The 144,179-nt window shown below is 36.7% G+C and overlaps 2 protein-coding genes across 2 annotated transcripts; both read left to right on the top strand.

The window, feature by feature from the left end:
* Window positions 1-59,206: 59,206 nt before the first annotated feature.
* Window positions 59,207-81,187, top strand: RIOK2 (RIO kinase 2). Its single transcript, XM_030325518.2, has 10 exons — window positions 59,207-59,392; window positions 61,727-61,865; window positions 62,728-62,844; window positions 65,145-65,320; window positions 68,469-68,557; window positions 70,515-70,706; window positions 72,913-73,005; window positions 74,471-74,995; window positions 76,498-76,594; window positions 80,901-81,187. Exons 1-10 carry the CDS (start codon window positions 59,327-59,329, stop codon window positions 81,063-81,065), a joined length of 1,659 nt encoding a protein of 552 aa, XP_030181378.1. The 5' UTR covers window positions 59,207-59,326; the 3' UTR covers window positions 81,066-81,187.
* A 1,936-nt stretch (window positions 81,188-83,123) lies between these two features.
* LIX1 (limb and CNS expressed 1) lies at window positions 83,124-143,623 on the top strand. The gene is made up of 11 exons (XM_032593806.1): window positions 83,124-84,179; window positions 85,725-85,790; window positions 86,006-86,108; window positions 89,441-89,489; window positions 90,913-91,043; window positions 91,248-91,393; window positions 109,742-109,905; window positions 127,551-127,691; window positions 130,236-130,331; window positions 138,610-138,687; window positions 140,593-143,623. Exons 5-11 carry the CDS (start codon window positions 90,931-90,933, stop codon window positions 140,878-140,880), a joined length of 1,026 nt encoding a protein of 341 aa, XP_032449697.1. The 5' UTR covers window positions 83,124-84,179; window positions 85,725-85,790; window positions 86,006-86,108; window positions 89,441-89,489; window positions 90,913-90,930; the 3' UTR covers window positions 140,881-143,623.
* Window positions 143,624-144,179: the final 556 nt, after the last annotated feature.

Below are 144,179 nucleotides of genomic sequence, written 5' to 3'. Positions count from 1 at the left end.
CTTACATTTATCTTGTCTTCCTTTCGATTCTATTTTGTTACATGGAGTTCAGTTTTCTGCTGGACACACCCATTCCAGAACTTTCTGCTTCCCTGCTTCAATATGGGTGAGTTTCTCCCTTAACCTGCTACAGTCTTGGGAATTCCATTATTTTTTGAGTTTTGGATCCTCTATATTCCCATTTCTTAGTTTTCCCCAGTGCTCAGATTTCTCTCTGATACTTTATCCTCTAGCCATATGGGATTTTTCTTCAGTATCTGAACATGCCCTGTTCTCTCTTGTCTTCAATGTTCATGACTCCACCAGAACACTCTCTCATCCACTGTAGCTAAGTCCTATTCATATTTGGAGTCTCTAAAAGAACATTTGCTCTGTGATGTTTTATAACCCTCTCTTCTCATCCCATGTCCACACCGTTTAGATTCTGCCCCTATCCGTGGAAACTACAAAATCCTGCATTTTCTCTGTCATGACATTTTTCACTGTGTACTAAAATTACTCATAGGGGCGCCTGGGTGGCTCAGTCGGTTAAGCGTCCGACTTCGGCTCAGGTCCCGATCTCACAGTCTGTGAGTTAGAGCCCCGCGTCGGGCTCTGTGCTGACTGCTCAGAGCCTGGAGCCTGTTTCAGATTCTGTGTCTCCCTCTCTCTCTGACCCTCCCCCACTCATGCCCTGTCTTTCTCTGTCTCAAAAATAAATAAACGTTAAAAAAAATTTTTTTTAAATAAAATAAAATTACTCATAAACTCAAAGCAGGCAAGAAACTATGTTTACCTTCTTTACAGAGTTGCTGCCCAGCAACCATAGCACTTAATAGATAACATATTTTTAAATAAATGACTTAATAAGTAAAAGATATTCCACAACTAAAGAATAGTTAAATAACCAAGGTTAGACCAATGTAATGGACTAGTATACCCATTAATATGGTAACTTTAAAAGGATGCATGATCAAAATATACATAATATATGTCAAAGTTGTAAAAAAGAATATAATCTGAAACAATATAAAATAGTTGCCAAGTTTATGGTGTTTTCCATTTTTCTCTAAACCTTATTTTAAATTAATGCTTTGAAATGCAGTTTCAATATTTTTAATGTAGGCAAGTAATGACAAAAGAGATAATATCATACATTATGAATTCCTAGATAGTTAAAAACGTTTCTAAATATAAAAATAATAAAATTAACTAAACTAGGATTTTTCTCTCAAATCTTTATAGTTTTTGTCAGATCTCAATTATAAAAGCAGTTTTGAAGTAGCCATTATGAGAGTTCTTCTCACAATCATAGTTAGCCTTTAAAAAAAATTAATATAAACACTGTTCTAACCACTATGATATGTATGTTTCAATACTCTTCTAGTCCAAACTCTCCTGAAATTTCTAGGAAATAAGCAATAAATAAAGAATTTTAAATTCTTTAAAAATGATAATGTAAATAAGTATCATTCTATAATAAAATACTGAAATTTTTTAATACTAAGTAGTATTTTAAAACATTTTCCTCTAAAAAAAAAAAAACATTTTCCTCTATAGTGACTTCTTTTTTTTTTAATTTTTTTTTTACATTTATTTTTTTGAGAGATGTAGAGAGACAGCATGGGCAGGGGAGGGGCAGAGAGAGAGGGAGACACAGAATCAGAAGCAGCTCCAGACTCCAAGCTGACAGCACAGAGCCTGAAGCAGGGCTCAAACCCACAACCCATGAGATCATGACCTGAGCTGAAGTCGGATGCTTAACCGGCTAAGCCACCCAGGCACCCCTCCTTTATAGTGACTTCTTAGTCATCTAGCACTTGTCTCTTTCAGACAAGCACTAAGTTTTGGATTAAGAGTAGCTCACCACAAGAGTGGGAACGCCAGGCATGTACTTGTAATGTTGTGTGCAGTAAGTCCATAAAAACGGGGTGAAAGGCAATAGCCAAAATTAGAGTGATGGGCAAAGGTGAGGAGTGTAGCAAACACAGTTTAAACATAGAGCCAAGTTGGCTGAATGGTTTGGAAAAAGAGCCAAACTGGAAACCAACTCCAAAGCTGATCTCTCAAGTCAGAATGAGAACCAAGTCAGGCATGAAAAAGGTATAACTTCAAAACTTGCATACAACATGGGCAAGCCTGGCTTTCCCTCCCCCTTTTATGAGAATAAATGGTGTTTTCCCCTGTTTACAGACAAGTCCAGTTTGGGCAGCACACATGAGTTACTTAGTATGAGCCTACAATCTAGTTGCTGGTCCACCTACTTCAGAAAGACAATTCAAATCCTATACACTTAATTATGTCATATTTATATACATCTTTATTTAAAAGAAAAGATATCAAAACTATTAAAACACTGAGTCTTTCTCTAAAATCATAATCTGAGTCAAAGTTGAATCACATTATAAGATCCATTTCCTCACTCCTAGCATCATCACATCTACCCATTATGCTATTTCCCATCAAAATGATTTAAAGATATTCTTTTTACCCCTAATGCTAGGTTCCAATGATGCCACATAAATCTCAAGGTAATATTAGAGCTATATTTCTTTTTACAGTGTAAAGGTAATCTCTAGTTGATAGCAGATAGAAAAATAATATTAAATGAAGTGGGTTTTTTTTAACTTAAAGATATAAGTCCTATATATCACTCTTATATCAGAAAAATATACATATTTTTAAACTACAAGCTAAGTCTTAGCAGCAATATAGTATGGCTCCTTGTATACATGCAAACTCATATAGAGTGGTCACAGCATATGGGTTAACACTGGACATTAAAGTCAAACACTAATGTTTTAGTCACAATTCTAACAAGCTATGTGATCTTGGGCAAATGACTTAAATTCTAAAGTCATAGCTTCTTCATCCATAAAGTGGGTATGATAACATAACTCTCTCAAGACAGAAGCTGGGAGGATTAAATTTAATTTTGTTTTATGTTTATTCATTTCTGAGAGACAGAGAGAGGAGAGAGAGAGAGAGAGAGAGAGCAGGGGAGGGTCAGAGAGGGAGACACAGAATCCGAAGCAGACTCCAGGCGCTGAGCTGTCAGCACAGAGCCCAATGTGGGGCTCAAATTCATGGACTGTGAGATCATGACCTGAGGTGAAGTCAGATGCCTAACCAACTGAGCTACCCAGGCACCCCTAAATTTAAAAATCACTTAAAGGCTTAGCACCATTCCTAGCACTAGAGTTAGTGCTTACTCAGTGTGTGCTAATAATAGTAGTAATAGTACCGCCTTAGATTTATGTTAGGAAGCTCACAAGATGGAGTTAAGGTTCTCCCCTGAGCTCTTTTGTTATGCTGGCATCCATGACATGAAATTTATGTCATATTTGAAAGCATGTCAGGGAGGATGGCATGCCTCCCAGTGTTCTCCAGGAGCAGTGGTGTTGCACCACACACACAGATCTAAAAATCTAAGCAGATTTCAAAGTTGCTTAAATAGCTTTCTTGGCCAAGAGTCATGTTAAGTCGCCAACTGGCAATGAAATGATTTTCCACTCAAACTTGGCAGCAGCAGGATTTAAACGGAAAACTGGGGGGGGGGGGGGGGGACAAAGGAAGTAATATGCTTCCTTCCTTGGGGTAGTTTTGGACTCTTTGGCAACACAGAGAAAAATTGTAAAAAATTTCATGAGTATTATAATATTTTTAATGTATCAAAAGTAAATTGAGATGCAATTAATTGCTAGCTACCATCAGAACCTCCTTTCTACCATTTTTTCATATTCTACAAACCCTTTTTCAAAAGACAGCAGAATTTCTTCATTTGACTGCTCTCAGTCAAGTAGAATGAATCTGGATATATTGAGTCAAATAAGAGACACTTTTACTTCAATGATCCTGCATAAGTTATTCTCTTCTTTTAAAAGATAAAATAGAACCCAACAGGAAAATAAGTCCATTCGTATTGACATTATCCTTAAGACTAAGAGAAAGAAGATATAAGGTAAAGGCCAGTGGATGTTTAAAATCTTCTCTAAGCACAATTCCAGCTCAAAGTATTCTCATAGTATCCTAACCAAATTAAAAAACTTGTAAGGATAAAGGTTCTATACGTTTCTGCAGAAAACACTACTCCTAAGTACAAACGGAATATTTTCTTATTTATGCATACTTAAATACCAAAAAGGATTTAAGGCAAGACGTAAATACACATATACTATATTGAGATGGGGCAAAAAAAAAAAAAAAAAAAAAAAAAAAAAAAAAAAAAAACAAACAAACATGAATGAGGAAACCAGGAAAAAAATAAAGCAATTGCAAAAACAAATAAATAATAAAGATATGGATACTAAATGTGGGGCATAAACTTGGTCTAAGCATCCTAGTAGTCAAGTACAAAGAGGTCAGTCATATTATTGGATATCTATAAAATTAACAACAACAACAATCATTTGCTCAAGAAAAGTTACCTTATGTAACATATTCCTCCTGCTGGAGTTCACAACAAATTTCTTATACTTGTTTGTGAAAAGGAAATTTTTTTTTATTTGGGCTCTAGAGCAGAATGTTCTTATATTTCAGAGATTTCTATTATGTTTAGGGAGAAGATGTAATGATATCAGCAAAAATAAATAAATGTATCTACCTAAGAGAGAGAGATCACCTAGTAAACATATCCTATAATATTCCTCTGTATAATTATTCTGATACTCCTTTATAAAAATCTGTAAGAAAGATTGCTTCATTTTCAATGATGAAATTGATTTACCATAAAATGCTTTAAATCAGAGACTAGTGGTTCTATACTTCATGGAACTATATGTCTGTAGTAGACAGAATAATGGCTCTCCAAAGATGTCTACATCCTAATCCTGGAAACCTATAAATGTTACCTTACATGCAAAAGTGACTTTGCACGTGTGATTAAGTTAAGGACTTTGAGATGGTGAAAATATTCCGGAGTATCTGGATTAGCTCAATATAACCACAAGGGCACAAGGGTCCTCATAAGAGGGAAATAGGATCAGAGTCATCAGGCAGGGTGATGACAGATGCAGAGGCTGGAGTGATGCAGAGGAAGAACCACTAGCCAAGGAATGCAGGCAACCTCTAGAAGCTGCAAAAAGCAAGAAAATTGATTCATCCACAGAATTTCAAAAGGAATGTAGCCCTGCTGATATCTTGATTTTAGACTTCTGATCTTCAGAACTATAAGATATTAATTTTATGTTGTTTTAAGCCACCAAATCTATGGCAATTTGTTAGAGCAACATTAGAAAACTAATTCAATAATTTCGAACTAACGTAGCTTTCTTGATAAGTATATTACTTATCAATTTCATGAATTTCTATGTGTCAAAAGTAAGGAAAATGTATATAACTTTTAGAAATAATGCTCACTTGAAAATACATCTCCTATATTTTAGCTAAACGACAAAATGAGCCACAGGTTTATTTAGATACTTTAACAATTTTTAAGCAGTGCTTCACAGCACACTAGTTCTGTGGTATATTAATTTTTGTATTAAGCACAAAAAGAATTCTAAGGTCAAATAAATTGGCAAAACTGTATTATTTCATAATAGAATAAAGTAATTTTGTAAAAATTACCCCAGGAGTCTAAATCTACTGAGAAAATTTCTGGATTATTCAAAGGATCCACATAAAACCAACTCTGCTATAAAGAGTTGGTGGAAGACAAAGGCTCAGTAGTATAAGTATATTAATTATAAGGGGTGCCTGGGTGGCTCAGTAGGTTGAGCGTCCGACTTCAGCTCAGGTCATGATCTCACAGTTCGTGGGTTTGAGCCCCACATCGGGCTCTGTGCTGACAGCTCAGAGCCTAGAGCCTGCTTCGGATTCTGTGTCTCCCTCTCTCTCTGCCCCTCCCCCCGCTCATGCTCTGTCTCTCTCTCTGTCGAAAATAAAAAAAGAAAAAAAACATTAAAAAAAATTTTTTTAAATATACTAATTGTAAGATGAAAGTGTCATTCCAGGCTTAAAAGTCTTGCTTATCAACCCTCATCACAATTTCACACTCCTCAGCTCATGCCCAGCAGCCCCCTCTGTCATCCTTTCTCGGCAGGCACAAGGTCTATTCGGTAAATAGACTCTTGGATAACATGCCACTGACTTTGATCATGGGAGCAAGCTTAGACTTTTATTTCAGGAATTATATCTGTCTTTCTCTGAATGACTTATTTTGCTTAGTGTAATACCCCCCAGTTCCATCCACGTTGTTGCAAATGGCAAGATTTCATTCTTTTTTATTGCTGAGTAGTATTCCGTTGCATGTGTGGGAATGAATATATATATATATATATATATATATATATATATATATATCTCACATCTTCTTAATCCATTCATCAGTTGATAGACATTGGAGAAATGACCCCAGGACTGCCTACCAAACAAAGTGAAAAAAAGTAAGTCATTTATCTCACTTATGTAACCCACCACCTTACAACTCACTCACCCAACATACTCCAACCTCCCTCATCCAGTTCTCTCCAGCAAAAAAGGGAAATAAATTTGTCAAGAATATTAGTGGACCACAGTGGCTCCTGGGTGGCTCAGTCAGTTGAGCCTGACTTCAGTTCGAGTCATGAACTCACGTATCGTTGAATTTGAGCCCCATGTCGGGCTCTGTGCTAACAACTCAGCCTGGAGCCTGCTTCAGATTCTGTGTCTCCTTCTCTCTGTTTCTCACACACTTGCTCTCTCTCTCTCTCTCTCTCTCTCTCAAAAATAAATAAAGGTTAAAAAAAAAAAGAATATTAGTGGATCACAAACCTCAAACACAGACATTGCATAAGCTTCAGCCTTCTCCTAAATAACAAGATTTCAACGCACTCAAAGTTCCTCAGACACAGAAAAATAACTTCAAAGATTGTCAACAAGAGTCAAACTTGCCCTCTCACAGAAATGCTACACTAAAAATTTTAATAGGTTTACCCACTGAAAAACTAATGACTACCATGAATCCTTAAGAGAAAAGGAAAACTATACCATGTTTTCACACATTATTTATGACCCAGGAACTTTCTTCTCTGTAGCATCTACAAAACATTTGGAAAACAACTTACTAGTTAAATATGAAATTTCCTACAAATTGGTCAACACCTTGAAAGATTATTAAGGCCGGGGGGGTGGGGGAAGAAGAATCCACAAAAAAAAAATTCTACATGGGCAATCTGAGATCTCATTTTGGCCAAATAACATGGTAAATTAAAGAAGCTTGTTTCTAGATAACAGGGAGGAGTTTGGGGCCTTTACTACTAAACACCTGCAGCCAGGTTAGTTGGAATTAGGATAGACTAAGAATGCCCAATTGTCAGGCATGCAATTAAATCGAAAATTATGGTCATGAGGCCAAGATAGGATCAAAATCAAGGAGGTCAACATCTGGCATGAAATCAACAGAGATAATAGAAAGACAGGTCACCCAAATTCACCCTAACCTGCCAACTCATACACAGCACAGAAGCTAAAATAACATGATGCAAAATTAGTACCTCAGCAACACCCCAAGTACTAAAAGTTAAGCTTTAGGAGAAAATAAAAATATATCAGGCAAAATAAATGATATCTTGAGAAATAACTGTCACTATTTTTGAAAATCATAGAAAATAGCCACATATATTTGACAAACAATGATTCATCAAGCTGGGAAATCCATAGACTGTAGGCCCAAAATAATTTCCTTGTTTATGATCCTCTTGTTTTTCCTTAAGAACCAAAAAAAGAAGAAAAAAAAGAACTTTCAAAAGAATCAACCATTAAACCTCTTTCCTTAAAATGTTATCAATTAAACTTTCTTATTCCAAAATATTTTTAAAAGAATAATGACTTATCAAAATTTTATATTCCAAGAAGAACATAATTATAAACACAGTTGTTTTTTTTTTAACTTGGAAAGCCTGTAAACACCTACAACTACACACACCAAAATACAAAACCCAAATCAGTAGTACACAGTATAGAGTCTTTTGGAAAAAAACTTCACATCAAATGGCCACCAGGTGTGACTTTATTGTCTTAGGTGAGCTTATTTTTCTTTTGTGCATCAATGATGTGATTAATTTTGAAACCAAATGATGTATATCAAGCTTACATTACTTATATTTTCACAAAGCAAACTTTAAATATTATCACAATAATCAATCATTAAAACTCATTCATTCATCCAACAGATATTTAATGCTTTCTCTAAACATTGAGCTAACAATGGTGAGTACTAATCTATGTGTCTGTCTTATAATTTCATGCATTTAATTCCTCTCCTCACAAACATAAAATTACTTGTGACAAAAAAATAAATAAATATTTTATAGTTATGTATCCTTAGCTCTTTATGGAAATCCATATAGGGAAGATAATTCTTCTAAATCTTTTAGTGGGACAATCTTTGAAACTGTGTATTCTGGGAGGTTTACTATATTTTTATACAGTTTTGGATGGCATGTTTTTTAAAATATTAAATTAGTTTACCTTTTTCCTCAGGTTTATAGATAGCACAGAATTTGGTCATTTATTTTGTGACTAAAGAAAATAAATAATTTCAAAGAGAAAAAAACGTTTTAATGCATGCTTTCTTAGTAAGATGGTAGGCATTTGTTTTTTAAAAATCAAACTAAATCTGCAGAGGTTTTGTGCCTATTTTCACTTAGTGTTAAAGTCTGATAGCATTTCCACTTGATAAAGTATTTTAGCAGAAACACTTACCATAAAAGCAGCCGTGAAAACTGAAATGATATACTGCAACCTGAAATACTTTAAAAGAAAATTGCCTAAACAAAAGATTTTCCAGTAGCTAGACAACCAGCTATATTTGTAAAAATAAAATTGTTCCCTGAAGTAATAGGAATGAGACCTAATTTATTACATTTGCAAATTACTTTTCCAAAAGTGTTGTGGCCTTGAACCTAAAATAATGGTTAGACTCAATATTTCTTTGAACATATCATAACTGTTGATTTAATAGAATCATGTTTTTTACAACCAGTTATCTCTTTAATGTAATGTCTTATATTATGTAAGTAATTTCAGGACCCAAAGAAGGAGCAGTGTCATTGTTTATAAGAGCAGTTGAAAATAATATTATGTAATTTAAGCATCATTTTCAGGCAAATCTATTACCAACCAACAAGGTTATTCTTCACTATGTAAGAGACATTATATTATATGTGAAAATATTATCTCTACTCCTGTGAATCCTAAATACTGAGGAGGTAAAACTAGCAAGTTTTGTCTGCAGTTTTTTTAGTATGTCAGTTTGGAGGAGGTTTCATTTTTTATATTTTGCGTTAGTAAAACCCTCTTACTTTGGAAATTACTCACTACAAAGAACTAGGTGTATTAATAGAAACTTCTTTAAAAATAAAATTATTTGGGGGGGGCACCTGGGTGGCTCAGCCAGTTAAGCGTCCAACTTTGGCTCGCGTCATGATCTCACAGTTAATGGGTTCAAGCCCCGTGTCAGGCTCTGTGCTGACAGCTCAGAGCCTGGAGCCGGCTTCAGAACCTGTATCTCCCTCTCTCTCTGCCCCTCCCTGCTTGCTCTCTGTTTTTCAAAAATAAATAAAAATGTTAATAAAATTAAAACTTAAAAATAAAGTTATTTTGGGCATAGAAGTGTCTGGAGAAAGGGGATCAGACATGCAGTTCATTCAGTTTAATAATCTGCAAACAATATAACATACTATGGGGAAAGGACATATTTTTCTCAACATTATTATTCACATCATACATCATACACATGATGAAATTGCAACTGAGAGATGTTAAGTAGCCCAAAATCATGAAGCTTTTGAATGGCAGCACTGGGCTTCAACCACCATAGATAGCTAAGATCACCACTTAGCCTTTTCCAACAGATTGGGACCACCTAAATTTCCTGTTCACCCCACAGTGAAACTTCACTTTCAATGGTATTCTGAAAATAAATAAAAACACAGAATGCATTCTATAAACCAGCTATGCTCAGCCTTGCAAAATCACTACAGGAAATATTTATGTATTCTCAGGCTAGAAAAACATTATATAAGTCATTTAATTTTGATTGTAATAAACTATTTTATGCCTAAGTTTTCTTTCAGGAAAACATCCTAATTCAGGTGCATAGCAAAGGCAAGTTAGAAGAACTAACGATGTATCCTCCAAAAATCTTCTAGGGATAGAATCTCTAGTTCCATTTTTAGGTCTCCCCTCAAACACATAAACCTCTCATATCTAACCTTGATTTTCATACCTAGCCATGATTCTCATACCTACTGAATGATGTCCTTCTCAAGTCAAACCTCTTGGCCATATAGGATGGTCATAGAGGCAAGCCAAAGGACACCACAGTAACTAACCCCCTTTAGTAATATTCTTCACTGATTTATTTTTAATTAAAAAGAAAAAGAAAGGCATTGTATACACAAAAAATAATTTCCTTTTCCTTTTTATTCAATTTGTTATGCTTACTCCAAGCATAAATTAAGCATTCCCATTATAAAATATTTAAGGCTTCATTTAAAATTCTTTTTTGTGATTCTAGTAATTCATATTCAGGCAGTTTTGAGTCCCTAAAAGCAGCATAAACTCATTTTGAAACCAATTTTCTTATTTTGCAAAAAATCAGAGAAGGTTCAAACTGCTCATGTAATGAGATTTTTATAATTAATAAAGGCTTTTTGAATCAATAAAATCTACTTGTGTTTTCCTAGTAATCTTAAGTCTTTTAATACAATACTTAGTTAAATTTCTAAAGAATTTGATGCAAATGTTAGTGTTAATCAACCTACTCTGGCCTCCTTTTTACCTGTTTAGATTCTTCTATTTCTTCAAAACCAAGCCCTTTCATCAAAACTTCCCAAAGGCCTCTGCAAGACGGGATAGGTGTACTTCCAACCTGCCACCACAACGTCCTAGGAAAAGCTCTGTGTTATCATACTATACTGTACTAATACCTTTACATGTTTATCCCTACTTCCAGAATGTAAACCTCTGAAAGGAAGGAACTTTATCTTATTTGCCTTTTAACTGCATTTAATAAATGTATTTGGAAGAAAAGAAGTTATTAAAATCAAATATAGCTCTTTCCTTTTTTCCTTTCATCTTCTTTCTTTTCTGAACATTTCAGACAATTATTATATGGGGCAGAACAAGACAGGCATCTAGGTACAAAATCAAGTGGGGTGAGAAAAGTGTCCAGGTAGAAGGGCTGCTCAGAAGGTTCCTGAGGACTACTCATTACCTGAGTGGGGTAAGTGGGTAACCAGGGACAGGAGGTCAGAAGCCAACTGTGGTGACACAGGAGTCCCTGAAGAAGGTTCAATTCAAGGTAGGATATCAGAGTCAAAGCAGGGTTAGGAAGGAGTCCATGGGTTGTGGAAGCCCAGTATGAAAAGTCAGAACCCAAAGAGAATAAAGGAAGCATCCACCAAACTCAGATTATCAGGGCCCTGGTAGGGTAAGGAGGGTGTCCTGGCATGGAGTATCAGAGCTCTGGCAAAGTGAGGAGGGCATTCCTGTAGAGAGGCTAAGCCCAAGTCCTATGATGAGGGAATCTATGCAGCACAATGTGTAGCACAATGCAGAGATCAGAGATCAAAGCAGCTAAGCCAGTGAGCAGGGCAAGAGGGGTGGCAATAAGGCACAGGAGTTCTGAGCCTGAGCAGGGAGAGGTGAGACTACCAAGTAAGGAGCTGGATGTGAGGTGCTGCTTAAGCATGGAGGTTGAGAGGTGCTGGCCAGGTCCCTTCAGTACTGGATGCTAAGACCTGGCCTGCAGTGTTGTAATATGGATGTGGTGAGCAAGGCATCCACATAGGAAGCAGTGATGTTGGTTATGTCCAGAAGAATTGAACAAACAAATAAAGTGAACAAAGTTATAATAATTATAATGGGAGCCAAGTTTCTCATTGTCGATGAAAAGTAACAAATACAGAAGATGCCAAAACTTAAATGAAACCTGTGGAATTTTGTTTTGGAATCAAAATTTATCTGGGAGACTGAATGGGCAAGTATAGCTTAAAATTGTTCTAAATTTTAAAATAATCTGAGGAACTGATTATTATCATACTTTAAATATTAATTATAGTATATTTTAAATAATATAAAATTTAAATATTACATGGCATATTAATCTTAGTATATTTATTTATTTTTATTGTTTTATGTTTATTTATTTTTGAAAGAGAGACAAAGCGCAAGCGGGGAAGGGGCAGAGAGAGAGGGAGACAGAATTGAAACAGGCTCCAGGCTCCAACTGTCAGCACAGACCCCTACATGGAGTCCGAACCCATGAACCATAAGATCATGACCTGAGCCCAAGTTGGAAGCTTAGCCAACTGGAACCACCCAGATGCCCCAGTTTTCGTATATTTAAAGCTTTGATATAAAGATTCAAAAATAGTGGGGAGGGATGATAATTCACTAAAGGTGGTAGGTCCTGACCTGAGGAGATCTAGGGTGGCTTTACCTTCTTCCAGCTCCCCCTCCTCTCTGGCTCCACACCCTGTAGTACTGGGCACGTATATCAAGCCGTATATCAAGCCTTTGCCTGAGTGCTAAGTGTTACAGCCCTCTCCTCAATGAGCAGACCATCATCTGAGGAGGTAATGGCAGGATGGCTTAAGCCCATCCATCCACTATGGTGTCCAGGTGCCCCACAGAATGCACACATACCCCTGCCACACCAAACCACAGGAATACAGGCTGACTTCTACAGCCTCTTGTCTGTGTTCATTGTCTCTCCCTAGTTCTCTTGCTCAAATAGACATAGTAAATCAGCCTCAGCTGCAAATCAATTGTTCTTGCAGTAATTCCCATGCTCTATAAGCAATTCACTTGGAAGCCAAATATCTCATTCCCTCTCTCTCTCTCTCATTCTCTCCCCCCTCAGATATATGTATATATATGTACTCCCTCCCTAGAGTTCTTTTACAAACCCTGGAGGGAGGGGTGGCATAGAGTCAAAAGGAGGGTGTTTTATATGGTTGCAAATTGCAGGTCTGGTTTGAGCCCTGGAGGGACTGTCACACTTCTACTCCCTTTAGAATATGAGATACTAAATGTCAGGTATGTTGTTGGTTTTGCGCCCTAGTCCAGAGCAACAGGAAAAGTCCCACATTCAAGAGCCTAACACATACGTTAATGTAAAGAAAAATGTCGGGAAATATACACGCAAATCTGGTGACCATGGTTAAAATTCAGTAGGGGACTGGCATGAAAAAAGAGAACATACATAGGTACTATCTAAATCTTTTCCAAGACTATATTCATGTATTACTAGTGTAATTTGAAATAAATCAAAAGCAATGAAAAATTTAAAAAGTAATCATTGTCAAAAAGAACATAACAGTGAATATAAATCATAGAATAGGCTTTGTCACCATAAAAATCAATAAAGAAAATTAAAATATGAACAGACCTGCCCATATAAGTAAATTATACACACACACACACATATATATATATATATCATATAAATACATTTTTTTAAACATTAAAACCCTAATGGGAAAATGAGTTAGAAACATGATTCAACTATCCATAAAAGATGAAAGACAAATGTCTAACTAAATTTGAGAATTAATCAGTATCTACTGGTTGTCTCGGGATATTGGATTATTGGTGAGATTTCTCCCCTCCTTTTTTTTTTTTATAAAATTTCCACAATGAACATCTATCTTTTATTTAATTTTAATGTTTATTTATTTTTGACAGAGAGAGAGACAGAGCCTGAGCAGGGGAGGGGCAGAGAGAGAGACACAGAATCTGAAGCAGGCTCCAGGCTCTGAGCTGTCAGCACAGAGCCCAACGCAGGGCTCGAACCCACAGACCTCAAGATCATGACCTGAGCCAAAGTCGGACGCTCAACCGACTGAGCCACCCAGGCGCCCCAAACACCTATCTTTTAAAAATCAGGAGGAAAACAACTGCCGAGCCCTACCTTCCCATCCCCCCAAATATTAGCATACTAAAACTCCATTTTGGTGAGAAGAAAAATTTCTCTCCTTCAATAATTGTGACATTTGATATAACTGTTTCTTTTTTTTTATTATTTAAAAACTATACCTGCTTTTTCTGCCTTCACTTAATTTTTATATGAGGGAATGGACTACTAAAACCAAAGATATCATATATTACAAAATTAAAATGTCAATCTATTTATAGAATAAGTATAATGAAATCTCAATACATTCATTGCAGTCATGAAACATGAATAACCTTACATAGTATATTTCCCTAAGAATAAGTGAACTATAATTTTTTAAGAACTTTTATAATGCACTTTATTTCAAAAAGAAAAATGCACTAAGCTTGTAGAGCTAATCGTGTGTAAAATTAACCTGAGACTCAATTAACAAAATGAGTATGGTCTATATCCATGTATCCATGGTAAAGAATTTTCTTCAAGAAGCTAACCCATAACAAAATCAAACACCAAGACACTTGTATCATTCAGACTAGCTCCCTGCTCTGAACAAGGAAAGCTGGAAATGGAAGAAAGAAGCAATGATCAAACAGAAGACACGGAAGCACTCCTATGAATACAAATGGAGAAGCCTGACTTACACCAAAAAGCATTCTCTGACAATTCAAAGACATGAGATCTGCCAGTGGATTCAGTCTTTCTATCCATGCAGCTGATAAAACCCTATCAACTGAAAAAGAAACCATAAATTATATATTACCTGAAGCAAAGATAAAATCAAGGAAGTAATATAGTTTTATGAGATCATTTTAATAGTTTAAATGAATCTTGGGTTATTCCTACTAATTAAATCAAAAAGAGCCAAAGGTTTGTTTTGGGGGTAGGGCATTAACTTAACATGATATTTTGACATATTCCTTTTTAAAAGAGTGGGAAATGTTACCATTTTTTTTTCCACATTTAAAAGTATTTCTTTCATTATTCTAGTGTGGACTCAACTTTACTAAAACTGAAGAAGATAAACAGGACAGTATTAAGCAAAATCCTCTTGGCGAACTAGTAAATATCTCATCCAATTCTATTTAGAGCTTGTTAAAGAGAAGTTAGAATTTTAGCAAGTTGAAAATTTGTCACATAAAAAAAATAGCAGGCAGTCCTTCCCAGTGCTGGACACTTAGTGAACAAGCAAAGTGCCCCTGATCACAGTGGGAAGGCTCACAGACATGACACATTCAGTGCCAAAGCAAGGGCTCTAATTAGTGAAGGGTTCCGGTCTGACAGTAAAGGGCTTAACCTTCCTCAGGAAATAATGAGCCGGACAATGTTTGAAGCCTCCATGCAAGTTTTAGAGAAAAATGGGGGTTGCTGAGAACTGCCTTAAATGCCCTAAATGGACAGACACAGATGACCGAACAATGAACTGTACACTTGGCAAAAAAGGAGAAAATACTTGATATACGCTAGCATCCTCCAGAGCAGCATTTCTCTTTTGTCCCTGAATTAAGAGAAAAAACAATTTGATAGGGCATATTATTTGGTTGAATTACTTTAAAGAAAATAGAAGACTTGGTGGAGAAGATAAATTCTCTGAAAACTATTCCTAGATACCAACTTTTATGATAAGGCAACATCTGGAAACTTCTCTGAAGATCAGAGACTAGTCTCAGTTTAAAGGCTAAAAGTTCATTAGCAAACATAAACATTCAGTGGTTAGAATTACCAAGTATGATGTCCAAGCCAATGATCCAAACCCTAAGTAAATGAGAACATATCCCTCTTCTCTTCTAATCTAAAAAATTACTACTGTTCTCAAAAGTTGCTTGAATACATGACTTTTTACTCTTAACTGCACAAACTCTAAGGAGTAAAAGAATAAATGTACCCTGACTTTTATTTAATAAAATTGAATCTGGGGAAAAAAATACTCATTTTTGACTGTTCATCAAAACAATATCCATTCTTTAATAAACTTAATCATTGGTTTCCCCTACTTTACCTACTGAACTTGTTACACCTAAAATACCCAAGCCTTCCAGGATATTTACAAACTGAGATATATACATACATATATACATTATATATACATATTCTATATATAAAAATATGAATGTTTTACACATTCTAGTAATGCAGAGTTGTGTTCCACTATTTGTTTAGAAGGTATAAAAACTCTTGACTGAGTAATAAAATATTAATTGCATTTGCTAAAAGATGCATTTAAAGAATTATAAATCCTAAGTAAATAAAATTTATAAACCACCCAAAATAGTATTAAAATCAAGAAATAGAGTTAGAAATTTTAAATAAAGAGCACTGAAAAAAATAAGTATCTAGTATAGGCATTGTATTAGTTTCTAAATGATGAAAAATTCTGTATTCTAAAATACATCTGAACCCAATGATTTCAGCTTTATCGAATTGAGGCATTGAGAATTATACATTCATTTTCCCAATTAGGAAATTAGGACACTAGGAAGTGGGTTTTTGTTGTTTTTAGTAGAAATATTTCAAATAGCATACATACATAGACTCCAGAGAGAGAAGGAGAAAAATTTAAGACTTGCATAGAGTTATCTATGTTTGTTTCTTTTTCCTTCTCTTTTTTGCACAAGCAACAATTTTCTCTTAGGGCAGAATAGTAAAGGCTCTGCTGTACCATGACTCTGGGTGGGGGGGGGGGGTGGAGAAGGCACTTTATCTGCCTCATCTCTTATCAGGTGAAGGGAGAATTATATCCTGGTGAATATTTAAAAAGCACCTTTCCAGCAGGCCTCAGTGTTCAAAGATCTCATGAAACAGAGGTTCAGGTTAACTAGAATGCTGGGCAAATGACTTGGTATTTTAAAAGACAAACTAATAGATGCAAGCTACATTATTTGGAAGAAGGCTATTGAATTTGAAAACCGATTGCATATAGGGACTAAATATAAACACTGAAGAGAATCACAGGTTTCAATTGCTCAGGCTTATAAATTTGGCTGTTTTAAGTTTATACCTGATTTTTTATTTGCCAACATAGTGTTCAAAATCAAAGCTTATATCTGGAAAAATAAAATGCACCTTTTTGTGACCAAAGAAGGTAATAGCACTTATCACCTTCCAGTAGACTACACTATTTACTTACTCTCTCTATAAAAATTTAAATAATTAAATTAATATCATTATATTATTATCATTTTTCTCTCCTGCTGAAATGTAGGCTCTAGTATGGCAGAGATTTTCATAGTTGTTCACAAACATGTAGAACAGTGCCTGGCACATTCCACAAAAATTGTGAAATGTATAACTAAAATATAAAAGTAAAAATTAAAAGGAAAATAATTCCACTGAAAACACTTTACAGTACAACAGAATTAGATATTACTTTTTTAAATAATCTACAAGAGTTATTTTGTTCTCTTTAAAGAAAGGGTGCCATACAACCAGACCCTCTGGCATCACCCTCAGCTGGAGAAAGCCCTTTCCATGGTGACCAAGTCTTACTGCCTGGGTCTCACCACCCTGTAGACCTTGGCCCTAGTTCACCACTCGTGAGGTAGTAAATCCCATACAGGGCTCTGGTACTTTGCATCTGAACTGATTCTACTATAAAATGTATACTGCTACTTATTTAAGGAAATAAACATGGATTAAATGTTTAGCTCCTTAAAGTCCTGGAAACAGATTTGAATAAGGCTTAGAGCCAAAAAATTAGACACAGTTTGAGACTGTAAGAATTTCTATGTTCTTGGGGCACCTGGGTGGCTCAGTCAGTTAAGTGCCAACTTCAGCTCAGGTCATGATCTTGCGGTTTGTGGATTTGAGCCCCACATTGGGCTGTGTGCTGACAGCTCAGAGCCTGGAGCCTGCTTTGGATGCTGTGTCTCCCTCTCTCTCTCTCTGCCCATCCCCCACTCATGCTCTGTCTCTCTCTGAATATACGTTAAAAGAATTTTTTTTAATAAAACAGAATTTTTAAAAAAGAATTCCTATATTCTCTCTGCTTACCCAAGCATTGGATTTTGAAGTAACCAATGTAAAGCACAACTGCAATTTTTGGTTTAATCATAATTTGGTCATTAAATATCATTTGAAATATGGTCTATAGCCTATTGAAATATAAGGATAATTCAAAATGTTTGGTAAGCTATAAATAAAAAATGAGGACATTAAACATCTTATAAAAGATTATGATAAATTTTGTGAGGGGTAAAATTGAATCTCTTCTCACTAATTACCTCTCCATCTCAATACATACTGACTTCAATCCTCTCCATCACCCCCATTTTCACCACACAAGAAAGTATTGTCTTAAAGACATCAATGACATCCTTCTTGACAGATCCTCTTTGTAATTATTCTTTGGCCAGAATTTCATGATTTTTACTAAGTTTAGGTGGCACTCCACAACCCCAGATATTTCCCTGCTGTTATAAACAGATCTTCTGAGATATTTCACACCCCTTCTCAGTGAAGTCATCCCATGGAACCAAATTTTCTTTTTTTTTTTTTTTTCTTTTATTTCCATTGACAGCTCACACATTCTTGCACTATTACCTACTAGAGAGTATTCTTGGAACAGGTACCATATGACACTGGGTGACTGTTTGCTAGAATGAATGATTCCTATTCTGGCCTGTCATCAAGCCTATCGTATTTATCACATGAGATTATGAGATATTGATTAAAAATATGCCAATAGAAAAAGATAAGAAATATAAAATGCAAACCACCAAAGAATATGGAAACTTACAGAAAGAGTAACACAAAGCAAGAAATAACACAGCATAACCCCAGATAAAGGAATAGGCTTCCCACACCCTCAAGTCCCCCTAAAAACAAATAGTGCAAGTAGGAGTTCCACAGAGGGTGAGTAGTTCAGTCTTGCCATCCTCATTACTACCTCACATGAGTCTTCACTGTGCTTATTTGCTATATAAGCTAGTGACTGATGTTAAAAGCTCTAGCCCATCCCTGACTGTTCACTGTGAAACTAGAAGAAATGAAGATATAACATTCCACAAGAGGCCCTCGGTTTAAATCTGTCCTAGATCCATTTCTGCAGGCCTCCAATACCATTTACCTACGGAACAACTTGAACTCTTTCATTGTTTCAAAAGTAACAGGTTCAAATATACCCTCCTGCTCAGAACAAAGTTTTTTTCCTTTTTTTAAAGTTTTAAAAAGATGTTATCCTGAAATATAAATAACTCATCTTAATGATTCTTATTTTTATTGGCTAATCTGTCCCCTTCTATCCCTACAGCCACCGTATGAGGCTAAGTTCATAGACAACTTGAAGTAAACATGTCTGTTATGGGCTGAACTGTATTTCCTCCCACTTAAAAAGTTGAAATCAAGGTGTTGCCTGGGCTTCATTCTCATATGAGCTCAGGTCTACTTTCAGAATTGAGCCCGACACAGGGCTCAAACTCACCAACCATGAGATCTTGACCTGAGCCGAAATCAAGAGTCAGATGCTTAACCGACTGAGCCACTTAGGTGTCTCAATTTGTTAGTTTTCTACTGCTGTAAAACAAATAAACTGAAACTTAGAGGCTTTAAACAACTTTCATTTATTATCCTACACCTTTGTCGGTCAGAAGTCTGTGCACAGCTTGACTGGGCCTCTATTCAGGATCTTACAAAGTTAAAATCAAGATGTTGCCTGGGCTTCATTCTCAACTGAGCTCAGGTCTACTTTCAGAATACAGTTTCTTGTGGTTGTAGGACTGAAGTCCTGGTTTTCTTGCTGACTATCAACTGGAGATCAGTCTCAGTAGCTAGAGGCCAGTCTCAGGTCCTTGCACCACAGCCCTTTCCTTCTCAAAATCACCAAAGGAGAACCTCTCTCACATTGAATCCCTCAGACATTTCAAATCTGTCTCATTTGTCTCTGATCTCTAAACACATGTTTAAAGGACTCGTGTGATTAGATCTCATTCACCCAGACAATTTCCCTATTTTAAGATATATTAACTACTTGGCATCTTAATTACATCTGCAGAATGCCTTCATAGCAGTGTTTGAACAATTGGGTGGAGGTATGTATGTACACCAGGGGCCAGAAATCTTAGGGACCATCTTAGAGTTCTGCCTACCACACTAATATATTTGGTTTTGCTTTTAAAGGAGATGGGATAGGGGCGCCTGGGTGGCGCAGTCGGTTAAGCGTCCGACTTCAGCCAGGTCATGATCTCGCGGTCCATGAGTTCGAGCCCCGCGTCAGGCTCTGGGCTGATGGCTCAGAGCCTGGAGCCTGTTTCCGATTCTGTGTCTCCCTCTCTCTCTACCCCTCCCCCGTTCATGCTCTGTCTCTCTCTGTCCCCAAAAAAATAAATAAACGTTGAAAAAAAAAATTAAAAAAAAAAAAGGAGATGGGATAAAAGTAGGCTGTAGGTGGGGTGCCTGGGTGGCTCAGTTAAGTGTCTGACTCTTGATTTTGGCTCAGGTCATTATCTTGCAATTCATGGAATAGAGCCCCATGCAGGGATCTGCACTGACAGTGCACAGCCTGCTTGGGATTCTCTCTCTCTCTCTCTCTCTCTCTCTCTCTCTCTCTCTCTCTCCCTCTCCCTCTCCCAAATATTATTTAATGTTCAAATTATCATTAGGAAAAAAGGTTGTACTGAATGGAGATGGCTTTTGCTTTCTTAATAAAGTCATTTGTTTTGTGGAAATACCACAAAAAAAGAAACCTATTGCAAAAGAGAAATAGTCTAAAACTTAAAGTAGCATGAAAAATACAAATAGAAAAGTAGAACAAAGAGGAAAGGTCTTTTGGTCTTTGGGTTGTTTTGGTTCTTATTTTGGGTTTTTGTTTTTATTTTATTCTGGTTTTTAGCAAGTCAAGTGGCCAATCTGGAAGCCTAAATCCAAATGTTTTTTAAGAGGGAAAGAAAGTTTATCTTTCAGAAAAAGAGAACTCAATTATAACTAAATTTAGAGCATAGGTCAAGTTCTCTCTATGTTTTCTTAGAAAATAAAGAAGGAAAGCCAAAGAAATCTTCCCTAAAATTCCAAATTAAATATTAGTTTATGGAAGTTCTAATTATTTTGGATATTTTCTGGTTAAAAACATGTCTTGTTAAATCTCTCAGCTATACAATATATTTTTAAAGAGAGAGAATGAGCAGAATAAACCATCTCCAGTCTCTTAAGAAAGAAAGCTATTCTTAAATTTCTGCCTAGATTAGTAATATAAAAGTGAAGCATTGCCCTCTAGAGGAACAAGAGCTTTCTAGAGTAGGCAACTATTTAATGATAATGTAACGTTACTATAGACATACTGCCAAGCTAATTTCAGGTTTATGTTCTTTAGAACATAGAAAAGAAACAGAAAATAGCTTTGGCATAAGAAGCACCAAATTTTTTTTTCACAAATTTATGATTTCTTAAGAATTAGGTAAACACTTTCATTTCTGGTATGTTAATTTATAAACCTTCAACTAATGTATTTGTACTCCAATTATGCAATAAAGGTTTGTCTTAGAAAATAAAAAGGTTTTGGTTTTTCTAAAATTTGTCAATTTAAATCCACCAACTTTTCCCTCACTTACTACAGCAAGAGAATATACAATACATATGATCTTAAATTAAATTACAAAGAAAAGTGGGTAGAGGCACCAGGGTGGTTCAGTATGTTGAGCGCCCGACTTTGGCTCAGGTCATGATCTCCCCATCTGTGAGTTCAAGCCCCGCGTCAGGCTCTGTGATGACAGCTCAGAGCCTGGAGCCTGCTTTGGATTCTGTGTCTCCCTCTCTCTCCGCCCCTCCCCCACTCATGCTCGCTCTCTCTCTCTCTCTCTCTCTGTCAAAAGTGAATATTTTTAAAAAATTAAAAAAAAATAAAAGTGGGTAACAAAACTGACTCATATAATTTTGCTACCATTTTCAAATATAATATTTAGATAGTTCAAAAGCAAGTGAGAAATAGAAGAAAATTTAAAACTTCAAAGGCTAGATTTGGCAATCCATGTCAAGAACTTCCCCATTATCAAAAGAGTTTTAAGCACACTCACATTATCCTAGGGGTGAAAATCAGAAACAGAAGCAAGTTGTTTAAACATCTAGATCTCACTCTTAAATATAATTAATCAAATTATTTGTTTTCAAATTATTTTCCCCAGAATCACAACTAGGAAGAAGATAAAGCACTGCCTCATTCACGCTTCCACCAAAGCAGCATTTCTGATCTTCCTGTTAGGGTTCCATATAAACCTAAGTGGTTCCAGACTTTAAAAAGGAAGGAAGGAAGGAAGGAAGGAAGGAAGGAAGGAAGGAAGGAAGGAAGGAAGGAAGGAAGGAAAGGAAGGGAAGGAAGAAAGGAAGGAAGGAAAGGAAGGGAAGAAGAAAGGAAAAGGAAAGGAAGGAAGGAAAGGAAGGGAAGGAAGGAAGGAAGGAAGGAAGGAAGGAAGGAAGGAAGGAAGAAAGGGAGGAAGGAATTAAAATAGCTTGAAATCTGTTGTATTGTTAAATTCCCTTTTTAAATTGTATAACTCTATTTCCTTTGTTTTTCCTCTCTCCAAGAGTGGCAGCAGCAAGGGTCTGGTTGCTTAAGGCTAGTTCCTAAAATGAGAGATCATAAGGAATGCAAACTCAAACCTGAAGCAAAGGGATGAAAACAGAATAGGATATTATACGTTCTTAGCATAGATTCTACACTTTAGAAGACTCTTGCAAAACATACATACTAGTAGAGCATTTTGCAACGGGGGTCTAAACATACTATGACACAGAAAATTTCTTTGCATGATGTAGCATTTTTCATCATCAGCACATACCTGACAGCCATCTCACACTGACTGTCATAACTAGAGATATAACTCTTGCTTCCTATTTTACTCCAAATCACCATAGTATATATATAAATGTTTCACAAAATAGAAAAATGAGAGGTTTTAATGAACTATTAAGGAAAATTGCCAATAGAAGTTCCTAGTTGGCCTCTTGTTTTTCCACAAGCAGAGGATTAAACTATTCTTTAGGATAGGATCTGGAAACTACAATCTTCTTTGCATCTTGAGATTCAGCCATATTATAAAATTCTCAGTCACTTGTTTTGAATGCAAAGATTCTTTGACCTGTGCATGAGAAACTTTATGACACAAACTACCTGTGTTCATTTAGTCATAGAATCCAAATTGACCAGGTTTACCACACAATCCTGGCTCGTTGTCATCCCCTTTTCAAAAGGCAGTTACCACATGCGGTGGCACCACCACAGAAGAAATGAAATTCTTCTTGAATAAGTCTCAGAACAGCTCTTCCACTTTCTTTGGACACTCACCAAGGTTGCTTACTACCCTGAACTTGAAATCAGCAAGCACTTCAGAAGCACTTACCCATTCACTTGAGCCAAATTCCATCATTGCTCTACCTCCAAACTCATCTATCCTCTCCTCCAAACCTACCTGGTAGACTCTAAATACTTTCTTCCCCTCAACTCAGTCACTTCATCTTTGCCTACTGCCAAACAACGTGTAATCATATAATAGGGTTTAAAAACAACTTTCTCACTTAAAATGTCTGATTTAACTAAGCAGAAATACATTTAGAAGAGATATAGAATTATACAACAATAAGATGCTACACAGAAATTTCTATAAAAAACATTTCAGAGTAGAAATTGTTTAAAATTAGTCAATAATTAGCGCTCACAATCAAGTTCACAATCCAAATCCTATCCATGATTTTCTTTCACACAAATTTGGAAGACTTAATACTGCCATAAGGTTAACTACCTTCAATAAATCATTTTCATGAGGAAATCATACTTTTAAAGGTCCCCATAAATATGATCAAATCCTCTTACATCTGTCTGACTGCAGACAGGTGAAATGATGTTCCAAAAATACCTGAAGCTTCCTGGAGAGAAACAAGACCTGCTACATCCCCTGTTGAGAAACCAAGGTCCCCAAATTATCTATTATTCTTCTACCATTATAGTAATAACACATCTACTGTGTATTTACTATATGTCACATTCTGTAAAAGCACTTTTTAATGTATTCACCAATCTTAAGTGTATGATTATTATTGGCATTTTACAGACAAAAAAGAGAAGCACAGACAGGTTAATGATCTGCCTAAATTCACCAGCTAATGAGAGACAAAGCCAGGATTTAAATCCCAACAATCTGGCTGCAGGCCCCAACTACACTGAAATGCCTCCAAAGTCTAGGGAGGAAAAGTGGTATCTCTGCAGGACACTGCAGAGATTTCCCCCTCATAGCAAGCTGTCCTAAGATTTTACAGTGCCATGCTAGTGTTCTTTAGAATGGCAATAAATACTTTGTTTAAAGAAATGAGAAGAGGGGCACCTGGGTGGTGCAGTCAGTTAAGCACCCGACTCTTGGTTTTGGCTCAGGTCATGATCTCAAGGTTCTTGAGTTTGAGCCCTGAGTTGAGACTGAGACGGCTTGGGATTCTCTCTCCCTCCTCCTCTCTCTCTCAACATAAATAAATAAGCTTTAAGAAAAGAAAGCCAGGGTGCCTGGGTGGCTCAGTTGGTTAAGCGTCCAACTTCCTCTCGGGTCATGATCTCGCAGTCGGTGAGTTCGAGCCCCACGTCGGGCTCTGTGCTGACAGCTCAGAGCCTGGAGCTTGCTTCCGATTGTGTGCTCCCTCTCTCTCTGCCCCTCCCCCACTCGTTCTCTCTCTCTCTCTCTCTCTCTCTCTCTCTCTCTCTGTCAAAAGTAAATCAATAAACATTAAAGAAAATAATATAAAAAAAAGAAAAGAAAAGAAAGCAAAAACAAGTCAGACATGTTAAAAAGCTGAAAAACAGGGGGACCTGGGTGGGTCTGCCAGTTAAGTGCTCAACTCTTGATTTCGGCTCAGGTCATAACCTCACAGTCATTAGATATAGGTCCCATGTGGGGCTTCGTGTGGGGCTTCATGCTGGGTTTGGAGCCTGCTTGAGATTCCTGAGATTCTCCCTCTCCCTCTCAGAAAAGAAAAAAAAAAAAAAAAAGCCGAAAGGTAGAACAAAGACTTCACAAATATCAAGATAATAATTTTATTATCTAACAATTGCTGTAATACATTTTCTTCTTACATTTTTGGCTGCATACTCTCTGACCACTTCTTAAAATATTAATTATTTGAAATATCATTTTCTATAGACAAAAGGCTAATTTAGTCTTTTTTTCCAAGACGTCAGCCTTAATGTAAGCCCTTAAATGTGAGGCCCTAAAGTTTAAGCTTCATTATTTTATCTGTAAATACACCTCTTTTTGACATACATTTGTACATAGAAACTATGTACGTAACTGCACATAGCTTCTTGCCATGATTTTGATCTGATATTCCCCTCAACTCGTTTTCAAATAATTTTTTTTTGCCTTAAGAACTCAACTCCAAATTTAACTTTTCCATACTAAATAATTTCCATTTCCATTCTATGGGAAAATTTTAAAGCATAGTAATATTCTGATCATTGATTTCATATCAGGCCAAATTTTCTAATTCTCCTCTTGAAAGGAAAAGCAAAAATGATGTTTTTTACTTCACCCTTCAGTAAAAGTATTATAGACATTTGAAACAAAAAGGACTACTGAACTATAGCTCTTCATAATTACTGCAGAAAAGAAAGGTACATATCATGTACTGTGCTATATTCCAATAATGGCTACCAGTGAAAATATATAAGGAAATGTGTCTAATTTTAACATTTTCTCTAAGCATCGAGATCCTGATAAGTCTTTCCATTACAAGATGGGCCTAAAGAAAAGTTTATCATCTGTGGTTACTACACAGATATAAAGTATTATATGCATGCTTATTTAGAGTTCTTTAGCATGTTATCAATTTAATTTTAGATGTATGTCATTTATTTAATTTTATATCATCTATTTTATTTGCATTCAGTAACTATAGCTATCAATCTTCCCTCCAAATAACTCACCTCCCATTTTGAATTTTTTTTATTTTAGCCTTTAAAATCTGTGTAGTGGTATCTTGTGATTTTAAAATGCATTTCTCTAGTAGACATGAAGTCAATGTTGATCATCTTATGTGCTTATTTGATATTTGTAAGTCTTTTCTAGTAAGATGTCTCTATATGTTATGCCCATGTTCTAATTAGATTTTTTCTTTTTCTGTTTTTTTAAATGTTCATTTATTTATTTTGAGAGAGAAGAGAGAGCGCATGAGTGCATGAGTGGGGGAGGGCAGAGAGAGAGGGAGAGAGAAAGAATCCCAAGCAGGCCCCACACTCAGCACAGAGCCTGATGCAGGTCTTGATCCCATGACCATGAGATCGAAATCAAGACTAGGACACTTAACAGACTGAGCCACCCAGGTTCCCCTAATTAGATTTTTTCTAATGTGAGTTTTGAGAGCTATTTGTTTAAATAGAAGTCATTTGTTAAATTTGCAATTTGTAATATTTTCTCCCAGTTTGTAATTTGTAATTTAATCCTTTTAACGGGGTCTTTCATAGGGTAGAAGTTTCAAATTTTGGTGGGGTCCAATATATCAAAGTTTCCATTTTGTGCTTTTGGTGTCATCCACACATTTTCAATTGTATGTGAAAAATATACATAAATGTATTTAAGGTAGTAAATATGAAATTTAATTATCATTGAAAATGTCATTTGAAATCCTAATTTTTAAGTTTTAATGAAAGACTAAAAGAACCTATCTATGCCTAGATGTCTATCAAAGACACACTTCTCATTCTTTTTGATATATACCCATCAACAAGATATAAAAAACATTGAAAAGTGAGAAAACAACAGTGAAATAAGTGCCACTTGATTAAAGCTCAGGTAATACATTATTTTTATGTAACAGTTAAAACTGTGATTTAGTCTATTTACTGTCAAATTTGTAATAATATCTACAATAGTTTTATGTCAGAAGGAAAATGATATTGAGGTCACTGACAGAGAATTACAGCTTCTCTCAATATTATTTTAAAAATATCCTTATCAACAAAGGTGATTAAAGTACAAGTTTTGACTTAGAAATTAAAGGAATACATGAATACTTTAAGTAAATGAAACCATGAGCAAAAATTATATTTAAAACATTACATTTTATATAATTACACAAGAAATAAAATTCAGATAATGTAATTAAATTTCAGAAAAATGTGAAGGTCAGACACAAGAATGTTGTGTTTTGTGCATAGGATTCCTCATTACCTTTCCATTTCTACAAATGTATTTCACTTTATACTTAATTTTTTAGTTGTACTAAACAAAGTAAATGACTGTAGTATTCATTTATTTACATTGCAGTTAATGTAATGAATAAATTGTGCCCTATGTGAACCAAATCAGATTCAAATATTTAATCAGCACTTGCCAAAATTATCTAAAATTATTTTTCTCAAAAAAAGTGCAAGTTGGGTAGGGCTGTTTTTCAAAAGTGGAAATTTTAAGTTCATTAATTTTCATTACTAATGTAATTTTAAATTGTAATGCTCTAACGCATCTGGCAACTGGAGCCAAGTTTCACAACTCACATTCATCAGTACGCAAATATTGACATTACAGTGTCTATCTTATGAGACTTGTGAAATTCTGATATTCCTGACTTCCAAGGTATCATGATAGCTTTGTAAAATTTTTCCTGACACTTTTGCCTTTATCATGTAAAAAATAAAATGAGAATTACACTCTGTGGGCAGAGTAACAAAATTACTTCAGTTTCTTGGGAAAGATTACTAATATTTTTCCCAGAAAAGGTTTAAACACAAAATAGACTATTCATGTGATCCATAATAGCATCTACCTTTTTTTGTTTACTATAAATTAACATATACAATGTCTGCTCTATGTAATACCAGTGTTATTTCTAATCAAACATTTCCTCATAAAATTCTGTGATCCTACTTTTTCTGTAACATTAAGTTCTCAATTCCTTATAATGCATGAATTTATCATTTATAATTTTAGTAAATATTTTTTGTAATTCTTTAAAGTACTAGGAATGAATTGGCTTTAGAAAGCATCAAAATAAAATAGAAAATTATTAAAGTAAATCCTTCTGTTACCAAATAAATCACAAGAACAAATTATTCGCCAGTAAAGCACTCTAATATCACCACGTCCTTCTTCCTTATTTCTCCTTTCTTCACAAAATGTACACAGGCAGTAAAGCAAAGAGAGTCAACATTTCTATTTCACTAATAATTATCTTTACTCACTCTCAATAGGGTATGAGATTATAACTCTATTTTATAAAGTGGCTGATCACAAAGATCTCAAGAATGTGGCCAAAGCCCCTAATATGTACCCATTTATTCCCCAATAGTATCGCATTCCAGGAACAGCTCTGCATTGCCTATATTCTCTTCAAGTAGAATTGTTATCTTAAAATAACCCTGTTCTGTACATTTAGGGGAGAAAATCAGTAACAGGATGTTATTCAGGATAAAATAAGTTAATAAAACAATTATAACCCAATTAGTTTCAGTCATAACAGAGGATATTTAATAGCAATGAAATACCATGACTAGTTCAAGATATGTCACACTTTTGTTTATCATTTGCTTTGCATGAAACCAGCCTATGTAACTTCATGGTCAAAGTTTATTATAATTTACAAGTAAAAAAAGGGAAGATTAGAGAATTTAAGTAACTTGCTTAAGATCACAGGCTAATAATATTAGTAATAGAAAAAGTCAGAAGCAAAAATTGTTAAAAAGACTTTTAGAACTATTTTAACACTAGTGAATCCATCTCCTTAGATCTAATTTCACAACCTATTTATTACTAAACACATTTGCAATAAACTACCCATTATGTGGTTATGCCATGCTCAAGACCATGCACAAATCTTCACTATTTCCTTATCAAAAGAAAATGCCCTCTGACAAATTCCCCTAATTTTTTTTTAAATTCCACTCTTATTGTTCTAGTGTATCTATTTAAAATTTTTTTTTTTAATTTTTTTAGTGAAGAAATATATAAAGGAATTCTTTGGTCTTCTATGGCTGTCACCAATTCCTATTTTACTGCTAACAGTAAAGGCTGATGCTATATATGAAATTATAATAATATGTTATATAGAAAGGAACTGAAGCTGCTATTTTGGACCAGAAACTCTGCACACAGTAACAATGTGAAACTTACTTAGGATTTCCCTCTATACTTTGAAACCTAAAGCTATACTTCCAATCTCTAAAAATATACTCAATTAAATAAAGGCTGGTACTTACCAACAACTTCCTAAAGTAAAAATATTTAAATCTCTGCATAATGTCTGAATTTTTAAAGTATATGTTTTAAAAATAGAGTATATTTCATCTTAAGGCTGTTGATCTATTTGTTAAAGGAATGGAGAAAAATATAAGAAGAAAAAGAATCTAAGAGATAAGAAGGAAGAGGAGAAGGAGAAAAAGATGAAGAAGAATCACCATCATCATCTACTCTCTGCTCCACTACATCCCTTCACTAACTCCTCAACCCTTTATAATCCTATTTTTGCTCACAAGATTGCAGAATATTCTCTCCATCAAATAAAAACAGCGTGTGACCTGTATACTTCCTCTATCTCTTAAAATTATCCCTTTGGCTTGCAAGATAATTCTGTCCTTACAGCTTTATTCCCTGATATTTCCTTCCTTTCTGTTCACCATCTTAAATGTCCATGTCACCCAGAAAAAATGAAACTATCCATAAGAAACTTAACTGAGTCATAGACAAAGCTCAAGACTATTTTAGGTACAAAAATATACAATACCCAATAAACTAAAATTACAATGTCTGGCATCTAATCAAAAATTGCCAGACAGACAAAGAAGCAGGAGAGTATAAACCGTAAAGCAGAGAAAAATTAATCATCAAAAATAGCCCAGAACTGACACAGATGATAAATTTAAGACATAAGGACATTAAATCAGCTGTCATTACTATATCCCATATATAAATAAACTACAGGAAAACTGCACATGTTATGTTTAGATGTAAAAGATATGCCAAACCCAAATCAAACTCTAGATGTAAAAACTAAAAATATCTGAAATATATTTCAGATTAGACTAATGGCAGACTAGATACTTCAGATGAAAATATTAGTGAACCTGAAGACATACATATCAATAGAAACCATCCAAAAGGAAACACAAAAAGAAAAAAGACTGAAAAAAAATGAATAGAGCATCAGTAAACTGTAAGTTAACTTCTAGTAACCCAATATATGTCTAATTAGAATGTCTAAAGAGAAAAGAGAAAGGAGAGAAAACATATTTGAAGAAATAAAGTCTGAATTTTTTACAAATGTGATGGAAACTATAAACTCACAGATCTAAGAAGTTCAACAAACCCAAGCAAAAGAAACATGAAGAAACTACACCCAAGCGCATCATAATCAAGTTGCTTAAAACCAATGACAAAGAGATAATCTTTAAAGCAGAGTATAAATTTTCAAAATAATAATAAAATATATTCTCTTGTGGTCTTCTCTTCATTTAAAACCAATCTAGATTCCTATTTCTCTAGTCCTTCCAGGGGTGCCTGGGTGGCTCAGTTGGATAAGCGTCTGACTTCAGCCCAGGTCATGATCTCAGGTTTGTGGGTTTGACCCCAAGTCTGGTTCTCTGCTGACAGCTCTGAGCCAGGATCCTGCTTCGGATTCTGTGTCTCCCCCCACCCCCCCACCCCTCTCCTGCTCCTACTCTTTCTCTCTCAAAAATAAATAAACATTAAAAAAATTTTTATAGTCCTTGCAATCAGGACAAATATTTTATTTTTAGGCTAGAAGCTAAAATTCAGAAACAGTGCTGGGAGTATGGAGGCAAAAGAGGCTCCTACGGCCTAAAATTTAAGGAGGCACTTGCCTGACCCTAAAAGGAAGTATCTCTTAAACTTTCATCCTAGGAGCCTCTCATGCTTTCCCATAGTCCTGGCCTTGCTCTGCAACAATCATCAGAAGACCTCTGTTAGTTTTAATAATGAATATTACAGCCTCATAAGAAACTATTCCTGGAGATGCACGTATATCCTATAATCTATCTTTTTCAGGAAACAAAGTTCACCTCATTTATCAACAAACATAAATTCAGCATACCTTCTACTTAAGTGTCAGATATTACTGAATCCCATGAAGAAACAACATAAGATCCTTACTTTTAAAATGGTCATGCTGAGCAAGGAAAATTATCAAATGAACACTTACTACAAAATTGGTAAGTACTAATGGGAGGAATAAACTAGGTGCTATAGGGGCACTGGGAAGAGAGGGCCTAACAGTGAAGATTAGGAAGAGGGTTCTGGGAAAGGCTTTCTAGAAAGAACACACCTTCTATGGTAGGAGATACAAATTCATCACTATAGATCAAATATAAGAAAAAGTGACAGTGCATACACAATGGTAACTAGTAACTGACACTACATGTTCACTGTGCAAGAACAGAGGGTGATGGGAAATATGGCAAACTGGAAAATGATCCAAAAGGTGCCCTCAATCAACACAGCTAATTGTTGCTATGTGGAAAGCAAGATCACTGTCAGATATTCTAATTTCCCAGAGGTTAGAAATCTGAATTTTTGTGTGAAAAATCTCAGATGTTAAACACTTGCTATTAATTCACACTTCTAAAAAACACCATGCAGGCCAAACAAAATATATCTGTAGGCCAGATTCAACACACCAATTTGTTATTTAAATTATCCACACCTATAGTTCTCTCTAACCCCTGCACTAGACACTTAGGAATTCAGTATCCAAGCATTCAAATTAATACAAGTTCTCAAAACCACTGAGATGTTTAATTGTATTTTCTCTTAACCCTTGACTTTCCCAGGTTGGAAAACCCTGGTGATGCATGTACAAAGAAATCTTTCAGTTTCCTCTCACTATTTCATGTGGTTCTTAAGGAACATTAAAGTAGGCATGCTTCCAATCTTAAATCATACTAATAGAACAAAGATAAAATACTCTGTTAGAATATCTGATATGAATTGTGTATTGGATGTCAAAGTCCAAATGATCAGGATATTCTAGTTTTAAGATCTACATTCTATTAAGAAGAGACTATTTAAAAGTCCTTTTAAAAACCATAATCTCTAAAGCAAATTAAACTCTGAAAGGATTATGATCATCAAGCACAAGGAGAAAGAGAGAAGTGGTCAAAGATACCAGTTATTCAAAAGCTGACGATGAATGCCTTGGTTTTTCTTCCTGCAATTTATCTTTGTTTCATAGAAAAAGTAAACATGTGGGATATTTGTGAAATAAAGAAACACCAAGTTATCTTAAAAATAAGTATACCATTTAGTACACTGCAACTTCAGATACTACATTGGAATGAAAAATCAAGAATTCTTTATTAATATCTGCATTTCATGATTAATTTTCCCTATTACTCAGAATTCATCTATATGTAAGACTTAGTCAAAATCTACTAAAAATGACAATATTGGCCTTGAAAAAGTTTTATGAAGGTAATTTTAAAAATAAATAAAACTAAACATATTCAAAATCAAATTATTAATAAATTATCACAAATAGGTTGAACAAATCAATGTGTGAAAGACCTAAAAATGATCAACATGTCTGTTTTTAGCTCAATGTGGTGTTTCAGAATTCAGGATATTTTCAGAAACAGATTATACAACCAACTTTGCTCTCATCAAAATAGAATAGAAGAAAATATTGAAAACAAAGTACTGCTATTGCTTGGACTTTTCTTTATGGATCCAGGGTGTGTGAAGACTCAAGAAGGTGAGAAGAAAGGATTTGGAGGGTTATCAGACCATACAACCCTGATGATACCTCTTGATAAAACAAAAATTAGCCATATGTTAAACAAACACAGAATAAAATCTAGATGTTATCAGAATACTTTCTACTTTTTATGATAAAATTGGGTATAGGGAGAGTGGGGACAGAGTTCTGACTCTTGAGTGATACATCTGTATTCTCCAGGAGACTGCAAGGTCCTTGCAGAAGGACCGTGTCTTTTTTTCTCATTGTGGCATACCCAGCACCTAGCACATGGTAGTACACAAGCATTTTAATAAATAAGTAAAATAAGTAAGTATACAGTGTGTTATCTAATAACTATACTGTAAACTTTGCTAAATATTTTATTCAATACGGTTACAGAGTAGAATTTCTGATTAATAAAATAATACTTTTTTTGGTTAAAGAATACTATTAATAGAGAAGTCTTCTTGCAATTAGAAGCAGCTTAAAACACACACACACACACTGATTTTGAATTCAACCTGACTTGAATTCAATTTCTACATCTGCCATTTAGAATTAACTTAACCTCTCTGAGTTTGTTTCTTCATCTATGAGCAACACCAGGAGTAATACTGTTCACCTTGTTAAAGATGGTAAGAGGGCAAACACAAAGAACATGTAAAGTACATGGCATGGGCATTTGGTCAAAACTGGTAACTATTATCATTTTTAAGAAATAATAATTTTATTAAAATACTAAACCCTAAAATCCATTCCAGAGTTTGGGGTGTTTTTTGCTCATTTAGGTCATACTTCAAGATCTTTCAGAGTTCTGTTTGAATGGATAGTAAAACAAAAATAGCAGAAATGGCACTTAACACAGACTTAACTGCTAGAATTCCAGATAATTAAACATCCTCCTAGTGTACTAAACTACTACTATGTAGCAGGCATCTGTACGAAAAGCATACTGAACAGACAAAACTCCCCAAGAACTTATATTTTGTGGGATTTGGGGGGATGGGCCAGGAGACAGACAGTTAATAATAAACATTATAAATATGGTATTTCAGCAAGTGATTAGTGCTATTAAAATAGAGAGTGGACTAGGAGAAGATTGGGAGTACAGGGCGGGTGGGGATGAGAATTATAATTTCAAATTTGGCAGTTGGAGTAGATGTCTGGGAAAAGAATGTTTAATAAAAACCTGAAAGAGGCAAGGAACTTGGCTATGTGGGTAGTATTCTAAAAATAAATGCATATTCAATAATTTTCTTAGTTTATATGCTATTGATTTTTTATTTATTCTACTTAATTCTCTAATTGTTAATCCTCTTTTTAATCATATCAATATTTTCTTACTCTTTTTTACTTGAAAACTCCATTTCAGGTCATGGGTGTGAAACAATGATCAAAAAGAAAACCGTTATTGAATAAGCACTCAATAAGCACATTTTTTTAATGCTTATTAATTTTGAGAGAGAGAGAGCAGGGGAGAGGCAGAGAGAGAGGGAGACACAGAATCCCAAGCAGGCTCCAGGCTCCCAACTGTCAGAACAGAGCCCCACGTAGGGTTTCAAACCAGAAACTGCAAGATCATGACAGAGCTGAAGTTGGCTACTTAACCAAATGAGCCTCCCAGGCGCCCCAATAAACATATTTTTAATAGAGGTGCCTGGGTGGCTCAGTTGGTTAAGCGGCCAACTCTTGACTTCCACTCAAGTCATGAACTCATGGTTCCTGGGTTCAAGCCCTGCATTGGGCTCTGCATTGACAGGGTGGAGCCTGCTTGGGATTCTTTCCCTCTCTCTCTGCCCCTCCCCTGCTCTCACTCTTTCTCCCTCTCTCTCTCAAAATAAATAAACTTTTGTTAAAAACCACCTTTTTAATAAGTATCTTTTAAGAGGCAAATTAAAGTAGCATGCTTAAATTTCAGAAATGACCCTTCACCCAGTAGTATCTTAAAAATAATGCATTTAATAGCATTGTCTCCCTAAAATCACTTAAAAATGTGACCAGTACTTTTTAGCCTAACAGACAAGTATTATTGTCATTCTAAGTAGACCAGCAGATGTGCAGTTCTTGTGGAGCAAGATAACCATAAACTATACAAGTTTCTAAAGGAAAGCATAATAAAAAAGCTGATAAATAAGATTCTAGGGAATAAATTAATAATTTTTCACTAATCAGATCTCTGTGTGTGCTCCAAGAAAAGAACAAATTAAACAACCAGACTAAATAAAAATCACTTAAAGAAAAATAGAGAAATTATAAAAACCATACACGATTAGAAATGTTTAATAGAAAAAAAAACGAATCATATAATAGAGCTATGAACCCTAACAGTTCTGAAAAATGTTCAAGCTGAATTATAAAATAAACATTCAAATATATATTTTAATATCCTCCCTAGCACATTTCAGTATTTCCCTGAACCAATTTTATGTACATGTAATTTATGTTTCTATGTCAAACACCTGCATGTTATAAATATATTAGCACAAAAACCTATTTTGAGTATTTTATTAAATCAGAAGTATATACTAGTACGCTTCCATTCAGTTGAAGAAGTTAATACAAGAATTGTTGGCTAGTTATGGTATAAAATTGTGCCAGGAAAAACATTCATTTATTTATATACTGTAGCACCTGAAAATGTTTCATTTACACTGTGCCCAGAACCACAAAATTTATCAAATAAATTTCCACACTCTCCCATCCATGTGAAGGCTACATTTCCAAAGACACTGTAAAATTCACATTAATTTTAAAAATAAAAATTGTACTACATAATTATATCTGAAAACAAAAAAAGAAAATACAGTATTCTGTAAAATACGAAAAGTATAGTATATTAACGATTTTGTAAAATATGCAGAAGTTGGGGAAATGATGATCTTAAGAACATTAAACGCAAAAAAAATTAAGATTGCATTTGATAAAGATGAAAAATCAGGGGGCCTGAGCTTAAAACAAGTTATATTATTGTAATTGTAACAAATGTAAGAAGACCTGAAGTTTTCTATTTTTAAATTATTATTTATTTATAATACTTACAATCAGCCTTTTAATATAGCATGGAAAAATTATGACATCTAAATACCCAAATCAAGTCAGCCCGAACCTATAAAAATGGAACCTAACTAAAATTCATATCCCTACATTTCACTGATATACAAGGGGTGATTCTGTGCCCTCCTCCTCCCCTTCCAGGACATCTGGCAATATCTGGAGACATTTTTGGATATCACAACTGGGGGTAGGGGAGGCAATACTACTGGCATCCGGTGGGTACTCAATGCTGCTACACATCCTTACTGTAGAGCACAGCACCCACATAAAAAATTATATTGTTCACAATGTCAATAGTGCCCAAGTTGACACATGCTGCTATTTACATAGACGCTTTTTTTTAAGACCTCATCCCTGGGTCAGTCAACTATAAGCAGGATAGTGGGACCAAGTAGAACAAAGGACAGTGATCTCCATAAAGAATACCTCAGAAAAGAGCAATATATGAGAAGGCAATATGATTGGTCTATCTCCTATGTTGACAAAACACAGAACACCTTCTTTTCCACCTTCATGCAATTGCTTCCAATATTTCTGTCCCACCTGTCCAGAAACTCTACTTCTTTGAAAGTCAATATGTTCAAATCCTCCATGTGTCTTTTTCATTTTTTTAATATGCAAAACTCATCCATACCCAAAAGAGAATAGTTTAATATAGCCATCACCCAACTTTAACAAGTATCAACATTCTGTCATTTTTTACTCTGTCATCTTTCATCTTGATTCTACCACTCTTATTGAATGGTTTTGATGGAGTATTTAAAAGCAAATCTCAGGGGCACATAGGTAGCTCAGTTGGTTGGGCTTCACACTCTTGATTTCTGCTCAGGTCATAATCTCATGATCCGTGGGTTTGAGCCCTTAATTGGGCTCTGCATTGGCGGCACGGAGCCTGCCTCGGGTTCTACCTCCCCCCTCTCTGCCCTTCCCCCACTCATTCTCTCTCTCTCTCTCTCTCTCTCTCTCTTTCTTTCAGTATAAATAAATAACTTAAAAAAATAAAGGCAAATCTCAGACACCACATTATTTTACCAATGAGTATTTCTCCCTATATTTTTACCCCTGAAGAAAGATATTCAGGATGACCTGGATATGATCACCCTGAAAGTGGGCAACAATAAAATGAGGTAAATTAGATAAAGTGAAGAGGGAATGGGAGGGACCAGATCAGGCATGAAGTAGGACAAGAAGCCAAGGCTACAAGAAGCCAAGGGCTGCACACCAAAAGATGGTAAAAGCAAAGATGGTGTTTATAGCAGCTGCAGTCAGATGCAGATCAGTTAGTTAGGACTTGCATGTAGAGTAAGGCAGTAGTGAGATGCTATCACATAGATGCCAGCAATGAACCAAGTGTTTGAATCAAGAATCTTAATAGGTCCCAATGCTGTTGCTAATTCTAACAATCTGATAGCTATCTAGAGTGCTTTTATAAAGACTCTGACAATCCGAGGAAGGAAAAAAAAAATCCAATATGGGTGGGGAATAGACAAATGGCAGCACCTATGTTACAGTGTTGTCATTTCTGGGAGCTACAGTAATAAAACATGGAGAGGAAACAAAGCTTCCATGTGAAAGGCAGGCATTACCTGAGACTCTAAGAGGTCCAGAAAAAGGAAATCAAAAGTAGCATGCATCATACTGCAGAGCCACATGAAAGACCGGTCTGCTTGTTGGCATCCTGCGTATCTTTACCAAATGTGTGTGGCCCTACACTGACAAGTTTGTTCAAAAAATACCAACAACAGGGGCTCCTGGCTGGCTCAATTGGTGGAGCACACAACTTTTTTTTTTCCAAGTTTCTTTCTTTCTTTCTTTCTTTCTTTCTTTCTTTCTTTCTTTCTTTGTGGGGGGGGGGGGCGAGGGGCAGAAAGAGGGGGAGAGAGAGGATGTCAGCACAGAACCCTACACAGGGCTCAATCCCACAAACTTTGAGATCATGACCTCAGCAGAATCAAGAGTCAGATGTTTAACCACTTAACCAACTGAGCCAGCCAGGTGTCCCAGGAGCATGCAACTCTTGATATCAGGGTTGTGGGTTTGAGCTCCACTTGGGTGTAAAAATTACTTAAAATTTTAAAAAGAAAGAAAAAAAAAGAAAAAGAAAAACAAAGTTGTTGCATGGCTTGCAAGTGTGCTATGAATATGTGAAAATAAAAGTTAAGAAGCTAAGATTCTAAGTGTGTATTCATGGGAAGGATTTTAAAACATTGGTTTAAATCAAAGATGTTTAAATCATAAACATACAGCCCAAGGGAAAGACCATGTACCTTGGCTCCTCTGTTTCCCAGTCTCCAAACAGCAGCCTGTATATTCTTCTCAAAAGCAACTGTGACTATGTCACACCTGCTTAAAACCCTTCAGTGTTTCCTACCCTAGCCCAGAATAAAATCCAAAATTCTAACACAGTCTGAGCTGGCCCTTGTCTACTTTTCCTCCTCCAATGGCATAGCATTCTGTCTCACTCTCCATCCACACTGACTTCCTTTCAAATTCTCTTTCTCTCTCTCATAATAATCCTTGTGCACTTGTTATGCCCAAGGTGGTGTGTTTAACACTTTACATTTACAATTAATTTAATCCCCTCTAAACCTTATAGAATAGGTGCAGTTACCATGTCCACAGTAGAAGTAAGTACCTTATCATGGAAAAGCCAAGTATGATGTCTAATAAATAAAAGGCTTCACTACATGGACTTCAACTAAAGTGTCTGCAATAAAGACTTGTAAAATATAAATAATTTTTTCCAGATCACAAACAAGCACTAGTCTCAAGTTATTGTTTTTTTTTTTTTTAAAGAAGAACAAAGTAGCTATAAAAACACAATAATGCCTCCACTTAGGTCAGACCTTTGATAATCTCTAATCTTGTACTAAAAGTTGGCTTAAGAAAAAATGTCTGAAAGCCTGTCATGAAATTCATGAACTTTATATGACAATATAAGAAGAATTACACATAGACTCCAACAATTAAGTAAACCACATCATGGTATTATATGTGGACACAATAGCCAGTGAGAAGTAGAAGAGTAGACCAGATTTTATTTTCTTTTTGGTTTTTCTAAACAATCTGAAGCCTTTCAATTTTAATGAATGATAACATACCCAACAATGTGTCAATGCATCACAGATTAGTTTGATATTTGAGATTTAAATAGGATTTAAGTCAGGGAAGTCCATCAAGCATAGTACAAATATTCTCATTCTAAAAAACTAAAAGAAAAGCTTTGATACTTATATATTGAAGCTTCAGTTATTTTTTAAAGTCTACATTATCTCTAAAATACTGCCTAAATGAGGTGTGATTGTACAATATAACAGCCAGTCATATATTAAAATATTCAAAATAAAATTTCTTAGAGGACTGAGAATTCACTGCCTTAAATATATGGCATGACTCTATTGTGCTAATGGAGACATTTGTGAGATTTGTATCTGTGTTTGAACATGTATGTATATAAATTAAAACACTAAGCATGAACAATTTGTAGCTGTTTTTACAAAACCCAGGAAGTAAACAAACATTGTAAATTTTAGGTTCATTTATTCAGGAAAACATAATGTATTTACTTTCTTTTCTCTGTGCTCAAATCGGTCTTTAACTATCCTATTATATGTATGCATGCATGTTTTTAATATTTACTATGTTTTACTGACTGCAAAAGTAATTACATACATTGTACATACTTTGAAAATGCAAAAAAGAGAAAAGACAAATTTTAAATACCACAACTCAAAGAGGATCACTCCTCTTAAAATTTTGGTATACATTCTTCCAGGTTATATATTTATTCTAACAAAACTATGAAAATATTGTAGAAACTGTGTGACTATTTTTAATGTAACAATTACCTTTTTACATCCTTAAATATTTTTTTAAAACATGGCTTTTAAATAACTATATGTGTGTTTTTACTGTAACCTAATTCAAGAACCTTTTGGAAATTGGTAGAATACAAAATATAAATAAACATTAACTCTCATAGCATAACATTAGTTTAATCTGATTTTTATCATTATTGAAAGGCAAAATAATCTACATTATATTTTAAATTAAAATAAATTGAAATATCACACATGAATTTAAATATATGTTCAAATTATTTCATGGATCAAGAACTCTAACATTCAAATTGTTCAACCAATATGATACTTGGGAATCATGGAAACAATAATATTTTGTCACAAGTTTTAAAATACAATAATTAGTTTGATCAGGATTGTAAAGACTATTCTTTTAAATAACAATAATAAATAGCCCATAGAATTCAGGATCACTCACATATTATTTTTAAAAGGCTTCTTTTTTTCTTTTTTCTTTTTTTTTTTTTTTTTTTTCTCCAAAGTAGGCTCCACACCCAGCATGGAGCCCAACACAGGGCTTGACCTCACAACCCTGAGATCAAGACCTGGGCTGAGATTAAGACATAGCTGTTTAACTAACTGAGCCACCCAAGTGCCCCTTAAGAGGATTATTTATGAGAGATTTACCCAATAAAGAATAAGGAAATTCAGAGCATGCAAATTATAGTAATATTTAAAACTTTAGTTTGAAATAATTTTATATTACAGAAATATTATAAAGAAGGTACAGCTTCCTTTAACCTCCCAATCTTAACATATAAGCATGATAAATCTATCAAAATAGGAAGTAAAAATTGGTGCAACACTATTAACTAAAATTCACATTTCACCAGTTTTCCAGTAATGCTTTTTTTTTGTTCCAGGATCCAAACTAGGATACCAAACAAATATGGTTGTCTACTTAGTCTCCTCCAATATCTGTGAATTCCTTAGTCTTTCTTTGTTTTTCATGACCTTGATACTTTTGAAAAGTACTTGTATGGTACTTTCAGAATATTCCTCTATTTAGGCTTGCTTGATTTTTTTTTTTTAATGTTAATTTATTTTTGAGAGAGAGAGAGAGAGAGAACCCATACAGACCCTCAGTCAAGCAGGTAAGGGGCAGAAAGAGAGGGGATCAGAGTATCTGAAGAAGCCCATCTGCACCAACAGCAGAGAGCCAGATGTAGGGCTCAAACTCAGGAACTGAACCTCGAGACCTCTGGGATGTTAAGTCATCAAAATAATTAATAAATTTTGGGAACAGATACTTTCCGGCAATGCAAATATCCTACTTCTCCTTAAAGTGTTACCCCTTAACTTTAGCATTCATCAGATTTGCTTATAGGAATCATTACTGTGCTGTGCTGTGCTATGATTTTCTATTTCCCTCATTATTTTTATATTTATTATTTGGAATTCATTTGTAAGAGATTTATCTCTTGTCCTCCATTTTACTTATCTATTCAATTATTTATTTGTGTTAGTATGGACTCACAGATACCTATTTTATTTTGGGGGTTATAATTCAATACTATTGCTATTTATTTCATTGCTGAAATTATTCCAGCTTTGACTATTGGTTCTTTCAGGTTGTCTTCTGCATTCTCAAAGCAGTAAAATTTTTTGGATGTCAAGAAAGGGAAAAGGATGGTTATTCCCACAGAGCTGTGTCTGGAAAGCCTGGGACCTGGGGGAAATTATACCACTACCTCATCTCACACAAGGAGCTAGAAGTATTTGTCTGGCTTGGCCATAGAACCCAGGGCCTGAGAACAGCCAGGCTAGGTGTCAACTGGTCCTTACAGGTCCTTAAAACAAGAGGACATGAGGGGAATAAGCGGGTTGGTGACTGCTCTGTACACAACGGACTGTGTTGTGAATGACAAGGCAGAGTAATTTTTTTTTTTAAGTGTACAGTTCATTGGCTTTTAGTATATTCTAAAAGTTACACAATTATCACCTCTATGTGATTCCAGAGCATTTTCACCATCCCCAAAAGAAACGCGTGGTTTTCTCCTGACATTTTTGACACCAACTATGCGGAGTTTTCTCCATACCAACAATAAATTCTCCAACACCAACTGGGTGTCCAACAATCAATTCAATTCTGACACAAACTCCCGGAGTTAGTGCAGACCCCACAGGTTATGAGCCCAGTCGCACAAGACCATCTCTATGTCAGATGCTGGCTGCAAACTGGGTGCTCAGCCTATCTACAGTTCTTTCTAGCCAACTACAAATTTAGAGGTTCCCACAACCTATCACATTCAATAATTCACTAAAACAGTTAACAGAAATTTAAAAAAAAAATTACATTTTCTGGTTTATTATAAAGGATACAATTCAGAAACTGCCAAATGGAAGAAATGCATAGAACAAGGTATGGAGGAGGAGGGCTGGCACAAAGCTTCAAAGTACTCTCAGGGATGCCACACTCAGAACATTAATGTGCTTACGAACCTGGAAACTCTCCGAACTCTATCCATTTAGGGGTTTTTAATGGAGATTTCATATTGTAGGCATTGCTAACTAAATCACTGGCCAGTTGTTGATTGAATTCCATCTCCAGCCCCTCTCCCCTCCCACTCTCCCTCCTGGAAAAGTCGGTGGGTGGGGTTGAAAGTTCTAACCCTCTGGCAACCAGCTCCCATTGTAAAGCCATCTAGGCTTCCCTCATGAATCATTTCATTACCATATAAAAGACAGTGTCAAATAAAATAAAATAAAATGTAGACCAGGAGTGAAGATTCCCTCAAGCAGCAGACAAAACCAGTTAGACCACAGGAGCAAAATTTAATCTAGTTTATTTCATGAACGCAAGCAAAATTTAACATATTATTTCTTGTAAATGCCTCCGATAATCATAAATAAAACTTAAGTCATCTTCCTAAAACAGTACATGATAATCACTTTTAACCAAACCTCTGCCATCTGGAAATCTCCACTGTAGTAAACAATTATTGTAAAGGTTAAACAACTTCCTTATTTTCACTTTACAAGCCATCCTGTAATGTTATGATTCTGAGCTTCATATCACATTTGGGTTTGAAGTCTCCCTGTTCACAAAGAGTTTGTTTCTCACTCAATATAATATTTGTATCAAGTAAAGTTCTGTGAATTTTCTTTTGACAACAGTAAATTCCAAGACTTTTAGGAGCTCTATGCTAAGAACTCAGGAAAAACGCCAAATGTTTATTTTTTTATTATACCACAAAAATCTGTGCCAATTAGAAGTCATTCCACATTCCCCTTCCTCCAACCTCTGGCAATCACTAACCTACATTTTGTTCCTATGGATTTGCAGGTTTTGGACATTTCTGACAAAAGGAATCATACAATATGTGGTCTGTTATACCTGTTTCTTTCCTTTAGTATAATGTTTTCAAGGTTCATCCATGTTATAGAACGATCAGTACTTCATTCCTTTTTTTATCAAAATATTTTTCCATAGTGATGGGATTTTGGAGTAATGGGGGTCCGGAGCCAAAGACCAAGAAAGAATTCTTGAAGACGTCTTTGGTGCAAAAAGATGATTTTATGAAAGCACAGGGACAGGACCTGTGCTGGGCAGAAAGAGCTGCACTGGGGCTGTGAAGAATGGTTATATACTATGGATTTGGGGGAGGTAAAGTCAAAAGGGAGGCCTCCAGGAGGACTTTGATATGCTAAAGAGGACTCCTAAAATACCTGAGGCCTTCCTATTGTCAAGCTAGGGTGGTGATTCCTCTAGTAAGGCATAAACATTAGGACAGTAGGGGGTTCCTGTAGAAATGTTATACCCTATATTTGCCTCTGTATTTGCCTAAAGTCAATGGGCTGTAGGTTATAAGGAAATTTAATTTTACCTGCCATTTCCTTCTTGCCTCTGTTCCCCACATCACTATGTTAGGGCTCCAGGAAACTGAGTCTATAGGTTTCTGGAGATTAGGTTATTGATAAGATTGCCTTTTTCTTGTAATTTACTATGATATTTGTAAACTGATGGAGACTCATGTTTTGTATGACTGTGATTATCTATCCATTAACCATTTGTTTTCATTCCTTTCGTTTGTTCTTGGGCAGCCAGGAGTGCCTGAGGAGTATCACACCTATCCCATCTGGGGGGAGGGAGGTACGCTAGCTTGTACTTTGCCCTCAGCTTGCCTTATGCTCCCTCATCAATAGTATGGATATTAACACATTTTATTTATCCAAGAGTCAGGTGATGAATATTTGGATTGTGTCTATCTTTTGACTATTATAAGAAATGCTACTATTAATATTAGTGTAAAATTTTGATGAAATCCAATTTATGTTTTTCCTTTACACTGTGCTTTTAGTGTCATACCTAGGAAACAATTATGTAATCCAAGGTTTCAAAGGTTTATGTCTGTTTTCTTCTAACAATTTCAGAGTTTGAGCTCTTATATCTAGGTCTTTGATGCATTTTGAGTTACATTTTTGTATATAATGTGAGGTAGGGGTCCAACTTCATTTTTTACATGTAAATATCCACTTGTCCCAGCACACTTCTGGATTCTCAATTCTACGACATCAATCTTCACACAGTCTCATGATGAGGGAGCATAAGACAAAGTGAGGGCAAAGCACAAGGTAGCACACCCACCTCCCTCCCCCAAGATGGGATATGTGTGATATTCCTCAGGCACTCCTGGCTGCCCAAGAACAAACGAAAGGAATGAAAACAAATGGTTAATGGATAGATAATCACAGTCATACGGAACATGAGTCTCCATCAGTTTACAAATATCATAGTAAATTACAAGAAAAAGGCAATCTTATCAATAACCTAATCTCCAGAAACCTATAGACTCAGTTTCCTGGAGCCCTAACATAGTGATGTGGGGAACAGAGGCAAGAAGGAAATGGCAGGTAAAATTAAATTTCCTTATAACCTACAGCCCATTGACTTGAGGCAAATACAGAGGCAAATACAGGGTATAACATTTCTACAGGAACCCCCTACTGTCCTAATGTTTATGCCTTACTAGAGGAATCACCACCCTAGCTTGACAATAGGAAGGCCTCAGGTATTTTAGGAGTCCTCTTTAGCATATCAAAGTCCTCCTGGAGGCCTCCCTTTTGACTTTACCTCCCCCAAATCCATAGTATATAACCATTCTTCACAGCCCCAGTGCAGCTCTTCCTGCCCAGCACAGGTCCTATCCCTGTGCTTTCATAAAATCATCTTTTTGTGCCAAAGACTTCTTCAAGAATTCTTTCTTGGCCTTTGGCTCCAAACCCCACCACCACTCCAAAACTTTATCATCACTCATACTGTTTTGACAACTATTACCTTGAGGTAAGTTTTGAAATTAAGAAGTATCTCTGCTCCAACCATTTCTTTTTCAACATTGTTTGACTATTCTGGGTTCCTTTTCTTTCCATATGAATTTGAAAATCATCCTGTCAATTCTAGCAAAAAAAAAACACAAAAAACAAAAGAACAGTCATTTTGGATTTTAAAAGGGATTGTACTGACTCTCTTGATCAATTTAGAAAGGATTTCCATCTTACCAATATTAAGTCTTCCCATCCCTGTATTTGTATTTATTTAGGTCTTTTTTCATTTTTTCAATGTTTTGTAGTTTTCAGTGTAAAAATCTCACATTTATTTTGTTAAATTTATCCCTAAATATTTATATTTGTTTATGTTACAATAAATAAACCTGTCTTAATTTCATTTTTGAATTATTTACTGCTAAATGAACAGATAGATATAGGATATGGTTTTTCATATTGATCATTTATACTGCAGCCTTGCTGAACTCATTAATAAATTCTGATAATTTGTATGTGTGTGCATTCCTTAGGATTTTCTATATACAACATTATGTCATCTGTGAATACAGATTTTATTTCTTTCTTTCCAATCTAGATTAATTATATTTCTTTTTCTTACCTAATTGTCCTAGCTTGTTCCTTCAGTACAATGGTGAACAGAAGTGATTAAAGTGGACATCTCTATCTTGTTCCTAATCTTAGGAGTAAAATTATCAGTCTTTCACCACTAATTGAGATGTTAGCCTTGTATTTTTCATAGATACCCTTTATAAGGTTGAAGAAGTTTCCTGTATTTCTAATATGATGAGGTGCTGGATTTTCTTCAAATGCTTTTTCTGTACCTTCTGAAGTGATCACAGGTCCTTATGTATATCTTATTAATATGGTCTATTATACTGATTGGTTTTTATATGCTGAATCAGCTTTGCATTCCTGGAATAAACCCCATTTATTGAAGTGTACAATCCTTTTTATATGTTTGCTAAATTCAGTTTGTTAACATGTTGAGGAAATTTTGACTCCACATTCACAAAGATATTGGTCTGTGATTTTCTTTTCTTATAATGTCTTTATCTGGTTTTGGTATCAGAGAATACTGGCTTCATAAAATCACTTGGAAAGTAGTTCCTTCTCTTCTACCTTTTGTAAAAGAAGAATAAATTTAAAAAAATAGCTTTATAAGATTTTATATGGTTATTTAGCAATCAAATTTTGAGTGGGGAAAAAAAGATAATTATAGAAAGGATTTGTAGGAGCATGGACTTCTACTTTTGGCCATGGTATAGAAACTAGCATTGGACTTAACCTCTGCTATAAACAATTACAAAATTGGGCAAAATATATGATTTACTGCTTTTATAAATTTGACCAGCTGATGATATAAAAGAGAAACATATCAGAGGAGCTTTAGGACTCTTTCTGCACTATAGTGCAGAGAGGAAGAGCTCTAGTAGAAAGTTATCTGTCTGACTGAGATGCCAAGGCAAAGATTGGTGGCTGAGGTTTTGAACTAACTAGGTGTAATGGGGCATGATTCACAGAGGAGAGAGTTGTGATAAGGGGGTTACATAGAAGTATGAATAAGAGTTTCTTCAAGGCTCTGGCCAACATGCAAACCAAGCATTTCAAACTGAGATTCCATGAGGTCAAAGACAGTAATTGCTGAGAGTTGAATGGAAAAAAAAAGAGAAGTTATACAAAAATGGAAACTGTTGTATTCAGGCCAGAGGGAATGAAAATCTTGCAGAGTTCTTCAGGTACTCAGATGCAACTCCCAAAAAGATATTCCTTAACAGTAAAATCCACACCCTAAAAGAAGTGACAAATCCTAGGACTAAGGACAAGACAGAAATAGACCTACATTAACAAGTCAAAATTCTAACAGATAAGAGGATTTTCTAGTAATTTAACTGGAAAATTTAATTTGTCAGAGAAAAGATACTCAACACCCAAAGGAAGACAACACAGAATCCCTACAACCTGTTATCCACAATGTCCAGTATAAATTTTTTTTTTAAATGTTACATTTAAGAAAATAAAACCTGGCCCATATTAAGATAAAAAGGAGTCAATAGAAAAATGTCTCAAATGTCCCAGATGTTGGAAGTAGCAAAAAAAGACATTAAAGAGGCTGTGACAAATATCTTCAAAATACCTAAGAAAAAGACCTGATAAGTAAACATATAAGGAAGTTCTACATAGAAATGGAAACTATTTTTAAAAGATTCAGTTGGAATTCTAGAAGGTAGGTAGACAGACACACACATTTATAAAATTTAAGTCAGTAAGAGAACTATAATAATAAACATTGTCATATATTTCTAAATTATAACTGTTAAAATTCTTAAAGATTAAATCAAAGTAACAAAAAAGATGAAAGATTCAGATTAGTAAACTAATGTGTCTGAGTACAAGTTAAATTAGAATGATCATTGTTCGAAAGACCCTTTAAGGGGCACCTGGGTGGCGCAGTCGTTAAGTGTCCAACTTCAGCCAGGTCACGATCTCGCGGTCCGTGAGTTCGAGCCCCGCGTCAGGCTCTGGGCTGACGGCTCAGAGCCTGGAGCCTGTTTCAGATTCTGTGTCTCCCTCTCTCTCTGCCCCTCCCCCGTTCATGCTCTGTCTCTCTCTGTCCCAAAAAAATAAATAAACGTTGGCGATTGCTCCTTCCTTTAAAAAAAAAAAAAAAAAAAAAGACCCTTTAAAAGCAAATAAACATTATCAACCATGCAATATCAAAAAAAAAAAAAAAAAAAACAAAAAGTACTTCACCAAAATTAAGTTTTAAACGCCAGCTATTTAAACCTGTTAAAATATTAACCATATATTCATGATACACATTCTACATTAGAGGTTTGAAAAGCAGAGGTAGAGACCAAATAGGTGGCTGAGAAATGGATAGACAATTCACCTTTACCAAGGCTATAAAGGATTTTGTTGATGGGAATTACAAAAGTGTATGTACAGAAGATTTCCATGAAGAAAGCTATAATTTCAACCCTCTGCAGAGAGACTGTGTGTATTATCTTCACTTCACCATTTCACCCAAGCCTAGAAGGAGGAACTTAAAGAAAACAAGAATTAGAAAACTTCACATATATTCCCTGCAGCGGGAACAACATCATCTATTAAATGACTTGGTCCTGAGAAAACTTAAGTAGATAATGGCAGAGGGGTTCCTGGGTGGCTCATTCAGTTAAGTGTCTGACTCTTGGTTTTGGCTCAGGTCATTATCTCCCAGTTCTTGTGTTCAGACTCCGTGCTGACAGTGCAGATCCTGCTTGGGATTCTCTCTATCTTCCTCTCTTTCTGCCCCTCTTCTGCCCATCTCCCCCAAAAATAAATAAACAAACTTTAAAAAAATAAAGTACATTATAGCAGAATAGACAGGGATGCATCTGGGAAGTGACTGTACTCCCCTACAATGGCTGATAGAAATGTGTGAATCCTGAAGACAAAATATGGAACTCATGGTTGGTATGTTGGTCTAGGATCATTCAAAACAAAATCATATCTAAAAGGAACACCTGGCTCCCTGTTGTATTCTCTCAATAGGATCACTTAAAGGAGACAAGAAAAAAGGAAGAGGGGAAAAGGTCTTGCCCCTTCCTGTATTCTTCCTATTTCTGTCAGTGTCACCCAGCTATGACACTTTACCCCTGACAAACAGTTGATCCTAAAGCAGCAGTAAGCTGCAGTTTCACTCCCAAAACCACCTTCATTGTGCCCCTCAGCGATACCAGTGCCAGATGGCCAGTGGCCCTCCCAGAGTTCTCAGTACAGCACCCATATTCCTGAAGTAACAACAATAATCAGGCAATGACTCATCCTTAGAAATTTGACTCCCAGCTTTTAAAATCCTTCCAGGGGCGCCTGGGTGGCGCAGTCGGTTGGGCGTCCGACTTCAGCCAGGTCACGATCTCGCGGTCCGTGAGTTCGAGCCCCGCGTCAGGCTCTGGGCTGATGGCTCAGAGCCTGGAGCCTGTTTCTGATTCTGTGTCTCCCTCTCTCTCTGCCCCTCCCCCGTTCATGCTCTGTCTCTCTCTGTCCCAAAAATAAATAAACGTTAAAATCCTTCCTCCAAGCCTCTCAGATTTAAAAATATTGACAAATTTCCCTCTTGTACCCCCAGACTTAGGGAGGATATCTGTTCTCTAGTACCTGGTAAATAGTTCTTTATATAAAATTCTCTAAATTAAAATAATTGATATGGTTCCTGTTTCCTGAGTAGACTCGGAGTAATTCACCTTGTAAGTTTCACTGTCCTTGGTAAAACCTAATGCATAACTCATGAATATGACACTGCAGAATTTATCCTGAAGCTCATGCTCAACAGGTAGTGACCACAAGGAAACTTATAGTGACCACAAGGAAACTTATAGACACAAGTGTCTATAAAAACTTTACACTTAGTCACCCACTATAAATGAGCAAAATTCTTTAACCTCTTTGAGGGTTGCCCAACCAAATTGTGGAAGCATTGGATGATCTCAATACAACCCTCTCCATTTGCTTTTTTCCCAGTAGGCCCCTCCAGCCAGTCTTTTGACTTAAGACTCTTAGGAGTGAGAGAGCTGACAGCCCCTATATCCCCTAAATTTCCAGTGCCCCATGTGAAGTTCTGTAATTGTACCTATTTAAGGTCCTATCATTTGGCTTGAGGTAGAGGCCAGCACCATTTTCTTCTTGGAAAGGTAGGGGAGGAAACATTAGAAAACACTGACATCTCCCTCCCAAGAAATACTCAATTATAAGCTTCCATCTTTCAGTCTTCAATAATATCCAGTCTCCTTTTACACAGAAAGGAGGTAAGTAATAGGTTAATGAGAGCAGAACTGAGCTTTGGAAGCCCCCCTTTCCAATCTCACATAAATGGGTAATGCTTAAGTTTAGAATGGAGATAATTAGCATCTATGAGCCTTGACGTCTAGAGCCTCCTTTGAAGCTCCAAATAATCAGAAAAATATTCACGTAAAATCCTGTATATATTAATTAGGTTAAGAAGCAATCTTTTGTAACAAAAGACCCCCTAATACAGCAGAAGTTTATTGCTCTCTCATGTAACATTCAGAGTTAGACAGGTGGAATAAAATGGGAAGGCAGCCTACTCCTTGATGTCACCCAGGGACCAGGGCCCTTCCACATTATTTTTCAGACATTTCCTTCAGAGAATCACCTTTATCTGTGAAGCTAGCTCACTACCATGACAGTTAAGGTCCAGTCTATGGAAGAATGGAATAAAAGAAGGATCTGCATACTCAATTTTTAAAAGACAAGACTCAGAAGGTGCATTTATAATTTCTACTCACACTCCATAGGTAAAAATTTAGACATGTAACCACATCTAGTTCTAACAGGCTGGGAAATATAATCTCTAGCTTAGGGACCATGTGCCCAGTTGGAAATCAGCAGCTTCTATTGATAAAAGAAAAAAGGGAAGAATGGGCACTGGGGATAATTAGCAGACTCTGCTAAGAATCATTCATAAATAAATTCAAATTTAAAAATGAATATTGAAAAAGAAATTGCTGAAAAAGTTTAACATGAAATTCTATATTCAGAATTTTTTTTTTCAGAATAAACTTTTAAAAATAAAAATGGGGGCACCTGGGTGGCTCAGTCAGGTAAGTGTCCAATTTCGGCTCAGATCATGATCTCACAGTTGGTGAGTTCAAGCCCCATATCAAGGAGCCCACTCCGGATCCTCTGTCCCCTTCTCTTTCTGCCTCTACCCCACTCGTGCTCACTCTAAAAATAAATAAACATTTAAAAGTTAAAAGAAAAATAAATAAAAATAGTTTTCCTTAAAAATTTAGTCCTAAAATACCTTAAACATCATAAATCATAATCTATCTTGACATTTAAGAAACTAATGTTGAGATCATTGAAATCTATTGTCAGTGATCTAGAGAAATACTGAAAATGGTGGGAAAAAAAATCCTTAGATAAGCCAGGACCCTCAATGTAATGCCTTCAAACTCTTATGAAATATTTTATCTGAGCTAATAAAATAAAAACAACAATAAAAATAACAGTTTTTATTTCACCTCACTTTCTTTTATCCACCTACCCTGAGTTAGGTAGGAAAATGCCCAGAGCAGGAACCATAAGGAAAAAACCCAAAAGACGGGTTCAGTTTATTCACAAACTAAATAATTGCTCCAGTGACTATAAACAGGGCACGTGTTAAGTATTAGAAGACACCACCTCTAATATTTATACAAATAGTGAAACTTCTAACAATTACCAGCCAATAGGTTATTTTAGGCTAAACTACACTGTATGAGCTTTATTCCATACAGGCTTAATATATGTTAGATATGTTCAGATAAACAAACCAGTTCAACATGAACTAATAATCAGGCGGCAACTAGATAAGTTAAAGCCAACTTCCAACTGCCTTGACAAGAACTCCCTAGTAGGTTAATAAATGAGTTTGGAATATCAGGAGTATTAGGGACTATGGTAACCCTAATCACTTTTTAAAAGCTAATTCTAACATATCCCAATGTCCTCTGACCATAGATGGCAGCTTAATAAAGCTAGGAATTCAAAGAGAACTAAATAATCGTATCCTTGGAGACCTGTTTGAAAAAGGACACCTGTAGTCATAAAAGTAGAATCATTTGAACATGTCTCAAGAACAGTGATTTCCCAAAATGAGGATGAAAGGATCCAGTATATGGACTGCTCTGTTCAGGGTGGACTTTCAGCAAACATGTGGAGGTATTTATAAATTTACCTAAGGAAAAGAATTTGCAGTATGTGGGGGTCTGGCACAGGTACTTCCTTCCATTAAGCTTAACCAGAACCCATTTTCACAAGTTGGATCCTAGAGAATGTGTATTTTTGGACCATCACCTGTATTTTATACAGAAAATAAAAGTGTTTTATTGATTATTCTTTTTTTTTAAATGTTTATTTATTTTTGAGAGACAGAGACATAGCATGAGCAGGGGAGAGGCAGAGAGAGAGAGGGTGACACAGAATCCAAAGCAGGCTCCAGGCTCTGAGCTGTCAGCACAGAACCCAATGGAGGGCTCCAACTAACCAACTGTGAGATCACAGCATGAACCGAAGTCAGACGCTCAACCTACTGAGCCACCCAGGCGCCCCTTGCACACTTCATTTTTAATATTTTCTATTTATTGACCATTTCCTACTGAAAGTTTAATACCACATTTTATATAAAGTCCACTTTCATGAGAACTCCTTGTTTGTGAGCAAATAATGTTTTCACATTAAAGAGTAGCATATTAAGCCATGTTAAAGGGGAAAGAGTAAGAATGCTTAACCAAGTTTGGAAGTCAAGCAGTAGCTTAGCCTAAAAAAAGCTATTCTAACAGAGGACCAGTTAGTTCTCCATAGTCTAGAGAATGTTTTTAGAACCCAGATTCACTATTCAAAGAAAAAATTAAAAAACTAAATAAAATTTAGTGTGTGGAAACAATTAAAATTTGAAAGAGTAACTTGGAAAAGTAGGCCAAATACTCTAACTTGTAATCAAGATAATTACACTATTTGGGGGAACTCAAAAGTCCTTATTTATTAAAAATATCTAACAGAATAATGGGATTATTTTTCATTCTTGTAAACAAAAAATATAACAACAAAATATCAAAACAAGACTAAAATTGGTACATCCATTAATTAAGGCAATAAAATGGAAGAACAAAAATCTAAGTTATTTATTCTCTGAATCAAGGTACATATAAAGAAAACATACCAAAAAATAAAAAAAAAAAAAAAGGGAAACCATAAAGAACTTTACTTGATAACCCTGTACAGGTCTTTAAGGCAGACAAGTACAGTATCAAATCTCAAAAATCTCTTAGAGATTGTGCCCCTTATTAGGCTAATGTCTCTTACCTCCAAAACCCAGACCACTACACTCCACTTTCTGATGCCAGGACTGGAATCATTTCTGCTTTGCCAGCTGGCTCTACATTGTACTCTGATGAAAAGTAATCTTAAAGGAGGAAGAATCTATTTGTTCCTCTATTTCCTGTTTGTTTCCTTGAGGCTTCCTAGGTATATCATTTTTGTTAGCATTGCTCCAACGCCACCTCAGCCCATCAGCAACATCCTTGCATAGCAACATCTGAGTGTAGTTTGCAGTTCTTCCAACCAAACCAGTCTTGCTGAACCAGTTTTATTGAGTCTTCCTGCCCCAGGGTTATTTGCACTCCTCAGAGTGTCTGGGGCTCAGGTCCACAGGGCCTCTTTTCTAAGCTTCTAAGTCATTTCAAACCTCTTATTTTAGTTGCTCAAAGCTTAGTAGTGGTAGTTATGATGCTTTAGTATTCTCCTCTCCCATTACAGTTTTTCTTTTCTTTTTTTTTAATTTTAATGTTTATTTTGGAGAGAGAGCGTGAGCAGGGGAGGGGCAGAAAGAGAGGGAGACACAGAATCCAAAGCAGACTCCAGGCTCTGAGCTGTCAGCACAGAGCCTGATGAGGGGCTTAAACCCACGAACTGCAAGATCATGACCGGAGCTGAAGTCAGAGGCTTAATCGACTGAGCTACCTAGGCGCACCCCCCCACCACCATTTCAATTTTCTTTAGCTTTATGTCAAATTCATGATTCTTAATATTAAATTCCATGTTTAAATATCTATCATGGTTTCTGTCCTAACTGAACTTAAAGTGAGTGTCCAGTAGTTCCTAAGGTGCTATAAAAATCACCATGGCTTGGGAGGTACAGTTAAAAAAAAACCAAAAAACAAAAAAACTTGTATGAATAAGAGAAGTTAAAGAGTGTACCCAAGGTCAAAAAGCTAGTTAGTGGCAGAATTAATCCAATGACCTCTAGCTTAGCGGTCTTATCCTGCCTATCCCATTTTTATAGTAGGGTCCTATTAACACTAAGCTGAGGGGCCAGAAATGGTAAAAGTTAAATTCCTTAGAAAGCAGATCTGTACTATATTAGGGGTATTAATAAGTAGTGCTCTTATAATCAACCCTTGGAAGAGAGCAGGGAAAAAGCAGGAGTAAGCAAAGAAAGAGGCTGATATGGGATGCAGTACCAAAGGAGGCTGCAATTGATTCTACAAGGAGTTTTAAAGATAGGATGATTCTTCAGAGTTATGCTGAATTGGTGCAAAGAATTTGAGCACTTAGACGTCTATGTCAATCAGTCACTGAATCTATGCAAACCCAGAAAGGAAGTATGACCTTGGGTGAGATAGATCCTACAGCCTATGCAATCCAAGTGGAGGCTGACTGCTGAGCATTTTCTGCTGGCAGCACTTCCAGGAGCTGGGGGGAGTAAGTCCTTCATTCCTGGAGGGGGATAGCTGGGTGGTACATCACAGTGTCCACCACAGTCCAACCCGTATGCTACTTGGATCTACTTTAAATTCTGGAAGCAACTTCAGGATTCCAATGAACTTCTCTTCTCGGAGAGATTAATGGGAAAAACTATAGCCCACATCACTGCAGCTAGTCTTGGGTTATAAGTGATACTACCTTCATTTACTATCCATTTTAGATTACTCTCACCTTCAGTTGGCATGCCTGCTGATCTCCATGACTTGTCTGGTGGCATGATCCAGATACTTGCCTCAAGGTCTCAATGGTTTCCCATGCCATGTCTTCTTGCAACAAGTAGTCTGAAGAGCAGGTAGCAGCCACAGCTAATTATTCATTTGAACTCTGGCTGTGTCCCTTGGCAGAAATATTCCCCATTGAAAACCAAAACTCCTAAACCCTCAGAGCCCAGAGTTGCTGAGATGGAAATTCCACAAGCATATTATTGGGAATGACAGTGGGTAGAGCCAATACTGTGTCCATTCCTTGATTTCTGGGCCTATATATTCAACCTACTGAGGACCATATCACTGATCTCTTAGAGGATGGCAACCAAATTCACAGGGTATTACCTCTGATCTGCCTCTTCAGCAATGCCTTCTACAGGCTGTTCATTCAATAGACTTCCCCATTATTCCATCATACCAGCAGCTTCTGAATGGTGTAGAATGTGATATAAGCTGGGATCCCATAGTCATATACATACTGAGGTATCTCCTTTGAAGTAAAGTGCAGTCCCATGCTGTAAGAGCAAACATTCTGTTTGCCTTATGATACTGGTGCAAGCTGAGGCTCTGCAGACAGGAAAAGCAAACCTATGACCATAATATATATCTATGAGGAATCTGTGTCTCTGGCCCTTTTATGGTAGAAGGGGCCCAATGTAGTCATTCTGATACCAAGTGACTGATGAGTCTCTTCAAGGGATGGCATTATACTCAGCATTGGTGTCTGAATGTGGATTGGGTATTCAGGAACAGCAGTAGCCATTTTAGCCTTCGTAATTTAGAGTCCGTGTTGTTAAGCCCATGCTTAGCCTCCTCCATCACTGCTACCTTCACTAATTCATTTGTTTACCAATTGTGACTTCACTGTGGTGGCAGGTTGCAATGACAGAGGCTGGCTGTCAACAACTAGACATGGTTTTAGTCCACCTGGTTGTTCAGTGCCTCTTCTGTGTTAGATGCTTTCTGGAGGGTGTTACTACGCAATCTAAAGATCTTCACCCTTCTTGTCTACTCTAATATGCCCATTCTCATGCCTCTATCTCAGAATTCCTTATCCCCAATCTAACAATTTTTGTCCTTTCCAGGCCATTGACCAACCAGCCAGGCTAATCACCACTATTCCTCAATCCATGTGTATTCTAACCTTGGATTATTTCTCTTGCTAAACAAAGTGGAGTACCAGATGCATCTCCCAAGGCTCTGACCATTAGGAAGATATCCTCTTACTTAGCTTTTTTTTTTTTTTTTATTTTTTATTTTTTTTTTAACGTTTATTTATTTTTGAGACAGAGAGAGACAGAGCATGAACGGGGGAAGGTCACAGAGAGAGGGAGACACAGAATCTGAAACAGGCTCCAGGCTCTGAGCTGTCAGCACAGAGCCCGACGCGGGGCTCGAACCCACGGACCGTGAGATCATGACCTGAGCTGAAGTCGGACGCTTAACCGACAGAGCCACCCAGGCGCCCCTTACTTAGCTTTTAAGGCCACCCAATTAGGGCTAGGGTTCAACAATATCAAACCAATTCATACATGAACCAAATGTGGCCTTATTTTTCCTTCACTAGTTGATCTTAAGGGATCACCTACTGAGGCATGAGCTGAGGGAGAGGCACTTGGGCAGGGGAATCCAGGCTACCTGGACATGCAGCTTATTTGTGCCCTCTGGTCTTGCTTGTGTTCACTCCTGAATGAACCACTTTAACCCTATAATGGACTGTTGCTGAGCTTGCCCAAACTTATAACATGGCTGACCAACAAATCAGTTTGTGAAGGACAGTTGTGGGTACAATATCACCTAGTATCTCAATGTCAGGCACTCCATCTCTCTCAGGGATCTGCATATGCACAAAGCTGCTTTTCAAAATTTATATATATCTCTGCTGCATATTATGCCATGCTCCAGAACCCTTCAAGTCCACCTGTGAGTTTCTCATTGGAATTTTCCATAAATTCCACATATCCATATATCCCATACTATGTGTTTTCCTACCACTGATAGTTCCAATACCCAAACATATATGGCACTATAGCCCATGTGCAGTAAAGTCTATCACAATTTTTTCTGACATTGAGTATAATATCTTAAACATAAATATATCACTTTTATTTTCCTTGACTCTAAACTTTTTATTCAATCTCTTTGTTTCAAATTTTGTCCAGTTAATCTAATTTCTAGCTAAGGGGGGGGGGGGGTCATTAAAAAGTGGCCAGGATCATTAAAGATAAAGAGCTACAGAAGATTAAAGGAGGAAGAGTTTACTTGCCTTTGAAGTTATGATAGGTTGAATAATGACCCTGCCCCCCAAAAAAGATATACATGTTCTAATCCCTAGAATCTATGAATTTATCCTCTAGGGAAAAACAAAAACAAAACAAAAACAAAAAAACCTTTGCAGATGTGATTAAAGATCTGAAAGGGCCCTAAATGCAATGACATGTATTTTTGTAAGGTAGCAACAGAGGGAAACGCACAGAAATGGAGGACGCAATGTGACTACAGAGGCAGAGATGGAGTGATGCAACTATAAGCCAAGAAATGCCAGTCGGCACCAAATGGCGACAAAAGCTGAAAGAGGCAAAAAACAGATTGCCCCTTAGACCCTCTGGAGGGAGCATGGTCCATTACTGTAAAAGACAAAATTTCTCTGGTTTTAAACTACCAAATTTATGCCTATTACAGCAACCCTAGAAAAATAATATAGAGATAATAAAAAGAAAAGCTTCATGGGATGTGTAGTGTATTAAGAGTGATAGATCAGATTTACATATGTAGTAACTAGAAAGAAGATGAAAAAAGGTGGGAAGGTGAGCATTACAGATGAATGGAAAAGGCAGTGAGACAGGAAATCAAGGTAATTGTACAAGAGAAAACAAAGCAGTTCAATTAGTTAAGAGTATATGCTACTTGCAAGTAAGCAGTGATACAGATTGTAGAAGATGGTGACTGCCAGCCTAAGAAGTCTGAATTAATCTAACAAGTCTGAACTTTTATCCATAGACAAGACGCCCTGCAGCTTGTTAGGACAAACTCTGGGTACTGGAGGGGAGGGGGGCAGAGGGAAGAGGGGGCATAGTGGTGAGATATGGGCATAGGTAATAATGATGTGCTAAATCCTTTTCATACCTCTCTGTCACACTATTCTCTTATTTTTTATTCATCTCCTTCCACCCCAAGGCTTATGGTCTGGGATTCTTTCCCCAGGACCAAGCAAAAATTCTGGCATATACATTTCATAAATGGTAAATGAGCGAAGACAGAATACTGTATATTTTTTGTTTGTCATTACTAAGCATGGTACAATAGAGAACAGAATATTGAACAGTACTTGCATCACTTTTACTCTTCCAGGGTCTGATTAAGATGATTATATTAAAAACATATTTTAATATTGAAAGTAGAAGAGATTTAGCCTCAGTGTGATCAACCCCAAGGACTACCCAAGAACCAGGGGAGCAAGTGGAGCCAAATCCAGTCAACTAGTGGTGGCTGTCTGGGTCAGAGTTGAGAAGTAACATAAGGCTTGTGCCGTAATAGATTAGCAATGTCTGCTAAAATGTTGGATTAGGAATAGCCACCAAACGACTTGTGTTTCCCATCTCACTCTTGCTCATTTGGTTAGTCATTTGGTTTATTTAAAAACTTTTCATTTTTATGTGAAGTACAGAAAGAAAAATTCCATTTCAATGGAGGTTTCCATTAGTTGAGCATGGTTAATCAAAGACTTACTGCATTCAAGTGAAAAAAGAAGCCAAAGGTTGTGGTGTAGAGGGGACAGAGGACTGCTCTGCTGCCTGTATTCTATGGTTTCACACTATTAACTATTCTGACTGGAATGAAAGCACACATTCAACTGCTTGTCTTCGAACAGCAGTGCATGTTTTATGAAAAGGCTAACTCTGTGTTTGGACAAAGCAACATACTCACTAAGGCCTTGGAGAGTTGGAAAATGGACACATTGGCCCGTGGAACCCCAGCAGGAAAAAGGGAACTCTGTAAAAAATGGACTCCAAAGTTTACTTGCAAAGTTATAAGACTGAAATCCAGAGAGAGGCTAAACAGCAGTGGCTGGGAATGGAGTCAAAGCTGAAATAGGCCACAGTCCTTCGTGGCCATATGTAGCACCCACATCTTAATGCGTGACAGGGATACCAAAATAGGTTTAAACTGTAGTTCATGAAAGCAAATATAAACACAACCAATATCACACAAGTTTTGTTACCCCTGTTGCTTTAGTAGGGAAGGTAGAGTACCCACCCTCTGAGGTGCAAGTTGTTTAAGGTCCTGCTCCGGTTATCATTTTTGTTGACGTAGAAACTTCCAGGGTCAGTGTGGGTGGCTCTCCTAAAGCCCTGAAATTACTCCTTGGCCTTGGATAAACATCCTCGGAGATTCGTTACCACCAGTCAAAATGGCCCACTTTCTCTGGAAATGCGCGGGAGAAGCGACCAAGACAGCCTGCGTTCGACACAGCCTAAACTCCACCCCCGCCAGGCGCAAGCGCACTCCCGACTCTCGAGCACCAACCTAAAACCAATACTGAGCAAACGCAACGGAGTTCTCACTCTAGCCACGCCTTCCTCTTTTCTCAGCAGGTCCTGTTAGGGGAGGCATGTCTGTATAATTACTATTGTTACTTTTAAGCGCGCTTCGGTTCATTTTCCAACCACCCTTATTGGAACTCACTTTGCCTAAAGGAGGAATTGCTGTTTGTGGGTAAAATTTTGCTCCTCCCGTTAAGTTGCCATTCTGTTGTTACAGACGGATGGTGTCCTTTAGGCAGCCAATCCTGACAGATATGAAAAATAAAAGGAAATACTGTAGAGAATTTTTGAAGTCCGTTAGTTTACATGAAAAAGTCACTATACAAAAAATACTCTGCACTGACCCATACTATATGCATCATAAAACTCAGAAGGCATTTCATTTTCCCACGCCAGATTAGTTCTTCTATTTATTAACAAGGACCTTCAGGAAGGATCAGCGCATGCGCGAACCATCCGGCGGCGGCGGCGGTGGAGAGGCTGGAGAGAGGCTGGTGTGTGGGCTTACCTTGTGCTCCTCATCTGTTGTGAGGGAGACTTGTGGCTTGATCTTGGGCCGCCATGGGGCGAGTGAATGTGGCCAAGTTACGTTACATGAGCCGGGATGACTTCAGGGTTCTGACCGCGGTAAGAAGTTCGCCGTTTCTCCCTGTCCCCTGTCCTTTCCCACCGCGGTTCTTCTCTGCTCCTCGAACTCGGCTCTCAGCTGAGCACGCTGTAGGCCCTCCAAAGAGACCCAGACTGGGCACGGGGAAAAGACCCGACAGTCGGGTTTTTCAGAAGTTTTTGGTCGGAAGATTTCGTCTCCCCTAAAACAGAGCAGAGGCCCCTCTTCTAATCATTTCCTTCCTTTCTGCTCCCGTCTTGTACTCCAGAGCCACACTTGCATCTCTGTGGCCTGGAAAGCCTCTGAACGCTCGGCTTCCCACCACCCGAGCAAGAGTTTAAGACTCTTGAGAATTGATAGCACTGAGTTCCTCACTCCCAGATTCACTTACATAGCATTTATTCAGTTTCATTCACTCAACGCTTATTTATCTGGTTTTTAGTGACAATCTTAGGGAATTCACCGGGGTACGAGACAAGAGTGACAGATCATCGAGTAAACGAATAAATAAATAAATAAATAAATAAATAAGGAGGATAGTATCAGATATTAAGTGCTACGGAGATGATAACGAGAATAATAGAATAGAGACTTTGTGCACGTTTGGGATGGGGCGCATCGATGCCTTCGGTAAATGGCGTAGTCCACTGAATGTTTTAAACAGGGAAGTGACAAAAACTGATTTTACTGGTCATAGTCTTATGGCACAAATATCAGCAACACATAGATTAGGCATTTCCAGAATAAAACAATGACTTTTTTTTAGAAGATACCATCTTTTGCTTAAATAGGCAATACTTAAGGATTAAACTGTCAAATGCAAATTCATTATGAAGTTTGGAAGACACGTTTCTCTTCCCGTAGATTATTTAATTCAGCTGTACTTTCTCTATACATCTGTCACTTCTGGTAGATAACCTTCCTTCTTTGCTTCATCAGCATGTTCACTTAATCCTTAATGCCTCTGACAGAAATAGGGGAGTCAAGAGAAAGAATGTTAGAGACTAGGAGAGATGGAACAAAGCACGGAAAATGAGTTAAGGTACGAGGTTTTGATTGGGACATCAAAACAGTGCCAGATTTATCTTCCAAAACTTGACTTCTGTGATATTTTAAACTCTTCTTTAAGGCTCACCAAGGAATGACCTACTCATTAAATAGAATATTTCAGTCTCAGTTGAGTCTTACATCCTTGCTATCAGTGGCCACCTTTCCTTGACTCTCTCTTCCTTTACTTCTCAGGCGCCTTCTACATCAATAACCCTACTTTGACTGGCTACCCTTACTTTTTAATGTGAACTTCCCCCCAAATTCTGTTTCTCAACCCTCCTTTGTCTTCCATTATCTCTTACTTGATGATCACATCCACTTGGCAGCTTTATCTGTTACCTCTATCAAATAATTGACAATTTTTTCCCTTTAATTGTGACTTCATTACTGAGTATAGATGTATCTTTCCACTTTACCTTAAACATCTTTGTTTGAAGGACCTCCCAGAACTTGATTAGTGTCCTTAAAAAATCTCTGTTCATATATCACCTGTATGTAAACCCTTCAAGGGGGTCCATTGTTTCTCAAAAAGAAATCTGAAACTCTTTGGTCTGCATTTCAAGGCTTTTTATATTTACTTAAAAGCATTTTACAGCCTTCCTTTCATGAACTCAGTATCGCATCTGAGCTACCACTGTACTAGCTGTTGTTGTGCTCTGTACTGCCTTACATATGTGCCATGTCCAAATCTTTTGTCTTTCTCTGATATTCCCTTGTGTACTTTTTCTGTTTTTCTGCATCTCACAGTCAGTCTCAAGTGCCACTTCTTCCTGAAACTGATCCCCCTCAGCTAGAATTATTTTTGTTCATCCCTGAGCCACTTCTTTTTTAACACTTACTGTTTCTTGCCTTCTAATAAAATTAGATGTATCGGTTCTTATTTACACTATTAGATAATAAATTCTCCAAAGAGTTGAGAGTTATTTGTGTATATTTTTCTATCTTCCACTATTCCTGCATGGTACTTTCATGTTAAATACCTTTTTAATAAATATCTGGACTACCTATAGTTTTTACAGATAAACATTTAGATGTCAACAAATATCTTAATATTTGCCACATGTCAGTAATTGTTAAGCACTCACAGTTTTTACCTGTATAGTTTAGTAGAGGCAGAATATGAATATCAGTGATTATATATCAAATTATGATTTAATATATGTCCAGAGAAGGTATCACTTATGTCTCCAATTGGTTGGGGAACTGCATGATGAGAGAAATTTGAAGGAGAAGTTAACTTCTTAGTAAGGTTTTGATAGTAGCTCTGTGTTGATTATGATTGCATATAATTCCTTTAATTTCAGGTTGAAATGGGCATGAAGAACCATGAAATAGTTCCCTGCAGTTTGGTTGCTTCTATAGCCAGCCTTAAACATGGTGGCTGTAATAAAGTTTTAAGAGAATTAGTGAAACATAAACTCATAGCTTGGGAGCGTACCAAAAGTAAGTATTTATGGCACCATTTGTGATTTTTCATATAACTGGCTTTCCCCAGAGCAGTCATTTTATTTTATTTTATTTTATTTTATTTTATTTTATTTTATTTTATTTTATTTTTTTATTTTATTTTTTTTTATTTTATTTTATTTGCAGAGCAGGCATTTAAAAAGGTAGAAAATCAAAGTTGCGAGAACAGCAAAGCACTCTATCTAGACCCGAAAACCCACATACTTTTACCATGTTTTATTAGAGTAGTCACAGGGCCCACCCAGATAAACAGAGTAAAGAAATAGTCTCTATCTCCTCATAACAAATTCCAATTGCAGAAGAGCAAATAGGATAGAGATAATTGTTGCCACAATCTTTGGAAAATTTGCCACAGGACTCTAGAGCATTAACTCTCAAATTATCCATGGTGAGGAATGAGTTTGTTTCTTTCAACCTGCCATGGAGCCATACTTTATTATAAAATAACAGTTAAAAAGTAATTACTAGAAAAATGAAATTTAAAAACTGATAAAATACAGGCACAAATTCCTTATTGGAGCTAAAGACATAAAAAAAAAAAGCTTGGTGAAAGTGATTGAAAAAATACTGAACTTAACCACTTCATTCAGTTTCTGTGTCTTATCACAAACTAGTAGTACATATAGACTGGTGTCAGTCTGTGAGTTGTGCTTTGAGTAACACCTCTCTAGAGAGAAAATACAAATTATAGGAAGAAATGCCAAACTCATAGGATTGGGTAAACTAATCTTTTCAGCTAAGACTTCTTACTGTTTAAATTCTTCTCATGACTTGAATTAATGTGACTTGATTGTGCGATGTAACTAAAATACAGTCTTTCTCATTTTATTTTGTCTAGCTGTCCAGGGCTATCGGTTGACAAATGCAGGATATGATTACCTAGCTTTGAAAACACTTTCTTCTAGACAGGTAGTTGAATCTGTTGGAAACCAGATAGGTGTTGGCAAAGAATCTGGTAAGTGCTAACAGTACTACTGAACTCATTTTCTTTGCTTTAGTTTCTCTTTATATTTCTCTTTGAGAAAGCATTATCTTTTTTTTTTTTTTTAATGTTTATTTATTTATTTTGAGAGAGTGCGCATGCCAGCATGAGCAGGGGGAGGACCAGAGAGAGAGTGAAAGAGAACATCCCAAGCAGACTCTGCCACTGTTAGCACAGAGCCTGATGTGGTGCTGCATCCCATGAACCAAAGTATGAGATCATGACCTGGGCCAAAACCAAGAGTCAGACACTTATCCAACTGAACCACCCAGGTGCCCTGAGAAAACATATCTTTTAAATTTTTCCATTTTTTTCAGCTAAGCAGTGAATTGAAAAGTTAGTTGGAAGCAGTAAAGTTGATGAAATTACTCTTAGTTTGGTAGGTTATTGTTTTTCATAAGTCTCTCATTGAAAATTCAGTTATACCAAGAATTCATTTTCCGCTAATAACTGACATCTTTGGCAAATATATTATTTGTTCTTTTATATGTTATAATGGACATTTGTAAGAGTTAAAATATGTAACACAAGGAAGTATTAGAAGACAGTGACTAAAAGCTACAACACATTTTTCTACTGCAGAAATATGGCAAAATTAAGTATGTGTAGAACACAGAAAAAAGCATTCTAAAATAGCATTGAACAAATACATAATGCAAGATTGCTAAATACAGCAGTGTGTGTGTGTGTGTGTGAGAGAGAGAGAGAGAGAGAGAAATGTGTAAAATGAGGTAATTTAACACCTCTTTTTAGATAGGCTGCCTCTTATGTCCAATTTTTTCATTTAAAAAATAACATTTTTTTGTTTATAAGAACTTCACTGTATAAATCATAAATAGTACAAAAGAAAGTAAAATAAAAAGTAAAACTTTATCCTAACCAGGTCTCCATCTGTTGTCATACTTTTGAAAGCTGTTACTGTTGACTGCTGTCTCATATATCCTTCTTGGAATAGTCTATGTAAATAATAGTATATAATGCACTGAAAATATGTATATATACACATATATATCTTTTTAATCACAGGTAAAAGCAAATATTACTTGATTTTTTTCCATTTGATTCATTTGATTTGGGTTTTTTTTTTTTAAGATTTTATTTTTAAGTAATCTCTACACCCAATGTGGGACTCAGACTTACAACCCCGAGATCAAGAGTCCCATACCATACTGACTGAGCAAGCCAGGTGTCCCTGGATGCATTTCTGATATCATTTCATGTTAACAGATAGATCTTTCTCATAGTTATGTAGAGTATTACATGGTATGTGTGCTCTGTAATTGAATTTACCAGTCCCAGCTGTTATGGACATTTATGTTACTTCACCTTTTCTTTTTTAGATAATGATGTGGTAGACACCCTTGTACACATGCCTCTGTGCACATGTACAAATAAATTTGTAAATACAGTCTTAGAAATTGAATTATTAGCACAAAAGTTAGTACATTTAAATTTTTGATATTATCAGATTTCCCTTCAAAAGTTTACGCCAGTTTATAATCCTGCCAATGTGAGAGATAGTTTGTTGATGTGTAATAATTAAAATCCTTATGAATAATTAGGACATGTTTTAAATGTCAGTATTTTTTTTTAAATTTTTTTTTTTTTTTTTTTTTCAACGTTTATTTATTTTTGGGACAGAGAGAGACAGAGCATGAATGGGGGAGGGGCAGAGAGAGAGAGGGAGACACAGAACCGGAAACAGGCTCCAGGCTCCGAGCCATCAGCCCAGAGCCCGACGCGGGGCTCGAACTCACGGACCGCGAGATCGTGACCTGGCTGAAGTCGGACGCTCAACCGACTGCGCCACCCAGGCGCCCCATTAAATGTCAGTATTAACAAATACTGACTTTTATTGATAATTGGAATATTTAGGGGAATATCTCCATTCTGATTACTATAGGATTATATTCTAACAACTGAATATTATTTATTGAAGCAGTTAAAGAATTGAACTTTGTGTTGTTGAAAAAGAAGATATTAAATTGCTTATATGTGTAGGATGCTAAAAGACAATTACATTTTTCCCACTAAATTGAATTGAGTGTTGAGCACCTTTGGAAGTAATAACCTTTGACACACAACATCCCTCTTTTCTTTTGTAGTAGATATTAATACATGTCATTTTATTTTGGATTGCAGTTAAAATAATTTTGCTGAGTAGTAAGTATTCGTGGTTATTAGGAAAGATATAATTGATGTAAATAAAATCAAAATTAGGAAATTACAAGTGAACTTTTTTAATAATGCTCTTTTTTACATCTTGGCTCTAGATATTTACGTTGTTGCAAATGAAGAAGGGCAGCAATTTGCATTAAAGCTTCATAGGCTGGGAAGAACCTCCTTTCGAAATCTGAAAAACAAGCGTGATTATCATAAACACAGGCATAACATGTCTTGGCTTTATTTATCTCGTCTCTCTGCCATGAAAGAATTTGCTTACATGAAGGTATTTTGTAAATAATTTTATGTCTCTTAACCAAATAATACATGTAACTGAAAGGACGTAGTGACATTTACCAGTCTATTTTCCCCACATCTCTCTACCCCCAGTCCCAGTCATTACACTTAGTTTTAACTGTTAATTATTTTTGTTATTTGTTTTTCTGGTGATTTTTTTTCCTATGTGAAGGCATTTTTAATTGTTATTAATGCATAAAGGCAACAAGTATTCTACAGTATTAATAAGGTATTACAATGCAAATTAACAAATAGCTTTAAGTAATTAGTGATGTAATTGCCTCACAAAAGTGTGTGTGTGAATATGTATCCATTTAGTATACATAAATATGCATATGTTTGTCTCCAGTTGAAAACCCCAGGGAATTACCTTTAGTGATTATCTGTAGAAACCTTAGTGTCTCAGCTAAGTTGACTAGTACCTTTCCTTCACTTAATGGAGAAGAAATGTTGATGTACAAATTTGCATGCATATTAGGAATGGTAAAAATCTTTAGGTTTTCATCTTTTAACTTCAAAATTAAGTTCAGAATATATTTGTTAAGTTTCTTTAATAATCAAAATCTATATCTTCGATAACATTTAAATTAAACAGAAAATAATACTGTATTTTTATTATTCTCCAGTAGTATTTATTTGTTACTACTTAACTTCACTTTTTAAAATTTTACATTATTAAAAGTCACCCTCGGGGCACTAGCTGGCTCAGTCAAAAGAGCATGCAACTCTTGATTTCCGGGTTATGAGTTTGAGCCCCACATTGGGTATGGAGTTTACTAAAAGTACATACATACATATGTACATAATTTACATACATAATGCTATAGTATGTGATTTGTAAATGAAAGTTTTGGAAATTGCATTTTGGTGTTGAGTAGGTTAATTCATGTGCTTAAATTTTTAGTAGTTATGGGGGAAGAATTCTGAAGACAATGTAAATAGCTGATACTGATACCATACATGTTATGTGTTTCTTGTCTTATATATTAATGGTTTGTATCTTATAATATTCAGTAAATAAGCAGTTTGGTAGAGATTATTACACATTTTCCTAAAACTGTATTAGGTGTTTTCTCAGATGTTTATATGAAGATACTAGAATAGAAGCAGACTGCATCAATAGCTCCTTAAATTTATTCTCTTTTTTCCTAGGAGGGAGTAAGATTAAATTTAATTAGATAAAATAAGATTAGGGAGTAAGCCATAGTGCAAGAGGTAGACCATTATGACAGTAGTTAAGGTTATATGCTATTGAGCTGCCAAAGCATGTTCAGAACTACTTGTACTGAAAAAAATCTTCAAAGCCAAACAAACAAAAATCTTTGGGGAGTGGAGTTCAGTTCCTCCGCAAGGAAGATAGGAAATAAATGCTTTATGAAATTAGCCCTATTCATAAATATGTACGGAGTATGAATTGTATGCCTACCACACTGTATTAAGTACCTGGCATAGGGTGGGCTGAAGGTGTGGCTATCCAAAGGAATAAGTAATGAAGTCAAGCATCTATAAGTTGGGAATATAACACAAATATACATAAAGAAACATTTAAAAATTAAATTATATGTTAAGCTTAGAGAAACTTCTGTAAAGTAGAATAGTTGATGAAAGAGGTTTCATAAAGCAAGTAGGAGTTGAGTAGAGTCATGAAGCATGCATATGATTTGTCTCTAAGGATAAGATAGTAAGACAGTGTTCTTTGCAAAGGAGCTCTGTGCTGACAGCTCAGAGCCTGGAGCTTGCTTCAGATTCTGTGTCTCTCTCTTTCTCTGCCCCTCCCCTGCTCACCCTCTGTCTCTGTCTCTGTTTCAAAAATAAATGATCATTATATATGTACATTATATACATGTATATCATATATAATATGTATTATATATATATTATATGTGTCTATATTTATATTATAAATATAGACATGTATATATTATATGTAGTATATATTTACATTATATATTATATATGTGTATATTATGTATGTAATATATTGTGTGTAATAAAAATATTACATAGACTGTTATTATATATATTATGTTTATAATATAAATATAATATATTATATACATATAATATATATTTTTTTTAAAAAGAGTATTGGGAAAACTAGGACCTGATATGTGGATTAAAGAGAGTTCTGAAAACTAGGAAAAGTTGTTGAGACTGAAATCAATATTTATAAACATTGTAGATTGTTCTGAATGGAGCATTGACCTAAGTATTTTAGTTTGGTATTGGTACCCAAAATAAAGGTTAGTTATGGTGGCAAGTGCTAGAACCACTGTTAGAGCAATCAGGTATAAATAACAAAGGCCTACTTTCAAATGGTAACATTCCAAATTGCAGAGAGCATAAACCTAACATATTTTGGAGGAAGTAATAACAGGACTTTGTAAGCAAAAGGTAGAAGAAGTTAAGCATAAGAAGTTAAGAAAAGATGGATTTATGGATGATCTGAAGTAATATGACTCAGACTACTACTGTGTATATTTGTTACATAATTTACATTGTATATTGTGGTCTGAAGAAAAAGGTCAATGCTCTGTAAGCTACAATACCTGATCTTTTGGGATATTTCATTTTCTCATCTGCCAGAAGACAAGAGTATTTCCTCACTCACAGTTTATTTCCATTTGAATTTTTAAGCACACTCCCAATTGATGGCAGAAATGTAAAAAAATAGGAGGATATATCCTGGGGTGCCTGGCTGGCTCAGTTGGTAGAGAGTGTGACTGTTGATCATGAGTTCAAGCCCCACATTGGACATGGAGCCTAATTAAAATAAAGATTAAAAAATAATAAGTATAATAAAAAAATAAATAAAATGAAGAGGGTATATCCTAGGAGATTATAGGCTTCTTGGGGACAGGCTTTTTTACATTCATTTCTGTAACCCTAGCACCATGTATAATATTTAGTAAATGTTCAGTAAATTAGCGTTTGGTGAAAAAGTGAATTGTTAACTGGTTTAAAATTTTATTTTATGTGTAGCTCATTTTGTGCTGTGAATAAGCCATAAATAATCACGTGTAATTTTGTAAAATCTTGTATGTTTCTTCTAGTTGTGGGCAGGTATGTTTACTTTTATTTTACCCTAAATATTAATGACCTCTTCTTTAGTTTATACCTATTTTGCTATATTTTAGGCATTGTATGAGAGGAAATTTCCAGTCCCAAAACCGATTGATTATAATCGCCATGCAGTGGTAATGGAACTCGTAAGTGGCTATCCTCTGTAAGTATTTATTATTCTTGAAACTCTGGATTGTAATAAATAAATGTAAGGTTTAGTTTTCAAAAAATATTTTTAATTAAATGAAATATTGCTTCTGGAAGGTTAGAAATTACCACAAAGCAATAGTCTCACATGCAAATTAAAAATTCAATTTTGTTCTGATAGTATGAATTTTGTAATCTCTGTAATTTATTCAGCATGTATTTATTAGTAATCTAGTATATACTAAGCACTGTTTTAGTAGGCCTACCAGTGAACAAAACAAAATCTCTGCCTTCATAGAGTTTATGTTCTGATAGAAAGAGACATGCAGTAAATAGCTAAACAAGGAAATACATGATTATCAGATGGTAGAAAATGTTATAGATAAAAATAAAGTAGGTAAGGGGACAGGGAGTACTGAGGTGAGTGGAGGAAACTGCTATTTTACATGAAATGGTCGGGAAGAGTCTCATTGATAAAGTATTTTTGAGCATAATCCTAAAATGAGTGAGAGAGAAAACCATGCAGATATCTAAGAGATCCAGACAGAGGCACCAGCAAAGTACATAAATCCTGGGATTGGAGCATGCCTGCATGTTCAGGAAGCAGTGAGGAGGCTAGTGTGGCTGGAGTTGAGTGGATGAGGGCAGAGATAAAAAGTGATGAGATCAGAGAGGCAACAGGGGACTAGATCATTTAAGGTTTGTAGGCAATTGCAAGGAACTTTTAGTTTCCTTTTTAGTACATTTGACATACAAATTTAAATTGTACAGCATGTTGATTTCATATGTTTATATATTGCAGTGTTGTTGTCATTGTAGCAATAGCACAAGGCTTTTTTATTTTGTTTTGGATAGGAATCCATTGGAGGAATTTGAACTGAGAAGAGACATGATGTGACTAATGTTTTAATAGAATCGCTGTGGCTTTTGTTTTGAGAATACATTGAAAGGTGACAAGGACAGAATTAGGAAGAAAAGCTAGGAAATTATTGCAATAATCCAGTCAAGAGATGATGGTTGTTTAGATCAGAGTTGTGGATGTGAAGGTGATAAAAAGTGGTTAGATTCTGAATATGTTTTGCAGGTAGAACCAACACGATTTGTTAGGGATTGGATATCAATATGAAGAAAGGGAAAGTCAAGGATAACACCAAGATTTTGGGCCTGAATAACAAATTAATTGGAGGTACAAAGTTGTCATTTACAGAAATGAGAAAGACTGCAGGAAGAGCAGCTTGGAGTTAGAGGATGGGATAGAATCAGAGGTTCAGTATGGGACATGCTTAAGTTTGAGATGCCTTGGAGTTCAGAGAAGTATAGATTGAGGTGTTTAAAGCCAACAGCGTAAATGAGATCACCAAGAATTATTCTAAATAAAGGCTCCTAGTATTAACCTTTGAGCTCCAAAATTTAAACGTCTGGGGAAAGATGAAGAACTAGTGAAAAAGACTGAGAAGGAATGATAAACATGGAAAGAGGACAGCCTGAAGAGTTGGTGTACCAAGAGTCAAGTGAAGGAAGCATTTCAGCGGGGGTGCGGGGCGGGGGGCGGAGGGGAAGAGGTTAACTGAGAGACCGCATATGATGAAGTCTGAATTGACCACTGGATTTAGCAACATGGAAATCATTGGTAGTTTTGACTCTACCTATTGCATTCAAACGAAGTAGATGAAAACCTGTTTAAAATGAGTTCATTAGAATGGGAGGGAAAAAATGAAGTAAGTACATGTAGAGGAGTTGGGCTGTAATTATCCATGAAAGTATGTAGTAGAAAGAGAATATAGAGTTGAGACAGGGTGTGGCTTTTTTTTTTTTTTTTTTTTTTAATATGTGGTAGCTGTTACATCTTGTCTGTGTGCTAATAGAAATGAAGAGAAAGCTGATAGGGAATTAAGAAATGGAAAAAATAATACGCATGCCTGCTTTCATGAAAATCATAAATGAATATAAATAACCTGTTTTCACACTTTCAGATGTCAGATACACCATGTTGAAGACCCTGCATCTGTATATGATGAAGCTATGGACCTAATTGTCAAACTTGCAAATCATGGACTGATTCATGGAGATTTCAATGAATTCAATCTCATTTTGGATAAAGATGACCACATCACCATGATTGATTTTCCACAGATGGTTTCAACTTCTCATCACAATGCTGAATGGTATATGCTAAAAGTGATTCTGGATATGGGTGTGTTTACGTGTGATGCAGTCATTTTTTTCTTAATTTTTTTTAACTTTGTAATACCGTGATTTGGCTCAATAACTGGTTTGAAGTGACTGATGTTGATGGTCTAAAAATTTGTTCTTTTATTAAAGGATACAAACTAGGATTTCCCCCCCTAAGAGAACCTATCTTATTCCTCAGTATTTTAAAGGGGAGAAAATGCACTTTGATCCAGTTGTTAAAACCTAGTCATTAAGTTTTTGCTGTACATGGGAAATCTGAAGAAACTGCCTGCTTTATAAACCATCAAAAGAATTTGAATTACTTGTGTAATCAGACAGACTTCTGAAAGTCAAACTTTCTTAGGTGGAAAGTTCAGCAAACTTTTATTCAAACAGACTTTTACGTGGAAGCCCAATTTTTAAAACAAAGTCTGCCCAGAAGTAGAGACATATAGAAGGGAACCCTAGGACCCCATCCTCTCTCTGCTCCATAGTTGCCTCCAAGAGTGTTTCATCAAGCATAATTTTATAATCATGATGGCCTTAGTAAAAATTATGATCTTGAAGTGGACTCAGTTACCAAACCAAGAATATCTCTCCTATCATTTTTAGTTTTTATTTTATCATTAGAAAAAAACTCATGTAAAACCTCATCCCTAACATAGGGCAGAATCTCTTTATATACTGTGGTAATCTTACTCTTCACATTACTTAACCATGTAAGCCAGCCAAGTTATGAAGTATGACAATATTTTACTTTGTATTTCGTGACGTAATTGATTGTAATCAAAGCTGAATATTTTTTACCTTCCTTTCCAAGTTATGAGAAACTTCTCCTTTCTCCTGAAGATAACGATCGCTATCATTTACAAATAAGAGTGTATGAATTCTTGGAAAGTTTGAACTCAAACCAGTTTGTGTTCAGTCAAACTTTTCTTCCTACAGATTTTCATAAGAAAATGTCTATACTTATTCCAGAAAAAGAAGATGTCATTTAAATATAAATTTAAAGAATATTTTTAACCAAAAAATATTAATAAACACCTGGTGTTTGAGTGTTTAACATATCTTTAGATGATGACTCATCACCATTTTTATTACTGTGGGGTAACAGTCACACAATGAAAGAATATTCAGGAACCACCAGAAGTAGAGAAGGAAACGATGACAAATTGTGATATTCAAAGTGTAGGCTGCATTATTCTGTAGGGAAACAGTATGATTTAACTTGCTATTTAATGGAGAAGTACTAGGGTAAAGGAGTTGTACTATGTAGCAGAAATTAAGATGTAAATTAATTAATAAATAATTATAAAAAGACCTATGTCTGCTTTTGAAGATTTTGAGAGTTTGTCTAATTAGATGAAACATAGACATAAATAAAAAGATAATTTTTAATTTACTGAGGTTTTTCCCTGGGTGCCCTAAAATTAGGAAAGATTAGCACCATTATCTGTTTCCAGACTTTCTCTGAAATATTAATATTCAAGCAGATAGTGAATTCTGTGTGACCCTGTTTCTTAATTCTCCCTTATCTAGAAACCTAGAGAATTTAATCTGTTCCCACTGCTTTATGGTGGCCTAAAAAAGCAACCTGATATAGGTCCTTCTACCATTGGTCCAGATTAGCGTGTCTTCAGATCATTGTTTATAAGCCACAGCATTATTTATCTCTCTTGGATGTTCTTGCAAATTAGCTAATGGATAGTAAAGGTATATAAACATAATTTAATGGTCCCCAAACTTTTTCTTATGTGTCACTAATCTGTTTCGTCTTTAAGCTTTTGTAGATGGGGTTCTAGTGGGTATAGCTGATGAGAAGTATAACCAGACAGGCTGGAGACTAAAGAGGAAAAGTGGAAACCTGCCCCTAACTGCAGACCCAGTCTTTTTTTTCTGAGATTCAGATGCATGTTATTTTCTCTTAGTATGTCTATTACAGTATGGGAAGGCCTCTAGTTTTCTAACTATAGGGACCATATGCCTTTGAAAGCTTATATTTTCTATTAGTTCCTCTGCTTTTTTGTTTTGTTTTTGTTTTTCAAACACACTGGCATCTGATTTGTCTCTTTTCTTTCTTGTGAGTAACATCTTTTTTCATATAATGATTAGCAATATCATTAATAAGTATATTGTCATTGGCTAATGAGGAAAAACATGAGCAACAAAGGCTATATCAAAAATGATTCTCTTTTGCAGGTATTTTGACAGAGATGTTAAATGCATTAGAGATTTCTTCATGAAACGTTTCGGCTATGAAAGTGAGCTTTACCCAACTTTTAGTGATATCAGGTTTGTACTCTGCTTTGTTTAAAATAATAAAAACTGTTTAAATATATGATTTATTGGGGCACCTGGATGGCTCAGTCAGTTGAGCATCCAACTCGATTTTGGCTCAGGTCATCATCCCAAGGTCGAAGGATAGACCTCAGCATGGAGCCTGCTTAGGATTCTCTCTCTTTCTTTCTCTCTCTCTCTCTCTCTCTCTCTCTCTCTCTCTCTCTCTCTCTCTCTCTCTCTCTCTCTCTCTCTCTCTCTCTCTCTGACTCTCTGACACCCTGTCTCTCTCCTTCTACCTTTCCCCCTCCGTCCGTCCCTCCCTCCCTCTCCCTCTCTGCCTCTCTCTAAAATAAAAATAAATAAATAATACTTGATTTACTTAGTTCTGAAAAGTTTAACAGTTTCATCTAAAAAATTTCCAAATAGTAACCATTGACACATAATCATTGTTGAGTATCATTGCTGTCTAGTGTATAAATGAAACTTAAGGGGCGCCTGGGTGGCGCAGTCGGTTAAGCATCCGACTTCAGCCAGGTCACGATCTCGCGGTCCGTGAGTTCGAGCCCCGCGTCGGGCTCTGGGCTGATGGCTCAGAGCCTGGAGCCTGTTTCCGATTCTGTGTCTCCCTCTCTCTCTGCCCCTCCCCCGTTCATGCTCTGTCTCTCTCTGTCCCAAAAATAAATAAATGTTGAAAAAAAAAAATTTAAAAAAAAAAAAAAAAAAAAAAGAAACTTAAAAACTAGAAAATCCTGCCTTTGTGCCTTTGGTCTATTAAGGCTATGTTTGTGAATTTTAGGGGAGTAACACATTTAGTTTCTTATAAATTCACGAACTTTTATTCATATTGGAGTTTATGTTTTTCCTTTATACAGAACAGAAGCTATATTTACTTGATTCATGGAACATAATTATATGTAAATTTTCAAAGCAAAACTTTTTCATTTATTTTATATTCTTAATTATGACACTTTTGTGCTTTGGGATGATAGAACTTCAAAGAAGAAATCTTTAGCGCCCATTAAAGTCAATTTATTAAATCATTATCAACTGAAGTTTCTGTAACCTTTCTGCTAATATTTGTTGCTATTAATAGTCTTTGCATGTGCATACACACATGCGAACTCAGGAGGAGCAGAGAGAGAAGGAGAGAGAATCCCAATTAGGCTCTGTACTGTAAGCACAGCCCAATCCAGGGCTCAATCTCATAAACCTTGAGATTGTGACCTGAGCCAAAACCAAAATTCGTACTCTTAACCAAATGAGCCAGGCAGTCATCCCCATAGTCATTTTGTTCTTAAGTGACAACAAAAATGTATCTTTTATATTTGTATATTGAACTATTACATTTTAGGCAAAGAAAAATCTTTAAAAATACATTAACTATTAAACTCATTTCAGAATTATAATTTATCAGAATAATAAATACTTACCCATGTCAGGTAGATTTTTTCCTAATGTTTGTCATTCTTTTTTCTAGGAGGGAGGACTCTCTTGATGTAGAGGTTTCTGCCAGCGGCTACACAAAGGAAATGCAGACAGATGATGAATTGCTTCATCCATTAGGTCCAGATGATGAAAATACTGAAACAGAAGACGGATCTGAATTCTCACCTTCTGATGAAGAGTTGTCAGAAAAAGCAAAATTTCATAAATCAAAAAATCAAAGTGATCAGAAGTCTGCAGATGAATCCGCTGACTACTGTTGCATATCATCTGGACACCTTGAACAAATAAAGGGAGAGGATTCGTCAGAGGAGAGTGCTGATGCACAAAATTTTGAATTACCTGAATTCAGTCAAGCTTTAGAAGAAATAAAAGGTCAAGTTATTGACAACAATTCTGTAACTGAATGTTCTGAGGAGACAGACAAAATTGAAAATGACACTAGGCAAAATGGTAAACCAGGTCAAGGAGGAATCCCCATGAGCTCTGAAGACTATGAAGATGCATGCCCTCATCTTATTGCCTTGTCGTCAGTAAACAAAGAATTCAGGTCTTTCAGGTATAGATTTCTGTTGATTGATTTTTTTTTTTTACTTTAATGTGGAGACCTATACTTTCTTCAATTCTGATAAATGAGTGGCGTTTTTGTTCTTGTTTTTCAAATGATATAACAGAGCTGTATTCTGTCCCATTATGTTTAAAAACTGAGAAAGCAAATAACCCTTTTATTGTTAAAATTTAGATTACCTTCTACAATGGACCTAATCCTCGGCAGTTTATTGATTCGTTTTTAAACAGTTCTGCCTTAAAAATGCAAACTGATTACTTTAAAAGAATTATTTACAATAATTGGTAAATTGGTCAAGTTCTAGATGTACGAATGTTCATATATTTTTGTAGTTGTATATGTGTTTGGTTTATATGTAGTCCAGTAACCATGTAGTAAATGTGCTCTCTTAAGATATCTACTTAGAGTGAATTTTCTCTGGTACTTTGAACCTTCTATCAATATTTGTTCATGTATAGTTAAAATTATTTAACATTATATGTTTTTTTTTCTAAGAGTTTTTTTTTTTTTTTCTTGCAAATATTAATGAATTAGCAGCCTGAACTTAGCAAAAGATAAAAAATTTAATTTTTATATTTGGAATAGTTTATCCTGAATCATGAAAGGAGTTTTAATTATTTCAAAATAGTAATAAGACAAAACTATATCAATAGTACATTTATTAGGCATTTCTCAGCACATCCTAAGGCTGTCTTTAGAGTTTTATCGTGAAACAAAACATGAAAATTTTGTGCCTTTTCTGTAAAACTGTATCTGGAGTCTCGGGGCAATTACAACTCAAATAATAAATTTGTAAAATTAAAATTATAAGTTAAAATCAAGAGTGGCAGGGACTGAGGATTTTAAGTAATTGAAGAAAATCTACAGAGGTTAAAGAGTCTTAGCACAGAATAACTTGTTCTCTTTAAACACATGTTGGGCAAAATTTGTATTATTCAGAGTAGAAACATAAGATAAGAGATGTTGCTGAAAAATATTGACTGTTCGGTGTTAATATGGTCTGAGTGTCTTAAACTTTGTATATATTAAAACTTTGAGCAATGTGTAAAACAAGTTTGTTTCCATCATTGCAGTTTTTCTCCCTTAGCAGGGCAGATGATACAGATTAAGAATACTGCCTCTGGTCCCATTACATCTTTTGTTGTTTATTAGGAGATGGCAGGGAAGTGTTCTAAGAATTTAAATGTAAGAGGCAGATATGTGTAAAGTTCAATGAAAGAACAAGAGATTAGCGGAAAAGAGATATAAATTCTGGGGAAGTGGTAACAAATTTTGATGGCTGAAACATTCTAACGTTTTGCAGTTTTGATGGGGACTATTAGAATGCTGAAAAATGGAAATTATTAATATATTGGGCTGAATTGTGAAATGTGTGAGTTTTACCTTCACAGAAATTTCAAATATAATGATATTTTATTATGTAAGGATAAGTATAAATGACACATAATTAACTATAAAAAATTAAGTAATTTGTGACTTTGTTTTAATTTTAGAGATGAAGAAAGTATGGAAGATACTAAACAGTACAGGACAAGAACTCTGAGTGTTACTTCTGTGGGCAGTGTTTTAAGCTGTTCAACAATTCCTCCGGTAACTATTCATTCTTTTCCAAATGTTGATTAGGTCACTACCCTGGTTGGATTGTAGATACTCAGATATGGTCTAGTCCTTGCATTTTAACAATGAGGAAATTGAGGCCCAGATAGGTTACATGACTTTGCTCAAGATTTCCCAGCTACTGACAGCAATGCAGCTACAGTGTGAAGATGTGCCAGCTTCACTAAATTTTGAAGGAGAAAAATAGGTAATTTAAAAATTTTTGACCTAAAGGTTTTGTTAGACATTTAGCAGCAATGTTCAAAAGAATTTCTTAAGGGACATTTTCTGTGCAGGATAGTGAATACAAATAGTCCAGCTCCTGGATTTTACTGCCTGCCATACTCTCCAGGCTGCCCAAGAGGAAGAATCAGTTTACTTCCTTTGTAGATTTTAAGGAAAGAGATAAAATTACATACTTGGTGTATTGGGGACTTCCCTTGTACTTAAAGCCATTAAGCTGCATATCCTTAAAACCAGTTTTTAGTGATAACTTTATTTAATATAAACAAAAGAAGAAAATCAATTTAGAAGTTAGAAAGGAGGCAATAGGGGCACCTGGATGGCTCAGTTGGCTGAGCATCCTACTTCAGCTGAGGTCATGATGTCACAGTTCATGTGTTCAAGCCCCACATCAGGCTTTGCGCTGATAGCTCAGAGGCTGCTTTGGATTCTCTCTCTCCCTTTCTCTGTGCCCCTCTCCCATTAGTGCTCTCCTGTCTCTCTCTCTCTTTGTCAAAAATAAACATTAAAAGGGGCACCTGGGTGGCTCAGTAGGTTAAGCATCTGACTTTTGGTTTCAGCTCAGGTCATGATCTCATGGTTTTTGAGTTCGAGCTCTGCATCAGACTCTGCTGACAGCATGGTGCCTGCTTGACATTGTTTCTCCCTCTTTCTCTCCCTCTCTCTCTGCCCCTCCCCTGCTCACTCTCTCTCACACTCACTCTCAAAAATAAATGGAGTTAAAATTTAAAAAATAAAAGGGAACATTAAAAAATTTAGAAAAAAAACCAGGAAGAAATAAAATTATGTGGAATATGAATTCAAAATAAAAGAATTTTGTTTTTACTGAACTTATGATTTCCAAATTCATATATATTGTCCAATAAGTTAAAATGTGTGTCCTATGGATATAATATGGGATATTTACAAAATTAAATCAGAATTATAAAAGATAGGCTAAAAAGAACATACTGTATTCTATAACATAACACATTTTTAATGGTTCTAGGAACTTTCTTGATAATATGAACATTCAGAGTTGTGAGACCAAAATAAAAGTGAAATTCTATAAATTATTGATTTTTATATACTCTTTTCTGCTGAGCTTATAATTTACTTGATATTCTAGATGAAAACTATAAATGTTTGGAATTTTTGAAACATCTATTAATTATATTAAAAGATAAAAATTTCCCTTTAAGTATTATCAACCTGTCTTTATTAAGAATTTCTCACACTTTATGATTGTCTGTCCACCCTTGGCTTTGATATTTTCTATACTTGAGTTTTATTTACACTCTTTTCTTTGATTTCTCAGATTCCAAACATAAGTGCTTTTATACAATTACAGTGGCATAAAATTGGCAACCACATATAAAGAAAAATTTAGATTACTAACTCATGCTAAGTTATGCTGTCTTTTGTATATAAAAGATGACACTGACATTGTCTGTAAGTCTTGACTTTACCTCATTTCCTTTATAGCTAATAGGAACTTAAAGTTTAAGATGGGGTCAAACCTATAATGAATTGCATTATAAAATACAAATTTGCCTTCTAAGAGGAAAAAGATCTCTTCAGCCAGCTTGATCAAAAAGATTTCCCTCTAATCATTGGAAACAAATTGATGATCTTAACTCTACATTCTTTTGAAAATTTGGTCACCCTTTTTTCCTTGAGCTCACATTTCATTTTGTTAAAAAGTCATAAGAAAAGAAACTTTATTTTTTTACCTCTGTTAATTTGATGATTATTTTCCTATATGGTAAAAGATCTTCTCTGTTCTTTGAAACTGTAATTGTAAGATGTTTTCTTCATATAAATACTTCTGTCGTTCTCTATTTATTGGCAAAGTTGCCACCTGTGAACCCTGTTCTTTCTAATATGTAACAAATTCTTATTAAACATTTAGGTATATTGCTTTTTAATAAACATATGGCCCACAACAACCAAACAACAGAATCAACAAAATGCATGATTTTTGTTTAATTTTTTATGTACTCCCTGAAATAATACACAAGTGTTTTTTAAAAAATAAATACTAAATGAGATTTTTCTCCTGCCTTTTTTTTTTTTTTTTTGAGAGAGAATGAGAGAGAGAGAGAGAGAGAGAGAGAGAGAGATAGAGAGAGAGAGAGAATCTTAAGCAGGCTCTACACTGTTGCATGGAGCCAGATGCAGGGCTCAAACTCCTGAACCATGAGATCATGACCTGAGCTGAAATCAACAGTTGGATACTTAAGCTACTGAGCCACACAGGCACCCCTTCCACTTTTTTTTTAACATGAAAAAAATTAACCTTGTAGGATTCATAAATTGTCCTGGATTAGAAGGAGGAGCATGCATAATAATCCATTATTTCCTTATTTTCTTGAGCTTCTTGATATGATTATCCTGTGGTCTCATCAAAGTGAAGAACCAAGGGGAAATTCACACAAAATATTTAGAAAAGAAATTGATTTTTTTTTCTTGAAAATATTCTAGAGGCCTCTGAATTCCTCTGGTTTTAAGTGTGGTACATGTTCTACTGTTGTCTTCCTGGGATGATCTCTCCTTTCCTATTTGTTCGGTTGCCTCTTTTCTAGTTCCATCTCTTTATTTGGCAATATTGATTCCAGTAATTATTTGAGTGAATGGTAGAAGTGGTACTTTTTATTGCTAAAAATGTCTTTTTATCCTGTTCTCACACTGGATTGGGAGTTTTAAGTGTTCGAGTTGTAGTTTGGAAATGATTTTCCTTCAGAATTTTGAAAGTATTGCTCTCTTATCTTTGTTGTAGTTAAGATGTTTTTCTCATTCAGGGTTCTGGTCTCTTGCTGGGGTGAGTAGGCTATGATAATTGCCTGTCTTCTTCCTAGGATAGGGAGGGGTGCTAGAGCCCAGTCGTACTTGTTCTAAACTTTTCAGCCAGTCCTACAGCTTTCAGTTCTGAAACTTCTGAGGTACCAGTTCCTTCTAAGTCTCCTGCCTTACTGGGTTTGGGGAACTACATCTCATGGGATATCAGCCTCTGCAGGGAATTGAAAACTGAATGTTCCATCTGTTTATTTTCTTAACCTTTTTTCCCATTGGGAATCAGTAGACTAAAATCAAGAGGGATGACTTGTTAAAGCCTGTTAATTGAATGTAGTCTGCTTACTTATGTAAAAATGCAAAGTCTGCTTTTAACTCATCTGGTCCAAGTTTTATAATACACATGTGCAATTCAAGAAACATAAGCCGACTAGTTAGGCCATTTTTACCTCAGATTGATTATTCTTTAATTTTTTTTAACTTGACAGGTTTTAATAAATGTTTCTTTGTGCCTAGCAGAGTGTAGGGCATATTAACAAGAGACCTTTCCTTCAATGCTTGCAGTGTTTATTTCTTTTTTAGGAAATAAGTAGGGTGGTACAAGGGTATATACAATTAAATAACAGGCTGTAGTGCTTCAGAGGAAGAAAAGATTATTAGGAGCAGAATATTCAAACTTTTATTCATCTTGTAAGTGACATTGGCAGCCTGGGTCTTAATAAGAAATAATTTGAAGTTATGATTATTCACTGAGAATACATTCTACATCTCCCAGAAACTGTGTGAAGACTTTACCATGTAACTGCTGCCATCAGGTCGTCTCTATACCTGAAGTTATGAAGGCACTCTTGGATAAATTTTGGCCAGTAGTGAATGCTTTCAAACATAATTTTCTACTACAAAGCCATGTCTACTTTTACCTCAAAAGCCGAGGAACAAGCAGTTTTTTATCTTGTTGGGTAAATTTTTTTTGTTTTTGTTTTCAGTTTTCCTCATGGACACTAGGTGGCACTGTTGTGGTTTGTTATTCAAAGAATTGTGACTACTACTTTTTGCTATAATCTGTATTTCTATTAGGAATTTAATTTCTTCTATTTTATAACCATTAATTTGTGGTTTATTTTGTTGTGGTTCATATGGTACTGTCAGTGTTTGGAATTTAAGAAATCCATGCTTGTTAACAAATATGAAAAATATTAACAATGTAAATCTTTGTTTTATTGAATATTGTCTCCTTATTAAAATGTTCAGTAATCAGTAATACTAATTCATGAAATCTTTCCAGGAATTGGTGAAACAGAAGGTGAAACGTCAGTTGACAAAACAGCAAAAATCAGCTGCCAGACGTCGATTACAGAAAGGAGAAGCAAATATATTTACAAAACAACGGAGAGAAAACATGCAAAATATTAAGTCAAGCTTGGAAGCAGCTAACTTTTGGGGAGAGTAATATGTTTAAGATTTTGAATGTTTTCCAGAACATTAGTATGATCCCCTTTTAAGCCATCTTTAGTCTTTTCTAGACCAAGGCAGATACATAAATAGATAAATAAACTCTCTTTCATATATTAATTTGACTCCTTTGGTATGTGTCTTCTAAAGAATAATTTTAGTAGTTCTGCTAAACCAATTTAATTCCTCCAAATATTTTAGATGATTAGTCAATCTGCTAAAATCTGTTTTTTAAAATAATCTTTATTAGGCATATTTGCGTATTTAAAAAAAAACTAAATTTCACTATTTGTGTTGCTTTTTGTTCTCTACCAAAAACAAGTAGATTCCATGGTATCAAATCCCAGTTTTTCCACTTGCTAATGAAAAGAACTTTAAGCAAGTCGTATATGTGTCTCTCTCCTTTTCCACCTCAATTTTCTTACTATTACAATGGATTTGTAACTATTTAATAGGGTTGTTTTTAGGACTAGGTGAGATAATACACAGAAGCGCTAAGAACAATGCCCAGCACTTTGTAAACATTCATTAAAGTATAGCTTTTAGAATGATACAATGATTGTAATCATGTTTAGCTTTCTGATACTCTGCTAACAATTTGTTATTTTCTTTAACCACTGGGAGAATTTACTGCCACCTGTTTTTCTTAGGCTTCAGTATTTTTTTTTTTTTTTTTAGCGTTTATTTGAGAGAGAGAGAATATGGGCGCGATCTGGAGAGGGTCAGAGAGAGAGGGAAAGAGAGAATTCCAAGCAGGTTCCATGCTGTCAGCACAGAGTCCAACGCAAGGCTCAATCTCACTAATAACTATGAGATCATGACCTGAACTGGTATCAAGAGTTGGACACTTAATTGACTGAGCCACCCAGGTGCCCCAGTCCAGTATTAAGGATCAGCTGGTGATGCATAATTTTGTTTTCCACTATTTAAATTGGTAATGTGGTCATGGGAACAGAAAGTTGCCGTAGTCTCACCAGTTTCCATATTTGTCCGTTTTTATGCAGGCCTGAGCAGAAGTAGAAGAGTTAGGAGTATAAGGAGGTAGAAGGGATAAGGAATGAAAACCTCTTTCTAATATTCTTGGGTGGGTCCAAAACATGTTTTCACTTCACAAGTAAATAGTGCAGGGGAAAGAAAATACTTAAGGCATTGTAATACAAAGACTTTGTAATCCAGTGAGATTGGAAGATGGGTGCTTAAGTTCATCTACCTGATGATATTCAAGTCTCAGCATCACCCAGTAGGCCAGAAGAGGGGCATCACCTATGGGAAAAAAAATGACCACTAGATGGCAATGTCACTCCACAGTCACCAGCCAGAATGTCCTAAAATTACTTGCATCAATGGTAATGATCTACTAGAGGAAATAACAGCAGATTTATTTCCAAGAATGATAAAGACAGCAGATTCCCTTTCACCTTTGTAAAATTCATTCTTCTGTTTGCAAGACCTATCATTAATAAATACCTTTAATTACATAGACACAAGAAAATGTCCAATTCCCTTGAAAATTAACGCTAACTTGGAAAGTGTTTACCTAGCTTCGATTTTAGGTGTGTCTTCACAGCATTTACTAAATAGATCTACTTTAAAGCATTTCAGTAAAATAATGTTGAAGACATCTTAATAGAACCATAGAATATTTATGTTGCAATACGTATTATATTTAGAGTATCAAAGGTAAACTGGGAATGAAACTATATGACATCTTCCTACTCGATTTTTATTCAGTTGATGCAGTCCACTTTTGGGTACCTACTACATAAACACTATTACTCTAGGAACTTTGAAATCTAAGTAAGCAGTTCTTATCCTGAATAGCCTCAGGTTTCTTGTGGTTGGCAGAACAGATACATCAAATGCATAAATCTAAGCAAATTATTCAGTGTCTAATCAGTGTCTAATATTTTTTTAATATTTATTTTTGAGAGAGAGCGTGAGCCAGGGAGGGGCAGAGAGAGATCTGAAGTGGACTCTGCTGACAGCAGAGAGCCCCCCCATATGGGGCTCTAACTCCCGAACCATGAGGTCATGACCTAAGCTGAAGTCAGATGATTAACTGACTGAGCCACCCAGGTACCCCTACTCACAATTTTTAAAAGATGTTTTTGAGTAGTCCTCAATTAGAAATTAGAATTCGGTCTATCAAACAAGATGTAACCCTCACATTTAAAACGTCCATAGTGAACAATGAGCAAAAACAATTTAAGTGTACTACTAATGTAGTCCAGGCATGTACTGTGGTTAATAAAACACTGAGTCTGCGAGTTCCAAATTTAGATCCTTGTTCAACCACTTCCCAGACCTCAAGTGCCTTCTGTAACCTCTCTAACCTCACTTTTTTGATTTGTGAGATGACATTTAATAGTGCCTGTCTTAGAATTATTATAAAAATTAAATAACACCTGTAAGGAGCTTAGCACAGTACCTGATACATGTTATATATTAGGAAGTATTTCCCAAATGATTTCAGATTACCAAAAGGAAGATTCTGGAGGAATCTTTTCTATTTCCAAGGTCACTGATATTTCACCTGTGATCTTTTTGGTGCTGTTTTCATCTCAACGTACAAATGCTTTGCTTGTAACCTTGCATCCTCTACTTGTTGCTCCCACTAAATAAGTTTTTCCTACAACATAATGCAGTTTATACTTGTGCTAAATAACTTTGTGATATTGGTAGCCATGGGTCTGTTCTTTGGTGCCTAGCTGGCTGTCTTTGAGCTTTCTCCAGAACCTTAAAGATCTTTTAAGGCTACTAACTAGAAGATAATCATTCTTTTAGTCAAGTACTCAGTAAATGTTATGACAAAACATAGTTGTCTAGTTAAAGAACTTAACAGGTAAACCCGCAGCCCAGAGGTTTATCAGCCACTTCCACAAGGTGGAGGTATGAGTTCATTAGGTTCTCAGGGAGAACACTTCCCTGAGGTGTAAGTTTATTTCAAGTCGCATTCAATATTCTGGGTGGCTAAGGCTCACCATCTCCATTATTCTTCATCTCTCTTCAGAACATCTCCCTAGAGAGCATCAGGCCATATCTTAGTTTGACCTTGATTTGCTATATGAAGGTCTGGAACCATCTTATGCAACTGTAGAAGGCTGGGAATGAGGTAAAGTTCAAAATAACCGTGAGTTACACAGTTGTGTAATAACAAGGAGTGTAGGAATAACTCCAAAGTCTACAACACAGTGAGGGACTAATATTGTTACATTTTAAATGTAAGTTTTTCTTTTGTCTTACTATTTTAAATAATGATGACATTAAAATTAGTATTTTATATAACATTTAGAATCAGATTATGTAGGCTTAATTCCATAAATAGGAGTTTGCCTCATAATACAAATAAAATATAATCCTTGGAATATTTGTCACAATATTACATGGTTCCATTTAAAAAAAAGTAACCACTTGAAATGAATGAATCCAATAAGGGTGATTACTATAACTGCTTTTAGTGGAAGAGGTTCAACTTACATTAGGAATAAAAATACAATATTAACCCGTACATTTTGCACGTGCTTGATGTTGTCTAAAGATACTGAGGAAGTATACAGACTTTTAAGATAAAATTTTTGTTGACCTAAAGCATCCACTATATTTGAAGAAACAAGATTAAACACATAACAATTAAAGGACAGTACAAAGTCAACTGTCCTGAAAGCCTGACACCATTGATCTCACTGAGGAACCTCCAAGGACAGTGGATAAGTGAAAGTTCAGAGTGATTTGGTGAATTATAGGGAAGAGGGATTTGGTTGAATAGGTAGATTAAAAAAAAGAGCTTGCAAAGAGGAAATCATGCAGAAGACAAATAAATGTAGTGTGCTATGGTTGGGAAAGGGGTATTATGCAGCAAATGACCAAATTAAAGATTATTTTAAAATTTTTGTTAGAATTTACCTTGATGTATTGGAAAGGAGCGATTGTAGATTTTGAGCAGTGTAATGATTTGATTTTAAAGGGGGTGGTGAGGCACCTGGCTGGCTCTGTTGGTAGAGCATGCAACTCTTGATCTTGGGATCATGAGTTCAAGTCCCACATTGGGTGTAGACATTATTTAAAAATTAAAAAGAAAAAAAAATTAATTAAAAACTAAAAATAAAGGGGATGGAAAGGGGAACTAGGGAAACTTTGTCAGTGTGGGTAGATTGGAAGGAATCTTGAACAGAAGCTAAAATGTTGCCCAGTCTCCATAAGTATTAAGGTTTAGACAATCTGGGATAGAATCTTACTATTATACTGGAGGTGTAAACATTCTTGATTAGTTTGTTTTTATTTTAGAGATGAGAAAACATTTTTAGATGTAAAATTACTTGCCCCAAATCACATGGAGTGAATAGGGTTGGGAGTAAGTGGGAGGAAAAAATGGAATTGGTAAGTACCAGGAAGGTGAAAGGTAGAAAAACCAGAGTATCTGTGGTTTAGAACTTGGTATCCAGCCCAGGGGTCTCTTTTGCAAAGTCACTAAGGTCCACAAACTTTGACTTGTCTTCCTGGTGTTGTGGAGGTATGAGAGGAGACAGTCCTTACAACCAGGTCCAGGTTTTGAGTCCTATTCTCCACAAAATTTCCTCCCTTTTTAGAAAACATGTTGGGTTTTTTTTGTTTGTTTTTTGTTTTTTTTTCCATGATAAGCCTTTCATTTTTCTCACAGGCCCAAGAAAACCGATCTCAGTAGACTGAAGCTCTGCCTGGAACATTTCTGGTTGTTCATGAGGAGGTAGGAGGGGATTAAGGTGGTGAGGTGGGGAGTAGTACTTTTTCCTTGAGCTCAAAGCTACTGAGGTACCTGGGGAGGATCAGAAGAATATATCATTCTCTAACTTGGTCTTTCTCTAGTTTTCAATTCGTAGAAACATAGGCCCCCTTTGTATGCAGTTTTCTATTCCTCTTTCAAACAAATTTTGAAAAGAAATATTTCTTCTGTGTCAACAGGATACATGCTAAGTGCAGTACTCTGATAGTGACTGCAAAGGAAGTGAAATGGAAATTATAGTTTACAATGTGAAATGGATGGGCGCGAGGCTTTTATCTTAATGTAAGCATATCCATAAATATAGCCTGAATTGAATTAAGAGTATACTAATGATGCAATCTTTACAGGAAGTTTCATCTAAAATATATGGAGCTATGAAGTTAGTAGCTTGCTTGAACTTAGTTGATAGCCATCAACTAATCTCAGGTTTAAGTCATTTATTTACAGCCAATAAACATTCTTCCTGGGTTTGTTTTAATCTAATATTAATATTTTTTTTTTGTAGTCTAGGTTTTCATTTTACTTTGCTCATTACTGTTGCAAAGATTTAAACCTTCCAAAGAAGTCATACCCCAGAAACATGACCATCTAAAGGAAAAAAAAAAAAAAATGTTAGCTTCAATTAGTCTATCCTTTCTTTAAAGGAGACCTCAACTCTTTGCGTTTGACGAGAGGCTCAAAGACTCAGCTGGAGTTCAGACACCTTTTTTAGGATCAATCTGATCACTTTATAGCCACAACCTGTGTAAATTTTTTCTTCAACACGCAGCAAAATAAACTCCTGTACTGGATAGCAAAAGGTAGGGGGTGGGGATGGTTCCTGTGAGAAAATGCAAGGAGAGGGAGAGGAGCCCTAGTTATTACTAGATAAACTTTTATGAAAGAAAATATTGTTGTAAAATCCACTGGAAAAAGTCACTCCCAAAACAAAAAAATGTTAAACTGTTTTTCTTTTTCTTTCAAAATATATATTATGCTGGAAGTCAGCCAGCCACAGTTAACAGTAATATGTTCAGTTTTCCACAGAATACATACCTAATGACCCAAGGGCTTGGCATCAATATCTCCAGTCTTGTAAATGAACATTCAAATTCTCTCACCTTACTAGTAAAACCTCCTCTGGTGATATCTTTGGCCTCTAAAGTATTTCTTAATCAATTTTTACTTCTCTTCCAGGACCAAATACCAAGACAGAGCTGGGTAATTGGTTACTTAAAATAGTCAAGATGACATGGGCTCATTCAGGCCCCCAAATATATATATGTAACAGAAGGTTTGGATAAACGGATGTACTTTCATTGTTCTTTCTGGTTAAAAGTGTTGATTCTAACTGCCCTGACACAGATAAAGAGCAGTTCACTAGCAGTTTTATCTTGTGGGGAAGGATATTATTTTAAGAAAGCATTTTTTATAATATTGTATGAAAATGAAGAGATGTACATTCTTTTAATCTATAAATGGGATATTAATCAATTTTCTACTTACCTTTTCACGTAGTTAAACAGATTAGTACTTACTGGTGATTTCCTAAATGTAGTGAAATATCAGGGTAAATATGTCTGAAATAAAGTTATTTTATGTTACCTGTGTCTTTTGAATTTGTCAGAACTTTTGTCAGAAGTTGCCTTTCCAACTGACCCTCTCATGAATACCTTGATTCAAATATCTCATTGACCTTTCCCAGTTAAGAGTTAACAAAGTTGATGTTAACCAGCTATTCATTCTTCCTACTGGTGTCTTTAGTTTTGTTTAGCTAACACTAAACAGTCGTTAGTTATTACCTCAGCAAAGTCACTTTCTTCAGGGCCTTGCCCTTCTTCACCCTCCAGAACACCCCTAGAAACGGTCCTGCACATAGGCAACCCTTGACCCTCTTGTGCCAATCCAGCTCTTAGGGCCTTCCACCCATCTCCCATTGGAATCTGGATGGATCTGCTATGTTCCCCATTGTTTTTGTAAAGGATTTACTCTCTGTTTATTTAACTGCATGACTTGAATTATTTTTCATTTTATTTACTTTATCTTAAATTGTAAATTTTTAAGAATCAAAGCATTAGCAAGTAAGTGAAGAAATTATTTCAGAGAAGATAATCTTCCTGAATTTCAATCAGTGTCTTCTCCCTTCTTTAGGTACTTGATCCTCTAGAGATGAGTAGCTATAAGTTGGCTCAGGCTCAGTTACTGCAGTGGAGTCTGCATGCCTACATGCCTGGAATCTCACCATCTTCACTACAGCCTCACCTACAGGCCCATTCTCCCGTTTCACCTACCCCAGGCTCCTCCAGGACAGAACAGATCATGAAGTGAGGGGGCACAGAGGATAGTGGAGGTTCTTTCCTGTTTTTAACTAAAGATGATTCTTTCATGCATTTATTATGTGTTTTAACATTCTGGGTGTTATTTCAATTGGTGACCCCCACTTTCTTATCATTTTTGTACCTGTAATGAACTACCTAACAAATATATTACTATAATGATAGGAATAAATTTTCTTTTCCTTACCAGCAAAATGATCATTTCCATAGACGTTTTTGCTGCATAGTGCATGAAACGGTACAAAATATACCACCTTGATTTCTCATCTTCTCAAAGAGTTCTGTACTCCCTGGGAGCTTAGTAAGTGTGCTATTGCACTGAGTCTTTCCCTTTTACCATTGGGTGATAAGTTTTGATCACTAAATATATCAGTTGGATGGCATTTCTCACACATCTGAGTAGCATTCTAACAGGATTTGTAAAAACATCATTTTGGTTTTCACTGTAGTCCTCTACCCTTGTTTTAATACCTAAGTTTTGCTTTTGGCATATGCCTACAGTTGGCTGAGGTTGACAGTGAAATCTAACATGTGAACTGTAGAATCTGTACTAAATAGACAGGGGTATCTTAGGTTTTTCCCACCTCCCTCATATACTTTCTACATTAAAGACATAAAAGGGTGAGAAACCCCTGAGTTGTTAGTTTAAACTGTCTTACAGTAACACTCTAGAGTGAGAAGTCTTTATGGATGGGCAAGGAATAAATGCTTAGCAGAGGATTTGGAAAACTTCTGTTGAAGCATTGGGCCTGATCAGAAAGAAGAAACTATACTATCCAACTAGAATTCTTTTTTAATTTTTTAAAATATAACTCAGTAAATATCATGATATTTTTACAAAGTTATCTTTGCAAAGCCGTTTTGGAGTTCTCTAAGCAGACACTCAGTTTGTTTTTAGAAAAATCTTGTGGAAGTTGAAAGTTAATTTTCTTAACAAATTCTTACCTTTCATTTTAGTTAGCATTAGTAATGAATATCTTTGGGCTGTTTTGTTTTGTTTTATTTTGTTTGTTTTTGGATTTTTATTGTGTGTGCGTGTGTGTGTGTGTGTGTGTGTGATGAGTATCTTTGAACTCACCATATTAATTTGTGTTTCTCATATTGTTGAAAGGATATGAAGTTTACTATGGGATTAGAAGTGATCTGTTTGAAGACCAGTCCAGCTTTTAGGAAATAAGTGTAAGAGTTTTCAGAAAGCTATAGTGTGTGAAAATATTTGTGGTCATTTGTAATATAGCTACAGAATCATAAATGTTAGATCTGAAAGAAAGCATTCAGCTCAATCCCCTAATTTTCTAGATGAGGACTGTGAGCCCAGAGAAGACATGACTTCTTCAAAGTTATACAGGTAACAAATATCAAATCCTAGATTTTACTAATACAAAATTCAGTATTCTTTTCATCACAATACACAACCAAAATATTTTTATGTACTACTAAAGATAAGCCCATAAAAAGTCTATTTATTGACCAAAATCTCGGCATCGACCAGTTTTACATTATCAGACTCGCTCCTTTGAGAATCCCTGGCTCTCTAATGGGAACCTTATATGTTTTGGTTTCCAATTCAGTATCTCACTGAAAGTACTTTCATTCATTTATACTTTGTGTCCAATCAATGTATAATTTTTTTTTTTTTAATCTACAAACCATCTAGCTTCTCTTTTAAATTCTAAGCTCATGAATGGCAAAGATGCTGATGATTTCCTATTTGGTGCAGCCCATGTAAAGTAAAGTACACTTTGGAACCCTAAATAAGTGTCTTAACATGTAGCGCTACTTCTTTCACATCCTTTTTTATAATAATATCTTTGCACAGTGGGGCAGCCCCATGTCTCTGTCATATGTGACATATATTCCCTGTGGACATTTACTAAGTAATAGTCATTATGATAAGACTTATTATGACAGCACCATTTCCTCTGTTTCCTTTTATTAAGCCCACCCATATTCTACCATCTAGCTGAAGAAGCCTATTGCATGGAAAACATTTTACTTTTATTTTGTCGTTAAAGGACTGTTTTCAGTTAATCATGCAACACAACATAGTTATGGAATCTGGAAATGGGAGAGCAATCTCTTGTGCCAACTCCGAAAAAGTATTTTAAATAAAAGTAAAGTAGTCCTTAACAAGTCTTCAATAAACTATCATAGGTTATAGCCATTAAAATCAGTTCTTTTATATGTGGTATGAATCCTAATTATTGCAATGGAATCTCATGACATGTTTATGTCTCCTGTGGAAAGACTATTTAACCTTGTCATGAGTGGTATGGGAAATAGAGAAAGAATCTGTTAAGGTATGTTAGTAACTACCTATATTCTATTGAAAAAAATATATATTTTTGCTTCTTCTGAAATTTTAATAGAAAGAATTAGCACAAAATAAAAGGAAGTGAATAATATCAGAATTCATTAAACTCAATCTTGGGAATGATTTTCCTTGAAGAGTCAAAACAAAAACAAACATTCCTAGGCAAGCCAAAAGACAGTAACAAGGTTTTATTTGCCACTACCCATCATAAGTGACAATAACATGGGTGATGGGGGAAAAAAAAAAGAAAAACAACTTTTAAACTTGGCTCCCAGAGAGATGCCCCTGAATTCAAATACCATAATCTGGTCCCTGGCTATATCCATACTCTTTATAGCACTTCTTTACCAAAGAAGAATTTAGATTATACTAATTCTGAACTGAAAGTCCTGAGCTGGAAATTTCTTTGTTACTAAGGTAATTTCTTTGACAAATAACCTTCTTGATTTTATACCAGGGGACAGCACATTTGAAGATGGAGGACCAAAAGAAATACCCAAGTCGGAAAGCTACACACCATTCAGGCAGAATCTGGTTGGAGAGGAAAGCTGGTCTCATGATCAGAGAGCTTCCCCAGCTAGCCTGTAGGTGGGTGTGTTTAACAGAAGGAAGCAATGGGAACCCGCCTGTCAGCCAGCCTTTAGAGCTAATTAGCTCAGCATACAACAAAGATAAGTGAGCCTGGGAGGAGGGCCCCCTGAGGGGTCTTTAGATTCTGGGAAATGTCTGATTGGCAGATGTTAAAAGGGATTCTTTGGTAATCCTGTGCATCAATGAGCTGCACAAATTCAGTCCAGGACTGCAAGAATTCAGGCATGAGGACACTGTGCAGCAGGCTCACACAGGCAGACCCAAGATGGACAGAACCTTGGAATCCCTGAGACACATCATTGCCCAAGTCTTGCCTCACAGAGACCCGGCTCTAGTCTTCAAAGACTGTAAGTACTGAAGGGGAAAAGTTTTCTGAAAATAGTCCTAAACGTCTAGTCACATCCTATTTAAGTATGATTTCTCCTAAATCTCTGTAGTCGTGTGCTGTGGTCTAAGTGATATTTAACTTGTTCCTGACTTCAGTCAGGAGAATGATTTCATTTCACCTACGGGTATTAGTTGCTGGGTTATTTTGTCAGTGATACATCTTGCTAACTGTTTGGAAGTCTTTCCTAAAATATAAGCCTTGCCTAAGACTTAATGAACTCTTCCAGATGCTTTTTTAAATAAAACACGGCTGATTGCTAATGAGATTAAAACTAAAAATAACTTAGAAATGATAAATACTCTATATTTGTTAACCTGTTTCACCCTCCATAACATGTTAACTGTGTTAAGTCAAATATTGTGTTTGTCTGAAAATTTTTATTGCAAACAAACAACAATAAATCACCAGTGAGCTCTTAAATTTTGGTAACAAATTATAACACTTTAGTTAAAAGGCCAATAAAATTAGCCTTCCCATATCTGCAATGTCCCTATCCCCCCAAAATCTAAACAGCTATGGCAAAGTTATTTCAAAGTCTTTTTTAATGATTATGAAAAATAATTCAATCAAACTTCCCAATTCTAGCAATACTATTATACCATTTGTCATGTAACTTAGTTTCTGGAACCAATTTGATTTTCTGCTGCTGCAAAACAGACTATCTTCATGTTGTATCTTATCTACAGTGAGTTTCATATTACAAAGGGCTTCTGAAATAGAATTTTGCTATGGAACTGCCCAAAAGGTAAAATGCATATGGAATTTTTTTTTTTCTTCAATAAGTTACAGCTTTCTTTGTGAATCTTGTTATGTTTGTCTCCATCAAAACATCACTGCTTTGGATTTTTGCTCTCTGATTGCTGAATAATGTTAGTTTCCAGATGTCCTTTTAGTTTATATTTCTCATATGTGTGATGAAGAAAAAGAAATGTTGGGCCATTTTATCCTATAAAATTTTCTTCTTAGAAATAAAATTGTAACCAGTATGCCCTTTAATGCATAGTGGAAGCCCTTTATTTCCTTCCTCTCTTCCTTCCTACCTTTCTTCCTTCTGTCTTTTTTTTTTTTAATATTTCCTTCAAGCATATGTCAATAGCTATGCTAGACTAATGAAAATCACTCCCTCTCCCAGTCTAGCCTGGAGTCTATTCAGGTTTGGTGTGTTTCTTTAAGTGAAAAGGGAAGGAAAGAATGTCTTTCTCTTACAATAGCACTGAATTCACTAGTGAAGGGTAAAAGGGCTCTTGACCTGCTCAAAGCTTTGGATAAATTGTATAGAGCCAGGGGTCTTATACTGTGGATTTGGAAAATGGAAGCAGAAAAAAGAAAAGAAAAGAAAAAAAGAAAGAAAAGAAAAGAAAGAAAGGAAAGAGAAAGAAAGAAAGAAAGAAAGAAAGAAAGAAAAGAAAGAAAAAGAAAGAGGAAAGAAAGAAAGAAAGAAAGAAAAGAAGAAAGAAGAAAGAAAGAAAGAAAGAAGAAAGAAGAAAGAAAGAAAGAAGAAAAAGAAATAGAGGAGCAATTTTTCACCAAATTTCTTGTCAATTCAAGAAGTTTACTCTGAAATTATATGGTCTACTTTTTAAGTTGAACTAAATCCCAGGAATTGTTTACAGTTTAGCCAAGAGAATAAAATAGAAAAAGGGTTAAAATAAAATATGCATTATGTTCTGTCATCCAGACCTTTGCAGGAACTCTTTTCTATGGAAAAATAAAGAAGTGTCCAATTTTATATATTTCATTCTTTAACATAGAACCCAAATTTGATCAGATAGCATTGCCTGTTTACCCTGGAATAAGCTGTACTCTGCAACTGCTTGCATGGCTTAATAGGTGTGAGTATTAAACTGCTGATCCTCTCCCTTCAGGTGTTTCTAATCTAAAAAATGACTAAATGAAAGTAAGCCAAATGGCAAATTTCTATGCCAGCGTTTTTTTATAACATTGAAACATCCAACCACTTACCATCCTCATGGAATAAATGGGAACAGGCTTACACACTTTCTGGAACAGGACATCAAAAGTCTGCCTGGGGGTTATGCCATGCCTTGGCAACCTATCACGCACGTGCCAGAGTTTAGCACGTGGACTCATTTTCTTTGGCACACCCAAAAACTGCTGCCACCACACTCATCTTTTACACAGCTTGTAAAAAGCTGCCATCAGCCTTGAACAGCAGGTTCTGAGCAGCCTCCTCTCCTCCTAGTCACTCCTGGCCCCCTTTCCCCCAACCCAGTCCAGTCTCTTCCTGCTATAAGGAAAGGGCTAAGCACTTGAGCACATCACTGCCAAATCCTTAAGAAAAATTGCTACCTTGCTTTCCTGCAAGATGAAAAGCCAATCCAAGAATTTTTAAAACCCAGAACAGTTGAACAAAGGAGCATTAAAACACACACACACACACACACACACACACACACACCACATACTCTAAAAATGTTTTTCTTAATTTCTATAAATGCAAAGAAAGTTTTTTTTTTTCTCTTCATTCTTCAGAAACACATAATACAAGGAATGTAAATGATCATTCAATTAATTTTATGCCTTCAGTGGCTTTTGGTTTGTTTAAAAACAAGCAATTGTAAATTGAATTTTCTCTTCAAGTTGGTCAGGAAAAGCACCCAGAGAATTTTCTGGTCTGAGATGGATACACATGGGGATAGTTATATTCATTTAAAGAAATATTATTTGGATGCTTTTCTTAGCATCCCAAGTGGCATTTTGCAATGAACTAAATGTCTCATTTGTTTTAGACAAGGTGTTCATCCAGCAATAGTTGCAATTTTTTTTTTAATTTTCTTTCCTGGAAAGAAATGAATTCCATAACAATTTTTTTTCTGTTTCCCCCTATTTCACGTTTCAAATAAAAAACAATGCAAAGACATTTAAATAAGGTCAGCTCTAAATTTGAAATTTGCTCATCTAAGCTGACACTGGACTGTTCTCCACTACCTAAATGTCTCACATTTGTAACAAGTAGCACTAGGAATCTCTACACCACCATACAGAATCTCTTTGCTGAGAAATTAAGGCATATATCCATGTTGCCTTCCATTCTTGGCTTTGTGTAACATTCAGTTTCTTTTCATTTGTCATATGTCACAACCAAAGATGAGCTATCCTAAGAGCAGCCCTTGTCAGCTCTTTTGAGAGTGTGTGCGAGCTTACTATTTATTTACCACTGTTTGACAGTTCCTCATGTGCTTTCTCAAAGGAAATCCACATGATTTCAAGATGGCTGAACATTCAGATTCTTCTGAGTGTTAACTTTTCACATGACAATAGCATAATATGTTTATCTGCCATCTTTGGGCTCTCTCTTTATCCATGCATAGTAATGCTAGGGTATCAAGTTCTCATCATGTGATGACAGGCACTATGCTAGGAACGTTTATTCACAACAAACCAGTAATGTAGGTACTATTGTTAATTATAGATGAGGGAACTGAGTCTCATGAAGTTAAGGTGACTTGCCCAAGGTCATACTGTTAAATGAGTGATACAGCCAGAATTCAAGTAGTGTATTCCAATTCCTCACCTTTAGCCACTACAAAACTACAAGACAACTATTGGCTCCTAGAGGTGTTATATAACCATGTCATTTGTGCTGTTATAGGAAAATGGGGGAGGGGACAAGGGAGGAGGATTGAAATGACCTCTTTTGGAAGTATGGAGGGAACCCACTAAATAGGCACATCTGGACAGGAATATGACAGGAGGGTCAGAGGGGAAGGGCATGTTTGATGAGAAAGAACAGCTTGTCCATAGAAGCTAAGGCAATACAAGAACAAGGCATTAGGGGAGGTGGAGACAAGGTGGTAAAGGCAGGTGGAATGATGCAGAAGTGCAGGCAACAGGGAGTCTTCAGAGTTAGCAGTGATCCTAGATTAGTTATGCAACTTTATGGTTTTATGTTGCATTGGGAAAAATATTATATTGACATCTTTTGGAGGCACACTTCCTCATGCTAAGTTAGGGAGAATTTAACTTTTTCAATGGCGAAAATCCTTTTGCCTATTCAGGCAAGATGCAAGATGTGTGAATATAAACATGCCTGTAGTGAGAAATCACTTTGACTTAACTGAAAGCCCAAATCAAGTCAAACTTTATTAAAATAGATTGTTAAAAAAACTGTCTTAGTTATCATTTAAGCCATGAGAATGTGTTAGTTTCCAGCATTGACTGATAAAGCGATGTTAGATTTCATTAATATGTTTTACGCCCAAATTTCATCGTGAAAAAATGAGACGTTTCCTTCCTAATCATTGCACAATTAGAAAATGTCTCACGTATTTGAGGTGCATTAACTTCCATTTGGGAAACGTTTTTCGGCATGAAAGGTTTTATTTATATCAGATAGGTGAATACTTCAAAAGGTTCATTTTTACCCTTTGAAAAAATTGGACCAGACTATAAAGTTATTAAAACCATGTTAGTAATCATGGTTCTGGCTGTATGCAACCCAAGAGAGCAAAAATTCTCAAGAGTAAAGTATTTTTTCTATCCCATGCTTTTTAGTGGAGTTATCTGAAATCTATAAATTTGATGATACATTTATGGGTTTTGCATTTCACAGAAAGAAATGGAGTAGGATGTAAGGGATGAAGGTACTTATGCAGTAAAATCTCTACACATATTGCACTGCATTCCACCACAAAGTGTGCCTAAAAGAATATGGTTTAAAAAAAAATCTCACTGCTCACTAGCTTATTTCCGATTAATGATTGAATCTTAATTACAATAATTTTAGCATCTAAACTGTGAAGCCTGTTGAAGCCTACTGAAATGCTAATTTTACTTTATTATAGGATACAACTAGAAACAATTATATAATTATACTAAGAAACAAATGCAGATTTTGGTTCAGCTATCAGTGGCATAAACACTGTTTCCTAAAACCCTTTTTTCAGTATATATACATTTGGTAGAATTTAAATACTAAAAGTATCAGCCCCAGAGGAAAACTTTTCAAAATGGGGAAAAAAAAAAAAGTGGCTTCTTGATCACTTAATGGCCATCTGTCTTAATACATTTATTTCTTAATACATAAGTAAGATTTAACAAATCAAAACAAAATATGATCTATATCCATCCTGTGATCAAATCTAGAACTTCTTCATGGTCTGCTGTCTCATCTCAACATAGGTTTTTTTTTGTAGCAGTTAAGATTTGTTAGCCTGATCTCAACTTTAACAACTTCTGAAACTCATGTGTTAAGTTACAGCCCATAATAGGATACAGCTGCACAAGGGTGAGTTTCTAAGTCATGATTTTTCTGTTTAAATGATACGGTTTTACTGATTATGTGCTACAGATTGATTTAAGAAATGTAAGACAACTTTAGAAGCCTTTCATAAAAGAATCTTCTGTATTTAATACATTTCATATTGAAGTTTTAACCCCAAAGGCTCTTACTTCTTTGCCTCCATGTTCAAATGCTCATATAAGTTTAGTCTGTCAAGGTAGTTAAAACAATCTTATTTTAAATTAAAAAGAAATAAAAAGATTTTTATTGAAAGTTTAATATTGACAATTGTCAATAATATTGACAAAATATTACACTCCCTGTAGTTCTCTATATTCTTTCTTTTGTGTCCATGGAATGCTATTTGAATTATGGTTTGGCTTTTTTTTTTTTTTCTGCTGCGATGATAATCAGTTGATCCCTATTTTGATCTCATCCCATCAGGCAGCTGTGGGAACCCGTCATTTAGTCACCACTCCTTTGACCCTTATGGCCTATATTATATAGTTTACATTTCTCTTGTGCAATATGAGTTGTAGCTTTGCTAGCATGTTTTTGTCCACACCTAGGTTGGATGTCCCAGGAGGGCAAAGCCATACCTTGCACTTCCATGTGCTCTCCCACAGGGTCAGGCACCTAGCAGGTGCACAAAGACATTTTTGGTTGCTGATTGATTTGTTTTCTTCCTCACAAAAAGAGGAGAATATTTTTCCTATTGTCAGGTGTTCTCCTTTATTATAAAATAAACTGTACCTGAACCTTCTAAAACATCATACAGTGATACCTGAAACACAGCCTAATTGCATGCATGGTTAAACTGACAACCATATGAAATAGGATGGAGGAAAAAAGGACTCTGGAAATAAACACCCTCTTCAAACAACTTCCCCAGAGCACTGCCTGGGGTTGGTCATGGTAGAGCACCTCCAATCATTCCATATTCCACATTGGCACAATAACTTAGATTACCAATCCTTATATTCATCCTCAGGGTCTAACCTCAACCCTGGGTCACCAAAGGCCTTGCACCATGCTCTTTAGGGCCAAACTCTGTCTATGCCTCATACTTTACATAAACCCTAGTTAGACAGCTATTGCAGAGTCGTGAAAGGCTTTTTTTTTTTTTAATGTTTATTTACTTTTGAGAGAGAGAGGAGTGGAGAGGGGCAAGAGAAAGGGAGACACAGAATCGGAAGCAGGCTCCAGGCTCTGAGCGGTCAGCACAGAGTCCGATGGAGAGCTTGAACTAAGAGCCGTAAGATCATGACCAGAGCCAAATAACCAGCTGAGCCACCCAGGAGCCCCGTGAAAGCATTCTTATAATGACTATACCTAGGAAAAGTACATTATACACCTAAAGCCACATCTGCACAGATTGAGCATTTTAACTAAACAGAATTGGTCAGCAAAGCAACCAGTGTTTTTTTTAATCTTTGATTAGTTATCTAAAATTAATAGTCCTACAAAGTCTCTTAAATACAGTGTAATGTCAGTGCCTAATGGAACATGAGAAAGATATATACTTCCTGATTGATTAAATAGATTACATCAGGTTTTTATTCTATGTAGCTTTGTGATTGGATGACATCATCTGACCATGATGCACATATAAACCACACATGGGAACTCAGGCATGCTGCTGATGCTGTTTAATTCTTGTATACTTCATGATCTTTTATTTTATTTTAATTTGTCTTTGTGATTCCCTTTTGCTCCTTCATAGTCTTTCCCCTTTGCCTTCTTTAAAAAAATGACTCAGTACTTCCAAAGATATAAAAAATAAATGTCATTTACTTTAAAATTTTTTTAATGTTTATTTATTTTTGTTTAATTATTTTTGAGAAAGAGAGACAGAGTGTGAGCAGAGAGAGAGAGGGAAACACAGAATCTGAAGCAGGCTCCAGGCTCCAAGCTGTCACCACAGAGCCCAATGTGGGGCTTGAAGTCACAAACTATGAGATCATGACCTGAGCTGAAGTCAGATGCTTAACCAACTGAGCCACCTAGGTGCCCCCAAAATAAATGCCATTTAAATGTCTCCCCAAATGATATACAGTTCAGTAATTTTAAATTCTGAAGGTCAAAATTAAGCCAAAAAGAATGAGATACTTTTTTTGTACATTTTGGACAATCTCCCAAGAGGTTAACTTTGTAAAACAACCCAAAGGATCATTTCAAGAAAAATGTTCAGGGAAGAGCATGGGGACCACAGCAGAAGAAAAGATAAGCCAACAAAAGGAGAAACACAACCGGCTTTCCAGCTGCTGAAGGAGCTAGGCACTGATTCAAGTGCATTCCTAAAAGAAAGTTCCTCTCCTGGGAACAAAGTAATACTCCAAGTTGTCTCAGTCCTGCTGTGTAGCTGTGGCTACCTTTGAAAGAGTGTCTACACATAAGAAAAAGGGGCCCAGGATTCCTACACGTTGTACCCAACCTGACACACAAGCTGTGCCAGCAAGATTCCACTGGCCAGATCAAAACCTGGCAGAACCTGAGGATGGTTATAAATAATTAGACAACTAGGTCTGTTGGTCAGTGTCCTGCAGTTTACCAAGCCAAATGCAAGACCCAAAGGTATCCCATTTTACTACCCATTTGGCATGAATCATAAATTGGCATCACACCTTGAGCTTGCCCCTTAGATTATTTGGGGGATCTTTTTCTATTTGTCCTCAAAAAAACTAAGAAATCACATTTGGCAAGAGCAAGCTGTACGTGATTGAACTGCTAGGATAGAAAATACTAATTAACTTTATTTTAAAATATCACCTGCTAAGGCTAATTTAATTAAAGATTATATTAAAATATTGCATAACATAAATCCATCTGTTTAGAGGCAGAGAATCAATTTAAAAATATGTTAATCATCTTGAAAGCCTCTTAATGATTTATCCTTAAATGGTAGCCTTTCCAATTTGTCTTAAACTGTTTTTGGCAAGTGATATTTTACCCAGCTAGAATTTTTTCTCTGTAAGGCAGAAAAGAAATTGGTTCTTTTTTTCTGGTAGATTTATAACATACTTTTAAGATCCCTTTTTGCTAGAAAATGAATCTTTTCCACTTAGGACTTATCTCATATTAGGTAGTTGAACTGGGCAACAAACTATAATGTTTCTATTTTCCTGAAGCATAAAGTCATTAAGCATTAATTTTAAGTGAAAGTTAGCCCCTGTCATGTTTGCTAAAAGCAGTTGTATTGCCTTTAGCATCCATTATAAAGTGAATAATATGGACAAACATCTCTGTTTCCAGATTTTGAGATGTAGCATTTCATCCATTTATTTTCTGGCTATTATGAAGCTTTGTCTTTACCAGCAAATAGTATCAAAAGAGGCCTCCCTTTACCATTTCTGAACTTTTTGCATATTTTGGAAATAAATAGCACAATGTGTACAATTAGAGAATTTTCAGACTTGCAGACTTTTTTTTAGAATGTTTAATGATATGGTTTCCAACCCAGGAACAATCAGTTTCAAAGATGCCACATGCAAGCATATAATCATGCCTTTTTCTTTCTTCCATCACCTTCTCTAACCACAAGTAATAGCTAATGCTCTAGTGCTTACTATGTGTGAGGCTCTATTCTGACATTTCCCACTTAAGCCTAACAGAAACTGTGTAGTAAGTACTGCATGTTACAGTTAGAACTGGAGTAGTTAAGTAGGTACCTTTGACTGGTAAAGACAGGATTCAAACCCAGGCATTCTGACTCCAGGTTCCATGATTTTAACTACTGAGTAAACTGCCTGCCAGTTGATAAAAGGTGGAGAGAGAAGACACAGTATACATTTTTTTGTGTTTGAACCAGTGTCTGTATTTGAGGATTCTTCTATAACATGCTCTATAATCCTTGGGCCTTTACATTCTATACATCTCAAAATGCCCATATGAAAACATAGATCATTTCTCCCTATTGGCATCTGCATCGCACGCATCCAATCCGTGAAAATGACAAGCTCCAAATTTGTAGGATAAAAGCCCTCTGAGTGTCTGGTTATTGATGATCTTATCTGAAGGGGATTTGTCCTTCTTCCAGGCTGCAGAATGAGCCCTCTCTCGCCTGCCTCATCTCCTACCCACTTCTCATAGATTTTTATGCCTGAACTCCTCCCAGAAACCCTCTCTTTGGTTCACTCAGATGTCCAAGAGCAGCCATACATTCTCTCCAAGTGTCTGTGCTTGTGTCTTCATGGATGGAGTCACCACAAGCAGCACAGCACCTTAGGCAAAGACAAAGGGCAAGGGACCCTGTGCTCCTGCCTTTCTTACCCACTCGGGTAAAGCTGGGGCACTAGGACATTGGGGTTGATTTCCAGTTATTAAAGGAAGCTAAGTCCTCTTACCCTGTCTCCTATCAAATCATACCCCTTTCCTAATGGCACCCTTTCCTATGCCCTCTTAAACAATTCCTTGGCTGACACATTATTTTTCTTACTCTGTTTGTTAAGCCATCCTTACTCCTTGGAGAGCACAGCTTCTTTCTCATCATGGTCTATATCTCATTCTTCTGAAGTGGCTCAGCTTAGGCCTTCCTCCAGGGCAGACTTTTCCTGAACTTTTCAGTCCACATTCATTTGCTTTCCCCCTGTGTGGATTGAATTCTTGTGCCACAAATTTTTAGGTTTTAAATATTACTTTAAAAACATCTCTGTTCTACAATGTAGCACTCTTAATATTTTCTTCACCAATTATATTATCATGTATTATTTCTGCAATCAAACTGTAAATTGTTATGGGAAGAAGCCTGTTATGAACTTCTTTTTTAAATCCATATCATCAAGGTCATGGTCATCAGATAAACTATGCCAGTCAGTACACATTGCTGGTTAATTATGTTCCACTAATGCCAGAAGCTACTTTCAAATCCTTTTCAACACATTGCTCTAGGCAAGTCAGCGTAAGTGTGTTTGAGTTGGCACTCCAAGACAAAATTACTTACCATCTCTATTCAGGGGCTTCCTAAACTCTACTTTTTAAGAAAGTGAAGACCTTGTTACAAAGTGAGTAACAATCATGTGTCTACTCTGACCAGGCTTCATCTTTCTGCCCCTACTCCACCATCTCCAGCTGAGGCGTGGCTGCCACCACCATATCCATGCTGTGTGAGCACCACAGTGGTTCATACATGAAACCTCCTATTCTAGAAGGAAGTCTTGACCTCTCTAGGAATTTTAGTGACTTCACTTACCTTCTACACACTCATTCAGTTGCACTCAAATAGTTCAGAAAGGTAGAGTTTTCTTATATCCCAAGTGAATTCCACAATTGCTTCCAGATGAATAGCCCTGTGGTGTATACCAAGAAGGCTACAGAAAAGAATGAACCAGAGTCCCTGCCCTCCAGAATCTCACAGTCTGCTGTGAGTTAAATAAAAGAAAACTGTATTCTGTAAGATGAATGCATTTCATTCCTCTAGCCAGAAAGAAGTCCAGCCAAGTCTGACTTTATCAGTTTAGCCTGGAACACCACATCCATTTCATTAGCATGGTTTAGAGGAGATTAAGTGCTAAGACACAAGGCCACTAATGGAATGAGAGCTCAGGAAAGGAGATCCATATGGGCTGGAACCCATGAGTAAGGCATGATAGAATAGGTGGTATTTCCTCTGAAGTATGGGAGTAAGTTGGATGGATAGAGGGGAGGAGCAGAAACAACACTCCTGGGAGAACTTGAACCAAAGGACAGGTAAAAAATAAGAACTATATGTTCAGGAACAAGTAAAGACACTGCTTTGCTGAAACTGATTGGGGGTTTCTATAGAAAAGATCAAAGGTTGGATGGTAAAGGTATTCCACATTGTTGGATGTCTTCACTGGTCATCTGCCTTCTGTGAAATCCTTAATGCTCATCTTTTTATAATCAAAAAGAAAGCTTGAGGAAGGGAAAAATGAAATCCTCATTTATGAAAGATTTTTTTGGAGATAGAATTACCACTCTGAAAACTCTGTCATATTCAAATTTCAAAACACAATGACAAAGAAAGTAGCCATACTAATAATGCCTATAAATTACAATGCAAATTGTCTTGTTGATACACAAAATAATCAAAACTTCCGAAGTGGTTTATGTTAGTTCAGGCTATTGCAACAAAATACCATAGACTGGTTGGCTTAAACAACAGAAATTTATTTTCTCATAGTTCTGAAGGCTGGGATGTCCAAGATCAAGTTTTCAGCATATTTGCTTCCTGGTGATAGACCTCTTCCTGGCTTGCAGATGGCTGCCTTCTTGCTGTATATTCACATCGCCAAAATAGGAAGCTCTGGCGTCTCTTTCTGTTCTTATAAGGGCACTAACCCCATCATGGAGGCCCCAACCCAATGACCTAATTTAAACCTAATTACCTCCCCAAAGCCCCATCTTCTAATACTATCATCCTGGGGGTTAGGTCTTTAACATATGGATTTGGTGATTGGGGGAAGGAAGGATAGGTAGGAGGCACAAATATTTAGTCCGTATCAGGGTCAATCACTTGTGTCCGAGAAAGCAATTTGGGGAAATGCAAAGGATTAAGAAGTTTGATGTGCACAGTAAATTCAGAGGTTTAATTCCTTTCTTTACTCTCAGATGTTATAAACTGATAGAAGTCACAAAAAAGAACTAAATTTCATGCTATTATTCTTAGGCCCTCCCCAACGTTTCTCTCTCCTTCTACTCCTCTCACACCCCTAGTCTCAGCCATTTGATATTCTATTTCTTTGTAGTAATTTTACCAGTTTAACATCAGTTACCTTGAAAAACATAAAACCACTGATGACCTGTGGGTATTATACCGTGAACTCGTAGGGCTGCTCAGTTTGTCTTGACTCCAGCATTAGGCAAATTGTTAACCATCTACCTTATCCCAGTCTAGCTGAGGATGCACTACCTCTCTCATACTGTGTCCAGATTCACTGTGGATGACCAATTTATCTTGTCCTGGCTGTGGATAAAGACCTTTTTCTTTAGTGTCCATTAAAACAAAGTAGAAAGTTAAAAAAAACAAAACAAACTTTACTAAACTTTGAGAGGAATAATGCATAACCAAAAATGATATGTTCCAAACTATAGCTTCTTGACATTAAGATGGAGGGCATAATCAGGCAGAGAATTGACCTTGGCTTTTGCTCATGGCCCTCTGCCCAGGAAGCCTGTCCAAGCTCCTCATCAGTCTTTTATCATTTCCTCTTCTTCCTCTTGTTTCTCTGTTAGTCATCCTTACTTGAAAGAAGGGACTAGAATGGGAGGCCCAGTCACTGCCCTCTCTGAGGTATACAATCAGTGGGTATTTACACCATTGCTTTAAACCAGAGCAAAGTGTTGGTTGAAGATTGGTCATCAGGATACCTGTTCACATCCTGGCTGCTCATTCATTATGACAGTTCCAAGCTGGGAACATGTCATATAACCTGAATGAAAAAATACAAATATTGGCCTTTGCTTTATTTGACTTTATCAAGAACGTGTCAAAAAAAAAAAAAAAATGCCCCCTGGGAAAACATAGGTGAGGTAATTCTTGTGGAGAGCCTCACATTGCCAACAGCCTCACAAATGCAGCATATCTTTTATGCTTTGATGATATTCAAATACTCAACTAATATTAATTATGCTCATACTATGTTCCAGACTCAGTGGAAAGAAAAAATGATGTAATTCTTCCTCTAAAGAGCACTGTCTTCAGTAGAGGTAGGCACACATGAAAACAACCTAAACTCTGCCATAATTAGAGAGTGTCTCAGAATGAACAAAGAGCATAGATTATAAACTCAGACAGCACTAGGTTAAAAATCCCAAGTCTAAGACTTAGTAGCTGTTTGATTGTACCTTGAGCATCTTTAATGTCTAATCTATAAGTTGTGGATGATAATACCCAGTTGTAGGGGATGTTATAAAGATTAAAAGAGACACAGTACCTGGGTAGCTCAGTCGGTTAAGCGTCTGACTTTGGCTCAGGTCATGATCTCACAGTCAGCGAGTTTGGGCCCCACGTCAAGCTCTGTGCTGACAGCTCAGAGCCTGGAGCCTGCTTCGGATTCTGTGTCTCTGTCTCTCTCTGCCCCTCCCCTGCTCATGCTCTGTCTCTCTCTGTCTCAAAAATAAATAAAAACATTAAAAAAAATAAAGAGTAAGTGAGAAAATGCATAGTGCCTGGCTTATAATAGGTACACATGGATATCAGAATAGCAACTGCTTCCTATAACAGGACTTCTCAAACTTTAATGTGCATCAGATTGCCTGAGAATCTTGTTAAAAATGCAGATTCTGGGGGCACCTGTGTGGCTCAGTAGGTTAAGCTTCCGACTTCAGCTCAGGTTGTGATCTCGTGGTCCGTGAGTTCGAGCCCCGCGACGGGCTCTGTGCTGACAGCTCAGAGCCTGGAGCCTGTTTCAGATTCTGTGTTTCCCTCTCTCTGACCCTCCCCCGTTCATGCTCTGTCTCTCTCTGTCTCAAAAATAAATAAAGGTTAAAAAAATTTTTTTTTTTAAATGCAGATTCTGGTTCACTAGGCCTGGGGTCAGGCCTATGATCCTGCATTTCTAACCAGTCCCCAAGTGATATCCATGCTGCTTCTCAGAGAATTGAAGTTTTTGAAACAAGGATTTTGTGATTATTTTGGCTTTGTTTTTATTTTTAAGTAGTTGATGCTGAAAGTGAATCTTAAAAGATAACTAGACCATGCAAGAAGTCAGCAGCCACTGGGGAAAAGAGCATTCTAAGAAGAAGAATGGAAGTAAGAGGCTTGCCATTAACATAAAATTCAAGGAAGTGTAAGGGGCCTGGAAGGTGTCTTGAGGAGAGAGGAGGGAGGTGGCTTGTATGGAACAAGAGAGTATCAAGACATGGAGTCTTCTATGCCTTGCCAAGGAGTTATTTATCTTATAGGTAATGAGGGACTCAGAGAGGGATTTTAAGAAGATGTGAATGAGAGGCGCCTGGGTGGCTCAGTTGATTAAGCATCCAACTTCGGCCCAGGTCATAATCTTGTGGTTTGTGAGTTCAAGCCCCAAGTTAGACTCTGTGCTGACAGCTCAGAGCCTGGAGCCTGCTTCAGATTCTATGTCTCCCTGTCTCTCTGCCCCTCCCCGCTCACACTCTGTCTCTCTCTCTCTCTCTCAAATAAAAAATAAATAAATGTTAAAAATTAAAAAAAAATGTTAATGATTTCATGAACCATGAGATTTAGAAGATTACCCTGGAAACAGTTGGAGGATGGGTTGGATAGGAGAATAATGGAAGTCAGGAGGATATTATGGTATACTGGATGAGATATGAACCAATGCAGCAATGGCAGTACAGATTGAGAGGAAGTGGAGATTATGCAAGACATTAGGATATGGAATTGGTAAAACTTGGGCATTTATTAGAATGGAAAGAGGACATGAAATTTAAGGTTCCTGCCAGGTTTTTGATTTAGGTGACTGAGTAGGTCATAATATTACTTTCTAAATACTTCAGGAGGAAGAGAAGAGTTTTTGGGAAAGAAAATTAGTTGAGTTTGGAAAATGTTGAATATGTGTGACATCTAATAAGCAAGTATCTATTAACAAAGTTGGAGCTATAGGAGAATGGTGTGGGAACCGTTGGCTTATATTATGGTAGATGCAGTCATGGAGCTAGGTTCTGTCATTTAAGGAAAATGGTAGAAAGCAAGAAAAGACAAGATTTTTATTCAGATCAACATGAGGGGTAACGGAGGAAGAGAAACCCAAAAAAGAAACTGAGAGCAAATGGTTAAAAATAGAAAAGCAGAATCAGGATGAATACTGTCAGAAAAGACTAGAGATATGAACATTTCTAGAAGAAACTGACCAGCTATGCCAAATACAGTTAGAGGTCAAATACATAAGAACTGAAATTAAGATTTGTTGATATTTGCTAGAGCAGTTTCAGCGGAATAAAGTGCAGAAGAATAAAGTCAGATTGTGGAGGGTTAAAAATGAATGGAAGATAAAGAATCAGAGATAGTAATATAAGATATTCTTTCTAGTAGCTTAGCCACAACAGGAAAATATTAATAACTAATAGCCAAAAATAGTCCCAAGGTTGAGTGTTTCATTTAATTGACTGATTGATTGATTCATTATCTTGAGCATGCCTATGGCTGCTGAGAAGTTGTGAATAAAGAGGAAACCTTTAAAAATAGGAGGTGAAGAGAATTACTACCAGAACAATGCCATTTGAGACTGGAAGAAATAATGTGGATCTGGGCACTTGAGCAGATGCGTCACTAGATGTGGGGATGGATATCACATGCTTGGTAGCCCAATTTTTTTCTGTAATAAGGGAGACAGGATCATTAGCTGAGCATCAAAGGGCAATTGTGGCTAGGGACTAAATTGTGTAGTGAGGCCTATCCTCAAACTTGGGTGGTTTTCTTCAGCAGAACTTAAGCCTCTGCTTGCATTTCCTTTGACATTGCCCATAAACCTTGTTGTTACTACTTCAAAAAAAATAAAGGATCATATGTTTCATAAATAGAGTATCCTCTGCTATACTGATTCTTTGGAATTTCAAATAGCAAGCTGGCCTTCTTCCCTTTGCACTCCATTCATCAGGTTTTCCAGTCGACAAGAGGAGATAGAGATAGAAAGATGGATTGTGTGTGTGCATGTACATATGTTGTACTCTTTAGAGGTGATGACATACACAGAACTATCAAAGAAGTCTTCCAAGGTTGCAGAATGAAAAATTTGAAAACTGCTACTCGTGTTCATATAGAAATCTACTTATTACATACCTTTGAACCCTTTAATCCACATAGCTTTGCATGCCAAAATTCTTGTGTTCATTTTACCTAGACTATCATGAGTCTTCATCTTCCAACTTCAGTTCTCAGCTTAAATTCATCCAACAATAAACTGACTTAAAATAGCAGTCTATTGTGCCTTGTGGACTATCAGAGCAACAGTTTACTGGCTTTTGTTTTAGGCTTCAGTCTTTAAGACATCCTGCTGAATTCTGGTGGTCACATGCAAGTAGAAATGCAAACCAGAAAGCTCAAAAATCCTTGCTTTCTTAGAGCTGGGAGGCCAGGGAAGATGAGTAGCAAAAATACAGTTTAGGATATAAAAGTTCTATTTAGAAGTACATCAACTGGTAGAAAATATTATTCAAATATTTTTGAATAAATGAAAAACTCTGTAATGACCAATCTCACCTTGACCACTTCAACATGTACTTTTTAGTTAATTCACCTACACCCTCTGATAGTCTTATGTTTTCCTTTTTGTTTTTCAAAACACTTCTTAAATACTAACCATTACAGTTTTAAAATATACACAGGCATCTGATTCCTTAGGCATCTTGAGAATTTGCCTGAACTGCACACTATGAAACTGATCCACGACCTGGGAATGAGGTAAAGGCGCCACATGCTCTAGTAAACAACTTAGAAGGTGGTTGTGCATTGTTTTTGCCTCCAGGTTAAACTCTGTGACTTTCCTGACTCCCTGAAAACTATTGAAGCCCAACATTTTGAAGCACAGTTAGGAATGTATTTAGGAGAATGCAAAGGACATAGGCACAATATTATGCAAAGACTGTTTGGAAGAACAAAAACTATTTAATCCAGAACTTGAGGAAACCTGAGAGTTGTCTGTATTAGTATACTTTCATATACAAGTGAAAGACACCAATACAAAATGATTTAAGGAAAAAGCAGATTCATTGACTCAGGGGCTCAAAGTATTTCTTTGGAACTTAGTCTTTCTTTCTCCATCTCTTGGTTTTACACTTCTCTGTGTTGGCTTTCTTCTCAGCCACATTTCTCCCTGGCTTGGGCAGTGCCACACTTACCTCCTATCCTCCCAGCAACCTAGTGAAAAAGGGGAGAATCTGGTCTTCGAACATTTCCAACAGAAGTCCTGCACTCATTGGTTCTAAATGACTTGGCTTTGGTCAAATCTCCATCCCTCAACCCTGAAGAAGACATGGTTGAAGGAAAGATGATTGTTTAAAGAAAACCTTTATGCTAGTCCCACAAAGAGGGGAAGCAAATGCCAGGCAGTCAAAAACAACAGATGTCCTATATTGCCTTCATGCATGTGGTGGACTTTCATGTGGATAAGGGGATAAACTTCTGTGAGGCCCCAGAAATGAGAAATAGACCACTTGCAGGAACCTTACAGGAAAGCAGATTTCAGCTTACTCCCAAAAAGGATCTTTTCACAGAACCATTAAGAGTTGAAACGGGCTGCCTCAAGGTGTGCCAAGTGCCAGCTCCTTCCCTATGTTAAGGCGCAAGCCAGATAGGCAGCTGTCAATAGTGTTGTGTAAGACATTCCTACATTAGGCAGAACTTTGCCTGCATGACCTGTAAGGTCTCTTTTGATGCTACAATTCTATTATCCTTGTTAATTTCCACAATTCAATTTGCAGTACAGGATAAACAAACCAACCAAATTTGATCTGAAACTTCTGCAGGCTATCACAGGTCATTTAATCTAAAACACATGGCTATAGCCATTACTATGTTTTCTGAAGTCATCTAACAGACGTAGTCCTTAACAAGGTCTCCATGTTATTAGTTTCACTTATGGCTTTTTCCAGCCTCCTGCTTATTACACAATTGCCTTTCATTCTCCTTTAGATTGGGATGGAGAGGAGCATGAAAGAGTTTTCTTCTTTCTGCCTTTCTCCTCTTAAATCTTATACTAGGTGGGTCCCAATTAAAATCGCATTGTTTATATCTTTACCTCCAAATTTGGCTTTCACTTTGTAAGTGTAAGAATCTATGAGAAAGGGAGCAGGGGCCATGGATAACCATAGCTCTAAACAAAGTTTATTGAAACAAATTTTCAAAGAAGAGTGACGTTTTTAATTTGATATTAAAAATTAATTTATAAAGTAAATTTAATATACTGCAACATTATTAGAATTAGGGTACCAAACCACTTGAGCCATACTCATAAAGAGATAAACACATTTGCATTAAATAGGAAAGCACTCCCTCCCACTCCCACAGTACATACTGTTCTGCCTAAATTGGAAATGACATGTTACACAATCCAGCATGCAAATAAAATTTTGTTTTTGCCAGAGTACATCCTTCCTTAATAACCAATTGTGTTTTTTTGTGTTTTTCAGTGAATGTTGTGTCAATGTTACAGGAATTTTGGGAAAGCAAGCAGCAGCAGAGGGCTGCATTCCCAAGTGAAGGCGTGGTGGTCTATGAGTCACTGCCATCTCCAGGACCGCCCTTTGTGAGTTATGTGACCCTCCCAGGGGGAAGCTGTTTTGGCAACTTTCAGGTAAGAAACAACCATAAATTGGTCAGGAAAAGTTAATTGGGTTAAGAGAGTAAGTCGTTTTATAAAATGGTAACATTATAAGCTTTCTTGGTCGTAGTGAAAAGTAAGTTGTGTCACATTCCATTATATATACAGGTTGGTCAGGTCTTCCAATTTTTTTAAATGTAAGTGTTTTAAATTACGTGATGTTTCTTTGTGGAAAATTAATTTTATAGCATTTTATTTGCTGATAGCTGCTGCCTTTCCCCTCAGAATATTTTAGAATAAACCATACAGAACAAGGAAACTCTTGCAAAGTCCTTCCATCAGGGGCCTTCCATCAATTTTGTAATCAAATGCTAATCAATCTACTACACACCAAAGCACGAACCAACAGCAAAGGTTGAGACTCACAGGTCTGAGTTCAGGCACTTGTACTAAGCCCAACTTCTGCCTCTGAATAACTGTATATCCTTGGGAAGCTGATTTTAACTTCTTGATTTCACTGATTTTGAAATGGGGAATAATATCCGTGGTGTTAGTTGGGAGTCATATCTGATATATATGCAATATACTTATATGCACATACCAGGTATTCTAAGTATTTTTTGGTAATTATTATAAAGGCTCTTTTAGTTGGTTAAATCTTTATTTTGTTTATGATTAACGTAAATGATGATGCATTTCTAGTTGTATATCAACTCACACAAAAACATTGCCTATATTAACCATCAACTTATGATTGTCCAGTGTATATGACAAATATTCATTGACTAGGAAATATCAAGCATTGGGCCAAGTGATGAGGATATAGTCCATACCTTGGAGAAATAAGTGTGCAAAAAAATTATAGTAATCAAATAGTTATAGATGAGGGTCAATGAAAGCATAAAGAAGAAACTTCTCAGTTTACCAATCACCTTTCTAAGTACTCCTTTAATGCAGTAACTTTCTCTCTCAATTTTCCATAACTGGCAAAAATGCTTTAATTATAGTTTATGAACTATATGCTCAACAAGCATTCAAGTTTCCCTCTTAGGTTTGACAACTAGGAACCCCAGAGGCAAATTTATAGTGTACCTCTTTGCAGTGTGAGTCTACAAAACTTAATGTCACATAATTAAGGACTAACATTATACTTGATATTATTTATATTTCTACCTTTACTCTCCCTTTGCACCTAGTGTGCCTTACTCATTTATTTTATCCTGCTACTGTGTATCTATTACTTGTTATTTCAAACCTTTATGGAGTGAGTCTAATAAATAGACCCAAACCATGAGGGTGTCTTTGCCAGTCAATACAGGGGACATGGCATTCCTAGCATACAGAACAGTATGTGGAAAGGCCTGGAGGAAGAGAAAACCACAAGCACTTTCAGACTTTGGGAAACCTAAGTGTGTCTGTGGCAGGGAAATGGTAGGAGATGATGGAATAGGCACTCATATCAAACCATAAATTTTCTTCATACTTTGCAAAGGAGAACAGGTTCTATTCTGTATACAATCAGAACCCCTGAAGGATTCTGAGCAGGAGACTGATACATTCAAATGTGTTTCAGAAGGATTATTCTGACAGTAGCATGACAGTAATTTTCAGGAACTGTTTTCAAAACTTCTGGCCCAGCCCGCTACGGAGGTCTTGCTTTCTCCTACCCTGAACATTGATCAACAGTGGACCTCTATTTGACCTCTGACTAATGACAGTGAGTTGCCTAATGAAGATGATTTGAAGGCAGGTCTAGAAGCCTCAAAACAGATTTTAACATAACCACAGATACTTAGACAAGGATGAGGGAGAGGGGAAGGGGAAGAAAGGCAGCAACTGAGAAAGGGATTCCCAAATCATGTGAACCTGTGGGCCCATCATTGAGCATTCTAAGGTGAAGTCTGCCTACTCATACAGAGCTTCCATCAGACTTCTCATTCAGAGGAGACCTTCTAGGCAGAACTTGCTCTGTGGCAGAACTACTCAGACACAAAACAAGGTCTTGCCAGCCACCTGAATGAATCTCTTTGTCCATGAATGTAAATGGTCTAAAGACCACCAAACATCTGAGGAAAACTAAAAACAGAAGAGAAAGGCCAAGTCAAACAAACATAAGAATATAAAGAATTCGGGGCGCCTGGGTGGCGCAGTCGGTTAAGCGTCCGACTTCAGCCAGGTCACGATCTCGCGGTCCGGGAGTTCGAGCCCCGCGTCAGGCTCTGGGCTGATGGCTCGGAGCCTGGAGCCTGTTTCCGATTCTGTGTCTCCCTCTCTCTCTGCCCCTCGCCCGTTCATGCTCTGTCTCTCTCTGTCCCAAAAATAAATAAACGTTGAAAAAAAAATTAAAAAAAAAGAATATAAAGAATTCAAGCAACAGATGACATAAGAGAGGATTCCAGTGAGAATCCTCAGAAAATTGTGGAAAGATATTTATCCTTGAAATAGCTATGAAACAAGGCAGGGAACAAGAAATTTAAAAATATGGTTGCCAAATTAGAATAATAAAAATAAATAAATAAAAGAGGAGTAAATAGATGAGTAAACATAGGTCACAGCCAAATTAGTAAAGGATGACAAAGTAAAAATTTTATTAGTAAAGTAAATGTTCTACAACATAGAGCAAAAGGACAAAGAGATGGGAAAAAAAATTAATACAGGAGATATGGGGATAAATCCTGGAGGCAAACGTTAATCTCATAAGGGTTCTAGAAAGAGACAAAGGAAATAGTGGTGAATAAATATATAACAGAAACAATTTTCTTTGAGTTAAAGAAGTCACAAATTTTCATATAGAAATGAAAATTTATTTTACATTTCTATAATGTAAAATTTCTATAATATGGAAATGGCCTACCATATTCCAAACAGGATCATGATGAAAGAATCACAGAGTTCCGTGGGACTTAGAGAAAATATTCTGCTTAACAGATGGATCAAGAGCCTTTTTTTTTGATACTAGATTTGTAATTGATCTCACTGGTTTGGGTTTTAGTTTTTGGTTTTATTTCAATGTAGATTGAATTTCTATGTAAGATAGGTTTGGAGGAACTGATGTCATAGGGCAAAAAATGGCAAACCTGGTCAACAAAACTGAACTATTCTTTTGAAAAGATTAATAAAAAACATTTTTGGCATTTCTGAGTAAGAAACAATACAAAGCATATACTACACTAAGCATGATAAAAGGAATGCAATCATAGGAGTATAATATAAGAATACTACATAAACAATTATACTGAAAAACATGAAAACTTAGATGATATTAAAAAAACTTAGATGATATTGACTACGTTTTGGGAAGTCTCTGTATTATCTTTGAAACTCTTCTATAAGTCTACAATTATTTCAAAATTAAAATTTAAAAAAGGTTTTCAGTGGCTCCCTATTACCTTCTTATTAAAGTTTAAATTCCTTAAACTGGACCCCAACTTTCCCTTTCAACTTTATCTCCCTGAATTCCTCTTCTGACACTCAATGCTTCAGCCTAACTGTTCTTCATTTATATCTTGACCTCTTCTAGCTACTACTTATATGCATATACTTATATGCATATGCACAGTCTATAATAAAATGTAAATGCCTCAGAGATAGGCTCTGTATCCTATCCCTATGACTCCAAGCACTGTGCTTTGCATATAGTAATGCCTAATAAATTTTGTTGAAGAAATAGCTAAATGAATGAATAAAAAATCTCAAAAATCACTGAAGTTTAGGGGCGCCTCGCTGGCTCAGTAGGTTAAGCATTTAACTTTTGATTTAGGCTCAAGTCATGATCTCACACTTTGTGAGTTCAACCCACACGTTGGGCTCTACACTGACAGTGTGGAGCCTGCTTGGGATTCTCTCTCTCTCTCTCTCTCTCTCTCTTTTTCTGCCTCTCCCCTTCTCACACTCTTGTCTCAAAAATAAATAAATAAACTTAAAGAAATCACTGAAGTTTATATTTGTCCATTATTGTATACGATCACTCTTCATTGATATATAAAATAGTATATATATTATTATATGCAATACAATATATCAAATAAGGTATTTTACCTAACTATAAGATGGTGGGCTGGCAAGGAAAAGTCAGAAACATTAAAATCAGATAATATTATTATGTTCATATCTGTGGCTTAATTTAAAAATATTATTGTAAAAAACCATCTAAGTCTCTCTGACTTTAATTTATGTGTAATAACTTTCCTTCCACCCTATACCCATGCCCATGAATAAGCAAGATTTGGCCATCCTCTCACCCAAGTGTTCATTATGTCTGTCCTTATGTAGTAAGTGCATTCATTATAATCTATCTAGAATATAATGTATATGACAGATCAGTGCATGGGTCTAGAGCACATGAGTTTAAGAAACTCAAATTTTCTTGTTTTTGTTTTTTGCTTTCACTACACTGAGAATTATGAATTTCCCAATCATCTCATAAATTTCTACTTAAAATGATAGGGCTTCCCCTAGATAGTACATTCAACATCCTCCTTGTGGTCTTTAAAAAATAGAAGACAAAATGAGAAAACTGAACTCTTCAATAGGGAAGCCTCTTGGTGATTTCTCTAATCATTTCAGAGTCTCCTTTACCTTATGTTTAAATCATTATATTTTAAGGTTCTCAGGAGGATTGTTAACATCGTTGCTTTAAAAGATGCAGAATTTCCTGAATCAAATGTTTTGAAAATGTGTTTGGGTGATTGGCTGACAAATCTGGTCCCTTAACCCATTTGGCCTTCCAAAATATGATTTGAGAAAGGAAAACCAGGAAATAGAAAAAAGAAAGAAAATTTCTCCTAAAGCAACATCCTTACCCTTTTCTTTGTCAGTTCAGAAACCATCTTAAATGTTATTTTCACCATATAACATTTCATCATGTTTTTGCCAGCAGTTGGCCAGTAAGAGCCTACATGCTCATTCCTGCAATGCTTTTCACATAATCAAATGTCACCCTTGTGCACTGCAAATCATTTCATGATGGATTATTAATGCCAAGACCATGTGCTGAGACATGGAGAAACCATTATGCCAGCAGTAGCCTTCTTACTGAGCCATGGACGTCACCTCCAATGGTGCCAAGTAATTGAAAATACTTGAAGTGGAGTATGGGACTGGATTGAAGGATTAATCCTTCTGGTTTCATGAAAGCTGTAAGAGATTATGCCCATTCATTCTTTAGAAAAATGGTATTCAGACTTAGCTTTAGTCTTCTGATTAATCAAAGGAAAGCAGTCAAAAGGCTCTGATGGACACAAACCACTGGTTTTATGCAAAGAAACCTCCCACTGAAGTAAATGGGAGGCTTGTGTCCAAGAAGACTAATTAAAGAACTTTCAGTTAGTCTTGACACCACAAGCCACAAAAAAACAAAGAGCCGGAGGGAAAGACAGCAGCCATAATCTTGTTTAAACTATGCCTTCCTAAATTACTATGTATTAGAAAAAGAGAAGTGAAAATATGATTCATTTTTGAATTTCAAAACAATGAATAAATGACCTATTGATATTAAATTATTTTTCTTTTAGAAAGTTATATTGAAACACATTAGTTCTTATTGTGTCTTTTATAACAGAAACCATCCTCTAATATTACAGGCATTAGGTAGGAATTCATGCATTTTGGACATATTTTCTTTATGCCATTTTCGTCTAGGCAGTTAATCCTTCCCTAGCCACATATCATGACCATGAAAACTTGCAGTAATTTCCATTTTTTTACAATAAGAGCAACACAGAGGCCATCAGATCAACGTCTGGCTCCCCTTTTGATGAACTCAGAAGGAAAGCCACTCACTGCTTCAGCAGCTGTTTCTGTTTTCAAATGCAAAAGGAGAACTTATTTGAGTATTTTATCTTATTTTCTATTTTGATTAAAAGGTTTGATTCAAATTTTGTTTTCCGGCCAGTGACGTGGCCTTCCAGGTAGCCTGCTAAGGTGATTTGGATTAATGAAACTTCATTCTTATTTGGAATAAAAACCAAAAATTCCTTTGAGTGTAGTACTAGACCATGCGATTATTTATGTGCGTAACTTGGGATTGAATAAAAAATGTGTCCCCTGGCTAAAACACTGATGTGATAGCTCGATTTATTTGAAGTACAGGACACTAAGCCATTTGGGTATCATATCTTTTTTCACATAAACATTTCGCTGTTGTTAAAATTTCTTCACAGAAAATAAATATAGGTGTTAAACATGGTTCGGGTATTTAGGCTGTTTTGTGTATTGTCAACCACCCCACAGAACTGAGACATTTCATATTTCCAGAGGCAAGCCATTGATTGATTTTTTTTCAACAAATATTTGGTGTTGCATAACACGGCTGCACAGTTGAGAGATGTGAGAGGAACACACAGAGCAGATGAGCTCCTAGCAAAGCTCTGTCTCTAAAAGGCTTTTCATTTTTATGCCTCTTAATTTTCACACCAAAACTTTTGCCTGTGAAGATACCTAGAAAAATTACTTTTCCATATATATGGCCTAAAAGAAGGAGAGGACTGTTTGATTTTATTGTGTTTTAGTTACTTATGGTAGTAAGCATACTTCCCCTGTATTATCAGATATAAAACACATGTTTTACACTTTCATGCATTGAATGATTCTTCTCAAAGTCCACGGAATTAAAAGTATATTTAAATCACAACAAACTAAGTTTATAAAAGTAAGTTTTTACCAGGAGACATGGACTAATAGAAAATATGATTAATTCATAGACTTGGTGAAATGGAATCATAATGTTTTTTTCACTGTTTATTAAATAAGGCCTAGCCTTAACATTCTGTGTCCCAAATAGAGATTTAGTTCCTGCCAGAAAATTGAGACTCTTACCCTACACTTAAGCTGTTTTAATGCAAAGTATTTCTATTTGAAATCATCCATGACCTCTCTTCTCTGTCTCCAGACTTGTACACCTTGACCCAAATGCACAACACACCATGCAATGTAATGTAACTTCTAAAGGAGGCATTTCCTGGTAGAAATCTCCACAGGAAAGCATCCTGTGTTGCAACTAATGAGACCCAAAGATAGGAAGGCTAGTTATAGCCCCTTCCCATTTGAAAGTCATATGTCAAGACTTTAATGACTTGCCCATGAAACTGGGAGTGCATATTGTTTTTTATTTATTTTTTTTTTTTACATTTTATTTATTTTTGATAGAGAGAGACAGAGCAGACGTGGGGGAGGGGCAGGGAGAGACGAGACACAAAATCCAAAGCAGGCTCCAGGCTCTGAGCTGTCAGCACAGGGCCAGACATGGGGCTCGAACTCACAAACTGCGAGATCATGACCTGAGCCGAAGTCTGGTGCTTAACCGACTGAGCCACCCAGGCATCCCAGGAGTGCATGTTGTTTTAATGAGATGTTGTATTTATTCCCCAGCCCTTATTTATTTATCCACAGTAAATAAAGACTTGGGACTATCTTCACAGGAGTCTCCAAGCCCCTAGTTGAATGAGCTTTAGGAAGATACTGTCTCTCGAGTTGCTGAGTGAGGAAGAAAAGCTGACTCCATCTTGCCCCGTCCCCCCTCCATCCCTCTCAGTGCAATCAGAGCCAAGTCCTTTTACATCAAAGCAACTATAAAAATAAACCAAAACTTTGAGCCCTGATCAATTCATCTTGTCTTCACCTGAACTTGAAAAAAGCAAAGGAATAAAAGAAAAAAGGGGAAAGAAAAAAACGCAAGGAGCAAAACACAACATGGTTTTGTAATAGTTACCAGGGACCTTGGTCTAGGTATGTGTGTAGAATAGCATTTGCAGCAGAGGTAAACTAGGAGGAGGCCAGGTGGTTTATATTATAAAAATAACATTCTGACCCACCATGTGCATGAAACGTTTCTTTCAGTTGACAGGAACTGGTGAGTTTTCTCTGAAAATTGGACTCCCAGACCACTCCCCTCCCCCATACCTAGCAAAGACCCCGATTCCCAGCACACACAGAGTTCCAAATTGCTCCCAACATATTTGCAGCCAGCCTGACCTACAGAGAAAGAGACGCAATATTAACTTGAGTGACTGAGTTTCAACGGTTGCCCTTTTTCACATCACCATCTGGAAGGAGAAAAAATGCTAATATATCCACAATTAGATAAATTGGAACACATGCAAATGTTCATGCTTAGACCAGGGCAGTCAAGGTCTTAAAGAACTGAAAAGGGGACAATTAGCAGCAGGGCCTGGCTTGCGGCATTCTTTGTGCTGATGCCTTGCTGTCAGGATGAAACAGAGGTGTTGGTGACACTGACCAGAGCTGGCAGGCCATACACACACAACTCTGCAAGTCGCTTGCTGAGATTTGAACTCTGATTCCCAAAAGCAAAATTTTTCCAACCACCTGAATGACAGACTTGACAGCCTAAAGGACTTGGGCAAGAATTCTCACCTCTCAGTCAGTTTATTTGGTTTTGCCACCTGCAAAGTCCCAGCTCAGGATATCCCTTGGGTAAATGTGCCATTCAGGGAATGCCACCTAAGTAACACTGACCTGCCCTTGACCCCAAGGGGGACAACATTTTCAGGTCTGAATTCATACGTAGATTCGATCTGTCACATTTGCTATTACTGTTCTTATTCAAAAATCTAATTTCTTAAATAGACTATTTTTCAACTCCTTGGCTATCATTAGTAGGGACTGAGTTAAGTGTGCCTAACTTGGTTTTGTACATTTTGGACCTACAAACCATTTTTTTTTCTTGATGTCTTTCAAATACAAATATGAAAGGGGCGCCTGGGTGGCTCAGTCACCCAGCAGACAGAAGTCTGATGTCCTCGCAGAGCCTGCATCAGATCCTCTGTCCCCCCTCTCTCTGCCCTCTCTCCTGCTTATGCTGTCTGTCTGTCCATCTGTCTCTCTCTTTCTCAAAAAAAAAAAAAAAACAAAAAAACAAAAAACTTGAAGCCACAAGAGAATTGAAATAAATAAATAAATAAATAAATAAATATATGAAAAATACTAAAAAGTCTGATGTTTAAGATGGAAAAAAGTTACTTATATTGATGTCTTTCCATGTGCTTTCTTATGGAAAACACTGTAGTTGAGATGTATGTACAGTAACATCTTGAGGTCCAGAAACAGCCATTCAACCCATGTATTCTTCCTATTTTCTAATACTAAGCATGGGGAAAATTATTAATCAAATTAAGGCTCTCAGGAAAGTAACTGTTCAGAGTATAAATTGTGCCAGCCTAACCAGGTTTCTAGGAACAGTAACACATTTATCAATACTTGTAAAGTATTTAATAAATAATTAACATTAAAATTCATTTCTTATTAGGCATTTCTATTTTTTTCCCTCTTTTTTAATGTTTATTTTTGAGAGGTTGGGGTGGGGGGTGCAGAGAGAGAGGAAGACACAGAATCTGAAGCAGGCTCCAGGCTCCGAGAGCTATCAGCATCAGCAAAGAGCCCGATGCGGGGCTCCAACTCACGAGCCGTGAAATCACGACCTGAGCCAAAGTCAGACACTTAACCTACTGAGCCACACAGGCACCCCAGGCATTTCTATTTTATTTTATTTTATTTTTTTTAATTTTTATTTTCAACGTTTATTTTTATTTTTGGGACAGAGAGAGAAAGAGCATGAACGGGGGAGGGGCAGAGAGAGAGGGAGACACAGAATCGGAAACAGGCTCCAGGCTCTGAGCCATCAGCCCAGAGCCTGACGCGGGGCTCGAACTCCCGGACCGCGAGATCGTGACCTGGCTGAAGTCGGACGCTTAACCGACTGCGCCACCCAGGCGCCCCAATTTTAATAACGTGTACATGACACCCAAAATTTTATTTTACTTAAGAACTTCTGTACATCCTAAAAAGTTGATAAGTTACTATTTTATTTCAGGACAACCTACTGACTCACAAATTAATCTTGGTTGAATAATTTGCCATTGTACAGTGCCACAGTTTGGGAAATTATCATGGAAGGAATAAAAACTGCTGAGCAGAAAAGGAAAATGGAGACCTCACTTACTTAAATCAGCAGTGCTTATATACTTCCTAAGGGCCTAATTTTAGAACTGTCATAAAGAATTTTTTTTTCAACCTGAACACTGCATTCCTTGATTCTTTGGTAGAAGCAATTTCACTAGTGAGAAATTAACATTTTGATGATAGCAGAGGTGGACTTCCTATTGTGATATTATGATTTATAATAAGAAATACATATTTCTTATCCTTCAACACATATGTCTTTATCCTTCCTGGTCCCTAGCGCAAAACTCCTAAAATGCTGAGAACTTCTTAAGTGGTAAGAATAAAAAGGTATATTTTATTACTCACAAAAAAACCCTTTCTTCCACACCTGAGTTTATGTTAATGAGGTGATTTCTGAAAAGCCCCTAATGATGATGGCTGGTTGCCAAAGGAACCAACCAAATGAGTGGAAGATTGAAAGTTTCAGACCAAGCAACTGACCTCTTAGGAGAGGGGCTAAAAATTAACTTAATCATTGATGGTCAAAGATCTAACCAATCATGCCTATGTTATGAATCCTCCACAAAAATCCTAAGTGATGGGACTTGGAGAGCTTCTAGGTTAGTGTACATATGGAAGTTTTGGGAAGGTGGTACACCTGGGAAGGCCATGGTACTCTGAGCCCCTTCCCACATTTGTGCCTTATGCATCTTTTCCTCAGGCTGTTCCTGAATTGTATCCCTTCATAATAAATGAGTAAACTAATAAGTGTACCATTTTCCTGAATTCTGAGAGTTGTTCTAGCAAATGATAGAAGAGGAGGAAGTAATGGGAACTACTTATTTTTAACAGGTTAATCAGAAACCTAGGTGACAACCTGGACTTGCTATTGATGTCTGAAGTGGGAGCAGTCTTGTAGGACAGAGCCATTAATCTATGGGATGTGATGCTATCTCCAGGTAGATAGTTTAAGAATTATGTTAAAATGTAGGACATCCAGCTGGTGTCAGAGAATTTGTTTGCATGGGGGAAATAGTTGTGTTGGTGACCAGAGTATAGAAGTATAGAATGTTTTGGTATAGTAGAGGAGAGACTTAGACTTTTCAACCATGAAGCCAGTGAAGCTTCTATCTAGTTTCCTTCCAAATCACAGTGCCAACTTTTTAAATTCATAATTTCATATTTTCCTTAAACAAGGTCCACCAAATTGTGTGAACTTCAGGCCCCACAAAATCATGGTTCTGACCCTGATATTTACAAATGAGACACTAATGGGACAGAAGCCTCCAAGAGAAGTCCTGGATTCACCTGCCTCAGAATCACCTAGAAAGTTAAAATGCAGACCTCCCCACTGCAATCCTTTTAAAGAAACTGATTAAATTGGTCAGATTGGGGCCTGGGAACGTGCATGTTTAACCATTTCCCCCAGTGATCTTACTATGAACACTAAAGTTTCTGAACTCTTGGTTCAGATCCTGGCCTAGGCTTATCAATGATCTTCACAGTGTAGGCTCTTAGTGGCTTGTTGGTGATCTAGCATGCAAAATAAAATATAAGGCAAGAACGAACTGGTCTTGGGGTAATTTCTTATCTAATGGAGTTGGGGACATTTAATTTAAATGACTTTTTCTCTTGAAGAGTTAGCAAACACTTCTTAAAATTATTGAGCACTCATATGTGGTAGAATTATAAATTCTCTTGGCCCCATACTTCATCAAGGGGTAACTTCCAGCCAGCATTAGAAATTTCCTACAAGGGATGACATTTGATCTTCTCATCTAATCATAGCTGACCTCTCTCTCCATTTTTCTTCTTCCTATTGTCCAGTTAGAGGAAAGCACCAAAAGGACAGTAGAAAGGAAGCAGATATAGAATAATTGTCAGCACATTCCCCTCTTCACTAAGCACAGTTGCTTGCCACAGCATACTGCTTCCTCTTTGGCTTTTTGTTCTGAATGAAGTTGAATTTGTCATGCGGGGATGGGAGGAGACAATCTTAAAGTCTTTTGTCAAAATGACCCAAAGAGTATCAAAATAGGAACTTTGGCTAAAGAACTATATCAATTTGAGGAGTGCTATGAGATTTTAGCTAAATTATTTATTCCATCTATTCCAAGGTGTGGGACCATTTCTGTGACAAGCACAATAGTGTAGTAGTTGAAAATCTTGGCTCTCAAGTCAGGGAGACCTGGGGTTTAATCTTTTTTTCGTCACTTTTTAAGTTATATAACCTTGGGATATGACCTCTGTTTCCTTATCTGCAAAATAAGATAACAAAGAGAAATGCCTTTATATCAGTGATCTATGGGTGGGTAACAAATTACCTCAAAACTTACACTCATTGTCTCATACTGGAGGTTTATAGTCAAGCTGTCAGTTGGAGCTGAAGTCATCTGAAGGCTTGATCTGTTCTGGAGGATCAGCTTCCAATATCACTCAGATGTCTGTTGGCAGAAGGCATTAGTTCCCTACCATGTGTGTTTCTCTGTAGCACTGCTTACAACATGGCAGTGGCCTTTTCCCAGAGAAAGCTATCTAAGAGAGAAAGCAAGTGTTACCAAGACAGATACCACAGTCCCGTTTATAACCTAATATTGAAAGTGACATACCATATAACTTCTGTCACATTCTATTGGTTACATACACCAGCCCTGGAATAGTGTGGGAGGGGACTGCATAAGGGTGTGGATGCCAGGAGCAGAGATCATGGGGAGCTATCTTGGGGCTGGGTACCACTGCCTTCCAATAGTTTTCCTCAGCACTGCCGCACTCTTTTATTTATTTTTTATTTTTTGCTTTAATTTTAGATTCGAGCCAGGAGGCTTTGAAATGATTATTGTGATTTATAATGTATCAACAAATGAAAGGCATCTGAGCATCAAGATAAATGTCTGAGTGGGGTCTACTAGCTGCTTGAAAATCATGTGGCTTCACATGCCTAAGAAATCCACAGCTGACTATCTCAACTATTAAATATTCCAGCTCTGCACTTTAACAAAGTGCAAAGGACAGAAGTTGTCTCTCTATATTAACAAGTAAGAATGGTTAGCGGATAAGGCATGGTTTACGAATCTGTATTTATGATTGGGGTCTGGCTGAAAAACTGAGAATAAACCATACAACCTGGGAAGTCTAATTGTAGCAGGAAGTTGTTTTGAAATAACATCATACTTCATTCACTCTCCAACTGATGTCTTTGATGACCAATTTGGACACATGAATAAAGTGTCCTGTCACTTACCCTATTTTATTTTCTTGCAGCATTTCCTACTGATGGTAACCGTAATGGTACCTATTCTTACAACCGAATCCACACTCTGATGTAGATTTGCCAAGCAGATTGCTTCTGGCTACATTTCTTGCCCAAGTGCAGGCCCTTATGGTTTGAGAGATCCCATTTAAATATCCCTAAAGAAAAATATGCAGCCTTTACTGGCTTGGATTTGTAGCTCTAAATTTTAGAAGAAAGCGGCTGGTTAACATTATAGACATTTTGAAGTACTTGTCTTTTAGAAATGCAAAGAACAATAGCAAGAAAAGCCTTTTGATGATTCAGAATTTATTTTATTTTATGTACTTATTAATTGGTACACTTTCTCCCCCATTTTAACCAAAGATTCTGTACATTGAAACAATAAAATAAGTAAAGACATGTGTCTGCTTTAAAATCTTGATATTGGTGAAGTCTCCGTAGTCCTTTTTCATGCTTTCTGGGAAAAGGCTCTTCTGTTCTCTCAGCCCAGCAGCACTTTGATCTCAAAAGCAGTGCCATTTGGTTGTAAATGTATGTGGCGCCTTTGATCTACTACTTAGCTGGTCTTATTTAAAATAGATAGCTTCTTTTATCTAAGTAGTGTTTACTAGGTCTCTCTCTATGAAAGACAGTTTAAATTGCTATTATTTAGATAGAAAGCTATATAAAGTTTCTTAAGATTGCCCAGATCTGAATCTAATTTCTCTAAACTCTAAAACCCCCAATGGCTCTATCATAGATTTTGTAAAGAAAATTCCTATTAAAATGGGATACTCCTACAGATGTCAGGTAATATTTGCAAAAACTTTGCTTTCTGATGGGAAACTGACTTTACAAAGAATAATAAACATATTCTACATTCAAGCAAAAATGGTAATCTTAGAGTGCCTGAACTAATGGCAATTATCCCTCAGAAATTCACATATTAATAGATTTTTATATTACTGTGTTATACATACCATACAGGGTATATTGAAATGGGATTTTTAAAATAATAAGTACATGTATTTAATTCTCTTCTTTCTGAGGGTTTTTTGAGCATTTTGTCAGGTGCCTTAAAGACTTATTGAATTTTTGGGGTGCCTGGGTGGCTGAGTCAGTTAAGTGTTTGACTTTGTCTCACTTCATGATCTCACGGTTCGTGGGTTTGTGAATTCAAGCCCTTGCATTGGGCTCTGTGCTGACAGCTCAGAGCCTAGAGCCTGCTTCAGATTCTGTGTCTCCTTCTCTCTGCCCCTCCTCCACTCATGCTCTGTCTCTGTCTCTCAAAAATAAATAAAAATATTTTTAAAAAATTAAAAAAAAAAGACTTGTTGAATTTTCTAGACTGTATTCAACTGAATACAGCAACAAGCTGAATGTCATTCAACAAGCTATATTTCAAGTACAGAGACATAAAGATGACTTAGTCACCGACTCTGCCTTTAGGATGCTTACCGCCTAGGGTTATGGGGCAGAGCACTGGCAGATAATTACATGGCAGTGTGGTGAATGCCTCTCATAAACAGTGATCCTCCCACCCTCACCTTGGAGTGGTCAGGGAAAACTTCCTGGAAGTGGTAACACCTGAGCTTCCGTGAAAGCCCACTGATTCAGAACTCAGTGTTCCATAAATTCTCAGCCAAGTCTATATGACAAAATCAACCTATCTGTCCAGACCCCCCTAATTGAATAAAGTAGCCTAAACCTCAGGAGAGAGCTAAATCTTAAAAGGCTTTTGCTGCCTGAAGCTATCCCAAAGCCTTCTTGCTTGTCATTCAACTCTAAGGGGAAAAACCCCAAATCACTTTCATATATATTTTAGAACTTTAGCACCATTCTTTTTTTTTTTTTTAAGTTTATTTATTTATTTTGAGAAGAAGAAAAGAGAGAGGGAGACAGAGCAGGGGAGGGGCAGAGAAAGAGAGAAAGAGGGAGTCCCAAGTAGGCTCCATGCTGTCAGTGTAGAGCCTGACATGCAGGACTCAATCTCACAAACCAAATTGTGAGATAATAACCTGAGCCAAAACCAAGAGACAGATGCTCAGGGTCTCCTGGGTGGCTCAGTCAGTTAAGCGTCTTACATCGGCTCAGGTCATGATCTCACGGCTCGTGAGTTCGAGTCCTATGTCAGGCTCTGTGCTGACTGCGGAGCCTGGAACCTTCTTCGGATTCTGTGTCTCCCTCTCTCTCTGCCCCTCTCTTGCTCACGCTCTGTCTCTATCTCTCAAAATTAAATAAACATTAAAAAAAATTTTTTTAAGACATATGCTCAACTAACTGAGCACCCCCCCCCCAGGCACCCCAGCACCATTCTTGATTTAAAAGGAGATATTGGAACTCTCTCTGTGTTATAAATTAAAATAGCTGTGTGTAATTGCTGTTTTGTTAGGCTACTGCACGTTTTTTCCACCCTCCCTGGGGTCACGTTTCTATTTCAGAAGTTTTGTTGTTATTTCATCTGGACCCTAACCATGTGGAGCACTTCCAAGTGCTGACCCTGGGAGCAGGCACTCTGGAGGATGCTCAAGAAGTATACAAGCTGCCTTCCCAGGCCTGGAGGTTGGGAGAGGGGCAGGAAGAAGTGATCCGTAGCCAAGTACGGGATCGTTACAATAGCTGTCTCAACTGTCCAAAGAGGGAGGTTGCAGTGGGAAAATCACAGGGGCTGGAGCCTGACCTCAGGGGATTCGTACTGGGTTTGTGGAGATGGAGAGGAGAGGCCAGCCTCTGGAAGATACAAGAGCACGAGTTTGAAGTGTTCCTCAGTCAGTGTCCGCATAGTCAGCGTGGGGCAGATGAGGTAGAGGTGGGGAGGTGTGGAAAGCAAACTGAGGGGGTTTGGCTTTTTCCCTGTGGAATTAGTGAATTCTTGAGGCTACAAAACTACAAAATAAATTGGGATCTTTGGCATTTTCCCTGTTCTTTCACATCAGTCACCAACCACTACTGATTCTGAGAAGCATGCATTTTAGGTGGTAGGAACCTTGGAGACCAGAGGGCCTGGCCTCCCCATTTGTTCAGTGAGGAAATACATCCCAAAGTTTAGGAAGCCCGGGTCTCATGATCATGAAGTAGCAGAGCCAGAGGTGACTGTCCACGTTGTTGACCAGGACCTGCTTCTGGGCTTCTCTTCCCAGGGCTTGTTTCCCACCAGGAGTTTTGGAGTAGGTTCTACGACCCTTGGCAGTTCATAGGAACCTGTGGGAGAAATGGCATCACACCCTCCAGTAGGAGTGAGCTCCAAGGACAGTGCAGTTCTCACAGGGCTTCATCCCTATACCTGGACCCCCAGGGTCCATGCTAAGCCAGAATTTGAATAAGAGGAGTTGTAGCTGACAACAAAAGAAACAGGATAGAAAAGAATCAAGACACATTGAATGACCCATGTGAGCCACAGGAAAGTGAGGTTAGGAGAATGGAGAGCAATATTACTTTTAGGAGGAATTATTATTTTTTTTAATGAGTTGCTAATCATAGTCTGCCTATGGTTCCTAACTTCAGAAAGACCAAACAGGGCATATCCCACCCAAACTGTGTGGACTGAGAGCAAGGTGGAAAGGGTGATCCTCAAGAATATCAGGGAATGGTTATTAGAAGGAAAGTGGGGGATAAATGCTGGAAAAGAAAAACAATAGATTTTGACATTAGCTCCCTTGTCCTAACCTGGACATGTAAGCACATATAAGACTGAGATATTCCCATGTGTCAGGTGTTCTCAGGATTTTACCTATTTTAACTAATTGTGCCTATCCTCAATGTGATGACATAGGAATTACTATTATTACCATTTACAGAGGAGGAAATTGAGACACAGAAAGGGCTAACTTGCCTATAGTCTTTCAGCAAATAAGTACCATAGCTTGAATCTGAATCTAAGCAGTCTAACTCCGGAAACTGTTTTCAATTATTCTGTTAAAAATATCTCCAGGGAACCTGGGTGGCTCAGATGGTTAAGTGTCCATCTTTGGCTCAGGTCATGATCTCATGGTCCATGGGTTTGAGTCCCACATCTGACACTGTGCTGACAGCTCAGAACCTGAAGCCTGCTTCGGATTCTGTGTCTCCCTCTCTCTCTGCCCCTCCCCTGCTCATGTTCTGTCTCTCTGTCTCTCTCAAAAATAAAATTAAAATAAAAATTAAAAAAATATATATCTCCCATTTTCCTTCTTTCCTTACATTTTTCTCCTTCTGAAATAAGGATTTGAGGAAGGCACTGAAGACAAATGTAATCACCAAGTACACAGTAGTAGCCATTATTACTTTTATTATTATTTATTAACAGTTTTCAAAGCCTCTGGTGCAGAGTAGACATTCAATGACAGTAAAATAAGACAAAAATCAATTGAAGACCAACCAAGACATTTTCATGGACTCTAGGGCAGAAAGATAATCTCATGATCTTCAGGGGATTAGCAATGAGTAAGGAAGAATAGGTGCAGAGAGTAAATGTATGAATGGAAATGTCCAGAGATCCACTGAGGCAGTGAAAAAAATGGTGAGATGCTGAATCCTGTAATAACTCCTTTTCTCTTTTCTTCTTAAGTGCTGCCTAAGTAGAGCTGAGGCCAGACGGGATGCAGCTAAAGTGGCCCTAATCAACTCCCTCTTCAATGAGCTGCCCTCTCGAAGGATCACTAAGGAATTCATTATGGAGAGTGTGCAGGAAGCAGTTGCCTCCACCAGTGTGAGTACCCACTAGGGTAGAGCTGGCTGCACTGAAACACTGACGCATTTCAATCTTGGGAAATACTCAAATAAGCAAATTCTTTAAGAACTGTGCAGGAACTTGGGGAACTTTTTTTTTTTTTTTTAAAGAACTTGGGGAGTTCCTTGTGCAGGAACTTTTTTTAAAGAACTTGGGGAGCCTGGCTGGCTCAGTTGTGAGTTCAAGCACCACACTGGGCATAGAGTTTACTTAAAAAAAAAAAAAAAAAAAAAAAAGAATTGTGCAAGTTTAAGTTTTACCCATGAAATCATTGGTTTTCAACAAAACTAACACTTGGATTAGAAATCAAGAAATTGGAACTGTCTTCCTATGCCACATCACAGAAATATTTTTTAGACGCCCTGGATCACCATTAACCAAACTTTAAATCAAAGTAGATAATTTGATCCATCCTGATTTGTTTACTTGAATGTTAGCTATTTGAAAAGCGTTGATTCTTTTAGGGTTTGGGAATGCATACAACTGAATACTGTTTTAATGTAGAGATAAACTAGCTCATTTTTCCCCCAAACTTGACTGATGATAAAAATTATCTGAAGTGCTTTAGTAAAAGTACCAATTCCCCAGCCAGTGTAGGAATCTGGCAATCTGTATTTTTAAGGAAAGGCTGACTGCTCAGATATGGAAAAGCCATATTCCCAATATTTGTTAGCTCTTAGAATTATCATGCTTAATAGGAATTACTTCTTTCAGAGAGCTGAAAACTTTTTACAGAGAAAATTTCTATAATGGACATAATTAATGCAAAATGCTATAAGAACAAAAACTGTCTTAGAAATCCAGGAGTAGATGATTTGCCCCTTGTATTATGTGAAGCTTCTGATACTTGTTACCTGCAAACTACAATGGATGAAGCCTTGGTTTCTTACTGTGGCAGGTGTCTCTGTGTGTGTCCTCCAAAAACAGGAACTTGGCATTACTGAGGGAATTAGCCACCTCCTGATTTTGCCATTAGCATGGATAAACCCCATCTGAGATTTACATTCTCTGATTACCTTAATCTGGTTATAAAGGTTCTGTCATTTTGGAGAAGCTGCTGAAAATGAAGGACACATTATCGCCCTAGCAGTGACCCTTTTGTTCCTTTTCCCCTCGTAAATGCTCTTGTCACCCCCAAGAGAGATAAGAGAAGGGGTAAGGGACAGAGAGTGGTTGACCTGGCAGGAAGACATCAGGGGGCTCTGTTCTGTATCTGCTGTCAGGATGAAAGGAAGCCTTTATTTTCTTGCCCTGTAAATTTGAAGTGCCTTTGAGGAAGAGAGTTAGGAAAATGATGCCTGATTTATATGTGTGGAATTTACTCAGGAGCAGGGAGGGGCCCTCAGTGTAAATGTAATTTATCATTTTTTTCATGGAAATTTCTCAGGAAAGAGAATATATAAGGTTTGCAGGCTCTGGATGGATTTCCTCTGGGATATTTAAAAAGCCAACATAAATATTTCAGCAGCAGCATGTTAATGTTATTGCATTCAAAAGCTATAAATTTGCTAGTATCTGATGCTGGCAGTTGTTTGTTCAGTCTCACAAAGGCATTGCCCACTTTCCCAGAAATCCAAGGCCCTGGGATACTAAAGGGCAGGCCCCAATGCCAGCCCACAGCTTGTGTTAGTTTTTTTTTATTGTTACTACCCCTAACTAAATTGAAGGGAAATTTCAGTTCTACTCATCACCCACCCACCTTGTTTCCTAAAGATTAAGCAGTCCAGAAGTGAAAAAATATACACCAAGATCCATGTCTCCAGGTCAAACACCAACGTATTATAAGAACTCCCATTAAGAATCATGGCAGTTGGGGCGCCTGGGTGGCGCAGTCGGTTAAGCGTCCGACTTCAGCCAGGTCACGATCTCACGGTCCGTGGGTTCGTGCCCCGCGTCGGGCTCTGGGCTGATGGCCCAGAGCCTGGAGCCTGTTTCCGATTCTGTGTCTCCCTCTCTCTCTGCCCCTCCCCTGTTCATGCTCTGTCTCGCTCTGTCCCAAAAATAAATAAAAAACGTTTTAAAAAAAAAAAAAAAAAAAAAAAGAATCATGGCAGTAAAATATGAATGGTCCGTACAACCAGAGAATTATTTCCCTCTCAGTTATATAATCTTGCCTGGTTGCCATCAAATCAGAACAGGGTCAGCATTTCAATGTTTCAAATAACAGATGAAGGCAGCCTCAGAGGGCAACCACTCAAACACTACCACCATCAACAGCAAAGACCTTGTGCAAGATACAGGAATTTCTACTTTGGGAAAATTATTCTTTTAGCAAGTATATAATTAGTTAACATTCTAATCAAAATCTAGATTCAAATTGATTACAAAATCCTCCTCTTTACTCTGAGTCATGATGAGATTAAGAATTTTATCCCAAATCAACTGGACACTTGGTTGTAGAATGCACACCTGAAAGGTCAGGAAAATAGAAATTTCACTGTAGGGCCATGGCATTAATTCGTGCACACCAAAAGAAGAGGAGGGAAAATCCATAATATTTTCCTTCTCTGCTTTCCTCCCAAGGGCACTTTGGATGATGCAGACGACCCCAGCACCAGCATTGGAGCCTACCACTACATGTTAGAGTCAAACATGGGGAAGACCATGCTGGAATTTCAGGTATCTGACTTCCTGCTATATGTTTAATTTTGCTACACAATCCAGAAACTTGTGAGAATGCCACTCTTATCATTAACATCTCCTTTCCCAATAGTCTAGTCTTTTTTTTTGTTTTGGGCCTTTTAACCTAACCCTCTTAGAATCCAGCATGGTAGCTCCATTATAGCCACACCTCCGTAGACTAAAACAAACAAGCAAACAAAGCAGAGTCTTTGCTTTCTTAAAGGGAAGTAAAAGGCTTAAGTCTAAGGAACAGCTGGGGAACACCACCACTTGAAGACCTTGTAACATTTCACCAGCTTTTCAGTACAAAGTTCCTTTTAAGCCAAAGTGAACACTTTGAAGTGTTGGTTTTGACCATTTGGTTCTTAATTTTCGGGAGTCATAGATGAAGTTGCCTACAGTGTACATTAAACAATGCCCCCCTCACTTCTGGCATTTCCACTAAACAAGATCTGCCACCACCCATTGTTAACTAAATCAAAACATTTATCAAGCTGTAACTCTGTTTCATCCACTGCTGACAAGCAATAATAGAGCTGAAGAACTATATTACTTATTATTTGCAAATCAATAACATTAACAATAAGAATAATACTCATTGACACTTATTGGATGCTTACTTTGTCTGACACTGTGCTCACTGTGCTGAGCATTTAACAAATAGCATAATTTAACACTCACAATAAACATATGAGTATTTATTATCCCCATGTCATCAGGAAAGGAAATGTACCATATTTAGTCAATTGAAGAGCAAGGGTTCAGACCCATGCAGTCTAATTTCTGAGCTCACAGTCCCAACTGTTATCTTTTATTGGACTGGGCAGATGAAAATTCAGCAGTGATTGGGCATGAAATGTGTGCCCTCTAAAAAAACTAAACTTGGATATTGAATATCCATATTTATGCAATGCTAATAGGAATCAATACACAATGTTATAATGAAGAGACTATACCTCCAGTATTTCTGTTGTTAGATTCTGAGAAGCAATCAAAGATACAATGTTTTATGAACCCAAATGTTCATTATGGTGTAGTTTACAGTGGTCTTACAGTTGAGCTCTGAAGCCACAGCTTTCAAATACCTTTCAAACTATTTTCTGGACTGCAATGCCACAGCCACTTTGTAGGTGGATACATCCCTCCTGCCCATTTTTAAAAATCAGTATTTTCCTTCATTGGGCATTTGTTTTGTTCTCAAAATTACCCTCTCTTCATTCAGTCACCCAGTTTTATTTTGTTTTTTTTTAATGTTTATTTATTTTTGAGAGAGAGAGAGTAAGTACTTATGAGTCGGGGAGGGGCAGAGAGAGAGGCAGAGGATCTGAAGCCAGCTCTGCACTGTCAGCACAGAGCCTGATGTGGGGCTTGAACCCACTAACTGTGAGATCATGACCTGGACTGAAGTCAGACGCTTAACCAAATGAGCCACTCAGGCACCATCCCGTTTTCTTTTTAAGTGGCAGTGGTCTCACTGGCCTTTGAGGCTGATTGTCTTGGTTTTGAAGAGACTGGGTATCCCTAAAGCATACCCTCTGGGATAGACAGGGGCATGCATCAGCTCAGTGATTCTGAGCCCAGACTCTGAAGTGGGCTGGCCCAATTTAGCTTGGCTCTGCTTCTCACCTCTAAATCTGTTTCCTCATTGTATGTAAATTAGGGAGACTATTAGTACTGGCACTACCTCACAGTGCCATGGTGAGCATTAGATGGGACAATATAGAAAGAGTCCAGAACAGTTCCTAGCATATAGTAAATAATGAATATTGGGGCGCCTGGGTGGCTCAGTCGGTTGAGCGGCCGACTTCGGCTCAGGTCAGGATCTCGCGGTCCGTGAGTTTGAGCCCCGCGTGGGGCTCTGTGCTGACAGCTCCGAGCCTGGAACCTGTTTCGGATTCTGTGTCTCCCTCTCTCTGACCCTCCCCCGTTCATGCTCTGTCTCTCTCTGTCTCAAAAATAAATAAACGTTAAAAAAAAATTTTTTTAAATACTCAATGAATATTGACAACTGTTATTATATATACTTCTGAAGAAAGACTGCTTCACCTGAAAGGCTACCAGATGGATTCCCTTGGCAACTTTAACTAACCTAAAGGTTTCAAATGAGGAAAAGATACCTCCCTGCACTAAATATTTCAGGGCTCTTGCTGTAGGATAAAAGGGTGGAACTGTAAAGGGTCCATACTTTTCCCCCATAAATAATCTAAAGTCAAAGAGAAAAAAATGAAAGGGAAGAGGATAACACAAGAGAAAGAACACCAATTTGTCAAAATTGGATAGACTGTGGGACACCTCCCCTACCACTTCCCACCTGGGCACTTCAGTATTCTGAGACTCAATTTTCTCGTCTATAAAATAGGAATCATAATGCCCATTGTATAGGATTTTTGTGGAATGCACATAACGTGACATTTATACAGCATCTAGTACAGTAATTTCCCCAAGGAAGAACCTCATTTATTTTAGTTCCTCCCCTCTCAACCCCAACCAAAGAAAATTGTACTTCTTTTACTATAAAATGAATGCTGCCTGCTCTAGTACATAGTAGCTTGTATGTGATTTAGTAGCTGTTTTCAGAAAACTAAGAATGATTTTTGAATGTAATTAGGTTATTAATCTGGCAAAGATGAGGGAGGCAGGATTTTTAAAAATTCTTAAAATTTTGTCCAAATACTATGAAAGGCTGTACTCAACCACCTTTTAGTAATACTTTAATTACCTTGCAATAGGCTGTATGTTTTCTGTGTGGTCTATGTAGTAAGGTATTTAAGTATGTGAAATAATAACTTGAATCAAACTGTGGAAATGGTTCATAAATTCTCAGAACAGAGGCTGGGGACAGGATGGGGGACAAAGGAAGAGGATGTGAGGGCAGGAAAAATCCAAACTCACTCCCCCAGTAGGGATGCTGGCAACCCAGGAGGACGGCTGTGGAACACATCTCTTTTCCTTCCGCCAGTTCTAGGTTGCCTGCTGGGTCCCAGCACATTCCTTGGTGGCCTGGGTTAAATGCATCAGCTTGTTTCTTCACATCATGGGAATTGACCACAGACCTGGGCTGTTTGTAGCCGACACAGCAATTCAGTACCCCTGGTGGGTAATAGACGTATGTCTCTATCTAGCTACGGATGACTATACCCTATAAAAACAAGGCGGGTGTCTCCTGACTGCCTGCAGGCTTTCCAGGGGGGCTGTCAAGGAGGCAGCACTCAGAGGAAACGTGATAGGCTTCTGCTTACGTTCACTTCGTGGGAGGGAAGCTGGGTAGCCTTCCCATACAGAAAATTGCCTGGTGTTTGGGGGGAGGGATGGCGACAGCACTAGCCACTGGGTCTTGTCAAGGTCAGATTTGAGGCAGACTTTGACTGAAGCTGGTTAATATATTTACTCTGAAGCCTAATGCAGTCCAAGGACGACTTGTTTATTTACATCTTTGCTAAATTCTCCAGGTCGCCTTTTAAAACCTCATCCCATAAACAAATTTCCTCTTAAATCCATTCTCTTGGGTGGGGAGATGGTGCCCACCTGTTTTTCAAGTTCTCCATTTACAGTGTTTGTTTTTCTTATTTCTGATGAATCACAGAACCAAGAGAGTCTCCCAGACAGAGTTCTAGAGAGAAGCAGCATGCATTTTCTCCCCACAAAGTAGCTGAAAGGGCAAACATTGTTCCTAATAGGAGGCAACACCAGGAAGCACTGAGGACAGAGCCCAGCTGGTGGTGGTTTAAACTAAATGAATGACAAATTGAACCAGGAAAACTGAAGAATGAAAGCTGCAATTTGCACTTTTTCCTAAAGATGAAGAAAACAAAGGGTTCAATTCTCCATTTGATATCAAATTTATTTTACTGATCAGGACTGGCTACATAATTCTTGGGGCCCATACAAGATAAAAATGCAGGGCCTTTTAAAAAAAAAATTGCTAAGAATTTCAAGTCGGTGGAGACTTAAATCAAGCTTGGGGTCCTGTGTGACTGCACAGATCACAAGTTCATGAAGCTGGCCTTGTCCCTGAGACTCACCAGAAGGGATGACTAGAAAAGGAGAATTAAGCATTCACCTCAGGCACAAAATTTAAAGGAGTTTCAAAAAATTCAATGATAAAGACAATATTATAATGCACTATTTTATTTTATTCTTATTTTTTTTTTTTAGAGAAAGAGAGTGCAATCAAGGGAGAGGGGCAGAGGGAGGCAGAGAATCTTAAGCAGGCTCCACGCTCAGCATGGAGCTCAATGTGAGGCTTGATCCCACGACCCTGAGATCATGACCTGAGCCAAAACCAAGAATTCTCAAGTGACTGTGCCACCCAGACACCACTATACTGTGCCACCCAGACACCCCTATAATGCAATATTTTAAAAACTCAAAATGAATGTGTGAAAATTCATAACAAACAAATATCACCCTAGTCCCAACCCAACTTATAGGCCAGCTTCTTGTTTACCTGTCAGCCTACCCAGACTCCCCAGGCTTCTAGGTCAGCCACATAACAAGAAGCATGGCACAAAGACATGAATAAGGAACAGGTCAGATAGCTCACCAAACATATTTCCTTTAAAGTGATAAGGTTTTGGGGCACCTGGGTGGCTCAGTTGGTTGGGCAACCGACTTCTGCTCAGGTCATGATCTCATGGTTTGTGAGTTCGAGCCCTACATCAGGCTCTGTGCTGACAGCTCAGAGCCTGGAGCCTGCTTCAGATTCTGTGTCTCCCACTCTCTCTACCCCTCCCCTGCTCATGCTCTGTGTCTCTCTGTCTCTCAGTAATAAACATTAAAAAAAAAAAATTAAAGTGATAAGGCTTTGACAGGTAGAAAACAAAACCATGAAAACCAGGCAGCAGGGGATTATGATGACCTAGGAAGAGAATCCTTACAGAGGCCCACAGCAGCCCTCTCCTTGCTCTCCTTGCCAATCTGCAATAATGCAGGGATTTCTGATGGAATCAACGAGAGGCATACAAGGATTTCCTGGGGTTAAGAGAAGGGCTCAAACAGCTTCGGGAAGATTTGAGGATAGTAAAGGTGGTCTTATGAAGGAAAATAAAGAAGTAGGACAGGAAGAATGTGGAAATATTTCAATATACTTTACATAGTGATCATAAGATTAGCATCTCTACAAAGGAAGGCAATGACTAGATTGGGATGTAATGTAAGAAGGCAGAAAGAAGGTCATCTTCCCTGTGGGATTTTAGGAACAAAAACAGCACTGAGAAAGAGGCAGTTGTGTTACTGCTGCAGCAAAAACTCCTTGGGGATGGAATAGAAATTTGGACAAACCATAAGGGGTAAGGAGGAGGGCTCTTCCACAGTGAAAAACAGTTCAAGTCTCTGTGGGGAAGTTTTTGAGAGATGTCAGTTGCCAAGGGACATGGGAACGGTTTTTGGCTCTGTTCATGGCAGAATTGTGGGTGCTAAAGTCTTAGGAGGACTGCTGGGTGGAATGCCAAGAGTTTATCTGGAAAGGGGGCAGTAGTTAGTGTATAGATAAGAATGAGAGCTTAGAAGACATTGGAGGAAGAATATGTTACTAAGGCAAAAATTGTAGGATGGTGGAATTAAGAGCCCTGTAGGCTGTTTCTCAAACTGGGCCACAAGGACAATATCAAGAGGGCTGTTGAAAGTCACAGAAGAAACTCACTATATCTTTCTGGGTTTTACTGAGTGTAACCATTATAAACTTGGGTTGGGGGGAAAGTGGAGGAGTGGAGGTGGTATGCATTATTTTAAAAAATGGATATATATACTAGAATACAAAATAAAACATGAAACGGAAAGAGATGTCTTATTTGGAAATAGTGGCCCTCCTGTAATATCACAGAGACTGTTTCCTATCAGGACATAAAAAGTGTTCCTTTTCATTTTTATGGCTACCAAGTCTCTAGTGAGTAGGTTTAAAGGTACAATGAGAAAGGTAGCACAGATTTACCCTCTTCAGTCACTGGGGTTACCTTGCTGAGAAGCACAGGGGTGAGAAGCAGATTACATAAGATTTAGCTGTAGAACAAACCAACTCTCACTTTTCCAAATTATCAGAGTGACATGACAGACTGAAAATCTGGACCAAGGAGAAGTGAAAAAGAGAGGGCATAAGAGGGGCAGCTTCCCTGAGCAGTGGAACCAGAGCCCTAGGCAGATAGTGGCATCTCTGTTTGGGGTAGGAGGAGTAATTCTGCTGGTATCCATGAATTATTTTAATTAATAGAAACACATGGTTTTGCTTTTACTGAAGTCTCTATGGGCTCTTTGAGTGCTTACTTGAATAATAGAATATAGACAAAACCCCAAACTGAAAAGAAGGGAAAAAAATTACATTCTACTGGCAATTTTAGACATAAGAATGGTGATATTTGCTCTTCTGATCATCTTATAGCTTTAAAATTCAATAATTTTAAGATGTCTGAAATCTTAGAATGCCTTAGGTCTCTTCATTTTCATAATTTAAGCTTCTTCCTGAGCAAGCAGAGGTAAAGACAATAACAATCAGCTTTTTTAAATGGTCGGTAGGACATCTGTCTCAAAGTTAAGTTTTCATAACTAGTGTCATGACCAGGAATTTCCTTAATTGCATTGTGTGTGTTGTTTATGCTGTTAATCCACAATGGGGGGGCGGGTACTCTCTCTGACCAAAAATGAAAAAAAATGCAGATAATTTCACTGGAAGACACATTAGGAAAATAAAATCTTCAGTATGTGTATATAGTTTACCTTGCCCTTCATATCATCAAGGGAAAAGATGCTGATAGAAACTCAGTGATGTGCTCAGCCCCGGGCCACTGGATATAGGGACTGTGGATTGGTTTTAAGGTCAATTACACTTTATTACCCATATTTTTATGCATTTTCTTGACTGAATTTATAAACATAGGAGAATTTTGCAGTTTCTGTGGTTTGTCAATTATATGTTATCTATATTTACTTTTTGGCTAAAATTTAAATGGTTTCTTTAATATGTAATATTGTCACATGATTCAAAGCTCAATAGGTAACAAAGAATGTCAGAGGGAGATCTCCCTCCCCATCCTCCCAGACATTCCTGTTCTCTCCCCAGAGACAACTATGTTACCCAGTTCTTTTGTATCTTGCCAGAACTCTCCTGGCATTTACAAGCAAACATTTATAAGGGTTTTCTATTCTTTTAAATCAAATACCAGCACACAGTATATGTGTTGTGCATCTTGCTTTTCTTTTAACACCACATCATAAAGACTCTTTATACTAGAACCTGGAGAGCCTTCTCATTCTCTCTCCGTGAATGAAAGTATTCAGTAGCAAGAATGTATTGTAGGGGAGGAAAATAATTTTCCCTCTACCCTTATGAGTTCTTAGCTGAGACCCCTGCAATCAAAGACAGATTAACATAAGAAAAACAGAAGTTTATTAGCATATATACCTCACATATACATGAGAGATACTCAGGGAAAAATAAGTATCTTCCTGAGGTGGCTTGGAATTTATGATAAAATACCATCTTCATAGGAAAAGGGGAGGCAGGAGATGTAGGCCTCTTAGGGGATAGCAAATGATTTTTAAGAAAGATGAATGGGCCCTTAGTAGAATAGATAGGATGTATAATACTTTTTGACAGAGTTTGTTTGGGTATGGTGTGGACTTCCAGTTTCCTTTTCTATAGTAAGAGTTGGTCTTCCCTGGTTGATAAAATTCCTCAGGAGGAGATTTATCAAAACAAGTTCCTTTTGTCTTTAGGCAGATAAGGGGAGTTCAGGGAAAGACTTTCCCTGCATTTGATGTTTTTCAAGTGCTTCTGGCTTAAAATAATCAATATACCAAAATGGCATGTTTTGGAATGACATGTCCTAAACTTATATTTTGGAGTAGCATATTCTGCTACCCTTAAGTTTCATACTTTTTAAAACCATTTCCTTAAAAATGATCATTTAACATATTCCCAGCCTCAGGCAATTTCAAAAACAGTACAACGAATAATTTTGCCTGCACATCATTCTGAGATATGCTGGTATATTTAGATAACTTCTTGAATGTAGAGTTGTTACAGTATATGTATTTTTAATGTTGAAAGATATTTTTCAACTACTTAGTCATTTTATTGTGCAAATGAGGATGTGGCAGAGGAGGGAAGAATGCTCAAGAATCTTGGAGACTCTGGTGTTTGAAAAGTCTCAAAATGTTCTGATGATATTGTGTATTCTATTTTCCTGAGATAGTTGGGGATCAGAGTTATGCCCTACCCATCTCTCACACTTTCTTTCACATTTCTGCTTTGAGATTAATGACAGGTGTTTGGGTTTTGTAGGAGCTGATGACCATTTTCCAACTACTGCACTGGAATGGAAGCCTAAAAGCCCTTCGTGAAACAAAGTGTTCCCGACAGGTGAGATTTTCCAATCAAGAACAGGTTTATGTCATAGAGACTGAGCAGATGGCTTGTCATCTTCCTAGATTTCCTTTATTTGGATTTTTCTCTGTTTAAATTTGGTACTTTATGTATTAAGAGCAGAAGATACAGGAAAAAAATATATAAAACAGTCTATTTGAGTCAGGGACTGACCAACTAGGCATGCTAAGGAGAATATTGCCTGGACATGGGATTCATTTAGCTACCTGTACTAAATGCCAGAATGGAGGGATCATTAAGACAGACTTGATTTCTAAGTCAAGTGCTAAATCTACTCTACACACCTGCCCAACCTTAGAATTTGTGCCTTCACCGGAATCTACCCCCAAAACGAAGAGCACACTGTATACACTGTATGTTAGCCAACTTGGCAATAAATTATATATATTAAAAAAGAATTTGTGCCCTCTTCTGTTCTCGAATGCAGAAAGAAATTTGAGAATGTACTGTTTCTGAACTGCTTCACTGAAGAATGGTAAAGTTATCCACTAAAAGTCCCCAAAGGGCAACAGAAATGATTATAAAGCTGGGCAAGCTGGCATTCAGTCACCTCAATTTTTTGGTTTGGAAGTTTCTTCCTTGTTTTTCAGAAATGGGGTCTCACTATTTCTTTGTTACCTATGAGAAGCACCCTTCCCCCCTTTTTTTAATGGCAAAGGCAAACCCTCTCCTGTGTATTGAACAGCTTTCACCTGCTATCTTCCAATATTTATGCTTTCTTTGCTTTCTTTATGCACCATTAGACTTTGAAAGATGGCCATTTATTTTTGAGAATTTGCTAACAGGAATTTGTATGAGGAATAAAGCCTCTACTAGTCAGCTAGATGTGGGTGGATATAAGAGTTTTCCATGCACTGCAGCCCCAGGAGTTTTTAGTTGTTCTTTGGTTAGAAAGTCTGGCTTTCAAAATGTCAAAGATGGAAAAGAAAGAAGTAGCCGACAATGGTTTTGGCTATTTTTTTTCTTTTCCTTTGATTTTATAAAAGGCCTTTGAAACTCACTGGGTTAGTTATAAACACTTTTCCATGGTTGTTTTTAATTTGTTAAGGTCATAAATAAATACCATATGTTCTTGAAAATAAAAATAAGCAAAGCATCCCCTCTACAAGATCTTCTTAAAGTGTATCCATCAAACCCATACATTATGTTACAATGTATTGGCAATTTTTTTCACATGAAAATTGACAGGTAGTGGCCAATTTTTAATTGTTTGCAGAAGAAATACTGTACATGAAGTTACCATTGTATCAATAATGATAATGCCTATGTTCCACAATACACTTTTATAGTTCTATTTGTAGTTGCCGTGAGCCATTTGGACTGTCATCTATCTTCCTTAAGCTAACAAATTGACTCTTGTTAGGAAGTGGGCTCTCCTGGTTTCTAAGTCTTGTCCTCATTCAAAGCCTCCTGCTTTCTGCAGGGGGTGAGACCAAACCCAATTATACCCTAATCTTTCCATATAACTGTTTCCATCACTCCATCTTGCTGAAGGAGAAAATCCTGGGCAGAAGAGTTCAAGGAATAAATGAGGTAATATCCATGTGTGAAGGAATGCATTTTCTAAGGAAGACATTTTCTAGCAACGTCAGAGTTCTGTTGTGAACATTATTGAGTCATTCTTGGTGGTAGTGTTTTGACTTAGCCTGAAGTGACCCTGCTTTGCTTGACCAGCTTGGCCCTTCATTTGCTTTAAGAAGCATATCATGGGATTTGGTTTCCGTGTGTAAACATCAGAGAGGTTCAGTTATTGGTAAAACCTCTATGAATGTGGATGTGGGGGGTGGCAGGGACAAAGGAAATGAGGTGTTGGAAAGCCATGAACACAGGTGCCTTTGTTGCTCTTCACTGACACTCTGGACTTTGTCTCTTGGCTTCCAGGAAGTCATCTCCTACTATTCCCAGTATTCCCTAGATGAAAAGATGCGCAGCCACATGGCCCTGGACTGGATCATGAAAGAGAAGGAATCTCCAGGAATTCTCTCTCAAGAGCTACGGATGGCCCTGAGGGAGTTGGAGGAAGCCAGGAAAGCAGGACAAGAACTGCGGTTTTACAAAGAAAAGAAAGAAATCCTGAGTTTAGCCCTGACTCAGATCTACAGCGATCCTGACACCTCCTCACCCAGTGATGATCAGCTGAGCCTAACGGCTCTTTGTGGCTACCACTAGCAAGGCCAGGTTCCAGCTGGCCTGAGGTTGGCAGAGGCTGGACTCTAACATTAGGAAGCTCAGTGAAGGAAGTTGTTGGAGGCTTTACCACCTACAGCTACCACCTGAAGGCTGTACTAATTCTTCCCACCCATTCCATTCATAGACTCTCAGAGTAATAGGATCCTTACAGGTCCCAACAATTTTCCCATCACACTTTCAAGAGTTCCTCCTCTTACTGAAAGGATGGAGACAGAATTGTTTGAAAAACATTTCCCAGGTTTGGCTCTAACCTAAAGCCCTGTTGACATGTGCCTTCCTAGATTATGTATGTTGTTTTAAACAATGGGCCAGTGTAGCATCCCCCAAAAGAACACCAGCTGGGACTGGGGAAAGTAGCATGAGAGCAATTTTTAAAAATAGTTGGGATTAAATAAACAACATAGAAAATACACATGGGTCAGAATTTCTTCCTAAGCTTTATAAACTAAGAGACACTTCTACTCTACTAGGTAAAATCCAAAATTCCAGTGGCAATTTTATCTGGACATCCCACTATCAAAGATCTAAAGTGGTAATAGTGAAAATACGTGATAAATTTAACTTGGCTTAAAATGCCAGTTATAATAATTTTAAAAAAATCCACACTCTTCGGTATGGGGATAAATTTCACCTAGAATAGTACTCCTATTCCTCAAGAAGAATTAGTATCTAATTTTAATGAGTCCTGCAAACAGTGATGTTCATTTTTAACTTGCAAATAGATAACTCAGATTGATTTGTTTTTATTTTTGCCACCACAGTCATCTATGTATCATGGAGACAGTCACTGGATTTTGAAAAATCATTAGCTTTTAACAGTGCTTGCATTTGATTAGTTTCTCGTGCATTAGAGAGAAGGAGTATTTAACTGTCTTTATTGTTGTTCAAGAACATAAGCCAGGAGTAGTTCAAATGTAGTGTCATTTCCAAGTTTTAATTAGACATTGTCATCTCTCTTTGAAAATGGCTTGGGTCAATTAACTGATTAGAAAACCAAAAGCAAATACAGACCAATTTTTAGATGGTTTCTGGTCACTCAAATTTAAGAATGGCAGCAGTGTGAATTTTAGACATTTGTAGGAATTTCCAACTTTATAACACAAAAAGGATAATCTTGCATTTAGTCCAATAATTCAAAATAAAGGATACAGTTTTTTCAATGTTAAATAAGATTTCTTTTTCTTCATGTTTAAGTGAATGCAAACTAACGTTCCTGAAGGCTAAAACCATTATATTTACATTAAAGTTTACAAAAGCATGATAGCTTAACTTCATATATAAATATGTGCAGATGTAATTATCACTCCTTAAGTCCCCATGAAAACTATATATATGGATCATGTATTTTGGAATTAGCCTTTAAAATAAAAAAATTAATTTCAGATATCATATTTCTCACACCAGGGGAAAATTTAGCTTCTTACCTACTGCCTTACTCTGTCGTGAAAGGTAATACTATAAATATTAGATAAATTTAATTTAAAAATATTGTGTTAACAAACGTCACATTTCTCCCCAAAATGAGGCTAAATGTCACCTAGAATAAAACTAAAACTATATTCCTATAGTTATAATCCTAAAAAGGAATTCGAATTAATATTTGCAAGTTGAATAAATTTTAACATTAAGGAAACTTTCTGTTAAAAGCAATTTTTTCATAAAGTCATTACTCTTTATCATTTCATAAAACCGTAATTTCCCATGTTAGGTGTGATTATAGGTAGGTCCATCTTTGCTGCATTTGCAGCTTTTGACCATGACCACCTAAAGCTGACACCATCTAATTAGATCCAGGAAGGGGAATCAGCAAGGAAAATGTTAAAATTTATTCTTTGCTCTATAATTAGAAAACTGTACCTATTACGTGAACTAAAAGCATTGCCCTTGGCCAATGGCAGTTTTCCCAGCTGGTCAGAACTGCCTACTCTTCCTGGAATGGTATGGAACCTATAGCAAAAGAAACAAAATTCAGAATCTCTGCCATTGCTGGAGCCTTTTAATGCTCATTTATAGCAAATCAATTTTAGCTAAGACATAAGGGCTGCCAGTACATCACTTAAACATTTATAATTCCAGACCTAAGAAGAGCCATGTTGAAAAGCAAAGTAGATTCTTCTTCTTCTTCTTCTGTATCTTGTTCTCAGTGATACACTGTGTTGAAGGGGATTAAAGTGGAAGATTCTCTATTTTAAATATATGGAGTTCTGGGTCCTAAACTTTTGTGGTTATAATGCCTTTGAGAATCTGATGAAAGCTATGGACCTTCTCCTAGGAAAATAGAGTGAAGCATATACCTTCAAATTTATGCAAACAGTTTCAGAGAGTTTGTGAACCTCCCCAACGTCCATGGATTGCTCTAAGGACCTCCAATTTAGAACCTTGAGTACAGACTTATAGTCTCAAACTTTTCAGCATGGATCCAAACTAGCTCAGACCAGCCCTGTGTAGCCTATTTCTAAGATAAATGTTATCATCCTTAAATACAGAATTGTACTGCATTTTGACAAGAATGGTTTAATCTTCACAAAATCCAAATATACCAAATTGCTATGAAAAAACAGCTTAAAACAAACTAGTCACTAAGTGTGTGAACCTATTAGAATATTGTCAATCTAATAAAGACATTATTCCTCTAATGATCAGAATTTGTCCATTTGTTCAAAAGCTGTAGTCCACTGATATGTTTTCCATTTAATTTATTCACTTACCTCTAGAAAAGGAGAATAAAATCACAGATAGTCCTGAAATGCTATACCATAATCAACTATGAATCTAATCATCTATGTCTCAGGAAAAAGAGAAAGAAAGCATAAAGATTTAACACTTCCCTGTTTCTTTCGGGGAAGCTTTTTTTTTTTTTTTTAATTTTTTTTTTTCAACGTTTATTTATTTTTGGGACAGAGAGAGACAGAGCATGAACGGGGGAGGGTCAGAGAGAGGGAGACACAGAATCTGAAACAGGCTCCAGGCTCTGAGCCATCAGCCCAGAGCCCGACGCGGGGCTCGAACTCCCGGACCGCGAGATCGTGACCTGGCTGAAGTCGGACGCTTAACCGACTGCGCCACCCAGGCGCCCCTTTCGGGGAAGCTTTTGAAGACAACAGTATTATCATAGTTGACTTCATCTCTAAGATACTTTAGAGAATTCTGAGTTATATCATGCCATGTCTTTCTTTCTTGCCATGGACAAAAGAAGCCAGACTAAGAATATTTTCATTATCCTTGACTGTATTTAAAAGTAAACATTATTCAAGATATTATCACTTTTATATCATTGA

The sequence above is a fragment of the Lynx canadensis genome, chromosome A1 (assembly GCF_007474595.2).
Source record: "Lynx canadensis isolate LIC74 chromosome A1, mLynCan4.pri.v2, whole genome shotgun sequence".
Lineage (NCBI taxonomy): Eukaryota > Metazoa > Chordata > Mammalia > Carnivora > Felidae > Lynx > Lynx canadensis.
The sequence above is the reverse complement of the archived record's forward strand: the minus strand, read 5'-3'. Positions and strand labels throughout refer to the sequence as shown.

Coding starts and splice junctions, on each gene's coding strand:
- LIX1 (XM_032593806.1), top strand. CDS start 90,931: ATGGAGGACCAAAAGAAATACCCAAGTCGGAAAGCTACACACCATTCA. Junction 91,044..91,247: donor CTTCCCCAGCTAGCCTGTAG/GTGGGTGTGTTT, acceptor GCACAAATTCAG/TCCAGGACTGCAAGAATTCA. Junction 127,692..130,235: donor AAGCAGTTGCCTCCACCAGT/GTGAGTACCCAC, acceptor TTTCCTCCCAAG/GGCACTTTGGATGATGCAGA.
- RIOK2 (XM_030325518.2), top strand. CDS start 59,327: ATGGGGCGAGTGAATGTGGCCAAGTTACGTTACATGAGCCGGGATGAC. Junction 62,845..65,144: donor AGGTGTTGGCAAAGAATCTG/GTAAGTGCTAAC, acceptor TCTTGGCTCTAG/ATATTTACGTTGTTGCAAAT. Junction 70,707..72,912: donor TCTCATCACAATGCTGAATG/GTATATGCTAAA, acceptor TCTCTTTTGCAG/GTATTTTGACAGAGATGTTA.